The sequence below is a fragment of the Stenella coeruleoalba genome, assembly GCF_951394435.1.
Source record: "Stenella coeruleoalba genome assembly, chromosome: 12".
Classification (NCBI taxonomy): Eukaryota; Metazoa; Chordata; class Mammalia; order Artiodactyla; family Delphinidae; genus Stenella; species Stenella coeruleoalba.
In genome coordinates, this window is record NC_137158.1 from 29,476,316 (window position 1) to 29,620,494 (window position 144,179).

At 35.8% G+C, this 144,179-nt stretch overlaps 1 protein-coding gene and 1 long non-coding RNA gene across 2 annotated transcripts; both read right to left on the bottom strand.

Moving 5' to 3' along the window:
- Positions 1-5,795: 5,795 nt before the first annotated feature.
- Positions 5,796-66,117, bottom strand: LOC307195133 (uncharacterized protein). Its single transcript, XM_079938950.1, has 6 exons — positions 66,015-66,117; positions 52,399-52,528; positions 37,304-37,373; positions 13,615-13,804; positions 13,478-13,530; positions 5,796-5,905 (listed from the first exon to the last, which is right to left on the bottom strand). The coding sequence occupies exons 3-6, from the start codon at positions 37,344-37,346 to the stop codon at positions 5,853-5,855; spliced, it is 339 nt and encodes a 112-aa protein (XP_079795076.1). The 5' UTR covers positions 37,347-37,373; positions 52,399-52,528; positions 66,015-66,117; the 3' UTR covers positions 5,796-5,852.
- Positions 66,118-96,536: 30,419 nt separating this feature from the next.
- LOC307195201 lies at positions 96,537-101,662 on the bottom strand. The gene is made up of 3 exons (XR_013830753.1): positions 101,526-101,662; positions 97,849-97,967; positions 96,537-96,877 (listed from the first exon to the last, which is right to left on the bottom strand). It is a non-coding gene; the product is annotated as an uncharacterized lncRNA (long non-coding RNA).
- Between the last annotated feature and the right edge of the window lie 42,517 nt (positions 101,663-144,179).

Consider the following 144,179-nt stretch of genomic DNA (forward strand, 5'->3'; position numbering starts at 1 on the left):
ATGGAAGCGTCTCATGACGGGAAAAATATTATTACTGAGGAGAATTTAGGATTGTTTTATGAATCCCTGCAAAAATAAGCCAGCCAAAATGCATCTTAAAATTTCACTGAGGAAGGTTTTTTTTTTTTCTAATTATTTCCCAAATATGTTTTTCATCAAAATGGAGGAGTTACAGAATGTATAGTTTTCTAGGGTGTAAGATTCATAGATTTGAAATAGACATTAGCAGTTTTTTCATCCCACCTTCTATAGCGTCTCTGCAAGGTAGTGATTCAGCTTCTTCTTGAACTACAAAAATAAGAGCTACCGTTTCTAAGTGTTCATTGTGTGGACATTGTGCTAAGTACTTCACAATTATCTCACTTAATCTTCATAATAACCCTATGAAGAAGACATTATCATCATTTTTTTAGACAACTGAGGTTTAGAACACTTACTAATTCGTTCAAGGTCAAAGAACTAATATGGACTCAGTTCCTTTTGCTTTCAAAGAATGTGCTCTTAATACCCATGATTGAGTTTTACAGATGAACAGCTTTAGTTCTTAGAAAAGTTTTCCTTATACTGAGCAGAAATATGCATTCCTATAAATTTCAGATAAGGTTATACAGCAATCAAATTTCTTTTTACTCTTTGTTTAAAGGTAAATATTCCAGAAACAATTCTAAACTCTGCTTTGAAGGAAAACAAAAAAAGATCAGAGTCATGAGGAGATAGAGCAAACTTAATGGAATCTCTCTTTCTATCTCATCAATCTACCATGTTATCTAGATTTTTCCAACACATGGGATTAAGAGATCTTCTCCAGAAGACTGCTGTGAAATCAGAAGCTACTTAGGGTCAGTAAAATAACTGTACATCATCATGGACTGGTTTATCCATTAATTGTTTCCCTATCGAGAAGAGAACAAGGAAGGGTGATATAGTATAGGTATGTTCTGATGTATCTACACAGAAATAGGTACTGGAAACAGGATACCCTCAGGTGTACATTAAGTATAGAGTATACAATTGCTCAATGGCACCCTCAAGCAACCTCTCATCAAAATATACTTTCCTTCTAGGAGCCATAATAACATAAATTCTCCTATTAGTACTTTATTTCCGTGGGTTGAACACTCTCTCACCAGAATTTTCTACTGAAATACAAATATCCTTAAAACTCAATGTGGATTAATTTGACAGGTTCCATTTTTTCCTAACAGTAGGCACTGAAATGGAAAGAAAGGAACTGACTAGATCAGTGGTTCTTCAACTTTAGCATGTATCAAAATCATCTGGAGGGTGTGCCACAGTCCCAGAGTTCCAGGCTCAGAAGGACTTGAGTGGGGTCTAAAAACACGCATTTCTAATAAGTTCCCAGGTGATACTGATGGTGCTGTTCTCAGGTTACACACTGAGAACCACTGGATTAGGGAGTGGTGTAGAAAGGGAAATGGGGGAGGGCTAAAGGAGAGTGTTCCACAGCCTAACTTAGCATATAGATCATTAGTGTTAGAAAATTCACAGTGCTCGTTTATAAGCCTATTTCCAATAAGAAAAATGAGGCATACCAACTCAAAGCAATGTACACCATTGCTGAATATTGGTGAGATAGGATTTGAGTCTTTGGACTTTCAGCTTTGCATTTTAGTCATGAACAGAGCCTTTCAAAGTTGAGGCTCTTTAAAAAAACCTCTGAGGAGGTTGTGAAAAGTACAGATTCCTAGACCCCATTCTGGAATCAGGGCCCAGAGAGTCTGCATTTGAACAAATTCTTCTGGTCACTCAGATTCAGGAGGTCTGAAGACAACATTCTAAGAAGCAAAGCAAACACATCAGGTTCTAAGGACAGCTCACAGGGGAGGAGTGGAGACCTATGTGAGCATGAGAGCAAGCTGTGATGCCCGAGGGGACCTGAGGTAGGCTGGGGAACAATAGGATGCACATTTGCTACCCAACAATTTGGTGCAAAATAGATGCTCATTGTGGAAACAAGACACCAACTCACTATACTTGTCAAAACACTACACCCCCTCCCCTTGTATAAAAGAATCCTAACTCTACAGCGAATGTGAACACAGAGCAGCCATGTCTAATCCTCACCTGGCAGAAACCAACTCTACTATGATAAAGTTTCCCTCTAATGACTCACCATGAAAAATAATTTCCAAGGTACATAAGCATTTTGAGTGTCATCCCATAGGGGCTTATAACCTTTGCCCCTATAGGCAAATGGGGAATCCAACAGGAGAGGAAAGAGACAAAATTAAGCTTGCTTAGCTTTAACTTTTTACTTTCCCCAAATATGCAATTGTATTCTTATTCCTAATTAAGAAAAAATATCCTGCTAATTTGTCATCTTTCTTTACTCTGTTTAGCTGTTCTTATGTATGGAAACTTAATAATGAAAACAATTGTCACCATCAAAGTAGCACATCATGAAATTCTCTTGCTTATTCCATTATTTTTCTAAAAATGTCATTAAACTAAAATCACTTTTAAAGAAAATAAGGAAATAATGAAAATTCCATCAAAATTGTTTGCTGAGTACCTTTGGACTTTTAAGGGCGTGAAAATGAAAAACATATTTTTTTTAGCACTGAAAGTAGACTTTGAAACCCTATCATAAGTCATCTTACTACGTATAGCACAATTAGATTAGAGTAGAGGTCAAATCAATTCCTATATGAATACATATTCCACTCTAACTCCAGGAAAAATGGTGTATCTGCATATCATTTTCTGTGAGCTTTCTATTATAAGAAAATAAGTCCTGAAGTATAAGAATTATTTCTCCAAACTCCCTGTAGGCCCTTTCAATGAGTAAAGCCAAAAGCTCTTTCATAGCTTTTAAGGCATCCCATGATTACCCTCATTTTTCCCCATTTCAATTTTATCTTACATAACCCCCCCTCTCCCCACCCCTCCTGCCTTTGCCCCCTGCTCTTCTACACATACAGCCTTACGATTCCTAACCACACTTAGATTTACCTTGAGACTAATGAACTTGATGTGCCAGGGCCCCTTACATGCACAAGCCTCTTGAATGCCAGAAGTTGCTGGGAGTTGTAGAGAGTTCAAGAGAGGACCTGGAAGTCAGGTTGCACTCAGGAGGCATTTTTTTTGCAAGCATTTCTGATAAATCACCTAAAAGGAAAAAGTCATGAATCTATAAGCTTCCAGTAATTTGGTGGGATTTTACATTTTATTTTTAATAAATATTCATTTTTACATCTAATTTTTATTCTCAAATGTGTATTCTTTTTCTTAAAGATGGCCATAAATTCTGTAAGTTTCATGCCCACAATACCTGGATCTGCCCTACATACTGCCTTTATTTACATTCATTTCTTTGAAAAAGCTGTTTCTAGAATACCCTTCTATTCTCCCCATATATACCCCATTTCCCATATGTCTGTATATTAAAATAATATCCATCCTTTAATTTTTAGTTCAAATGCTACAGCCTCATGACCTATTAAATCTCCAGTCAGTATAAATCTCATCTGTACACTTATATTTCATCTCTCTTTTATCATAAATACAACTGTCTTAAATCAAATGCCATTAGTTATACATCTTTAATAAAACAAAACCATATCTTTATTGCTTTTTTTTTATTGTCTTTTGCTTCCTTGATACCTATGCAACAACCAATAAGAGATGGAAAGTCAGGGTTGGGTGTGGCAAATTTACAATTAGAATAGCAGTCATCATATGTATAGTATTTACTAAGCATGGATACTGTGTTGGTAACTGGATACATAGTATGTAATTCAATGATCAGAATAGCTCTACAAAGCAATAGCTCTACAGCAGGAAAAAGAGGCTCACAGGTAGATTATTTGCCTAGGGTCATTGCTATGAACTGGACTGTGTCACCTCCAAACTCGTATGTTAACTGTATTTGGAGATAGGGTTTTAAAGGAGACAATGAACATTGAATGAGGTCACAGGGTAGGGGTCTAATCTAATAGGACCAGTGTCCTTATGAGAAGACGACACCAGAGATATGCATCTGTGTAAAATGCCATGTGAAGACAGCAAGTCAAGAAGAAAGGCCTCAGGAGAAACCAACCCTGCTCAGAACTTTGGTCTTGCTCTTCCAGCCTCTAGAACTGTGAGAAATAAATTTCTGTAGTTTAAGCCACCAAGTTTATGCTATTTTGTTATGGCAACACTAGTAGACTAACACAGTCACACAGCTAACTAACATTGGAAACACTGGAGTTGAACTGAACTGAGGTCCATTTGATCTTCCTGCTCCAAGGTCATGCTGAAGAAATGGCTCCACTCTCTGCATAGTGATAACCCATGCTCAGTTTATAAAATATTCAAAATGTCTGTCATTCAAAAAGACAAGAGTTTCCTTTCTTGCTACTCTAAAGATAGCAATAGAGTAAAAAATCTAAATAATTTTATATTAACAAGAAGTCTTTGAAATAGGGTTTTATATTTATGTCTAATGCCTGAGTCTTAGATTTACTTCTTTAATAATTAAAATGGCAACACAGGGGAACACAATTAAGAATGGCTGAATAGATACAGAATCGAGAAGAGAATATACGGTGGGTTTGATTTTCATTTCCTTTGCTATGTAAAAAAAATTCAATATACCATACACACTAGAATAATGAACATATTTTGTAAGTAACTGAATTACCTTGAGTTCCATTTATTAGAAGAATTTTTCTTAGAAATGAATTTTTGCCATTATGGTACATTATAAATTTTCTGAAAGCTCTATCAGGGTCAGGTTTCTACTTACAAAGCATATTGTAGACACAGAGGATAGAAGGCAAACTGTGGTCAAATATATTCTGAAACTGGGAATTAGAAAAAAAAGACTACTGAAAAAATAAGATCCACAAATTTTTTTCCAGACAGAATAATATATCAGTGCAAGTTTTTGTTTGTATGATCCAACTAAATTATTAAATTTATGGAAATTTGGGGACAAATAATTATTAGATGTTATTTAATTTATTAAAGCTGAAAAGAAAAAGCAGTTCACCCATTTCTCCCACCCCCCAACCCCACCACTTCTGGGGCAACTGCTAATCTCTCCTCTGTATCTATGACTTTTTTTTCCCCTTCAGATTCCACATATAAGAGAAACAATACAGCATTTCTCTTTCTCTTGTCTGATTCATTTCACTTAGCAAAATTGCCCTTGAAGTCCATTCATGTTGTCTCAAGTGGCAAGATTTTATTCTTTTTATGGCTGAATAATATTCCATTCTGTATATATACCACAATTTATCTATTCATCCATTGTTTCCATATCTTGGATATTGTAAATAATGCTGTAATGATTATGAGGGTCCATATATCTTTTCAAGTTAGTGCTTTCATTTTCTTCAAGTAAATACCCAAAAGTGGAATTGCTGGATTATATGTTAGTTCTATTTTTAATTTTTTGCAGAACCTCCATACCGTTTTCCATAGTGGCTGCACCAATTTATATTTACAGTGTTCCTACCAATAGTGCACAATGGTTCCCTTTTCACCACATCTTCATCAGCACTTGTTATTTCTTGTCTTGTTGATAATAGTCTTTCTGACAAATGTGAGGTGATACTGTATTGTAGTTTTGATTTGCATTTCCCTGATGATTAATGATGTTGAGCATCTTTTCATGTACCTGTTGGCCATCTGTAATTCTTCCTTGGAAAAATATCCCTTCAGATCTTCTGACCATTTTTAATCAGTTTTTTTGTTTTTTGTTTGCTTTTGAGTTATATGAGTTCCTTATATATTTTGGATATTAACCCATGATTTGCAAGTATTTCCTCCCATTCAGTAGGCTGCCTTTTCATTTTGTTGATGGCTTCCTTTTCTGTGCAGAAACCTTTTAGTTTGATGCAATCCTATTTGTTTATTTTTGCCTTTGGTGTCAGACCCAAAAAATCATCACCAAGACCTATGTCAAGGATAAATAAACTTGTAAATTAATTAAATTCCTTGAGTGTAAATTTTCCTTTTTTTAGGCTATAATTAGACTAAAAGTGTATTTACCCTGTTTTTCTGATTTCCAGGACTTAATAAATCAACCAGATGAGACTGACTTAAAGCCTTTGATATAAGAAATATTTGTAAAATTCATTGGAAAGCCATGTCACTGGTTAACTCATGCTAAGCTAGGACAGCTGGATTCAGCTTCTACTCAGTCACCATCTTGTTCTGTGCCTTTAGGTGACTCATCTCTCCTCTTTATGCTCATTTTACTCACCTGTAAAATATAAATAAGAGGACTGGACTTGATTATATGTCCCCCTCCAGTTTTATAATTTTATGGTTATAAAGAAAATATTTAATATTTGGTTTTCTAATTCTACACTCTCTTCCTTGCTGAGGTGTCCCTGAAAATCATGTTTGAAATGTATGAATCACAGGACTGGAGTAGCCTACATCTCTCTGTAGTCTGATAGAGAAATAAAGCTTTACTGTGCTAGTTCACTGAGGTTTCAGGACATATTTGTTAACACAGCAGTGCTGAGACTATTCTGACTAATAAAAATGTACTCCCTGGTATGGCCTAAAGTGTGCCCCTCCCCCCCCCCAAATTTATACGTTGAAGTCCCAACCCCCAATGTAACTGTATTTGGAGACAGAGCTTTTAGGACCTAATAAAGGTTAAATGAGGTCATAGCAATAAGGTCCTAATTCATTAGCATTGATGGCTTTTTAAGAAGAAGAGATTTCTCTCTCTCTCTCTCTCTCTCTCTCTCTCACACACACACACACACACACACACACACACACTGCAGGTTCCAAAGAAAGGCCACGTGAGATACAGCGTGAAAGCAGCCATCTACAAGCCAGTAGGAGAGCTCTCACCAGAATCCAGCCACCTTAGGGGAGCAGTTCAGTACACTCTAAAAATGGGCTTAGAGGATTCAAGCTTAATTCTGGTTCAGGCACATGGATTCTCTATTTAGATTGACATGGTCCTTAACCATAAGGATAATAACCACTTGTCCAAGTATACTTCTTGAGTCTCCCCTACAGTGGTTCATGCAGGCTGAAGTAAGAAAATAATAGTTTCTGTAAGCTTTAGAAAAGTGTCTTTATCCCTCTTGCACCTGATTCTCCCAGTCAATAGATGCACGTAGGGAATGCTTACAAGAAAGGGGAAGTTATGTCCACTGGAGTGGGACATGGGACACACTTATTTTGTGGTAGTGGATGGGCAAAAATGACCCTGGCACCTGTTAAGGGAGGAAAGAACGGTAATAACTTTTCATCTTTCAGAATTGCTTTCTGGAGCTATTCACACAAACGAATGCCTGGCATGGTTCTCCCAAACTATTGCAAACACCTTAAATTAAACTGACTACTGGGTCTGCCAATCCCTGCCACATAGCTCTGACCAAAATTTGATTGCCACAACTCTTAGACTTTCTGAGAAATGTATCACAAAGAGCAGAGGATAGCCTTAGTACTGCAACTCCCATGCAAAACACGTGAATATTTTCTCCAGCCCACATTTCTATAACTGTTGCTCAGTCATTCCATGGCACAGCCCAACATAAGCTGGCTGGTGACATGGACATCCTCAAGTGGTTCCTTCAACAGCAAAGCCTAGACATAACTATTTGAACTGAATTGGGAACCCTAAGGCTTACCAGCCAGCCAAGAAATCACACTGGGGGCATTGTCACACTGCACCCCTTGACTGATATAGGTCCCACTTGTGACAAACCCTAAATGACAAATTGAACAAATTTGGTCCCACTTCATCAATCAGAATAATTAGAGTGGCTGACAATGCAGTGTACTCATGGGAAATTTCACAAGTCAAGAGACATAGAAACAAAGTGTGGATAGTTGCTGGGATCATTTCATAGTCTGTTTTGTAGCTATAGCTACTTTCTTGTTTCATTGAAGAGAAAGTTTGTCTCCTTTTTCTAGGCAGTAGGCTTCATGGAAACAGAAGACTAAAACTGTTCTTATGTAATCATGTTTAATCAGAAGTTGCCTGAGAGTTTTAGAAGGAAACTTTCATTACTTTTGGGAGGTTGAAAAACTGAATAATTTTTGAAGTCATATAGACAGTCAGAGCTAAAAATCAGTATCTTTAGAAAGGCCCTTAAAATAATATCATTATCCACTAGAAAAAAATGACTACTCTGCCAGTTTTTTTAAGGGTTGGGAGGAGATGATTTCAATTACTGTGTTGTCCTGCTCTTGTCAAAGTTTTCTAGAATGGTAGAGCCAAGAAATAACCTTGAAGTAAGAGAAGATGTAGTAGAAATTCTCTGTGCTAAGAGTCTCTACCAATAAAAATATGTGAAAAATTTTTCTACTATTGGTTTAATCTGGTTTGTCACTACATAATTTATACTCTAGACCTAATTGTTTTCTTCCCTCAAAGAGTAATGTCCAATGAGTCTTAAAGGATAATTTGGACAATATTCTGTAAGTGCTGGAGGTTCACTGATATCATCTATTCCTGACTTAAGTACTTCTTATGTGTATTGTGCTCATTAGGTATAGAATTCTGTGATCAAAATATAAAAATGTACTAATAGTTATTTTCATGGTGTGGACACAAGGGAGAGATAATAATGCCCTGATACATCCTTGCTATATTAAGCTGTGTTTCACACAAGCAGTTATTATAGATTTCATTCTAATTAATTAAAAGGAAAGAAAGCCAAGGTGGAAAAACTTGGAGATAAACAAAAAACAATTACATAGTTTCATATGATCAACTGTATTAGCAATAAAAACAACTATTAATTTTCTGCTGACACACCAAGCTTCTGTCAGTGTGCATTGTCTGTTTACACCTTGGCAGATGGTCCCTCAGGCAGTAAACACGGAGAAAACATATTTATTTATTTATTTATTTTTGCAGTACGCAGGCCTCTCACTGTTGTGGCCTTGCCCATCGCAGAGCACAGGCTCCAGACGCGCAGGCTCAGTGGCCATGGCTCACGGGCCCAGCCGCTCTGCGGCATGTGGGATCTTCCCGGACCGGGGCACGAACCCGTGTCCCCTGCATCGGCAGGTGGACTCTCAACCACTGTGCCACCAGGGAAGCCCAGAAAACATATTTATAAAGGAGCTTGCAAAACAAAACAAAGCAAAACAAAAATATATCAAGAAATTTATGCTTTTTTGCAATGGAGTTATGGCTCTTGGCAATAAATATCAAGGGAAGTTCTGGTTAGAATCAGAACTTGAAATTAAATGAGCATTGAAAGTTCAATCTATGATTAAACAATTAACCCATATAAATAAAAGTCATCTCTGTAGGCTTCTGATTGATATTTCACCTATTAGACTAAGGCATAAATTCCTATCTCCTACAGTAACCTTTAATTTTAAAAAATCAAGAGTGTTAATAAAACATAAGCTTAATCCTGCCATTTCATCCCACAACAGCAGTGGGACCTGACATGAGCCAGTGTAACTCTGAGTGAGGAGAAAATATTCTGAGTATAGAGAATGGGGCAAAATGTCTTTACTGTGGCCCACAGGTCACTTTTCAAGCACTCCTGAGTTTGCCTTGGATGGGCATCCAGAACTTTCCTCCTCCCTTGGTTTCCCTTCCTTCCTTTCTCCTCTTTCATTTCTGTATCCTGCTTCTATGTGGCCTCTCTCTTTTATCCATGGTCAAAAGTCCTCTTTTGCCGGATCTTCACATTCTTCAGAATGGAGCACTCACAAGAGAAGTCTCTCTTACCTGTGGGGAGTCTCCTTCTTAGCATTATTTTAAAGGGCCCCTTCCCCTAGGATGTGGGGTGTGGGCTGCAAGGGATTTGGGGAATGAAGGGATTCAAGAAGAGGTAGAGTTCCATGGTGGGGATGGAGTTTGACGGACACCTCCAACCTGCCCCATAAGCATTGAGTTGCCATTCCCTTGAACTTTTCTCTATGGTATCCCTCAGTGAAATTAAAGTTTAGAAAGTAGGAGCTACATAGATATAGAGAATTAACTAGAATCAATAGTTACTAGTGGGGAAAGGGAAGGGGGAGGGGATTAAAGGGGGAGGGGATTAAGAGGTACAAAAGATTAGGTTTAAAATAAGCTACAAGGGTTAGGGTTAGGGTTTGGGATTGACATGTGCACACTGCTATGTTTAAAATGGATAACCAACAGGGACCTACTATATCTCACAGGGAACACTTCTCAATATTCTGTAACAACCTAATTGGGAAAAGAATTTTAAAAAGAATAGATAAATGTATATGTATAATTGAATCACTTTGTTGTACATATGAAACTGGCACAACATTGTTAATCAACTATACTCCAATATAAAATAAAAAACTAAAAATAAATTTAAAAATAAAAAAATAAAACAAGCTACAAGGATATATTGTACAAAACAGGGAATGTAGCCAATATTTTATAAGAACTATATATGGAATATAACCTTTAAAAAGTGTGAATCACTATGTTGTACACCTAAAACATATAATATTGTACATCAACTATACCTCAATGAAAAAAAAAAGAAAAGAAAAGCTAAAAGTCAGAAGAACTGAAAGAGCCAAGATCCCAGGTTTTTGAGATCCTCTACAGTGATTCAGAACAGATTTTGATTTTATGGGAAGCTGAAAAATTCCATAGCCAAAACACGATTTAAAAAAAAAAAAACTTCTTGGGACTTCCCTGGTGGCGCAGTGGTTAAGAATCCACCTGCCAATGCAGGGGACACGGGTTCAAGCCCTGGTCCAGGAAGATCCCACATGCCACGGAGCAACTAAGCCCATGCACCACAACCACTGAGCCTGTGATCTAGAGCCCATGATCCATAACTACTGAGCCCGGGTGCCACAACTACTGAAGCTCATGCACCACAACTACTGAAGCCCGCATGCCTAGAGCCCGTGCTCCACAACAAGAAAAGCCACCGCAATGAGAAGTCCACACTCTGCAATGAAGAGTAGCACTCGCTCTCAGCAACTAGAGAAACCCACGCACAGCAGTGAAGACCCAATGCAGCCAAAAATAAATAAATAAATTTATAAAAAAATAATAATGACTTCTTTAAATAGAGAACTCATTCACAGGGTTCAAGATTCAAAAGGTAAGAAACAATATGAAATGCACATTCTTTCTCTCACTGAGTTCCCCTCTTTGGAGGAAATCAGTATTATCAGTTTCCAAACAGGTTTTTTAAAGGCAGAAGTAAAGGCATGATTTTTGAAGGTTCATGTGGGTTCACAATAGTAACCGTGTATTGACTTCATAATAAATACAGACTTTTATCACTTTATTAGGGAACTGCTGACCAAAACCACCTGTCTTGGTCAGGCAGGATGATAACCACTTGCATGAGTTGTCTCACAACAGAAGGTCCCAGATAAAGAACACAGTGCTGCCGCTGAAAACTAACGGGGAGAATTCGGGAGGGGCTGAAAGGAGGGAGGAGATGCTAGTTCATAGGAAGTCTTGTAAAACTACCTGGAAGAATTTGGGAGGGGCCAAAAGGAGGAGGGAGGAGATGATAAGTCTCCCAACTTCCCAGAAACCCTCAGGCTACAATCCTTCTTGGCTGAGAGATGACCATGCCACCAGGAAGGACCCTGAGTCACCAAATATGGGCCAAGCAAGATGATTGGCCAGAGACAACCTGGAAACTAACCCCGTTACCATGAAACCTGAGACTGTGAGCCATGTGGCAGAGCAGTTCTCCTGGGTTCTCTTACCCTACAGCTCTCTGCCCAGGTGCCCTTTCCAAATAAAGTCTTTTGCTTTGTCAGCACGTGTGTTTCCTCAGACAATTCATCTCCTACTGTTAGACAAGAGACCACTCACGGGCCCTGGAAGGGGTCCCCCTTCCTGCAACAACTTCGGACCAGGAGTATTCCAAATCAGGAGGGATTTCTACAGCAGCATTCCAAGAGGCCTATCAGAATATCATCCAATCTATCATGTAGCATCCACTCTCCTGGCCCTGCTTTCCTCCCACTCTTATCCCCGTTTATTTACTCTCCTACGGAGGAGTTGCTTAATAGAAGGAAGAGTATGAGATTCAGAACAAGGCTCAATCCTAGACTGTCACTCTGATGACAGATAAGTCATTTTATCATTTTGTCTCCATTTCTCCATTCGTGACATGGAAAAATATGTATAGCTGTAATTACTTTATAGGCAACACCAGAGGTGAGGGACAGGAAAATCTTTTCTGTTACTTAGAAGAAAGAGGTTACATGAACACACCTAGCACTGTATAATCACATTTATAATCAGAACAGAAGTCAGGACAGAAATCTTGGCTCAGTCCCATAGATCACAGCTCTTATATTTTAGAGGAATAAAACTCGTCTCTAAAAGGTGATTAAAGACTGTGCAACTGACATCAGGTATCTATCCTCAGAGTCAGAAACTTCTGAGGAATGCAAAATTTCTTAGAGCTCATTTTTGCCCAGCATCTCATTTAGTTTCTGTTACAACCTCGAGAAAAATCCTGTGTTATGGAAAAGTACATAATATAAATATATATAGAAACCATAATAGTAATTATGATGTAGATAGATGAGAAAACAACACATAGGGATCAAATTAATAATGTTTAGCACCATTTCTGATATCTCAAAGTCAGGTCTAGGTAGCATTTCACCAACAGTGCAGAGAGGATAAAAAGTAACTTAACAGGCATCAACTCTTAGAAAAACTAAAGTAATGAACCAGTTCACCCAATAAACTAAAAAAGTTTAATAGTTTAGTTATTCCAATATTTCTACAAGTGCTCCTTGTAACATCAGTACACCTGTGATAATATTTGCCAACCTAGAAATCACATTTTTGAAACAGTCAACACAACAAAAAAAACACCATTGTATCAGTCATCACCATAGGGAAAAATTATCCCTTCTAACCAAAGATAAGTGACATTATAGTGGTGACAGGGAATTCAGAATCCCCTCTCTCATCAACTGTATGAAAATAATTAATGCCAAAAGCCCCAGCACAATTTAAATATATAATTATCTTATTGCACCATGTATTCTCTGTAGTATTCTGAAGGGACTACATATGTGTATGTACGCATGTGAGTGCATGCATGCATGTGTATGTGTGTATCACTTCTAAACAATTATTAACACTAAGACATATAAAAAATTATTTCTATACTAAGCACTCCACTTATTATAAAAAGAAATTGGCCTTAGCTACATCAGTGTTGCCCAAGTGTTGCCCAAGCTCAGTGGAAAGTATGCCAGACTTTTCATTTGCCTCTCCCGAGTACTTCAGCGAATGTGGATAACAAGTGAGGCAGTTAGGATGACTAATGAATATGGAACGGATCAGCCATCCCCTGAAACACCTGTGCAGGACTGCTTCAAATCATGCCAGCAAACAGACTAATGCAAGTGGAGACACCTGCTCTTCCCAGCAGCATTACTTCAGATGCACGGGTGCCCCTTAGCTGCCAGATACGTTCATATCGATGGTAATTTTAAATAAGTTCGATAAAATACCCATGAAAAGAAGTCCAGCAAGGCTACCATCCAGAGCACCACATTTTGTTACCTGCTCCCTCAATATTCTTTGACTGTGGTTCTGTCAAAACCTTCACTGGCTTCCTAGAGGAAGAAAACACAATAAAGACTTGGCTGTCTCAACTCTGAAAGCAATCAAGTGCTCTGAGGAAAGACGATGGTGCTCACATTCTTGGCGCAGGTCTGTTCTCTCCTCCTCTCAGCTTCCTTGTTGCCATGGTCACCTCTCCGCAAGGCAAAGCGCCCTCTAGCACCACTTTGCTACTGCATTCCTCCTTTCTGTCCATTGCCTGGTCTAGTCTAGGTGTGTCTCCCACTTTCCTTGGCCAGCACCACTTCTTTGCATTTTTGATACAGGCTGCAAAAAGAAAGACATTGAAGATGCCAATGAGTTGTTTTAAAACTGCAGATCAGAAACAAAGAGTGCTAAGTCTTCACAGACATATCGGTTTTGTGTTGTACAGCAGCAATGGGAAAGCAAGGTTCTATCTAGTGTCAATGCTATGTGAGTCATTATAGAGACTGGGCCCTACCCATTATTTTTTTTTAATTGGATCTATTAGTCTGAATTATAAAAAGAAATTCAATCTGGTGGTAGTGTGTGAATAGGGATGTTATGCTGGTTTATACAAGCAGTTGTTCCTCAATATATCCTGCAAAAAAAAGAGAAGAAATGATGGCTAAGGATAAGCCAGGGTTCCAAATATACATAGTGCCTGATGTCTTCAGATTTATACATTGTTTCAGGCACAGACAGACATATGTGAATTTCTTATGGGATTCAGAACACTTGAAATTAAATGTTGTGGAAGGAGTTTATTTCGGGTGGCCACAGAGTCAGAGATAACTCTCAGGAGAAAGTACTAAAGAAATACGTAGATATGTTCTTAAAATAATTCCATTCCTTCATGTTCAGATGTCACACGATCTCTTAAAGTGCTGTTTGTCCAAGTAATCGAATTTTGTTATTGCTATTTTAACAGTCTCTCATCCTGGGCTGGGAAGGTTATAATTACTATTTTATGCTATATTATTTGGTTTGTTAGGGTTTGATTTTTTCTGCTGGTCCTTCTTTTAAACAAACTATTTTGAACTACTGCTAGTTGACTGTACTTGTGCTTGGAGGGTATTTTTACAAAGAGCATAGAGAACTGAAAAATAAATGAGATTTGCATATTTGTAGGATCTTTGAGGTGAGAAATTGTAAAGATTATAGACATTATCTTTCTACATTTATAAGAGAGTGAACAAGTAAGAAGCATTTTCCCCAATCACCAGAAATAAAAACTTTATAAAAAACAAGGTTGTAAATAGCTGGTCTTTATGTTTAGGGCAAAAGCAAGGATGCAGCTTATTTTAAAAGGTAGTCAGATTTCTCTGTTCATATTTAATAATGCATAAGATTTTTAACTCAAAATACCAAGAGGGGAAGGGATTTCCACATATTTGATTTGGCATATTTATATTCAGTAAATAATAATTAAAAAAAAGAGCTTCACACAAATCAAATTACTTTTTCCCAAAGGAGACTACAAAAGTTCCTGAGACCTTTTGGACATGTAGTAAATTGAGAAAAATCAGTATTTTATGAACTTCAGAAAAACACCATTTATAGTTGTTGAAAATCAATTTTATCTTTTATGTCTTTGGTGAAGAAATATTCCTCGTGCTAGAGAACAGGACATTCCAATTCTATTTTCTCCTTCAACTTGTCATTTTTATTAATGCCAAGACAAGACACCCACGTACTCTTATAGATGCGAAATAGATGTGGTAAAAGAATTAATATCTTCAAAAGCTTTCTGCTTTCTTCAGTAGTGTAGTCGAGACACTGAAAGTATCACAGACTCACAGAACAATAACCTACCTTTGTTTACCCCTTGTAATCCAGCCTGAGAATATTTCTTCTAATTTTCAATGACAAAATATGTATGCATTTGGGTATCTAACTTAAATGGCACTCATTTGCATTCAACTGTTAATACAGTTAATAGTCTGCCTTCCCATGTTGTAGAAAGTACTGGAAATATTAATGCTGACCAAATGCTCTTAGGGATATCCCTTTCGTGCAGTGATTCTCAACTGGGGTAATTTTCCCCCCTCAGGGGACACTTGGCAATGTCTCTAGGCAAATGTCCCCTAGGAGCAAAACCATTTCCATTGAGAAACACTGCTTTAGAGGACAGATTAAATTGTCACACAACCTTGACTACTTGGATAAACTAATAGTAAAAACAAAATTCTGGCATGTGAGAGGGACCTTCAAGATGGAGGGGTAAGATGTGGAGATCACCTTCCTTTCCACGAATACATCAAAAATACATCTACATGTGGAGCACTCCTACAGAACACCTACTGAACACTGGCAGAAGATCTGAGACTTCCCAAAAGCTTTGCTTTTACCATTTGTCCTACAGTTCTGTCTGTCCATTTTTGTTTTTCTCTTTTTTTTGTATAGTTTTTAGTGTTTGTTATCACTGGTGGACTTGTTTTTTGGTTTGGTTGCTCTCTTCTTTCTTTTTTTAAATTACATTTTAATTTTATTTTAAATAATCTTTTTTATTTTAATAACTATATTTTATATTATTTCCTTTCTTCCTTCCTTCCTTCCTTTCTTTCTTTCTTTCTTTCTTTCTTTCTCTCTTTTTCTCCATTTTCTTCTGAGCCAAATGACTGACAGGATCTTGGTGCTCTGGCCAGGTGTCAGGCCTGAGCCTCAGAGGTGGGAGAGCCAAGTTCAGGACATTAGTCCACCACAGACCTCTCAGTCCCATGTAATATCAAATGGCTAAAGTTCTCGCAGAGATCTCCATCTCACCGCTAAGACCCAGCTCCACTCAACAAGCAAGCTACAGTGTCGGACACCATATGCAAAACAACTACCAAGACAGGAGGAAAACCCCACCCATTAGCAGAGAGGCTGCCTAAAATCATAATAAGTTCACAGACAATGCAAAACACACCACCAGGGGTAGTACTGCTCCCCAGAAAGACAAGATCCAGTCTCATCCACCAGAATACAGGCACCAGTCCCCTCCACGAGAAAGCCTACACAACCCACTGAACCAACCTTACCCACTGGGGGCAGACACGAAAAAAAAGGGAACTACGAACCTGAAGCCTGGAAAAAGGAGACCCCAAACACAGTATTTTAAGCAAAATGAGAAGACAGAGAAATACATGGCAGATGAAGGAGCAAGGTAAAAACCCACCAGACCAAACAAATGAAGAGGAACTAGACAACATACCTGAAAAAGAATTCAGGGTAATGATAGTAAAGATGATCCAAAATCTTGGAAATAGAATAGAGAAAATACAAGAAACATTTAACAAGGATCTAAAAGAACTAAAGGGCAAACAAACAATGATGAACAAAAAAATAAATGAAATTAAAAATTCTCTACAAGGAATCAATAGCAGAATAACTGAGGCAGAAGAACGGATAAGTGACCTGGAAGAGAAAATAGTGGAAATAACTACCACAGAGCGAAATAAAGAAAAAAGAATGAAAAGAATTGAGGACAGTCTCAGAGACCTCTGGAACAACATTAAACGCACCAACATTCGAATTATAGGGGTCTGAGAAGAAGAGGAAAAAAAGGGACTGAGAAAATATTTGAAGAGATTATAGTTGAAAACTTCCCTAATTTGGTAAAGGAAATAGTCAATCAAGTCCAGGAAGTGCAGAGTCCCATACAGGATAAATCCAAGGAAAAACATGCTAAGACACATATTATTCAAACAATCAAAAATTAAATACAAAGAAAAAATATTAAAAGCAGCAAGGGAAAAACAACAAATAACATACAAGGGAATCCCCATAAGGTTAACAGCTGATCTTTCAGCAGAAACTCTACAAGCCAGAAGGGAGTGGCAGGACATATTTAAAGTGATGAAAGGGAAATACCTACAACCAAGATTACTCTACCCAGCAAGGATCTCATTCAGATTTGATGGAGAAATTAAAACCTTTACAGACAAGCAAAAGCTAAGAGAATTCAGCACCACCAAAGCAGCTTTACAACAAATGCTAAAGGAACTTCTCTAGGCAGAAAGCACAGGAGAAGCAAAAGACCTACAATAACAAACCCAAAACAATTAAGAAAATGGTAATAGGAACATACATATCAGTAACTACCTTAAATGTAAATGGATTAAATGCTCCAACCAAAAGACATAGACTGGCTGAATGGATACAAAAACAAGACCCATATATATGCTGTCTACAAAAGACTCATTTCAGACCTAGGGACACATACAGACTGTAACTGAGGGGATGGAAAAAGATATTCCATGCAAATGGAAATCAAAAGAAAGCTGGAGTAGCAATTCTCATATCAGACAAAATAGACTTTAAAATAAAGACTATTACAAGAGAGAAGGAAGGACACTACATAATATTCAAGGGACCAATCCAAGAAGAAGATATAACAATTGTAAATATTTATGCACCCAATGTAGAAGCACCTCAATACATAAGGCAAATGTTAACAACCATAAAAGGGGAAATTGACAGTAACAAAATAATAGTAGGGGACTTTAACACCCCACTGTCACCAAAGGACAGATCATCCAAAATGAAAAAAAAAAAAAGGAAACACAAGCTTTAAATTATACATTAAACAAGATGGACTTAATTGATACTTAATGGACATACCATCCAAAAACAACAGAATACACTTTCTTCTCAAGTGCTCATAAAACATTCTCCAGGATAGATCATATCTTGGGTCACAAATGAAGCCTAGGTAAATTTAAGAAAATTGAAATCGTACCAAGTACCTTTTCCGACCACAATGCTATGACACTAGATATCAGTTACATGAAAAAACCTGTAAAAAATACAAACATGGAGGCTAAACAATACACTACCAAATAACCAAGAGATCACTGAAGAAATCAAAGAGGAAATCAAAGAAATACCTAGAAACAAATCACAATGAAAACAGGATGACCCAAAACCTATGGGATGCAGCAAAAGCAGTTCAAGGAGGTAAGTTTATAGCAATACAATCTTACCTCAAGAAACAAGAAACATCTCAAATAAAAAACCTAACCTTTCACCTGAAGCAATTAGAGAAAGAAGACTTTAAAAAAACCCAAAGTTAGCAGAAGGAAAGAAATCATAAAGATCAGATCAGAAATAAATGAAAAGGAAATGAAGGAAATGATACCAAAGAGCAGTAAGACTAAAATCTGGTTCTTTGAGAAGATAAACACAATTGATAAACCATTAGCCAGACTCCTCAAGGAAAAAAAAGGGAGAAGACTCAAGTCAATAGAATTAGAAATGAAAAAGGGGAAGTAACAACAGACACCGCAGAAATACAAAGGATCATGAGAGATTACTACAAGCAACTCTATGCCAATAAAATGGACAACCTGGAAGAAATGGACAAATTCTTAGAAATGCACAACTTTCCAAGACTGAACCAGGAAGAAATAGAAAATATGAACACCAATCACAAGCACTGAAATGGAAACTGTGATTAAAAATCTTCCAACAGGGCTTCCCTGGTGGCGCAGTGGTTGAGAGTCCGCCTGCTGATGCAGGGGACATGGGTTCGTGCCCCAGTCTGGGAGGATCCCACATGCCGTGGAGCGCCTGGGCCCATGGGCCGTGGCCGCTGGGCCTGCGCATCCGGGGCCTGTGCTCCGCGACGGGAGAGGACACAGCAGTGAGAGGCCCGTGTACCGAAAAAAAAAAAATCTTCCAACAAACAAAAGCCCAGGACCAGATGGCTTCACAGGCAAATTCTATCAAACATTTAGAGGAGAGCTAACACCTATCCTTCTCAAACTCTTCCAAAATATAGCAGAGGGAGGAACACTCCCAAACTCATTCTACGAGGACCATCACCCTGATACCAAAACCAGACAAAGATGTCACAAAGAAAGAAAACTACAGGCCAATATCACTGATGAATATTGATGCAAATATCCTCAACAAAATACTAGCAAACAGAATCCAACAGAACATTAAAAGGATCATGTACCATGATTAAGTTAGGTTATCCCAGGAATGCAAGAATTCTTCAATATATGCCAATCAATCAATGTGATACACCATATTAACAAACTGAAGGATAAAAGCAATATGATCATCTCAGTAGATGCAGAAAAACTTTTGACAAAATTCAACACCCATTTATGATAAAAACTCTCCAGAAAGTAGGCATAGAGGGAACTTCTTCAACACAATAAAGGCCATATATGTTAAACCCACAGCCAGCATCATTATCAAGGGTGAAAAACTGAAATCATTTCTACTAAGATCAGGAACAAGACAAGGTTGTCCACTCTCACCACTATTATTCAACATAGTTTTGGAAGTTTTAGTCACAGCAATCAGAGAAGAAAAATAAATAAAAGGAATCCAAATAGGAAAAGAAGAAGTATAACTGTCACTGTTTGCAGATGACATGATACTATACATAGAGAATCCTAAAGATGCTACCAGAAAACTACTAGAGCTAATCAATTAATTTGGTAAAGTAGCAGGATACAAAATTAATGCACAGAAATCTCTGGCATTCCTATACACTAAGGATGAAAAATCTGAATGAGAAATTAAGGAAACACTCCCATTTACCACTGCAACAAAAAGAATAAAATACCTAGGAATAAACCTACCTATGGAGACAAAAGACCTGTATGCAAAAAACTGTAAGACACTGATAAAAGAAATTAAAGATGATACAAACAGATGGAGAGATATACCATGTTCTTGGTTGTTTCCAGAAGGAGGTGGGAGGGGCAGGTTGGGCCAGGAACTGTCTGAGAATCAACATTGTGAAAATGACTATACTACCCAAAGCAATCTACATATTCAATGCAATCCCTATCTAACTACCAATGTCATTTTTCACAGAACTAGAACAAAAAATTTCACAATTTGTATGGAAACCCAAATGACCCCCAATAGCCAAAGCAATCTTGAGAAAGAAAAACGGAGCTGGAGGAATCAGGCTCCCTGACTTCAGACTATATTACAGAGCTACAGTAATCAAGACAGTATGGTACTGCCAGAAAAACAGAAATATAGATCAATGGAACAGGATAGAAAGCCCAGTGATAAACCCACACACATATGGTCACCTTATTTTTGATAAAGGAGGCAAAAATATACAATGGAGAAAATACAGCCTCTTCAATAATTGGTGCTGAGAAAACTGGACAGCTACATGTAAAAGAATGCAATTAGAACACTCCCTAACTCCATACACAAAAATAAACTCAAAATGGATTCAAGACTTAAATGTAAGGCCAGACACTATAAAACTCTTAGAGGAAAACATAGGCAGAACACTTTATGATGTAAATTACAGCAAGATCCTTTTTTGACCCACCTCCTAGAGAAATGGAAATAAAAACAAAAATACGAGACCTAATGAAACCTAAAAGATTTGCACAGCAAAGAAAACTATAAGCAAGACGAAAAGACAACTCTCAGAAGGAGAGAAAATATTTACAAATGAAGCAACTGACAAAGGATTAATCTCAAAAATTTACAAGCAGCTCAATATCAGAGAAGCAAACAGCCCAACAGAAAAATTGGCAGAAGACCTAAATAGACATTTCTGTGAAGATATTCAGATTGCCAACAAATACATAAAAGGATGCTCAACATGACTAATCATTAGAGAATGCAAATCAAAACTACAATGAGATATCACCTCACACTGGTCAGAATGGCCATCATCAAAAAATCTACAAACAATACATGCTAGAGAGGGTGTGGAGAAAAGGGAACCCTCCTGCACTGTTGGTGGGAATGTAAATTGATACAGCCCACTATGGAGAACAGTATGGAAGTTACTTAAAAAACTAAAACTAGAACTACCATGTGACCCAGCAGTCCCACTAGTGGGCGTACACCCTGAGAAAACCATAATTCAAAAAGAGACATGTACCACAATGTTCACTGCAGCACTATTTACAATACCAGGACATGGAAGCAACCTAAGTGTCCATCAACAGATGAATGGATAAAGATGTGGCACATATATACTATGGAATATTACTCAGCCATAAAAAGAAACAAAACTGAGTTATTTGTAGAGAGGTGGATGGATGTAGAGTCTGTCATACAGAGTGAAGTATGTCAGAAAGAAAAAAAAATACTGTATGCTAACACATATATATGGAATCAAACAAAAAAATGTGGTTCTGAAGAACCTAGGGGCAGGACAGGAATAAAGACGCAGATGTTGAGAATGGACTTGAGGACATGGGGAGGGGGAAGGGTAAGCTAGGATGAACTGAGAGAGTAACATTGACATATATACACTTCCAAATTTAAAATAGATAGTGGGAAGCAGCTGCATAGCACAAGGAGATCAGCTCAGTGCTTTGTGTCCCCCTAGAGGTGTGGGATATGGAGGGTGGGAGGGAGATGGAAGAGGGAGGTGATATGGGGATATACGTATACATATAGCTGATTCACTTTGTTATAAAGCAGAAACTAACACACCATTGTGAAGCAATTATACTCCAATAAAGATGTTAAAAAAAATTCTATGATAACTGTATTCTCATGACTATGTCATGGCAAGCAGCATATTTTTAAGGAATAAATAAATTACATACTTCTAAAGAAATTAAATCTTCTCTTACAAAAGCCTGCCATTGTTTCCTGGCTCCTTGTAACAAATTTTACCTTTCTGACTGAAATATGTCTTACATATTTTGGAAATTATAACAGTTCTTTATGGCCACAGAGGAACAATTTTACAACTTACTATTTTATTATAGCAAATTGTCTCTAGTGGCCTAAAAGACAATCCCATTTAGTTGGCCAATTTGGAGTAGAGCCAAATGATTTATTATAAATTACTAAATTATTTAAAATTTGATACAGAATTCTCTTTGAGAGTTTGATTAACCATTTCTAAGTCTCTACCCTGGGAAGGTCCTGTCAAATCAGAACTAAATGTACAAACTTGTATTTTGAATGATAATAGTTTCTTGGGGAAAGTATTACTTCATCATTCTGCCATAGACTCTGAAGTCTGTTATAAAGCCACTAAGAAGAGGCATAATATACTGTGAAGAACACAAATCTTAGAGGTTCAGTCCTAAGGCTGTTTATGGCCTCAAGCAAGCCACTTAAACTCTGTGACCTTAAATTCTTCATCTATAAAATGGTGATAAAGGTACCCAGTTCATTTGTTCTAAAAATGGAAAAACAAAGTTTTATAAATGTGCTTACCTTCTCACTTGTTATGCACTAATATTTGATTTAGTTACCAAACTTTAACTTGTTAGAGAATCGATGTTTAATTTTTCTTTTTTTTCTAGATTAGAAACTGTTTTGAATTTTATTTTTTTATACAGCAGGTTCTTATTAGTTATCTATTTTATACATATTAATATATACATGTCAATCCCAACCACCCCCCTTCCCCCCCTCCGCTTCCCCACCTTGGTGTCCATATGTTTGTTCTCAACATCTGTGTCTCTATTTCTGCCTTGCAAACCAGTTCATCTGCACCATTTTTCTAGATTCCACATATATGCGTTAATATATATTTATTTTTTTCTTTCCGACTTACTTCACTCTGTATGACAGTCTCTGTATGACACTCTACATCCACGTCTCTAGAAATGATACAGTTTCGTTTCTTTTTATGGCTGAGTAATATTCCATTGTATATATGTACCACATCTTCTTTATCCATTCTTTATCCAAACTAACAAATAATTAAAATGTTAATGATATCTATAACACATTAATAGAGTTTCAAAATATATAAACTATCTTTAAGGCTGGAAAACCTGAGGAAGCCTCACATTCTAGGCAGGATGGACACTGAGTGTTTGGTGTTCATTCCTTCCTTTTTTTTATTCCAGTCATTTCTCTCTAAAAATGATTGAGTCCAGTCATGACTTTCTCCATTTCATAGGTCCACCAACTTAATTAGTTATTTTCTCTTCTAACAGTACATTTTGTAAAGTGTCTCCATTTTCATGATCAAATAAAAGTGCAAATGCCTTCATAATAGTTTAGGTAATGCTGTGTCTACATGCCTAATATGCAATAGAGTTGAGTAGAGAATTGATTGATTACATTTAGGGAAAATGTTGTATTGGCTGCTTGAATAAGTTTACGGATTGTTTACAGAAACTACAGTGATATGATCACATGCATTAAGTGGAACAGGCGTGGATTTTGATTTCCTGATACCTCTCTTTCTCTTGCAGAATAGTTTTGCCCCCTCAATTAATATTACTTCTTTATTTTTCATGCCTCTTTAAGTTCTACTTCCTAATTCCTTACAATTCAGTCTCATTAACTCACCTGATATCACTGTGACTCACAACAGACTAATTTTTTTCTTCATTTTCTTGCCTCTTTAACACTCTTTGCTATAGTTTTTAATGTGCATCACCTGATGACAACCTACTTCTCAATTCCTCTTTTGAATATAGTCTATTTCTTGAAAGCATGTCATCATAAATTTTTCCTCCAAGTGATAAAACTTTCCTGTAGTTATTTACACTAGAAAACTTACCATGCTCTCATAATTGTGCAACATGAGTCATATATTTCATACAAAGAACTTATATTGTCATAAAAATCCATATTTTATTCCATTATTTTCCTTTAGTCTATGAAAGATTGGTAAATGAGCAGAATGATTAAAATATAATTAAAATTTTCTATGAAATTTGAGTTGATTCATTTTTTCTTTAATAACAGAAAATTGGTCTTTAGATCTTTACTTCTGAAGATTTCCTTTCTTTCATGTACTTCTAGTTTTTAGTAATAATTGGAAATTGTTACATTTTTAAAAATCACTTATGCAAAGTGTTTTTTTAAAATGATTTCCAATTTCTCCCACATACAGACAGATACACACACACACATTAGTGCGTTTAGTTTCTACAATTCCCTTTGAAAAGGGTTGGTAGATACCTAAGTTTAAGGAATGCAACTGAATTTCTTCCTGAATCTAGTAATATTTCTAGGAAAAGAAATATTTCATGGTATCTCCCTGGATGTCTTATCTCCATTCCATTATATATTTTTAAAATTTTATTGAAAATTAATGTCAAATTATCTCTCAAATCAAAGAATCTTCTTTATAAACAATATAGCAATGCTGAGAAATGCAGTCAGATAAAAATTCTTGTTGGTCCTTAAATTCAACAAAGTAAATATACTTTATTTAAATATAAAATTTTAAGATTGTGCCTAAAAAATGGGCATCACATGGTGTAAGTTTCTTCTACAAGTTATAAGTGATTTTAATTTTCCCAAATATGATATTTACACCAAATTTATTCTGTTGGTAGCCACAGTACACTGTTACCTCATAGGCCTTTTTGACATGTCACTGATCAATACCTTCCTCACTTGCACTCAAGTGTGGATTTTCCCACATGCATGTATGAGACTTCCTGAAATTTTGATTTATTGGAATTTATAAGCTCTCTTTCATCTTGCAGGAAGTTTACAGGTGATTAAAAAAATTGATGCTTCAAATAGTTGATATTGCTTTTGCTTCAGGACATCAGACAATTTCTTTAATACATCTTTTATTTATTGAAATCAATTTAAAGTTATAACAGCTAGACAAGTTTCCTCCCCACCTCCAAATAAAAGGGAACACTAGCCTTTGAATGATGTAAGAAACACCACACAAAATAATTTAAGGTATACAAATATGTTCATTTTTATTTATCTTGAAACACATCCTTCAAACTGAAGAATTCAGCTCAGTTTTCTCCATTGGCTCGCAATTCATTTGCCAATCCATCTTCACATCTTACCTCTTTAATGCTTACTATTCTTTAAGTCCTAGTTAAGGTTCCCCAGTCTTCCTAGGTTAGGTCTGTCAAGGTTTTCACATCTTATGAATTCCAACACAAATTATGTACATTGGACACTTATCAGCTCTGCATAGTTAATGAATTTTTATAAATCCATTCTGTCTCCCCAACTAAATCATAAATTTCTTTAAGGATTTAGGACCTTGTGTCTTTCATACCTAGTGTAATTTTGAAAAGATATTTAATGATTCATTGATTGATCAGATTGCTTAATTGAAAATTCATCCCCATTTATTGCTATATAATTTTATTTATTTTAAGTTATAGAATGTCTATAATAGAAATATTAAAATAATAGGCACTATAACTTGCTGTTCAATAGCATTTAATAAGTTAGAATTTATACTCTTGATTTTAAGAGTAGACTTTGTTGTAAAAGTAGTTGTGCAATTATTTTTAATATGACATAGTGTGATTAATTTAACATGTAGTAAATTAACCTTGAGTCTTTTCAGTGTACCAGGAGGTACTCAGGATAGGATATTAGGAAAAATAGGTACAAATTTTTACCTTCTACAACTACCATTACCTGGGAATTTGGAAAATTAATATAAAATCTTTTAAATTTGGGGGTCTTCATTTCCTAACGTAAAATGAATGTGGTCTAGAAAATGCTCTACACTTACTTTCAGGCATAAACTTACATGTGAGCTGGGCACACTGGAGAAATAAAAGTATTTGAGCTGCTTTCTTTACAAAGCCTCTTTTTGTGAAAACTTTCATGTAAAATTCTAAGATTGCTAAAAGCCAACAAGAAAATCACTATACATCATGTATATTTCCTCATTTAGCCAAACCCCTAAAATGTAGGCGTTGGTGAGATTGTGAGTCATAATTCTCTTTTTATGAACAAGAAAAATATTTGTGGATTAAACAGTATTTTAAAAGTCAAACTGCAACAGGAAGTTGGCAAATATTAAGTGATGTATTTGTGGTATTTCATTTTGTAAATGTGGCTATATGTATCGATATCCTCACAAACTGCTGAGCAATCCAAATGTCTATCACTTTATTCCTTTTCTTCCACTTTTTTCTTTATAAATATAAGTTTACACACTGAGAGTTAAAGGTACAAATGCAAACATACATAATAAGCAAATCATAAAAGCACATGACATTTTGAATACAAATATACTATCAAAATTCATAATTGGAAAATCAATATGAAAGCTAACTGTATGCATTATAAATAAAACAGATTCACCTCATGAGTTTTACCCATCCTTTTCTATGCCTTTATTTGGGGCATCTCTTAGGTTAATACAAATGTGAATAAATGCATGTAGTGTTAACATCTGCTGGCAGAAATGGTTGGGAATATTGTGTGACCAGTACAATTTGACCAGGAGGCAGGCCTGGAGCATCTGGCACAGTCAGCGTTTAAGATTTATTTATAGTTCCATGACTTCTAACATCATGTAGAGAAATGCATCAGATACTAAGTAAATTGCATTTGCAAATCTTGTCTCAATGAACAGAATGTCTGTAAGTCACTAACCACGATGGGTCTAGAGGTACTCTCTGATCTTTCCAGCTCTGATACTTACTTTGGTTTCGATAGGTTGTTATCATTATACAATATTCATTGAGTGTTTAAAATAATTCAGAAACTTACTGTAGAAAGTAATTTTTTAAATTATTAAAATAGACCAAGAATCAAATAGATCCAAATCAAATCTAAATTAGTATCATGCTTTCACCTACCAAAGATAACGAGTTCTTCTAAATTAAAAAATAACCCAAAGAGTTAGCCAATCATATTCTACTGAACTTCAAAACATAAGATGACATCTTTATTTTGGAAAAAGTACAAAAGCTAACACCAAAAGAGTTGATTTTTCTTTTGGGGCAAGTCACTATAACATCTCCAAGCTTCATACCCTAAAATAGAGATAATATGCTTACTTCACAGTACTATCATGGGATTAAATGAGAAATATACAGGGAGATGATTCTTAAACTATAAATATTCTTACAAATGTAAAATAATATTATGCATTGGCTACATTATATATCAGTTTTGTACATCTTTAGGTAGCAATAATAGCTGAGGGTCTCCAGATAATTTCATCCTGACTGAAATTGTGCTCTGAAATTTATAATACAATATTTCAAATTAAAGGTGTAGTCAGTTAAAAGACCCAGATATTTTGGAAGACTCACATGGGACTAACTTCCTATCCAAAGCTTAACAATATACTAGATGCTAATAATGTGGATTTGTAAATAATTTATGTATTTGAGAGTAGTTAAGTTATATAAGAAATACTTTATCATCTTCCAAATTTTTCCCTCTTTCATTACTTGATTTCATTACTATATTTTATTATTTGGTTTTTATTTTACCTATATATTGTACAACTATCACAAATAATGCCCTGAGCTAAATGCTAAGATGGCAGCGATGTAACAGAAAATAGGGAGATAAAGATACAGCACAGTCCCTGGCCTCCACAGACTTTTTATTTTCAGGAGAAAGATAGATATCCCAAATGAAACAAATGACATAAAGGGATTTTAGAGAAAATGTTGAGTACAATCAGAATATAGAAATAACCAAACTCAAAATCTCAAGTCAGGAAATGTTATCTTGTCGTCTCACTTAAACTCGGGGTCCAAGAGCAAGATTTGGGACAGGATATCTCTCCTGAGCCAGGAGGTTTGAGCATAGGATGAACAGAGGCTATCATGCCAAGACTTGGCTGACAGTAAGATAAGGCAGAACAGGAACATTAGCTATGGAACTCTGAAGTTTTAGGAGAGGAACTGCAGGTAACTAAAAGGACCATTGATCAGAGATACAACGTTCAGGTAGGGAGTGCATGTAGGTCTGGCAGGCAAGTGTATCGGAAACAAGTATGAGGTTATGGAGCAAAGTGTCAGAAGTTCAACACACGGTCAGAATAAAGGTTACAAAAAAGTCCAAGGATTCTTGGTTAAACAATAAGAGGTTAGGATATATTAATTAATTAATTCTTTATTCATTAACCATGTACCAAGAATCCTATAAACCAAAACTTGGGGAAACAAGGATAAATATAAAAAAGTCTTGCTACAGAAGAATATATTCTATAAATGTTTATTGAAAACCTCTAAATTATACCAGGGGCTGTGCTGGGCACAAGCTAGAATAAACGGTAGACATAAGACTCATTCTCTTGGAGTTTACATCTAGATGACAGCAAATAATTAAATGGAAATAAATGTTAATAAAAGCATATGGGAACTGCCACAAGAAAGAGAAGCATTTAGCAGAGTCTTGGAGAAAATAAAATGGAGGCATTTGTCAGGTATATGGCAAGCTACAAATACACCTGGAACTGTGGTGGATAGTGTGACCTCAATATATATTTATCGAATGATTGATGAAATAAATAGATTATGAATGAATGGCAGAAACAATATACAGACAGATGGAGTAAGGGTGAAAAAGGCTAGAAAGGAAGGGGCATATCTATATATATTTGAGTAAAAATCATGAATACAGCAATCAAAAATCCAAGATTTACTGAAACGGCTTTGATTTAAAATAGCTTGTCCTGTAGTTCCCCAAAGACACTCCTGCTTGCCAGGCATGTATTAATGATTTGCTTTAAAAACGTGATCATTTTAAGCATGTCGAGAAGAAAAATGAGGCTTGATGCCAAGGCAACTGGCTTCTGAGGCAGAACTCTTCTGAGGCAGGACCCATTTGGTCTCAGAGAGAAGACTGGTGTGAGTTTGCAGGTGGAGACAGGTAGAACACCTGTGGGTCCCGAGGGTCAGAAAGCAGGGGACAGTGAGGACATAGTTCAAGATTCATTGCTAGTTTGCCAGGTACCTAACTCCTCCTGTTTTTTTTTTTTTCCTATGATCACACCTCAAAGACTTCATTATTTTATTTTAAATCACTAGTTGGCTGTTTGTGAGTTTAAACACGGAACTACTGCAAAAATGATTTTTCGATTCTCTCTCACTATCCCGTGCATAAAATAATGACTCAGGAAAATGTGCTTAGTTACCTTCAGTAACATCCATTAAGAAGAGCCCAAGGCTTTACCCAGAGTTCTTCACAATTTCTTGCACCATTTGTTCATAGTTTAATTAGATTAGCAAGCAAATTATTGTCAATTACACCATTTCTGACAAAAGTAATCACATACATAGACACTATTTGAGATGAGTTCTTTCTGAAATAGATAATTTTCATTCTCCCACAACTCACTCCTACACTATTTTCAAAATTAAAATCCCACACACTAAGCTGCACCACAGTAATGCATCAAATGTCACTTGCTGTTTCTTCTCACATTTAATTTAATTTTTAATGTCTACAGTTGAAATTATTCTGTAAATTTGGAATAACACTACAGATATTAATGTTTTTACCTAAGTCTGTGATATACAGTATTGGAGAGAGGAATCCTAAACAATATTTGATTAAAATATTAGAGGCTTTGGTCTTCTGAATAACCTCAGGACATATGTCCCATAGTTATAAAAAATAAAAATCTGATATTACAATGGGAGCCTATTTTGGTTTATCTTGGTATCTCATAAACATTGAAATATTTGGCAATTAAAAGTATAACTTAACATAAAGACCATCCATGCCAAACTTGGAGAAAAAAATCTATTAACAGCTGCAAGTATGTTGGCTTTTCATTTAATCTTAGGCCAAGTCAGTAATTAGAATCATACAGAGAATTAAGAATTTATAAATCAAGTCCCCATAATTTTCTATAGCCATGCTAATTAGTAATCACTAGAACTGGCTTTAAATCTTCCTCATCAATGATTTTGATAAGCAGGCCCCTGAAAGTCAACCATCAGCAATGGATTCTTGCCAAAGGACTTGCCTCTAAGACTGATGTCAAAACCACTCAGACTTTAACGTAACAAAGATAAAATAAAATTCTGTAACCAGTAGAAACCCAGATTGTGTGTGTGTGTGTGTGTGTGTGTGTGTGTGTGTTTTAGTTTGCATAATTCCTATTGATCTATCTTGATGTTCTCCAATTCTTTCTTCCACTACATTGAGTCTACTGATGAGGTCATCAAAGGAATTCTTCCTCTTTGTTACTGTACTGTTCATTTCTAACATTTCCATTGGATTCTTTCTTATAGTTTCCATCTCTTTGCTGAAATCAGCCATTTAATCATGTATGCTGTCTACCTTTTCCATGAAAACTGTTAAACTATTATTCACAATTATTATTTTTCCTGTTATATAGCTCCAACTTTTATGTCATGATTGTGTTGTCTCTTGGAAGGATGTCGCTTTAGCTCATGTTTTCATATGCTTTCTAGTTTTTGTTGTTGTTGAAAGCTGGACTTCTTGTGTAGTATAGTAAAGACTGAGGTAAGTAGCTTTATACCTGGAAATGGGCATACCTTTCTTTCATCAAGGCCTTTACTGAACAGATTTGATTGACTCTAATTAAGAGTTGGGCTGGGTTTGGGTTTTTTGTTGTTGCTATGGTTACCTTAGTGCACCACAGGCTTCAATTTCCTCTAAATAATTACTTTGCACTTAGAGTAGGGACTAGTTTTTCAGAGGTTTTTATTTGGTTTCATTTTGTTTTTATTTTTATTTTTTGTTCTCTGTTCCCTTGTTAGTTTTAGGTCTTTTCTTTGCACTGCATCTCAGAGGTGGTCTGTCTCTAGCAGAACTCCTTTTTAAATTTAATATTTTATTTTATTTATTTTTTTAAAATTTTTATTTATTTATTTCTTATTTTTGTCTGTGTTGGGTCTTCATTTCTGTGTGAGGGCTTTCTCTAGTTGCGGCGAGTGGGGGCCACTCTTCATCGCGGTGCGCGGGCCTCTCACTGTTGCAGCCTCTCTTGTTGAGGAGCACAGGCTCCAGACGCGCAGGCTCAGTAGTTGTGGCTCACGGGTCTAGTTGCTCCAGAACATGTGGGATCTTCCCAGACCAGGGTTCGAACCCGTGTCCCCTGCATTGGCAGGCAGATTCTCAACCACTGCGCCACCAGGGAAGCCCAATATTTTATTTTTGAGAACAGTTGTAAGCTCACAGCAAAACTGAGAGGAATATAAAGAGATTTCACATATGCAAGCCTAGCATCCCCCATTATCAACATCACTTACCGGAATGGTATGTTTGTTACCAAGGATAAACCTACATTGACACCTCATAATCACTCGAAGTCCAGAGTTCACCTTAGGGTCCACTCTTGATGTTGCACATTCTATGGGTTTGGACAAGTATATAATGACATATATCCATTATTATACTATCATACAGAGTATTTTCACTTCCTTAAAACTTCTCTGTACTCTGCCTGTTCATCCCTCCTGCTGCCCTTGAGATATTGCTTTTATGCTATGCCTGTTGGCCTGGTAGGGGATGGGGTAGGAGTATTCTATGTTTGAATAAAGCCTCAGTCTTTGACAGACACTATATCTCTGCTGACCTTCCACAAGGGACAGAAGGGGTTTTTTTCCCTCCTCTTTTCCCTCACCTGCAGGGAATTTCCACCAGTGCCCTAATGGCAACAGTGTTTGTTGTCCTCCCAGCAGATTAAGCTTTCATTCAGTAAGGGAGATGGGATAAGTATCTCAGCTGCTATTGCCCCCTCTTCCTGTTCTGCACCATGAAGGAGACTTTCTAAGAATTCTCCCATTTTTTGTGTGTGTGAGCACCAGTGAAGTTTGTAGGAAAAAAACCTGAAAAGGATGAGGATATCCCTTATATCTGTAGCTCCCAGATGTTCACCTCTCTCACCAGCACACCATTCAGTGTGTCAAGTACTGTAGCTGAACTCCTACTATGGAGTGTCTGACTATGTTGTCTTGTCCAAGCTAGTGCTCCAATCTTTTCTCTTCTTGCCTGTTTCTCCTTGGATTTGGGGTCAGTTTGTTGCTGTACAATGTTAGCACTTCAATGGACTCAAGAAAGATTATGAATTTGGTATTTGTTTGGCTTTTTTTTTCACCCTAAGACTAGGAACATCACACTTTGCAGCTCCCTACATCTCTCAATAAAAAACAAAGGGAAATTTTTGTTCTTTGAATTTAAAAATTTTTTGATACTTTCTTTGACAATTGCTTCTACTGACCTGCTATAAGTACATAGTCAGACAAATAATATAACATTTCAATTGGGATGTTCAAAAATAGATCTCAGAAAAGTAAATATAGCAATAATTTTGAAATAATCATCATTGAGCAAAATTTTATCTTCTTTTACTTTACATTCCAAGATATTTATACACATCCACAGACACTGCTGCATATAAACAGGGAAAGAGACTAAACACAAAGTGTTCTTGTTAGCCTGAGAAAAATATGGTGAACTAATAAATGTTATTTCTATCTACTACTAATTTAATAAAGTTTTCTCCCCAGAGGAGCAGAAGTCACTTTAAGGTTTCCTAATTTGCTTTTAAGTAGCTGTTAAAAGAAGTAATAATAGCCCTTATTATCGGAGTGTACACTTGGAGAAATTGAACAGGTAGCTTGCCCCAGGCCAAAGTTAATCAGTGAGTCATTGGAGAGTCCAATTCCCAGTCTGGTGGATTGTTCCCTTCATCTCCCTCTCTGCAAAGAAATCTTTATTTAAGATTCTTGAAATTTTAAATTAAGTTGCCAGATATTAATATGAATATCCCACCATCTTTCTCTGTATTTTCCCTTTGGTGTTTTTATAGGTCCAAAATCCTGTGCTAAAATTTTTCTCCAAAGATGTGTCTTACATAGAAAGCAAAGCTGAACGCTTAGGATCCCTATTTGTTGAGAAGCTGCTTTGACAGTGCCGGAGGCTATTTCTTCTTAACCTGGTGAGTGGCTCTCACCCTGGCTATGCAGCAAAGTCTCCTATAAAACAGTGCTTCTTAGACTTCATGTGCATATCAACAGCCAAGTTTTTGTCAAAACACAGACTCCAATTCAGCCGATGTTGCAAAACCCAAGATTCGTTTCTCAGGAGCTCCCAGGAGATGCTAGTCTGCAGACCATAATTAAAAGCATTTTTTAAAACAATAGACCTCATTTTTAGAAATTTTCATACTGAAGGTCTATTAGGTCAGGCTAGCATTTGTGTTTTCTAAAAGCTCCAAATGTGGTTCAATTGCACACCTAGGGATAAGAATCATTTCTGATGGTACCTTTTTGGAAGTGTTTGCAAAGGGTATTGTAGAGCTCAGTTTTGATACCTAAATTGCATAGTATATATTTTCCTTATTTAGCAAATTCCCTGTTAGATTATTGGATAAAACAAAAAGTCCTTTTTGAAATATGATGAACTGTGACATGATAAAATAATATTTTAAATTCATAAGTTCACATAGGGTTTTTTAAATAGGACATATTTTTTAGAATTCCTTTCATTGAAGTGAAAGTCATTTTGAATGTCCCTTTTTTTTTTGTTTGTGAGGGAAAAAAAAACTAGTCTTTGAGGTGAGATAATGAAGTTTAAAGTTCTGATAATTTAGAACTCTTTAAAGGTGACCTAATTAAGTTCTAAACCATAATCACAAAATCTCTGACTTCACAAAATTTCTATAGGTTTTAAGATAGTCTCCTTGTAGGATCCTTTCAGAGGGAGATTCTTTTGCTATTAAAAGTTCTGTCTATCATCGCCTACTAAACAAGAGGGCCTTAATGTTTCCCTCAGGTTATCCAAACTTTAGACAGGCTTCTTTCTGCCTCTAAGCCCCTGACCTCCTTTTTCTTAGAGCATTTACTTTAGAAAATCTGTAATTGCAAATTCTGTCTCTACGCTTTTGAAATATGAAGCGTTGCAAAATCCTCTTGTCAGTTTTACAACCCAGGACTGTCTTTCTCATGTCCCTGAGGGCCATCCTTTTGAAATGTAATCAATAAGCTTCCTTCTCCCAGTTTCTGGAAGAGTAGGAGCTTAATTTATGTGGGTACCTTTCCCCACTTCTTATTATGCAGATATGAGAATGTTTACTTTTCCATTGGGTAAGGCCAATTAGCAAACATAGATGGCCTATGATCCCCCCACCCCATCTCTTAGAATCTATCCTGACCTTATTTCAGTGGAGTTGAGTTCAGACTGAGCTCTGGCCCTGCCACCCTATTGCAGTAGTCTTGAATAAAGTCTTCCTTGGCTGTTTAACTTTGTCCAGTATAATTTTCCTTTGATACCACCTTGACATTAAACTTCCAAACTGAATTTAAGGGGTGATCAATTTCCCAAACTTTTCTAACAGAGAAATTATTTGGTCTCTAATCTCTTTCCTACCATTTTCCCTAATACCCATGAGGACCTTTCTTGTTTAACTGAATCATTGGTAAGTCTCACCAAAATGCAGGTTCACAGCACCTATGCATCAAAACTGATTAGGCTGATTCTACGTAAGTTGAGTGGATCTATACCATAGCATTTACTTAAATGAGCGCTGAACTGTAGGAAGAACAGTGTTTTTTTCAGACCTTTGGGTGAGCTTTCCAATCATGAGTTCCCTTCTGGAATGTGGTTGATCAGAATCCTTCGTGTCAGATTTTCAGATGGGTTTGAGTATTTTGTACTCATAAAGGTCCTCCTTGGTTCTTTCATCTTTCCAACTGACAGCAGGGAAAAGACAAACAACAGTTTTGGCTGGCTAATATAGGTTAGCCACACTTATTTTTGTCAGCCAGTGCTTTTCCTTTCTTTTAATGTTTATTTTTAACTATTATCCTATAAGCCCATGAGGGAAAAGACCACATCTAATTTGTTTACCATTTTAAACAATATCTAATACAGTGCTAATTATACACAAACAAAACAAAGTTATCGTGGCAACATGCAAATATCAAAATTAGAAGTAGCTAGACAAAAAGTACGACGTACTTAGTATATATGAATTTGGTGAAAAGGATTCAGGGGAGTTTGGTTCCCCAAAGATATTTAGAATGTTTGCTGCTTTACATTTAGAGACCAAATTCCTCAAACTTTATAGGTTCTAGGGTACTTTCTAACTTTGTCCTAATAGTGGTCACCAATTTTTTATAATTCTCTAAAGATTCAAGTAAAATAAAAGGTATGTGGAATAAATTCTGTCTCCAGACCTTATATGATCACTGAACAGAGAGTCGTGATTTCTATTTATTTTACTTTATTGACTCAGTTAGAACATTCTAGTTGTTTTAGAGTATATTTTATCCCATGAAGTCCCTTGCTCCATGTTAAATTAGTACATAATAATAGCATAAAATTTATTGAAGAAGACTATATTTTAGCCACTATTTTAGACACTTCATGTGTGTCAGCTAATTCAATCTCTGCAACAACCCTGTGACGTAAGTACTATGTTTAACATTATTTTACAGATGAGAAAACTGGGCTCAGTAATATCAAATACCATTTCAAAAGTACACAACTTCCAAATGGCAGAGCCACAATTCACAATTCAAATCCAGGTTTATCTTACTCTAAAATTTATTCTTTTAATCTTTAATGTATCATGACTTAGGATATAATTTTTTATCATCTTGTGGGAAAATGATTAATGAATATATATAACCACAAACAAAATCAAAGTTTGATAAAACATAGGCTAATTGAGAATAATATAGTTATAGCCATTTTTATTGTTCATACTTCTAAATGATATTTTCCTAGACTTTTGAAAATTATCCCCCCAAATTTCAATAATACAGTTCTTGCTGGGAGGTATTCGTATCTTATTCCACACTATGATTATTTGTTATAAAAGCCAGGCTCTTTACTCATTATTTATCCTCCTTTATCTAACTTCTGTTTAGGAAACATTTAACAAGACACTACATTCAAATTCTTTGACATAGCGGAGAACTCCATTAGACATTCAGAGCTTTCAAACAGAAAGTAAAGAATATTTCATGACAATTTACCTATCAGTTTTCTTATATTCATTTAGTACTAGAAAAGCATTTCAATTAATTTGTTGATCTTGATTTTCTCTGCATTGTTACACATTCAAAGATGTCTTTTACTTCCAGATTCTTAAACACACACACTTAGAATCTGTCTGTGATTTTCATATGTCAGGAGGTTGTATTATACCCAATATGTTTATGGATTACATAGAAAGTATATAGGTTTCATAAATTAAACCTCTGTTTGAGAATTTCATTAGCATTGGCCTCCATGTCTAGGGCTGTCACACTAGTGTCACCTGCTTTCCCATCCTCTAGCATTGCTCCCTCAGTCATCCTCTGCACTCCTGACACAGCAGTCAGACTAGCGTGCTCCCTCTTCAACTACTACAGTGCAACTGATCACTGGATGTACAGTAAAATCATCTGGGCAATGTTTAAGATGTACTGATGACTGGGCTCCACCCTCAGAAGGTCAGTGAGCCAAGGCATTTACCACCTCCCAGACAGATCTAATATGTGACCAGGATTGAGAACCTCTGGACTTCAACCAGAGCAGGTCTTTTATTTGATTTACTTATGGTGCTTACCCAGACACTTCTTTTGAAGAAACTTGTATTGCTTAAAGAAATATGTTTGAAAATCATTGCAGGGTTGAATATGCCTTCCATATGACATTGTAGAAATCGACCTAATGCACTTTGAAAAGTATGGTACCAAATGCTATGTATCTGCCTCCCTTAAGAATCTCTTTGAGAACAGAGTTCAAGTTTTAATCTCTCTATATCCCACATTTGTCATTTGTAAAATGGGAATTTTAAAAAAGGTTGCTGTAATAATTAAAGAAAACAATCCCATATAAAGTACCCAAAACTTGGTAGGTGATCAGTAAGTATGCATTTAAGTAAATATGTATTTAGAGGTAGAGAATAAATATTTATCCTAGGTGTAAATAAACAATATGATTCACTCCACAAATAATGCATGCTTGTCATAAGCAATATTTTTATTTATTTTATTTCTATAGTTCAGGATACTAAACTAGAAAAGCTCCTTCTGTGCTTATTCTCCCTTAGAAAAAAGTATAGAGCTTCAATATAGCCAGTGTGCTGATCCATACTGCTGCCCTCCACCCAGCACCCCACCCCACCCCCATAGATAGATGCCTTCCTCATTCTTCTTAGAGTCTAATACCTTGTTCCAAGCAACCCACCTGCAAGAAGCCCCCTCTTCACTGCACTCTGCTCTGACACCATGAGCTGGCATCTTCTTACGCAGATGGCCTACAGTGTTTAGACAGAAAAAGGGAAAAGAAAGAGGTTCAATTTCTTTTAAAATACCATCCACTAGTAAGTTTCCGTCACAAAGTGACTTATTATATTTATATATTTATTTACTCTTGGAAAGTTATGTTTACTGGAAAAAAATGTTTGTTTTTAAAAAACGTATAAATAGCCAAGATCAAGTGCATTTCTTTTTCAGTCTGGGTAGGGAATATAAAAGATAAAAATGGAACAGCTTGTAAAAATAATAGCAACAACAACAAAAACAACTAATAAATGTTGAGAATGATAGAATTATAAACACTACCACTTTAAGCAACCATCAATATGATAATTGATTCCTTTTTATTTTGGTCATGTTGTATACCTAAAGGAGTGTTCATCTGAATTATTTCACTTTCTGAGATTTAAGGAGCTGATAACATAACTAGCTATTTCAAAACTTGAAACAAGGTATTTTGGCTCAAAGCAGCACCCAAATACTAAGTCAAATCAGCTCCAAAAGACTGAGGAAATTTTATCTTCGAAGCTCAAAGTTTACCAAAAAATTTTAGAGAGAATAGTATGTCCAGAATTGAGACAAAATTCTAAATAATTTGATTTACAAAGAGCTTTCCATGATACTATGCCCAATAGAGAGAGGCATGAACTCGGCACTTCACTGATAAGAATGTAAAATGGCATCGATATGAAAATCCAGTTCTAATGTTGTAAACCTAGAACTTGACCAGGTAATTCATATGTCATGTTTCTCGACTCTAGTCACTTGTTTGCCCTGAGCGCACACTAAAGCAAACTACTTTAAAGCATTAAGCCAACATATCTGTTCTTCTGTCTCTTTCTTCCCCACTATCATCTCTAACAGGCACTGCTCTATTCTGCCTTCTGTCCACAGGCACTAGCCTCAGGGCTTCCTAGTTCCTTAATTCTGAATTTCCCCCTCCCCAGTTATTATGCCAAGACCTTCAGCGTTGCCCCAGCTTCCACCTTCAATCTTATTTGCCAAAGTTCAAGATAGTGCTCAGCAAACAAGGACCTGATGCTACCGGAAATCATCTCTTAAAATTCAATGGTGGTTGTAAAGGAAAATATCCTCTCTCTTACGCTTATACCATGAATGACTGGGTATAATGTCACATGCCTATGCTACTAGCTACTCAAGAGGCAGAAACTGTAAGATTGCTGAGCTCCAGGGTTTTGGCCTGCAGGGGGCTCATACTAAATTTAGCAACATTATGCCATGGGGCCATAAAGGGACTTTTCAACCAGCTGGGGGGAAAAAATGCTCAAAAAGATACTTCAGCTCAACCATGGCAACCTGAATGCACAGTTTTTTAAAATTCACTTGTTTAAAGATAATATTTCATTTTCAATTTACATGTTATATTAATTTTTCATTTTATATTGCTTATTTTGGGAATTTATATGCTACTAATATGCTACTATAATAAAATGTTATATTTGAATTGCACATATTCATTAATTTATATTGTAATTGATATTTTATAATATATTTATAATTTTCTGTATTTGATTTATACTATATTTTATATGTAGGTATCTGTGCATTGTAGAGTATATAATCATATACATTTATATTTCATATTTGCTTTGTAATATATTATATACAGGTCTTTGAATTATGTTATATATTTAGTTTCAGCTGATTTTTATTTGTATATGCTGCGTAATTTTTAATCAAATACTACTATCAATATTGTTATTTTGGTATCACGGAAATGAACACACACACACATATCCTTGTCATTCTGTGCCCGTGTTACAATTTACCAGAGAGATAAATATTCCAGGATGGAAACAGAGCAAAACTTATGTGCTGGTTAAAACACAAATGTTTGGGATGACCATTAAAAAAAATGAGTATTTCAATATGACTTTTTTCCTGATGTTGTCAGATGCCTCTTTAAGTTTATATGTAGAAAAAATCCAAGATATCTGCAAGTACCTAATAGTTGCTACAAACTACAAATATTATTCAATGTCAGGTATTAGCCACCTTTTTTCAAATTATTCATTTACTAAGAGAACAGTGAAAAGATTGCAGTTCAAATTGCACTTGTATATGTTGTCAACAGAAATTATTTAGAGAAATCTTTAAGGAAAAGAGCTGTATTTGGATAATGGTAGAGATATCCAGTGGTAACATTCAAGTCTGTCACAATAATTTAATTCATTTATCAGAACCAATAAAGCAGAAAGGTTTCTAAAAAAGAAACAATTGACTCAGATACGAGAAAGATAATACAATAAAACAAGGGAGTCCATAAATTGAGTGAGCTTCGGTTTGCTGACATTTCTATTTTACTTTAACAATGAACCCCAGAGAACATTTATATCACAATATCATTATTTATTAATGTTATATTATTAATATTAGGAATGAACACCCTCATTTTACAAGGTATCGTTCAAAACATAAAAGATAACATATTATTCCTGAAAAATAAACATTTTAAAGATGAAAAATTGAGAGGGTGATCTTTGCCATTTATCACTTCATGTAATAGTATATATTTCCAAAATTTAAATTAAGTTGACAAACATAATTGTTCAGGAAATAATTGCATGATTAATTGAATGATTAATAATACATAAAATACCAATAATAAACAATGACATGAATGCTTGATATTCACGGAGTTCTTCGTATGTGTCAGCACAGCACTATGCACTTTGCATAAATCATGTCATTGAATTGTCACAATCCTAAGGTACTATTATTATCACCATATTACAGATGAAGAAAGTAAAACACAGAGAGTATTACAAATTGTTCATTGTTTTAACAGCTTACCATAACTGTGAATAACTGAGTTAAAATGATTGTGGCTACATTTTTCAATGATACTGTATTAAAATAATACCCAGAGCTCAAGAGACCATTCATGAAGTTTTGGACACAAAATATATATGAGATGTGACTTGTCACCAAAATAAAAAAGAAAAGAAAAAAAAAGAAATAAAAAATATTTATTCACTTTGATAAGACATGGTGCCTATATTGATCAGGACTCAAAGTCACACTAACTCTTTCTTCTACTTTTTATTGCTATTCTCAGCATCACTCTCTTGATGTAGCTTTGTACACAAGGTTGAGGGTCAAGCACCTGGAGATTACTGCTAAAATCCTTACCACTCCATAACTGGAGTTGTGATAGTCAGTGTAATGTCATTGGGTTGTTTTTGTGTTTTTTTGGGGGGGTGGGTGGGGGTAGGCGGAGGAGTGTTCTTTACATTATGGATTTTTGTTCTGGGGAATTTCAAATTCTTCAGAGAATTTACTCCCATTCCTGTTTGTGTAGCAGCCACACTGACAGTGCTCTGATTTCTGGAGAGGAGATTGTGAGGATTAACTTTCTCTATTCAGGTTTGTGACCAGTGACCTGGTTTTTAGCCCTGGGGTAGTATATCAGGGAGAATTTCATGGAAGGGAATGATTGTTCCATATATAGATTTTATTTGACTATGATGAGCCGTGTGCAAGTCCCCACACAAGGAAAAGAGAACACTTTTATACAGACGAAAGAAAAGTTGGGAGAGCTGTAGTAAACAGGCCCTTGGCTTTTTATTGGCTGAGTCCTTGCGGGGAAAGAAGAGGAGTGAATCCTTCTTCCTGATGGGCTTTGCTACCTTTGAAGGGTGTGAGAGCTCCCCCTTCTGGTCTCCCAACTCTTTCAACTGAGCTTTCTGTTTATTAATTTTTTAGTTTGTTGATGGGTCATACTGTAAAAATAAAAAAGGGAATTTCCAAGCTGGCTATGCTATTACTGCTCAGTATGAAGTACTTGAGAGGGTAAATCTCACACTAGCTAAAACAACTCAACAAGCAGAGAACGATACTCTCACCAGAGCATGCCAGTTATCAGAAGGACAAATTATTAGTATGTATACCAACAGCTGGAATGTCTTTGGGGTTGCCCATCATGTTATTGAATAAGTTCCACTATGTAATATTGATTATACATCTTAAAATGTATTTATATATTTTACTTTAGATGAAAGTTATTTTTTATTCTTTTTCAATTACATAAATTTTCTTATAACATCTTTCAAACTTTTTTGCACATATATTAGAATTTCTCTAGGACAGGTAGACAGAAAGAGAAATAAAGATATTCTTACATCTATATATTTACACAAGTACACTAGAAAATACATTTGTGGAAATGTATATCATTGATCCACAGATTACTTAGAAGTGCTTTATTTAATATCTAGGTAGCTGAGAATTTTCTAGTTTCTTCTGTCATTTAAATCTAGCTTAGTTCTACTGTGTTCAGAAAGCATTCTCTGAATCATTTCAATCCTTTGGTATTTATTAATGGCTGTCTTTATTAACTAGCATATGATAATTTAAGTTAGTGCTCCATCTATACTTGAATTTGTATTTGGTGACAGTTAAATGCATTGTTCTATAAATTTCCATTTGGTCAGGTTTGTTCATTGTTTCCTTCAGATCTTTTATATTTTTACTGATTTTTTTTTTTGCATCTTCTGTTGGCTAATGAGAGAGATATGTTAAGGTCTGCATATACAATTATACGTGTGTCTATTTCTCTTAGTTTTGTCAATTTTTGCTTTGTCTATTTTGAAGCTAAGTTATTGGGACTCCATTACCATTACAAAAAGTCCTTTATCTTTAGTAATTCAACTTGTTTTAAAGCCTAGTGTGATAATAAAATAGCTATATGAACTCTATTTGGTTAAGGTACTATATGCATAGTACATCTTCTTCTATCTTTCTTCTTGTTGTCAAGCTTTCTGTATTCTTGTATAAAATATGTGCCTCTAGTAAGAAATATGTAATTGGCTTGTTTGGTAGTACAGTTTGGCAATATTAGTATTTTTCTTATACTAAATCCTTTACATGTCATATTATTATTCACATACTTTGTTTTATCGCACCATGTTATCTTTTTGTTTCTGTTTGATCAATCTGTTTAAAGCTCCTCTTTTTAATTTCTTGCATTTTTGTATACATATTTCTATTAGTTAGTTGTGTCAACCAAAAAAAAATGCAGAAGGCAGCAAACAAGAAAATAGTTTATTTGGGGTCCTAAGAATTGCAATTTTGGAGACACAGATTTGGGTAAAACTGAAAGAGTGTTCTGGGGAAGAGAAATAGTCAGGGACTTAAAAAAAGCAAAAGCCATGAGGCTGTACGCTGACACAAGAAAGGAAATGTTTGTCCTTAAGGGATGGCTGTCATGGGTTGTTTTAGGGTAAGTGTCCAATAAATAGCTTGAATTTCTGGCAGATGTTTTGGATGCCTTCATTAGGACAATAAGTGGTCAAAAAGTCAGATTCCATCCAGGTTGACATGTGCATAAGTCATACTTCCTCAATAGCCTCCTGGCTCCATTTTAGCCAGCTCTCTTAGCAATGTTGACTTCAAATTGATTTTCATTTCACATTAGTCATACATACATTCTTGTGCAATATTCTTTTAGTGGTTTCTTCCGAATATTACAGCAAAGACCTTTGATTTATTACAGTCTAATCTGAAATATGACTTTTAAACTTCTCTAATAGTTCTAGAACCTTAGAATGTTTTCTTTAACTTGTTTGCTTAAGCCTATAAGTTTAACCATGAAGTCTATAGGCAACCTGGGGCATGGCCATCCCTTAAGGGTTGAAGATCCAGTCTGTATAATGGCAATTTTATCATCCACCTTCACAGAGACACTCTGTGAATATAATCTACTAAGCTTTGGTGGATCCACATGAAGTCTTTAGTGTACAGTGCAGAATACACCCTTGGAACACTGTAGAATATGGGTCGTTGAAATGAACAAACTGTTTAAGCTAACCTCCAGGTTACTCTGACCAGAAAGCTGAAAATTTACTACTGAATCTATTCTCCATTCCAAATTGTCAGGTTTTTCAATGTATCCAATATGGTTCTTCAAGGAAATCAAATGATAATATTAAAACATTCTAGTAATAAAATGCCAATAGTTGAGGGGTCAAAAAATTGAATACAAACGTACTTTCTCCAATTACAAAGTTTCATTGGAAAAATTAGAGTCCAAATACTAAAATTCCTTGCAAACTTAAGTTCAAAAGCATTAAAATCCAAAATCGACTTCACTTGCTTGTTGAGTATTAAAATTTTTGTATTAAAATAGTATTAAAATTTTGTAAATTCTTTCAGTTCAGCTCTTAATACCTAGGTGTAGCACAAGATACTTGAGAAGCTGCAGCCTGGGGTGTCTTTCATGGAAATTCTTTCTTGTCTTGAGGAGAATTAGTTTAATGCCAAGTTTCTGAGGTACCTCACTTTCAGAGAGCCTAGAGGATTTACAGGATACACAAGATTTTCACAATATTGAAACCACTATCACCAAGTTTAGAAAACAATCAATACATATCCCTTAAAGCAATTAGTCCAGCAAAATTATGTACCCTGAAACCAGTATTTAGCATTGCCTAAGGTAGTAGCAGTAAGCCAATGATGTTTGAGGGAAGGGAGTTTGAACTGAGTGTCAGCTTCAGTAGACTCCTAGAATCTATGTAACTTCCAGAATTCACTTACTAAGATATTAAATTCAATTGAGAGAGATGTTTACAAGTGGCTTATTTACCCTACTTGCAAGGAACATTAGCTTATGCTTCTTGTCTCTTGTAATTGAGGTATTACTTTCTGCAATGGTAGAAATTTGCATTATTGCCATCTCTCATCACCAGGCTTCACTCAGGCTTCACTTGAGGTGTCTTTCTTTTCAATTCATCATATTCAAGAAGTTTGCTTAGTTGAGTGTGGCATCTAGCTAGTGACAAAGTTATGTTTCTTCCTCTGTTTATAATGCCTCTTGCCATCCTCATCTTACGAGAAATGATTTCTCTCTCATCCCCACATGTTTCAGCAGGATTCCTGAAATAAAATAGCATTTGATACTTCTGAAGCCAGTGCACCAAGGGCACAGGAGGACCAACACCACCGCTGTGCACTTCTAAAGATATTGTCTTTCCTCAGCTTTCAAATACGCCAGGCTTTGCATATCTGCCATATCTTTTTCTGTGGTTTTGAGATATGCCTCTAACGAATGTGTTAGCCAACATTCTTACACTTTACGTTTATCTGCTTCTTAAATGTTACTTTTTCTAATACAGGTAGGGCAAGCACTGGTTTCAGGATATGAACGCTTTCTATTTTTCGCATTTGATGTCTTACCTAGATGTTTACTTTTCAATACATCTCTAGATTTTGTTTTATTGATTGTCTAAAGGTGAGAGATAGGAAACCATTGAGCTAAGGGAGAGGCAAAAGCATTTACTGTCCAAATATTACCCATCTACACTTTACTAAGTTGAATAATGAATAAATATATTCAGTAGATGTGCTCCCATCAAACCAACATCTCGCCCAGCTAGGTCTTGCCCTGTTATCTCATTCCAGGTACATTTAATATGGTTCATTTTTGTTGTATCTTCTTTCAAAATCCAAAGAACAAAAATCATAAATACCTTGAGCATAAGTTCAAATAATAGCATCATTCCCAGAATATCTGTGACACTTTGAAATAGGCCCAGTAATTCTTTGAGTACTTTATTCTGATCTTCCTCAACTTTTCTCAAATCTGTTCAGATTTTATGCAACCATATCATTTATCTGTCCTAATTTTTTAAGTGATAGTTTCTACATCACTCTAATTAGAGACTATGATAGTCTCCTAAAAGAGTCATCCCAATTCACTTTCTGAGATTACACCTCTTTCTTCTTCAGATTTCACTGGGTACAAAGCACAACTTCCAAACTAAAAACAACCAATTGCCACTATACTGAAAATTCATCTAGAGAAATTAAAACTGGTAGGTATAAGTTTCCTTTTTATGTCAGTCTATATTGTCCTTCGAGATTTTATTATCCCAACTTTATCTCATCAGACATTTATCTAAAGAAGTCTATCTTTCTCCAATTTAATCAGTTTACCTTATTTGCATTCTTCCACTGCTCCTGTTTCAGTGGTAACCATTCCAGTTTCTCCTTGATTTCCTGGGTAAACTTGATTCTAGAAGGCAGACCATTACATGCACAAGTCTTGTTCATTGTTTCTTCTACCTTAGGGTTTGTGATAATTTAATTGTGTCATTAAGTTATACTTTCTTCACTATAAGGAGCCCCATTCTTCTTTTTCATTTGTATATTAATAAAATCCTTTTTTATGAGGAAAGCTGTAGGTTGGATTTCTGAAATGCTTAGAGTTTTATAGCTTAACACATCCAAAACTAATCTGATGACTTTTGGTGGCAAGTGACACTAGAGACCGTGGACAAAATACAGGAATCAGTCCATAAAGACAGGTCAGAAAAAAACAGAATAGGGAAAGGACTTAGGACAGCTAATCTATAGTGCCTGCTGACATCTGACACTAATAAATTCCTTGCAGACTTGAATAAGTCACATAGTAAAACAGAAAATAATTTTTATCACAGATTCCTTTGGCTCAAAGCAAGCTTTTACTAAGTCCAAAAGATGAGCTTTCTTTTACACTGTAGTGCTCATTACAGCTCTTTCTGCTTGGGAGAAGCTGTGCCCCAATGTCAAGCTGTAGCTACCTATGCCCTGAGGCCTGGGCGTAGCCAAACAGCCTGTATTGCTGAGGCTGGTGCCTTTGCTGAGGGCTACAGGTATACAAATCCAAGTGGGAAAAAAATTGCCATATACTGAAGAGTCTCACCAGGAAGGAAATTCCACATGTCCTACCTTTATAAAGGTATCACCAAAGTCTAAAGTTTCCTCCCTTGCCAGAAGCTTCGGTTAGCATATACTTCTATTAACTTCCAATTTTACTCCTTGGCCTTATCTCAAGAGTTCAGCTTATACACCAGATTTTGGAGTTCAAAGTGATAGGGAACTGAAGCTGCCCGCGTTGGCCAGACACGATGATAACCACTTGCATGAGTTGTCTCACAGCAGGAAGTCCCAATAAGGAACACGGTGTTGCCTCTGAAAACTAACCAGGAGAATTCAGGAGGGGCCAAAAGGAGGAGGGAGGAGACAATACATCCTCCCAACCTCCCAGGAAACCCTCACATTAGAATCCATCTTGGCTGAGAGATGTGTGCGCCACAAGGGAGGACCCTGAGTGGGACCACATATGGGCCAAGCAAGATGATTGGCCAGAGACAACCCGGAAACTAAGCTCATTACCATAAATCCTGAGACAGCGAGGCATGTGGCAGAGCAGTTCTGTGTTCCCTTGCCCTGCTGCTCTCCACCTGGGGGCCCCTTCCCAATACAGTTTTTTGCTTTGACGGTATGTGTGTCTCCTCAGACAATTCATTTCTGAGTGTTAGACAAGAGCCCACTCCCGGGCCCTGGAAGGGGTCCCCCTTCCTGCAATAGAAGTGACCAATACAAATCAGTTGTCTTCTATACATGAGTTCTGAATGAACTGATACATCAAATAAATGAATGGAGAAATGGGAGATAAAATTATCACCTTTATTTTATTGATAAAATTTAGTTTAAAAAAATGCAGCTTAGGGCTTCCCTGGTGGTGCAGTGGTTGAGAGTCTGCCTGCCGATGCAGGGGACACGGGTTCGTGCCCCAGTCTGGGAAGATCCCACATGCTGCGGAGCGGCTGGGCCCGTGAGCCATGGCCGCTGAGCCTGTGCGTCCGGAGCCTGTGCTCCGCAACGGGAGAGGCCACAACAGTGAGAGGCCCACGTACAGAAAAAAAAAAAAAAAAAAAGGAAGGGGCTAGAAAAGAGGAGTACATATCCAGTTCCTTATCATAATTTACCATCAGCCATAAGCTTCAGTGACCCAGGGTGAAAATCCCATAAGCCTAAAGTTTGATGTTAAATCTACCCACACACATGGTAAAGCAGCTACACTCTACAACATAGGCTGCAGCAAACTGCCAAGGTCAAAAGGCTTATAATAGAACAATGTTCCCATTGGCTTAAAAGCCACATGTTCTGACTGCCAAAATCTCATCTCTACAGGTTATCTTTCTGCTGCAAAACTCTGCTTCCTTCTATCTTCCCAAGCACCAAATACTGATATTTGAGGAGAACAACACATAACATTCCTCTCTCCTATCCCACTCCTTCATGTTCTTATGAAATTAAAAGATAAAACAAGAGATAAAGGCAGACGGAAAGCCAACTATCACCTTTACTACTGATGAAGCTGATTTTGAAGATTAGGTTGAGGAGGGAAACAACAACACATTTACTATTATTGAAATGCGAAAAGAAGTCAGTGTATCCACTGAGGCTGGCCCTGCTGAGCCCAGAGGACAGACCCCTACTGCGACCCACACTGCTAAGAAGAGGCGGGCACGAGCTCTCTCACCAGGCCAGTTCCCCAGAGGAATCGGGAGGAACTGAATTGACAATGTACCGTTTATTTATCTATCAAATCATCCCTACTTGCCTAGAGAAAGCGAAGGAAGGACGGGAAAAGGGAAAAAACGGAATTGTTTAGAAAAACCTCTCTTTGGGCTTCCCTGGTGGCGCAGTGGTTGAGAGTCCGCCTACCGATACAGGAGACACGGGTTCGTGCCCCGGTCCAGGAAGATCCCACATGCCGCGGAGCGGCTGGGCCAGTGAGCCATGGCTGCTGAGCCTGCGCGCCCCAGCTGGGCCCGTGAGCCATGGCTGCTGAGCCTGTGCGTCCGGAGCTTGTGCTCCGCAACGGGAGAGGCCACAACAGTGAGAGGCCCGCGTACCACAAAAAAAAAAAAAAAACCAAAAAACCTCTCTTTATGAAAGTCAGAATTATGAAAGATATATTACTAGCTACGAGTCCATTTTGTTCAATTTTTCAAATTCATTGGCATGAATTGCTTCATACTATTGTCTTATATAAGTCTCTGGAAGCAAAAGCATTTTATATAGTGATGAAGTGCAACATAGCTGTTAAGCAAAAAGACCCTAGAGACACACTGCCCCAAGTTAATTCCTGACTTGTGTGTGACCTTGTCAGATCTGTGACCCTGGGCAACAGTAAATTGAGAATAGTAATACTCTCTAATCTGTTAGGTGTGTGAAAATTAAATGAGTTAATACATGTGAAATATAAGATGTTATTGTTTTACTTCACTCTGTATGACAGTCTCTAGGTCCATCTACCTGACTACAAATAATTTTGTTTCTTTTTACGGCTGAATAATAGTGAGTTAGAAAGAGTAAAACAAATACTGTATGCTAACACATATATATGGAATCTAAAAAAAAAAAAAAATGGTTCTGAAGAACCTAGGGGCAGGACAGGAATAAAGACGCAGACTCAGAGAATGGACTTGAGGACACGGGGTGGGGGGGGGGAAGGGTAAGCTGGGACGAAGTGAGAGTGGCATGGACATATATACACTACCAAATGTAAAATAGATAGCTAGTGGGAAGCAGCCATGTAGCACAGGGAGATCAGCTTGGTGCTTTGTGTCTACCTAGGGGGGTGGGATAGAGGGGGTGGGATAGAGAGGGTGGGAGGGAGATGCAAGAGGGAGAGGATATGGGGATATATGTATACGTACAGTTGATTCACTTTGTTACACAGCAGAAACTAACACACCATTGTAAAGCAATTATACTCCAATAAAGATGTTAAAAGAAGTTATTGTTATCTGCGCATTTTCTCTTAGCTTATTTGTTTCTGTTGTTTTTGCTCAATTTGACAAAAATTAGATCATTTTTTCAAAAAACTTTGCTACTTTTAAAATTTTATTCTTTTTTGCCTCATTGTTTACTTCTATCTTTATATCTTTTTTCCTGTTTATCTTTCTTGAATTTATATATGAATGATTATGTCAATAATTTTCAATCTTTCAAAAAATTTCATTTTAAATACCTGCATTTAAGGTTGTAAATTTTCCTCTAAACTGCTGATTAGATTCATCCTGAAGTTTTAATATCTCATATTTTCATTGCTGTTTAGTTTTACGTATGTCTCATTTTTTTGACTCCTGAATTTCTTATAAAGATGATTTTTAATTTTTAAATATATGGAATTATTTTACTTTTAGGTTTCTCACTCTCTTTAACGCATTTCTAATTTTACCATTAAGCTCAGAGATGGAGGTACAATTCACATTGTATTCTACGTACTGTATTCTGTAAAATCAAATATCCATTTTTAAAAGAATGCAATTTTTTTGTTGCAGTTATTTTTATCTATTATCAGAGTTATCACCAATAAAGAGATTTATGAATAAATCTATCAACACATACAGTTTGTATTCTCATAGCCTCAAATGTGAGCACATCTAAACCATGCTGCTTATATTGCATATTTTTTACCCAAAATAACTAGATCTGCAGACAAATGATTTAAAAAATATAAAACAGCCTGTGAGCATATTTTGAAAGCAGGTATTAGATTAAATTTTCTAACATTTGTTTTAAAGTGAAAACAAAATAAAGCATTTGCTATCCACAGATAGCAAAGAGCCAAAAATAGCGCTATTTCAAATTGCTATTAGTATATTTCCATTTATTTCCTCAAATCATCATATTCAAGTACTTAATAAAAACAGGTCTTTAATAAGTATTGAGTATAAAGAAATTTTAAAATATTTCTATTACTAATATGTACAACCAATGAGGATATTAAAAAGTGAACTTAATTTTAGGTTCTTATGAGAAAAATAAGTACAATATAAAAACGGAAAATTTAGAATTTTCACATTGACATACTATCCTCGTACAAGTTGACTAAAAGTCTAACATCTTTAGAACTTTATTTTTCTTTTTATAAAATAGGATTAAACTCACCTTTATCGAAGTAGATGTAGGAATAAAGTACATTGGTTAAAAAAATCACTATTGATGAATGCTGCTAAAATGTAAACCTAATGAGTTTTTTTTTTTTTTTTACTATTTTTATTTTATTTTTTGGCCATGCCACGTGACATGTGGGATATTAGTTCCCTGTCCAGGGATTCAACCTGTGCTCCCTGCAGTGGAAGCATGGAGTCTTAACCACTGGACTACCAGGGAAGTCCTAAACCTAATGAGTTTTAATAATTTATGTTTTTAATTCAAGTTTCTTGTTTAAGAGAGTATAATATGATTTCACAAAATTATAGTGGAAAATATATATTTCTCCAGAAATCTTTATACCATTTCAAGCATATTTTTTAAAGGGATTCCTTCAGGTTTTATATTCATGAGAAAAACTTTGTAAGGGACAAAAACTTTTCTCACAATATGATACTGACATGTTAATTTAGCAGAAAAACAAAATAAAACACATTAAATATGTAAAATGCATATAGAAACTCAAATTTCATTTGAGCTCAATCTGCAAAACCCATTCATACAATGTCACTTTTGGATTTTATTTCATTATAAAGTGGTAAATGAGACCTGGTAGAGCATTTACTTCGGCACACCTTGGTTTCCCTAGCACTCTGTTGTATGTGTTGAGTTTTGCAAATGTCCCTATTGTCCATTTCATCAGTGCCTCCAGCTGAACTCTTTTCTATCATATTGCCTATTGTAATTCCCAGCTCTACATAGATCGCTGGTTGCTTAGCTTGTAATCTGTTTGCTTAACTACCAGAAAATCACCTGAACCACCATTTATTCCCAAACTCTCTGTGATATTATCAAAGGTAGTTATTACTCCTGGTAGTTGTCTCCTTTTCTAAATTATCCTCATTGATATCTTTGTTTTGGGCAAGAAATAATTTGTGACCCCATTCAATATTCCATCTTAAAACAATCCACCTGTATTTATTTTTGTAACTCTGTTACTATTTGCCCAGAGGTAAATGAGTATCTTTCCTTCTTTTATGCACAACCCACCCAGTGCTTATATTGTGGTGCTCAAAGGGCAATGCCGAGGACCCAGGCACTCTTCTAGTTTGCAGGAAGCAAAGCTCCTCTGCCGAAAGCAGTAGAAACTCTGGAGATACAGAATGATTATGAGTACTGACATCACAGTCCTACCATATCTTTGTCTCTACTTTGAAACTTTAATGTCTCCAAATCTACATTTGTAAAATGAAGATAATATATTCTTATACGAGAGCAGCATTTAGTCAGCAAAACAGTAACCACTCTAGATATTCCAGGTAGAATGGGCTTTACTTTAGTAAATGATGTACTTACAAAGTGCTCCATATTCTCGTCAGTATACTGGTATTACCAGTATTTTTTTTTAGCCGCAGCCATTCTAATAAGTATGTAGTAGTATCTTCAATTTGTTTCTCATGAAAAATCCCCACACATCTTATAGCATATTCTCACTACAACTTTAAATTACAGTGTCTTACAAAGATGGTTTATTGGGCTTCCCTGGTGGCACAGTGGTTGAGAGTCCGCCTGCTGATGCAGGGGACACAGGTTCGTGCCCCGGTCCGGGAAGATCCCACATGCCGCGGAGCGGCTGGGCCCGTGAGCCATGGCCGCTGAGCCTGCGAGTCCGGAGCCTGTGCTCCGCAACGGGAGAGGCCACAACAGTGAGAGGCCCGTATAGCGGTAAAAAAAAAAAAAAAAAGATGGTTTCTTTTTCTCCATATATTTAAGCTATGTATAAACTCAAAATTAACCCCTATTTTTGCAATCGAAACAAGAAGATAGTGTAAGAACACTGTAGATATCTCAAAGCATGGAGATGATTTTATTGTTCTTTAGGAAATAACTAAAATTTACTCCTACAAGGTTTTCTTGGAATCACATTCACTTTGAGGTTTAATATAAATGACACACTTTGCTTTTAGAAAGAACTAACAAACACCAACTATCTTCTAATTTTACAATGACTTGTCACCATGGATTTAAATTCAAAGCAAAGAAATTTAAATATTCAAAATTAGAACAAATTTGTTTTCCTTTATGTATTTATAAAGACATGTAACATTTTGTATTGATAACCTTACAGATGAGTGTGTAATTTAATGATAGTAAATAGTTCTAAGGTCTCTTTCTTTGTTTCCCAAAGCACCTCTTAAAAAGAGTAATTCAGAACCAAGAAGATAAATTAAAATTAGGTGATAGATGCATTGAGAAAATCATAGAACTTAATAATTTAATCAAAATATTTACCAAGACTCATTCTGCGAAGGAGTTAGATGGACTGGAAACTCATATTGGCTGCAAACAGTTATTGATGCTAAATGCTGGTGAAGTCCTCATCTGGTAAATCTTCACATGTGTAAAGTGATAAAGCTGTGTTCTGAAAGAGATGAAGTGAAGGGCAATCAATACTCATTCCTTTGTTGTGGATTTTGAGAGAAATCCAGAAATAATAGAGCATGTGGTGCTAAAATCCTCAACTGCTTTTTAGTCAATGAAGAGGGTCAAATTACGAATTAATTTGAACAGAGATTCAGTCAGCGTGTTTTAATATGTTTATTAAGAGGAAATATAAATAGATTCAGAGGCACGTAGACATATTTCATATGTTAATGAACCTAGTATTGAAAGAATTACTACTGTTGGGACTCAAGTATCTCTGGAGATAAGAAGAGACATTTTAAATATCACTGGGCTAGTTACAGTGTCAAGATACTGAAGAAAAAGAAAAAAAAACTCTCAATTTTTAAAAATAAATTTATTTATTCGTTTGTTTATTTATTTTTGGCTGCATTGGGTCTTCGTTGCTGCACGCGGGCTTTCTCTAGTTGCGTTGAGCGGGGGCTACTCTTCGTTGTGGTACGCGAGCTTCTCACTGTGGTGGCTTCTCTTGTTGCAGAGCACAAGCTCTAGGCACGCAGGCTTCAGTAGTTGTGGCACATGAGCTCAGTAGTAGTGGCTTGCAGCCTCTAGAGCGCAGACTCAGTAGTTGTGATGCACGGACTTAGTTGCTCCACAGCATGTGGGATCTTCCTGGACCAGGGCTCGAACCCATGTCCCCTGCATTGGCAGGTGGATCCTTAACCCCTGCACCACCAGGGAAGTCCCAAACCCTCTCAGTTTAAAGGCTCTCCCTCACCTTTACAATCTCAGTTCTTCCCTTTAGATGTCAACAGAAAGAAATTCTGAAAAAAAATGAGGCAATAAGAGTTGAGGCCTGCATTGGATTCTGATTATCAGGAAGACATTTGATGACAATGCAGAATGAGTGGTGTCTGTGTGGGTGGTGGTACCCATGCTGACTAAGAAAAAAGTCTTTGGAGCTTCAGCACTCCCTATATGTGTGGCCCAGATGGGACAATATAATATCACATCACCAAAACCCTCAGGTTCTCCATGTGAGATGAAAGTATCTAAATTATAGAGCTGAGATGAGAATGAAATGAGAGAATTGATATAATTTTCTAGTGTATAGTAAGTGCTCAAGTAATATTAGCAGTTTCTATATTGACATTTATTATTCCTGCAGATGAAAGACAGTCTGCCAGGCTGGATATTTTCCAGTTCCTGTTCCTTTTATTTCTATACTGACAGGTTTATTGTAGGATTCAAACAAATATATATATATGTGTGTATATATATATATATACACACAACCTGGTGAGCATATGTTATGTCAGCATACCTATACCCAGCATACTAAGCTGGTGCAAATTATGATGCAAAATATGATCAAGAGAAGCTAAAATCAGTAACTACTGTCACTTGAATGTTCTGTTTGTATTGATTTTGTTTTGGCTTTGGCAAACTCATTACATCTGAACCTAAAACTCTTGAAGTTTGAGATTAGGGTTTATCTTCCATATTGCTGTTTCAATTTAGTTTTTCTTCAATTTTCTTTCTCTTTAAGAATCTGTCAAATATCAACTCTCCAAGTGTTCTCTGGTGTCAGCACCTGATCTGAGGTACAAGAGATATTAAATTTGTCCATTAAATCATCAAATATGCAATATACCTAAAATATTCTTATTTTATATAGAAAATGGACATTCAACAGGTAGAGAGAAATGTAATGTGAAAATATGTTCACAATGGTCATGTATCAGACTTTTTGTCAACTCATAGACCCTTCTATAAAACATTAGTCCACTCTATTACATTGGCAAGTATAGTATTCCACATACAAATCAAGCATGATTTCTTGATGGAAAGATATTTCAGTTCTCAGAGTTCACTTTTAGATAAATAAATTATAGGAGACTGTATATGTGGTTGCCAAGATGTGGGGGGAGGGAAGGATTAGGAGTTTGGGATTAGCAGAGGCAAACTATTATATATAGGATGGATAAACAACAAGGTCCTACTGTAGAGCACAGGGAACTGTATTCAGTATCCTGTGATAACCCATAAAGGAAAAGAACATGAAAAAGAATATAACAAAAAAAAAAGCCATAGGAGATTAGACTAAAACTACAAGGACCTATGAGGCATGCTGTTTAACCTGTTTCTGTTTAAAATAACCTTCAGTTAATACTCTTAACTTATTATCATTAAAATTAACCACATTTTAGGAGCATTTGGCAATATGTTTACATTTGTTAAAATACATTTAACAACAATGAAACTAGGAAATCATTGTTTCAAGATGGCTTAGTCACCACATTTTTCATAATTATTTCATATCTCATTTTTCTCTTCATGGTTCTGGAGCACCTGAAAGCAGATTCTGTTGCTTCCTTTGTATTTTAGTGCCTCTTCTCACAAAATGCTTGACTTGTACTTCACACTGACATTCATCATCACCAGTTGCTATATGTAAGCCATTAAAGGTGATGTTTTTGACAGTAAATGATGGCTTTGTGGCTTAAAACTAAGTGATGCCTGAATCTTACTGTGCCAATTGCCTTTAACCATCACTCTACCTCCCTTTCAGCCCCCACCTTCAATGCAAATCTAAAGGAGCTGTTTACAAAGAAGAGTTGCTGAATAGGAATCAAAGTACCACTTTCAAAAGCTACTCAATTTTGGAAACTTCTGTGCATACTTCTAGGTTGGGGGTGTGGACTGTTCCTGGATAATACTCAAGGAAGTGTTTCTATTTACTCAGATTTAAATCTTGGACCCATCAGGCTCTGCTTTACTTGTGGGGAGAAAGAGAAATATAGATGACTAATATGCATAGAAATTTCTTGAAAAACCACCTCCCTGGAAGAGGGTGGGCTAGAAGTGAAATAAGAGAGTTACAATTCATGGTTCTTGCTGATGGCAGACCTTACATAGCTCTGCTCACTGCATGGATAAAGAATGAGCAACAGTGGACAATACTTGGGCACTGCCCCTTAAGCACAGTAATCCCACTACTTAACTTCATAGTTACATCAGTATTTGACATTCTGCTCAATCAAACTGGAAATGTGTTTTCTCTTGAAAGTGATTTAAGAAGGAAAACATGGAACTTCCCGGAGTCACAAGGGCAAGAAGCCTCTTTCTTTGTGAATTTTATCAGGACTATTATCACTGTTTCTGAGTTAAGGGTAATTTCTTCCTTACCTCCATATATTTTATAATTATTTGAAAGAAGCCAGTTTTTTTCCTCAAGAGAAATTACATAACTAATTAAATTTTTAAAAGGCCATATACTGCAACCCAAACTCTTAGTGTGTTTGGTATTTTTCAAATGGATAACAGGGCCTGGCCTGGCCCAAACAGTTCTGAAACTTCTGAATCATTCTGAAGGGCAAAATGGCATCAGGAAGATATAAGCCTTTGTTGTACAGGAATTTTGTGGCCGACTTACGTGTTTCCTGTTATATAATAACTCATCATAATGGAACAGTAAAATAGTGTTAAGCTTTCTAATATGATCATATATGATTCATGTTAATTTAGTCTCAAACTCCTCAAGTATAATATATTACTAATATTCAAATATTCCCACCAACATTCTGACAAAAAGTTCAGATTTGAAAGTATAGCTGTCCCAATTGAGGAAGGTGCTAAGAAGGACCCACTTTTGTGGATCCTGCATGGCTATATGATTAAAATCCTATTCATTCCATGAGTTCTTACATATGCAGTTGACACCAAATGTTATTCTGCCATTTGACTCATCGGTACATCATAAGCCAAAACTTAAAATGGCCATAGAGTGGATGAAGGACTCAGAGAACTGAAAATAGAGCCTTGGAGACTGATTGAAACAAGGAGAAGAAAATTACTTTTTGCTGAACAAAGTATTAAAGAAAGAGAGCAATAATATAGTAACTGTTAGTAAAAGGAATGAAGGTCCTTTACCTTTGGTAATTGGAAAACTAAGAATGTGTAGACAAAACTTGAGAACAGACTAAGCAAGTCGTGGTTGCCCCATGATGTGAGGAGTTTCAGAAATCTTGGAAAGTAAAGTATAAGCAGCAGCAACATAGGGCTAGGGGCAGAGAAGGAGAGAGAATGTATGTCAGGTGAGATGAAACAAAGTTTTCTCATCTATATCCATGAATTGATGGGTGCCGAATGTGGGAGAGGGAGTGAGCTACAACTGTAGTGCAAAGTAGCCAAGTTGTGTCTTTGAGGGCATAGAAGTTCATGCATGCAATGAAGTTCTAGGAAAATCAAAATTGTCTATACCTTGAACAGAGAAGGAAGGGTACAAGAGCTCCTGGATGTAAATTCTAGCATCTGAAAGTTTATCAGTGGTTAAGGATGAAGTTAGTACATTTTAAAAACTGAGGTCACTGATGAATTCCAGAAATATATAGACCATACTTATACCTATAATGATGGACTTAGTATATTTCTTCCCATTAAAATTTTTAACATGACTCTGGGTTAAGCAAGTAATCAATCAATCAATAGTACAGAAAGAAGTTTAGATAAGTTATTTTCATGTATGAGAACATAAATATTAGAAAAAATATTGATAGTATAAAAAACAAGATTGGATTAATCATTAAAAATAGATTTAGTCATAAGTACTGTTGAAAGTGATGTATTTTTCTTTGACAGCATTTACTCTGACAATTGCTTGACGTATACTAATGGCTGTTCATGTATTGATATATGTATACATACCATTTAGAATGAAATCTTGCCTTGGAGAAAGAACAATAAAATATACAACAAACTTAGGTTAATAGTTTTATGGAAAAAAGTTATGCTATAAATGTTGTAAAGATAGATCTTACAAATAAAATCTTGCAGATTGGATTCCCTCAACTGAGACCAAACTGTTGATAGTCATTTATATTTGAAACTTGAATGTTAATAAATGCCTAAAGTTCATACTGTTAGAGAAGGCCATATGTTATTATTAAGAACAAGATTGATCTGCAATTACACTACTGTATTGAATTTAGTACATGACTACAAATCCTTTTTTCTCTCCCATTTTTAATATGCTTTATGAAGAATAAAGAAAACTGAATGCATTAATAAAGGAGGTAAAATAATCTTGTTCTCTCAACACTAGTCTTTTAAAATTGTTTGAGAAATGACTTGAGTCCCTCGATTAAATCTCTAATATTAAATATCTTATGACCTTCTTGAAATTTAAAACATAGATTGAAAATTCTTTATAGGAATTAAAGATTACTTTAATGATTTTCTCCCAAACTCTCCATGTCATAAATCTGGCTATTTAAAATACAAAATCTACAGTGTATTTAATAATTTATACTTTTGCTATTTCCCTAATGCATAGCTTAATGCCTTTTTAATTCCTTCTTTAGGTTTTTGGGTTCTTTATGCAGAACTATCATTAATGAAGACAATTTCTTTTTAAAAGCTCTTCACTTACTTTATGAATCCAGGATAAAACACAAATAAATTCTATTGTTCATTTAAGTGTCAGGACAATATCTTTGGTTGGTGTAACATATGTTATAGAACAGGATGAGAATTAAGTAATGAGTATGTGGGAAAATCAGAGCCCTCTGGTTATCGTTCCAGTACATGGAGAAAGGACAAATAAAATAGGGAGAGAGAGAGAGAAAAAAAAACTGATGATATCATTTGAGTAGCCAGATAGAGTTTTGTCTGAGGCTAGTGCTACTCCTAGACTCTTCAGTTCTGGAAACCAATGAGTTTCTCCTTTTACTTCAGTCAGTTTGAGTTGATTTTTCAATGACTTACATCTAAAAGTGTCCTAATGTATGTGCTTAAAACATTTAAGCCCTTCACATGACAGGCACTTTGTGAAGCACTGAGAGCCAAATATGAACAATGGAGAATCAGTTCTCTAGAACAATGGCTCTTAAGGACACTGTCCCAAGTGTCCAGGTATTTTGTGATAAGTTGGAACTAATTTATTACTGAGAGTAGTTAAATTTTTTATTCGTACAAGAATTTTTAATACATTAGTGTTATTTCAAGGATATTTCTATGTAACATTTTCCCTCTTTTCTTCTAAGAAAAAGTGACTCCAATTAAAAATTATAAAATAGTATTCCTCTGCACCATATGCACCAACTCTGCAGAATACGAACACTCAGGATTCTCCCAATAGTTCTGGGAGTTCCCAGGTGATGCTCTCTCACAAGCAATATCACACATTCTCTAACCCAGGACTTCTTGCTGGGCCATGGTAACCACTGACTTGTGTCTAAGTCATGACAGTGGGATCAATAAAGCATAGATCACTGCACTAAATGCCCAGTGCTGCTGCTAATCATGATAAATGTATGCTCAGAGGCTCTTTGGTCAGCCATTACCAAGACATGAATATCCACTTAACTGTAGTTTCTTCTCCATTCCAAATGGAGGAGATGATCTTGGGATGATCTATGCTTCCATACCTATTCCCAGGATTACATATCAGGACTTCTTTATGCTTCTAATGTGTTACAAACGTTTGTGAGGATTTGATGGAGTAGCAGGAATTCTCCTTCATTGCTGGTGAGAATTCAAAATGGTACAGCTATTCTGGAAGGCAGTTTGGTTGTTTCTTAGAAATCTAGACATACTCTTTACCATATGATCCAATAATTGCACTCCTTGGTATTCAACCAAATGAATTGAAAACTTATGCCTACACAAAAATCTGCATACAGATGTTTATAGCAGTTTTATTCATAATTAGCAAAACTTGGAAAGAACGAAGATTTCCTTCAGTAACTGGATGGATAAACTGTGGTACATTCAGACAATGGGATATTATTTAATGCTAAAAACAAAAGTGCTAATGAACTATGAAAATACATGGAAGAGCTTTAAATGCACATTACTAAGTGAAAGAAGCCAATCTAAAAAGGCTACATACTGTATAATTCCAACTATATGGCATTCTAGAAAATGCAAAACTAAGGAGATGATGAAAAGGTCAGTACTGGTAGAGGGTTGGGGAGGTTGGGATTGATTGGCAGAGCAAAGAGGACATTATGGGACAGTGAAAATTTTCTGTATGTAATTACAATAATGGATATATGTCATTATGCATTTGCCCAAAGCCATAGAAGGTACAACACCAAAAGTAAACCCTAAGATAAACTATGAACTTTGGGTGATAATGATGTGTCAAATATAAGTTCATCAGTTGTGACAAATGTACCACTCTCGTGAGTGATATTGATAATGAGGGAGGCTATGCGTGTGATGGTGAAAATTCGTTGATAATGAGGGAGGCTATGCGTGTGATGGTGAAAATTCTGTGGAACACAATGTGCCAATATCTAACAAAATTGCACGTACATTTGCACTTTGATCCAGAAATCCTACTTCTAAGGCTCTACCTTGTATATATATATATCCGCAAATACAAAATAATGAATACACTAGGTTATTCATTGCACCATCATTTGAATTAGCAAATTTCAAATAAAAACCAAATACCGGGATAGGGAGGCTGGGAGGGAGAAGCAAGAGGGAGGGGATATGGGGATATATGTGTACGTATAGCTGATCCACTTTGTGATACAGCAGAAACTAACACACCATTGTAAAGCGATTATATTCCAATAAAGATGTTAAAAAAAAAACAACTAAATACCCATTCATAGAAGATATATTCATATAGAACAGCCACACAATGGAGCACTATTCAGTCATATAATAAAAAGGTAATTAACTTTGAAATTAACTTTGAATTAACTCAGATACATCAAGAGTTTATATAGTATGAAACCCTTTGTATAAGAAAATATATATACATGTATATCCTCTTATATATGCATATATAATTGTAATATGTAATATATTACACACATAGAGAAAGGATAAACAGTAAATAATGCAAATGGTTAATTTGAAGGTGGGTATAAAGAAAACGGAAAGGATGACGGGATGGAGATAAGGATTCACAGATGAACAGCAACTAATAAATGTGGAAGGAATGACAGAAAAATAAACATCTTCAACCTCTAATGTAAAAATTAAGTCAGACAAGCATTATCAATAGATGCTGAAACCACTGTGTGAAAAGTTGTTGGAAACAAGGATATTTCTACCTCTTCAAGATATAACACAAGAGATTACTTATTAATTATTAACACAAATAAATGGCTCTTTACAAATGAATGGTTTGGTGGCCAAACTTTGTATCATCAATGATAGGACAACCTGATACAATGTTCTTATTATTGTGAAACAGTAAGAAACATATAATAACACCTCTGTACTATTCTTGCCAAAATTATTAATCTAAATCTATTCATGTGGAAACAATAAGAAAAAACAAGAATGTGATGCATTCTAACAGATCAAAGGCCTGGATTTATCAAAAAAATTCAATATTATGAGAAATTTAAAAGATAGAGGGACAGTTCAACATTGAAAGAAACTAAAGAGATCAAAAAAGAACAAATATAATTCGCCAACTGCAATTGGATCCTGGAGTTTTACCAAAAAGATTCTTAAAAATTTTAAGAACAATTAAGACATGAATATGGACAGCATATTAAATTGTATCTTTAAAATAGCATTAATTTTTTAGATATGACATTGATATAGTGGTTATATGAAAGAATGCTTTTATTCTTAAGAGATCCATGCCAATATATTCATTAGAGAAATTATAGAATGTATAAATTACTTTCAAATGGTTCAGGAAATGAAAAAAAATATGTCCATGTATTTAGAAAAGAAAAAATTTTGAAGAAAATATTAATGTGTAAATCTAGCTATGTAATGGCTGCATACGTACCTGTTGTAAAATTCCTCCAATTTTTCTATAGGTTTATTTTTGTCAAAGATAGAAATAAGATGCAAAACTTCTTACTGGAATTTCTAATTTGAAAAGATGCCTTTTTTTTTAAATTAAAATATAAAATAGAGATAATTTATCTGGTGAATCAATATATCCAAAGAAGATTTTTCTAATACAATCCTAATATGTATACTTCTCCACCCCCCACCCCTCAGCCCGCCATTTGCTGAAATCCCTGCAGAAGACATAGTTGCAAAGTTGACATTTAAATTAAGGGACATCACAAAAATTAAACAATTTATGAAACATTTTCTTAATGGTTTTACTCGAATATAGACGTTAGCAGAAAGCCTGTTTGCAAGATACTCATCTCCAAATGCCTCAACCTCCCTCAGGAGTTCTGCATCATTCAGGGATTGGAGTTGTAAGAGAAACAAAAACAAAGGTCAAAGATCAGGCATAACTGGATTCTGAAGGGTCATATGACATCATCAGAACTTGGTCTTGCCCTCTCCATCTCTTAGTTTTGCCTTGTATTGGTGGAGTTGTCAGGCCGGCTGTCCACTTCTGCTGACCAGGTTTATGCCAGCAGCTTGAGTCTGGCTCCTTCCCACCCTCTTGCAACTCCAATAGCTGGAGATAGTTTCCTCTTTCCTCTGATTATTCTCTCTTGGATCAGATACTAATCCTGAAGAAATCCTTGTGGCCAGGGACATGAGACTGATTTCCTGGGCTCACATTGCCCAAATCTAAAAGAGCACAGACATCATAGCACCTGGGCTACCGAAACTGAAAAAAAGAGAATGCTCCCCACCCCCAAGTTAGAATTTTTTAACATGAACAGTGAGAATGAGAGCCGAGCAGGCAAAACCAACAGCTGTCAACTACAAGTGCCATGGCCATTTCTGACCACCGGAACTGCACACTTTATTTTCTTCACACTTTGTGACTTCCAATAAGCTACATGAATAATATCTGGAGATTTAAATTTTCTCTTCTAATCAGTGTTCTCCCATATATTTTTATTTTTATAGAATGAACTATCTTTGACTACAATTTTCTTGATTTCACACTCATCTTTATTGAGCTGAACATATGTAATATTTGTTCGTTATAAATTATTAATCTTTTCTGTATTAATTTGTTTCTCATTATTTTTTGTACTATTCAATTTCTAGTCATATTTCTACAGAGTTAAATTAATATTAAGGGTGAGATACTAATCTCTAAGGCAAAGAGATTCTGATTCAAGGATGATACATTTTTAATACAGAACAAAGTTGTCACAGTAATACATTAATTTTCTGGAGCATAAGGTGACTTTTACTCTAGAAGCAGCATATATTCATCACTTTTGCCCTTCATTAGTGAGATAAAATCATTCTTGATGGGCATGAAAGAGCACCATGTTATAAACTATCATATTTCTTTTCATATAAAATGAACAGAAAATATAAAAATCATCTTGTAAATATGAGTTTTATACTCTCCTTATTAGGGTTCAAAATACCCATGTACTTAACAATTCATTATGTTTTTCAATGATTCATATATACTAACTACTGATCCATTGGATCCTTCTGAATTTTTTCTTTTATAGAATTATATCAAGCAACTTTTTCTCCATCAAGAGACAATCCTAAAATCTCAAAGGCTGACAACACTATTTAGTTCTCACATATGTTACACAAATGCTGAGGGTTGGCTTCACTTGGCTGGGTTTTGCTGGAATTGGTGGGCTGCCACTAGGTCTTTCTGTGTTTGGCTTTGCTCCACATGACCAGGACCCAGGCTGAAAAATCAGCCACTACTACAATGTACTGCTGTAATGGCAGAATGCAGAAGTTCAAGGTGATTGACAGAAACCTGCAATACTTCTAACGACTTCTGATAAGATGAGGCATCTGTTATATCTGTTCAAATCCGATTGGTCAAGACAAGTCACATGGCAAAGCCCAACATCATTGGGGCATGGAATTATACTTCTCCCATGAGTGGGGGCAGGTGTAAGTAAGTGGGTGGTGAATATTTGGAGACTAATAATACTATCTACCACAGAAGGTAACCAAGAAGCTGACTTATTTTACTATACTTGTTAGTAGATAGGCAACTATTCATCCACCTACTAATTTATACACACATTGTTTGAATGTCATTCAGATTTACCTTCATCTATTTGTGAACACTGTGAGATGTATAAGCATGTTTGTAGTTGCAAGTGTTCAAAAAACTGCTATCTGTGAGAATCTTAAAAAAATGATAGCAACCTGGCACATTTATATACCACAGGAGTAATGAACAAATGTATTTATTTGTAAACATTTCACCTTCAAGTTCCTGCCCTTCAGCCGTACAAACATGATTTGAAGACTTTAAACATACAGCAATTTAATCACAAATATCTTCCAGCTGCTGGCCAGTAATGACATTTCTTATTGTCTCTCTTTTTCTTTTTCTTCTCTCAAGGAAAAGAGAGTATAAGAAAAACTGCCAGATGTCACAAGTTGCAACCCTGATAAACACGGTGCAGTCTCAAAAACAGGTGGAGGTGTCTGAGGCTCACTGCATGCCGTGATTCTGCTCTTTCTCTGGTGTGATTCACTAGAGGTGATTATCGTGGAACCCAGATGCTGGCTCTGCAGCTGCCGCCCAGAGCTGCACCCTCTCTCTGTGTCCTCTACTTTGTACAATGAGTTTGAAAACATTCAGGCCCTGCTGGGCATGTGTTTTTGTTTTCATTTTTTATGATTAGTCAGTAGTGAAGTGAAATGGGCTCTGAAGATAATAAATCAAATTTAACAAGGAAGCAAAGACAATTTTTTCCTGAGGCAATGCTAGCATTTTGTGTAAGTACAACACAGGAGAGCTTGGTAACTATGTAAGATGCAAGTTGAGGCAAATTCCAAGAGATTGAACTGACTTTAATGATAACGGCATTCTAGGATGTAAGCCTAAAAGATAGATCTTCTTGAGAGCAAGAATTTTAGCTACATCTAGTCCACCTAAGATCTATTCTACCACATGAAGTAGGTGTTTTGGAGTCAGATGATTTACATGTGAGAATGGAGAAAAGCAGTAAGAGTAAATTAAATAGTAGTAGACCAGAAATTCCAAGTAGTCAACCAATATTATAATTGGAGGAATCAAGGAAAGATGTTATTGACTCAGAGATGAGACAGAATATTGAATTTTTAATATTACAACCTGTTTCAAGCACCCAACTTTAACAAGTGCTAGGTAGACTAGATGCCCAGGGGAAGTTTAAGGATGAACACAAGGCACAATTCAGTAGATTTACTTCCCTGCATAACACGTGGAATGTGGCACACACAAGGAGGGGGATTAGATTTGTTAAGGGAATTAGCAATTATTTGCTACTTACATATATTTTTTTAAAGTGGATGACAGGATAGCAGATTAGAGGAAAGGAGAGAAAATCAGCTTACAATCTCAAAGTAACTAACACTCTGATTCAGGAGCTAAGACATATACCCAAGAGACAGTAGCGTCCCATAGGAACCAAGTACTTCTGCACAAATATCAATATAAGTTTCTTATTAAGGGCAAGGATCATGTCTTTCTTATGAATATTATGGCTCTAGCACTAGTCTTTATTAGGTAACTAACGAATATTCATTGAATAAACACAAAGTAGGCTAAATTAGAGTAAAATTCTTATTGGCCAATACTTCAAGGAGTAATGAGCATGATTTGGCAGAAAAGAATGGGAGAGAAATCCATGTGGGAGAAATTGTTAGAAAATAAAAGGCAAATTACATATAGCATTTAAATTTGCAAATTCTAAAAAATATAGACTGAATTTCTGACTTTAAATTCAAGACCATAGGGAAAAGGAAGTACCATAAGTTTATTTAAGTGACTAAAGAGGAATAAATGCTACCTCAGGAAAAGTGTTCTTGGAACCAGATGTAGCCTGAGTTGTAATAGGAATAACAGAAGGCAGAAAAACTACTTGAAGACTCATAAATATTCCAGCATTAGTTGAAGACGGGCTAGTGTAGGTCATGGGAAAGGAATACAATGATCAGACATAGTCTGTGAGAACTGATTTACATGTGAAAATTGAGAAAAACAATGAAAATAGACAGTAGTAGACACCCCAAGCAGTCCATCAATATTATAATTGGAAGAAATGCGGAAAGATGTGTTATTGACTGAAGAGATGGTTAGGAGAAGACAGCACACTGAATTTTTAATATTACAACTTGTTGCAAGCATACGGATTTAATGAATGCTATAGTTTTGTCATATTTGTTTACACTCCTCTCTTTTAAACAAATAAAACAATACAGATGCCTTTGAACTTCTTTATCCCATTAATTTCTCCCCATGATCAAAGGCAGGCATTAAATTTGATTCATGTTTACAGTCTATGTTTTTATACTTTTTCTTAAATCTGTGTGATTCCATAAAGTATGGATTATGGTATTTAAAATTTATCTAAATACTTCATTTTGCAGCTTGCTTTTTTACAGTCAGTATCTTTGGTTACCTATGTAGATACTTGTAATACAGGCATATGTTGGCAATGTTGCAGGTTCAGTTCTAGACCACCACAATAAAGTGAATCACAAGAATTTTTTGATTTCCCAGGGCATATAAAAATTGTTTACACTATACTGTAGTCTGTTAAGTATTCAATAGCATAATGTCTAAAAACACAATGTACATCCCTTAATCAAAAAATAATTTATTGCTAAAAAGTGCTTACCATCATCTGAGCCTTCAGGAAGTTGTAATATTTTTGCTGGTGGAGGGTCTTGCCTCAGTGTTGGTGGCTGCTCACTGATCAGGCTAGTGGTTGCTGAAGGCTGAGGCACTATGGAAATTTCTTAAAATAAGATAACAATGAAGTCAGCCACACCAATTGACTCTTCCTTTCCCGAATGATTTCTCTGTAGCATACAATGCTATTTGATAGCATTTTACCCACTAGAGCTTCTTTCAAAATTGGAGTCAATCCTTCCAAATGCTGCCACTGCTTTATCAGCTAAGTTTATGTAATATTCTAAATATTTGTTGTCATTTTAATAATCTTCACAGTATCTTCACCACGAGTAGTTTCCTTCTCAAGAAACCACTTTCTTTGCTCATCCATAAGAAGCAACTCCTTGTCCAGTAGTTCCATCATGAGATTGCAGCAATTTAGTCACATCTTCAGGCTCCACTTCTAATTCTAGTTTGTTTCCTATTTCCACCGTATCTGCAGTTACTTCCTCCACTGAAGTCTTAAGTCCCTCAAAGTGATCTATGGGGGTTGGAATCAACTTCTTCCGAATCTCCTATTAATGTTGATATTTTGAACTCTTCCCATGTTCTTAACGGCATCTAGAATGGTGGATATTTTTCAGAAAGTTTTCAATTTACTTTGCCCAGATCCATCAAAGGAATCAATATCTATGGCAGTTGTAGAACTACGAAATGTATTTTTTAAATAATAAGACTTGAAAGTCAAAATGACTGTTTGATCCATGAGCTGCAGAATAGATGTTGTGTTAGCAGGCATTAGAACAACATGAGTCTTCTTGTACATCTCCATTGGCACTCTTGAGTGACCAGGTGCATTGTCAATGAGTGGTAATATACTGAAAGGAATCATTTTTTTTCTGAGCAGTAGAACTCAACAGTGAGCTTAACATATTCGGTAAACCATGTTGTAAACAGATGTGTTGTCATCCAGGCTTTGTTGTTCTATTTCTAGAACACAGGCAGAGTAGACTTAGCATAATTCTTAAGGGACCTACGATTTTTGCAATGCTAAATAAGCATTGGCTTCAACTTAAAGTCACCAGCTGCATTAGCTCCTAAGACAAGAGAATCTGCCTGTCCTTTGAAGCTTTGAAATCAGGCATTGATTTCTCCTCTCTAGCTATGAAAGTCCTAGATGACATCCTCTTCCAATAGAATCCTGCTTCATCTACCTTGAATATCTATTGTTTAGTGTAGTCACCTTCATGAATTATCTTAGCTAGATCTTCTGTGTAACTTGCTGCAGGCAGCAGCTTCTACATTGGCACTTGCTGCTTCACCTTGCACTTTTATGTGATGGAGATGACTTTTTTCCTTAAATCTCAGGAATCAACCTCTGCTAGATTCAAACTTTTCTTCTGCAACTTCCTCACCTCTTTCAGTTTTCAGAGAATGGAAGAGAGTTAGAGTCTTGCTCTGGGTTAGGCTTTGGCTTAACAGAATGTTGTGGCTGATTTGATCTATCCAGACCACTAAAACTTTCTTCCTATTGGCAATAAGGCTGTTTGGCTTTCTTATCATTCGTGTGTTCCCTGGGGTAGTACTTCTAATTTCCTTCAAGAACTTTTCCTTTGCATTCACAATGTAGCTGTTTGGGGCAAGAAGCCTAGCTTTCTGCCTATCTTCACTTTCCATATGCCTTACTCACTAAGCTTAATCATTTCTAACTTTTGATTTAAAGTGAGAGATGTGAGACTCTTCCTTTCGTATGAACACTTAGAGACTGTTGTAGGGTTATTAATGGTCCTAATTTCAATATTTTTGTGTCTTGGGGAATAGGGAGGGCCGAGGAGAGGGAGAGAAACAGAGTTATGGCTAGTTCGTGGAGCAGTTAGAACACAGACAACATTTATCAATTAAATTAATTGCCTTATATGGGGGCAGTCCTTGGTGCCCCAAAACAAATTAACAATAGTAACATCAAAGACTGCTGATCACAGATCACCATAGCAAGTAAATGGTAATTTAAAAGTTTAAAATATTGTGAGAATTATGAAAATGTGACAGAGACACGAAGTGAGCCAATGCTGTTGGAAAAATGGTACTGATAGACTTGCTTGGTGCAGGGTTGCCACAAACCTTCAATATGTAAAAAATGCAGTGTCTGAGAAATGTAATAAAGGTATATCTGTACAAGTTTCACTCACTCTGCTTCATCCTCTGTCATTGATTTATTGACTTTGTTTACGGTATCTTTGGCCATACAGAAAGTTTCAACTGTAATGTCTAATTTATCAGTCTGTTCTTGTAGGGTTTGTACTTTGTGTGTCTTGTCTAAGAGATTCATCCTTGGCTTGAAGTAATAGTGCTCTTCTTTATTGTTTGTTTATTGTATTTGTTGTTTCAAATTTACTTCTAAAATGTGGGACTTAGAAATTAATTTATAGTATGTTGTGTGAGTTAGGGATATAATTTTCTGCTTTTCAATATGGATAATCCAATTATCCATTTACTAAACAGTCAATATTTTCTCCACTTACTTTTAATGTCACCTCTATCATACAGAAAGTTGTCTTATATCTGTAGGTGATATTTTCTTTCTGATGTATTTGTTATCCTTGCACTAACACCGCAATTATTTCCATTTTTATAACATCATTAGTATTGGTGAGATCACCACTTGTAAGTATCTACCAAAATCTTGCTGGGAATTTGATTGGATTATGTTGAATTTATGGACTGATTTTGGGAGATATGACACTTTTATGGTATCGTCTTCCCATTCATGAAAAATATCTCTCAGTTTATTTAGTTCTGACTTATAGTCATCACAAATTTTTTATAATATCCTACATAAAATTCTCCTATTATATTTAGCTACATTTATATACAGATTATAACTTTAGTTGCTATTTTTAACAGGATCACTTTAAAATTTCAATTTCTATTTGACTTTTACAGGTGAACAGAAACACTGTTGATTTTTTTGTATTCCTTTCTTATACATATCAAACCATAAAACTCCCTGAGGGGTTCTAATATTTTGCATTTGTTGTTTTTGATTGTCTATGTAAGCAGTCTAGTCATTATGAAAATGTGTAACTTTTAATAAGAATTATGACTTAGACTTTTTATTTACTTATTGCATTGGCTAGAACTGTCCACTCTATTTAGCCACCAACCATATATGGCTATTTAAATATGTCAGTTAAATTTAAATAAAATTAACTACTCAGTTCCTCAATTGCTATAGAGATATTTCAAGTGTTCCATAGCCACATGTGGCTACTGGCTACCATATTGTACAACACAGAAATAGAACATTTCCATCATCACAGGAAGTTTAGTGGGCAGTCCCAGGCTAGAACCTTCAGTGTAATAAGGAATAGCACATACAAGATTCCTCACTATATTAATTTCATATTGCTGTATAATTATCACAAACTTTGTGGCTTAAAACAGCACAAATTTATTATCTCACAGTTTCTGCAGGTCAGATACCTGAGCACAGAGCACAGTGTGATGGGATTCTCTAATCAGTGTCTTACTAGGCTGATATCAAGTTGTGGACCAGGGGTGCATTTCTCACCAAGATAGTGACATCTTCCAAGCTGACTGGTTCTGGCAGCATTAATTCCTTTGCGATTGTAGGAATGAGGGCCCCAGTTTCCTACCAGCTATTGCCCACGACTACTTTCAGCTACCCGAAGCCACGTGCAGTTCCTTGCCATGTGGCCCCCATGGGCAGTTTACAACATGGATGTCTGATACAGTAGTATTGTATAGTATGAGTTAACCACGACGTGCTTATACATTCTCCTCTGTGGGTTGTTTACAGCTTGTTCACAACTGTGAACATTCTTATATTAGTCTTTTAAACATATATTTTTATCTAGCTTGGATAAATATGTAGAAATGGAATGTTTAGGTCACAAGGGTATGGATGTTTAATTTCCTTAAGCTTATCAACGGCCAGTTTTTCAAGGTAATGGTACCATTTTATATTCTCATCAGGATTGTATAAAGAAATAATTCCTTTTTAAATCCTTTAAGATTGTTCTATTATTCGTATTGCTTCAAGAATAAATTTTCCTAGTTGTTCAATTTGGGACTACCTTTTATTGCATATATTACACTTATTTTTCTTCTTGTACTTTAAAACTTTAATTTTTATCTCATTTGAGTGGTAGTTATCCCCTCCTCATCGAGCAGTTTTGTAGCCCCTACCTAGCCTCCTGGAGGCCTCATTTTTGAAACAGTTTTTATTGTGACTCTCAGCCCCTGAGAGTCATATACTAATTGAAATGTATCTGGTGTATTTACCAGCTTTGCTAAAGTCTATTTGCGCAACTCTCTCTGCTTTCTTCAGGTTCTTCAGGTAGAAGTTCAAACTTTAGACTGGGCAAGAATTTCGACTCTTTTCAGCATCCTTTCCCTGGAGGGCTAGAAGGACAGAAGCCATTGATTCCACCTTCAGTCTGGCTCTGGTCCCCTGACATGTGTGGCCTATTTTCCATTTTATTTAATCAGAAGGAAAAAAAACTCCAGGCCACCTTTTCCTGGGTTCATTTCCAAGAGTCCAGTAAGCACACAGAGTTAGCTGTCAGTCACTGTTCTTTTTATGTTCATTGTATTTCATGTTAATACATTGTCCTTGGAGATGTATAGCTTGCTCTCATACACAGCTATGCCTTTTAAATGTAATTAAACATTTCTATCATTGCTGTTTGTTTGGAGTTGCAAGTAGTTGATTAACGTTTGAAGTCTCAGAATCATCTTGACTGGAATGTCTGTGAAGTTTTTAACTTTAGCTATCGAAATTAATATAATTATGTTCATGATGATTGAAAATGTATATAAGGGAAATACATAATCAACCAAAAACTTCTCATACAAATTTACCTATGTTTACCTGGAAAATTTATTTCCTTATCTTTGTTCTTACTTATGACTCTTTGCATCACTTACACAGAATCATAAATGGAGAACATTGATAAGATAGATATTTTGAAAAAAAAAGATAGATATTTTGTTTTGATTTATTTTTATTAACCAATTTAATGGAATGAAGACTCAGAGTGTGAAATACGTTTTCAATTATTGTTTTCTTATAGCAGTGACGTAATTGCACTTATCCCTTTATATTCGCTTTCCAAAGACCCCTTATAGCCAATAATAAATACTTTCATAACAGCTAGCTATGATTATGATATACAGCCTGTATAGAGGTTAAACCAATGATTTTGATGAAACAGCTATACATTAATCATCTTGTCACAGAGAACCATGATTAATAAATTGCCGTAAATGGTTTACCCTGATGGTTTCTTAAAATGAAACAGTTATATGAGGTAACAACTGAAATGAATGTTTAAAAGTCCAGAGAGAAAATTGGTTTACATTTGCTATACAAATATTTCAATACAATCCACTTAAGTTTTATTGATTTCTTGCAACATTGATATCGTGGGAAAGCCCTTCTAGGTACTATTATCCATTTCAAGAAGGTGAAGGTGAACAAGATTTCAATGGACTGAGAGAACTAGAATTCATTACCTTCATAGCTATTACTACTAGAGACTTCATAACATAAAGTCTAATGGAATACTTTTGAGAAACAAAAAGTCTGGGTGAACAAATAAAGATAAAGAAAGGGGGAAAAGACTGTCCAATTCAGTAAATATTTCCAGCCCTACTGGAAAGTTGAGATGCTGGCTAAACCACTTAAAAATTTCATTTGAGTTTTTTGAAAATATTTGGAGACCAAAATCAAAAATTTTTACTAGAGTCACAGTCTAGTTTAGTAGAAAGGAATATAGTAGAAATAGATGGATTAAATGCTCTACAATTGAAATAATAAAAATTATTTAAGACCTGGAAAATATTAAAGGTAATGAGTAAATGACAAAAATTCTAGTGGAGAATGCATGGCAGAGATATTAGTCCTCACTAGACACGTGTGAGCACAAGCTTCAGGTATAGCAACTACAGCTTTGGCTCAGGAGTACGTTGCTGATGATTCCCCAAATGATGCAAAAGTACAAATTATGGATAACCTACTGGGAGGTGCCTTTATAACTAGCTGGAGCAGAGATCAAAGCAGGATGTTGGGAATTCGGAGAAATCAAGTGTAACACTCTGTTAGTGGGTAGTACTCATGAGAGAAGGTGCGTCCTGTGTTCCTGTGTCCCATGGTCAATTCAATATTGGCCTGCATCAGAGACACAAAGCTTAAAGTAGAAAAAGAATTAAGAAGCTGATGTTATAAGGGAGTGTCAAGTAAGACTTCAAAATAATAGATGCCCTGAGGGCAAAATTCTAGTTTCTTTGGAAGATGGGTATGTTTCAAATAACACTTAATGAGAGATGATTATACATTAGCAGCCCTTTTTTTTGTCTTCTCAAATGGTAGGCAGAGTAGGGGCTCCACAAATAGATTCATGTCCTAATCTCCAAAATCTCAGAATACATTACTTTATATGGCAGATGGACTTTTCAGATGAGACTAAGTTAAGCGTCTTCAAATGGGAAAATTTTCCTGGATGTATCTGGGTGGGCCCAATATAAGACCCTTACAGGGATCCTTATAAGAGGGAGGCAGGAGAGTCAGACTCAAGAGAAAAATGTTAGAAAAGCAGATGTTGAAGTGATGCAGTCAAGTCAAGCAATGCAGTGGCCTCTTAAAGCTGAAAAAGGCAAGGAACAGGTTCTCTCCTAGGGCTTCCAAAGGAATACAGTCCTGCTGACTCGCTGTAGAATTTTGTTTTGTTTTGTTTTTGTTTTTTGTTTGTTTGTTTGTTTGTTTTGCGGTACGCGGGCCTCTCACTGTTGTGGCCTCTCCCCTTGTGGAGCACAGGCTCCGACGCGCAGGCCCAGCGGCCATGGCTCACGGGCCCAGCCGCTCCACGGCATGTGGGATCTTCCCGGACCGGGGCACGAACCCGCGTCCCCTGCATCGGCAGGCGGACTCTCAACCACTGCGCCACCAGGGAAGCCCTCGCTGTAGAATCTGACCTCCAGAACGATAAGAGAAAAATTTGTTGTTTTAAGACATGAAATTTTTGGTAATTTGTTACAGCAACAATAGGAAACTAGCATAAATATGTAGCCATACTTTCCCCAATTGATTTGATCTCACAGATCAAATATTCTACAAACCTAGGACAAATTGATCAGTCTTGTGATGAGGCTGAAAGCCACATTTTGTCTGTCCACCTTTCTTTCTTCATATTCTGCTTTCATCTTAACCAGAGTCTGGGAACTTTATCTTTCCTGTGATAATTTCTCTGGGAGCTAAGATTAACTTTTTCTAATTTTACTATTTGCAGACCAGCTTTATGATAGTATTACATGCTCTATGAAGAAGTAAAATACATGAGATTCTCTGGAGAGATTGATTGGTTGCATCTACCCTTGCTCTACACAGAGAATCTGAATGAGACCCCTATCCAAGACTAAGAACTAGAAGTTGGTTAGAAACAAACTGAGCTCTTACCCTCCTTTAGGTTTTAATAATGTTAGGCTTTTAATATCTTGAACTTTGACAATAATAAAGTGATTACATTTTTGGATTTTAATTTCTGCCTTGATATTTGGTTATGAGAAGGGCATTACCATTTTCAACTTTGGATCATTTTATGAAACATCAGTTCAATGTCAAGGTAACTGATGTTATAAAAAGATCTCTATAAAAAATACAGAGAACTATCTTGGACCATGCATTAGTCTGCTCGAGCTGCCATAGAAAAATTCTATGTACTTAGTGGATTAAACAACAGAAATTTATTTTTTAACAGTTTGGAGGCTGGAAGCACAAGATCAGAGTGCCAGCATGATGAGGTTCTAGAAAGGGCTCTCTTCCTGGCTTATAGATGACCATGTTCTCATCATGTCCTCACATGGCACAGAGAGCACGTGAGCAAGCTCTCTGCTGTCTCTTCTTATAAAGGAACTAATACCACATCATGACAATCCCACTCTCATGACACCAACTAAGTACCTCCCAAAGCCTTATCTCCAAATACCATCAGTTTTAGGGTTAGAGCTTCAACATATAAATTTTCAGGGGATACAAATATTCAAACCATATGGTCCATAACAAACCATATGGTGGGGCACTATTTGAATATGAACTTAGAATAAGGATGAATTTTCAATTTGAGGTACAGTGGGAACATGTATTTACTTTAATTAATACATTTGCCTTAACAATATCAAAGCCTTTTGTGTCAAAAATCTGAACTGTTCAATAATGGGTGCTAGAAAATGCATAAAAGATCAGTGGGTGATATTTGGTGTGAGGGCTACTGAAAGTGGAAACAGGATGTCCACGTAAGAGGGCAAAGAGCTTGTCAGGATTATGAGAAAAGTCCTTATTTTTCATTTCTCATGTTTCCCTTTGTGAGGAAGAATTGTGTCTTCACTCCCAGAAGGAAAAGCAGGAAAAAATTTTTTAAAAGTCTAGCCTGGGGCTTCCCTGGTGGCGCAGTGGTTGAGAGTCCGCCTGCTGATGCAGGGGACACAGGTTCGTGCCCCGGTCCAGGAAGATCCCACATGCCGCGGAGCGGCTGGGCCCGTGAGCCATGGCTGCTAAGCCTGCGCGTCTGGAGCCTGTGCTCCGCAAGGGAGAGGCCACAACAGTGAGAGGCCCACGTAACGCAAAAAAAAAAAAAAAAAAAAAAAAAAGTCTAGCCTTTTCTTATCCAAACCTACTGCTCAGATGCTAAGTGAGATTGGGAGAAGGAACTGGATGCCTGCTCATGAGTCTTATCTGAGATCTCTCTTGTTAAAGTAGCTTATCCTCAGAAATTATGCTTTTTCTGCTTATGTGTGATACATTTATTAAGGTACTTTTGGAGGCATATTATTCTGGTAATTTAAGGATTATGAAAGCCTAGTTTTGGCTATAGATCCAAGCCATATTTTCCAGTTCAGCTTTATCAATAATAACTCATTATCTCAGTTTATCTGTGTCTTAGTCCAATCAGGCTGCTACAACAAAAATACCATAGACTGGGTGGCTTAAACAACAAACATTTGTTTTTCACAGTTCTGGAGGCTGGGAAGTCCAAGATCAAAGTGCAGGCAGATTTGGTGTCTGGTGCAAGCCTGCATCCTGGTTCACAGATTATCATCTTCTTGTTATGTTTTCACATGATAAAAGGAGTGAGAGAGCTCTGTGGGGTCTTTTTTATAAGGGGACTAATCCCATTCCTGGAGGTTCCACACTCATGACCTAACTATCTCCCCAAGACCCCAGCTCCTAATACTATCACATTGGGGCTTAGGATTTCCACGTGTGAGTTTTGAAGGGACACATTCAATTCATAACGATCTGGTTCTTTTGCCGCTTTTTCAGTTTGTCTAGAAATTATATTGGAGAGAAAAGAATGAATAGTTATCACTCCTAAAACTCGGTTCCTAAAATTTGTAAATCAACAGGTTCTGCTCTAAAGAGAAGAATGTTTTATAATTACACAAATAAAAGCACCAGCCTAATTTTTGCTGAACTGTCTTATCGTGCCATGTTGTTCCTTGTAAGAGTAATAATACTTCATATTTGTTCTCTTTTCCAGTTTTTAAGTTGATTATACATCTTTTCTCCCGATCTTTCTACACCTTGTAATATAACAAGGCAGGTATTTTGCCTCATTTTATACATGAGGAAATGCAATTTTGGAGACTCTAAAAGTGGCATTGTAAGAACTAGAAAATGATTGAGATGGAAAATGGAACCCACACTTATAACTCTGAGTTCACTGCCCATTAACTCATTAATAAATTAATTCAATAAACTCGATTGATTGTCAGGCACTGTTTAAAGTCCTACAGATATATTGATGAGCTAGAGAGAAATAATAACTGCTCTTACAGAATGTTTACAGTCCATAAGGAAAAAACAGACCATAACATTTTTAAGTCAATAAAGTTAAAAATGTGCAATCATAGGACAAGGTTGTCATGAGATCATGACATGAATCAGGATGTCATGAGATCATACAATAGAGAATACTTAAGCCAGCCTATACCTTTGACACTTCTCTAAATAATAGAATTTTAATGCTGAAGATGTATCCAAAGGTCATCACTATTAAACATAAAGGATCAGAGTAGCTACTATTTCTGTCTAACAAAAACTATTACAAAGAAACTCTTATCATTCTTCATTTTTTTCATTCATAAAACTATTCAACACAAAGGATACAAAGATGAACATGACATGGTTTCCATCCTCAAAGAATTCACAACCTTGTGGAAGAGACAGATATGTAAGTGTATAATTGCAACAAAATATGGCACATTTTAAATTAATTTTTGTGCTTTGGAAACATAGAGGAGAGTATGGAAAACTATCTGGGAGTATCCAGAGAGGTATCACTAAGAAAGTAAATTTTGAGCTAGTTCCTGAAAGATATGTAAAAATTGGTCAAGTAAAGATGATGATGAAATATACAGAAAAAGACAGAATGTGAAAAGACAATCTACTGTTAGAGTCATGATATATGCAGAAGATGGGAAATGTTTACTTTGCTTTCACTGCTGGGTACTTCGAAGGAATATTTAAAGAGGTCCAGAGGTCTATGAGGAGTTATGCTGAGATGAGATTGCAAAGACAATATGATTATAACCTTAACAAGGATGCAACAGGGAGCCATTAAAGCTCTTTAAATATAGGATTATTATGAAGATATTTTAGGATTCTGCATTGTAGGTGGGTTGTAGTAGAAAGATTCATGCAGGGAGACTAATTAGGAAGCTGTGGCAATAGTTCAGTCAAGAGCCAGTGAGGGACTTTACAAAGGAAGTCAACGAGTGTAGATAATAGAGGCAGAATTTAGGACAGTTTCTAGAAGAATTTTCAGCACTTTAGTGCTTGTGATAAAGAGAACTTATGATTAATGCCCAGTTGCTACAAACATTTTAGGTAGAATACATACTCAGGTATGGGGTTGTGGCTACTGTAATAATTTAATTAAATGAAACCACTGAATATTTAGTGATACCAATAATAGATTTTTCCAGAGAGCAAACTGCATCAGTTCAAAGCTTCTAGAATATATGACTTGGTTGAACTGAAGTTGAACTTCAAGATTTGAAGGATAAGAAGATATATGGGTTTCAACAATGGAATTACATTGTATCTTTAGAGACTAAATATGGTCTAAGTATAGGAGTTTTGGAGAAAACAAGTGTCTAAAAAATGTAAACAAACAGAATAACTAGTCTTTGGTTAATCTTATTTTAGGGTGACTAGTGTTCTAAATTTAAATATTTTATTTTACTAAGATGAGTACATTCTTTGTTTTTATTAGATAGGATATAAAATTTACACAACTTATGTGTGTAAAGAATGCAGTTTATTGCATTTCTTTTATACTTTATTTTTTTTCAGTTAATCGAATAAGTTGCTATTTTTAGGAAAAATATTTGTACTGTGAGGCCAAAATCAGAAATAATAATTTAAGCACAGAATTGGTGATCCTCTCCGTTTTATTTAATGTATTCTGTTGATCTCCTAAAGGTAAAGAACCATCATATGCTTATACTATATAAATATAATGAATTTCTGTAAATTATTTAAAAATAAAATTTAAAAAATTGGATATTAAAGTCACATAAATAATTATTAATAACACAAAATATTGTGACAATTAATGAATATGTAAACAACTTCATGCTAAGATAAAAATTTAAAACTAAAAAGAGTATTTTCATTTGCGTCTCTGTAAAGTGCAAAAATATAATCATATAAACGTAGGGAACTTAGCAAATAGATGACAATAGCTTTTAGGAATAAATTTTCCACTTTCTAAAAATGAAACTACTAAAACAGTTGTAAAATCCTAGTGGCAGATTTTCAACAACATCCCATGACCGTTTCCATCTATTTCTAAGAGTGCGGTTTTTAAAGTGACTCATTTTAGTTTAGCAGGAGATATTCGTTGAATCACACATAAATTATCATCAGAAATACCTATCCTATTTTAAGCTCAGGTGAGGTTCAAAAGGAGTGCATGAGAGGGCAGGGGTAAAAATTCACAAGAGAGCAAATCTGCTAAGAGTGCAGCTTCTGGAATCAGAAAGACTCAGGTCCCATGCCTGTTCTAGCACTTTCTGGCTGCGTGGCCTTGAGAATTTAACACTTCATGCCTAATCTCCTAATTGTAGAATGAGCCTACTAATAGTAACTCACAGGAATGTCATGAAAATTAATGATATGAAAGAAGTACATATATTGGTATAGTACCTGGTACCTTGTAGGTGTTCATTAATAGTAGTCAGCAATGCGACTTATAGTATTTTTCTCTTTTTAAATGACAAATAAAGTGGAAGAGAGGCAAAGGAAGAAAAGCACATAAAAATAGCAGTGGAAAAAGATAGATCACCCATGAAAGAGTCAATTATTTTGATAACAGACTTGTCAAAAGCAACAATGAAAGGCAGAAAATAGTAAAATATTTTTGAACTACTGTGAGAAAATAACTGTCTACCTAAAATTAGGTACTCAATAAAAGTATTTTCAAGGACAAGGACAAAATAAAGAATTTTTAGATGAATAAATCTCGAGTGTTTATTGCCAAGGATCTTTCAGTAACAGAAATTCTAAAGATTGCTATTTAGGGAGAATGAAAATGATCCCAGAAAGAAGACTGAGGTGGTTAAACACGAAGAACAAACAAGCAAAAAATTGTTAATCAGGTACATATATATCTATAAAAACTCTATATGTGATGATGATGATTATGATGTCTAATTTATAGGGTTAAAATATCAGAAAAAAAAAGCCTTGATGACAAAATAATGTAAATCCAGTTGCAGTGTCCATCTGCCTGATAGTGTATGCTTCATTAGATTTCTTCCTGCCTCTGTCTTACTAACTAAATAAAATACTTTTATTCAAAATTCAACATCATTAGTAATTAGGATAACTCAAATCAAAGCCACAATGAGATAATAAGGGATATAATTTTAAAGGCAAATAATAAGTGTTGACAATGATAAATAAAATGTGATATATCCATACAATGGAATATTATTCTGCCAAAAAAAGGACAGATGTACTGACATATAGCATTACATGGATGGACCTTGAAAACATTATGCTAAGTCTAAGAAGCCAATTTCAGAAAAAAAGTAGATATTTTATGACTGTATTTATAAGAAATACCCAGAATAGGAAACTCTATAAGACAGAATATAGATTAGTGGTTGTTCAGGGCTGGGGAGGGTGGAGGAACTGTGCAGTTTTTGCTAATGAGTATTTTTTTTTATTAGAGTGGTCAAAATGATCTAAAATTGACTGTAATAATGGTTGCATAACTCTGAATACAATCACGATCATTGAACTGTACATTTTGAAATGATTAATTATATCATACATGAATTATATGTATATATTACATTCTCAATAAAGCATACATACATTTAAATATATTAAATTAGTTTTTTAAAAATGAAAACAAATTGTCAATGTACTTATAAAGTGTTGTTCAATCATACAAAAAGAAACATAAGATAACAATGAATATTTAGCACCAACTAGATAGGCAAAACTTAATAAATCTGATAACAATAAGTGTTGTTGAAAATGGGGTCAAGTAGAAGGATTATTGCCAGGGGCTGGGCGAAGGGGAGAATGGGGAGTTTGCGTTGAATGGGTATAGAGTTCCAGTTGGGAAACATGAAAAAGTGCTGAAGATGGATGGTGGTGATGGTTGTGATACAATGTCAATGTCATTAATGTTAGAGAACTGTACACTTAAAAATTGTTAAAACGGTAAATTTTGTTATGTATATAATAATAATACATTTTTTAAAAAGCAGAAAAAAAGAAAAGGAAGGAAGGAGGGGGAAGGAAAGAAGCAAAAGTGAAAATCGATGGAAATTTTTATCCACTGGTGACCACAGTGTATATCAGAAAATAAACTAAAAAGCTGAGAACCAGATTGAGAACCTGGTATGTGATGTAGAAACCTTCCCCTCCTATTTCTATCTTCCCACTTCAGCTCATATGTGGTGGACTCACTGGCTTGTTAAGCACCAGAGTGAATGCTTCACTGCCTGTAGCTACTGAGGAAAGTTTTCTCCCTTTCTTATTCAAGGAAGAATCACTGAATTGAAATCAGGGACCCATAGACTTATCTCTCTCTGACTTTGTTCTGTGGACTTCGCTGTCCTTAAGCAAGCATGCTTTGTGCCTTCACTTTCTATCCTCATTTATTAAGCCGATTGTGGAAGGTTAATGAGGGGATACAATGCTGATACCCTCATTCTCCACCTACAGGTATCCCTCTCATTGGCCTGAATTGTGCGGTATCAGAGTTGAATAATACTCTAATTCTTGGATTTCTAAGTTGCATCTAGAACTAAAAAGAAAAACAATAGCTCTGGTATTAGAGAAATCAAGGAGAGTAACATCGATCTTTCCCTTCCTATTGCAAGAGGACTGACAAAAAATTAGCCATAAATTTCTTTCTGGTTCATCAAGAAAAACATAAAGCAACAAACACAATTCTATTTTGACTGTGAAGTTTAGAGAGAAAGAGAGCAATCTGGCGAAAGTATTGTGCTTTTGTTCCTTTGTATTCTCATTATTGACACATTCATTGTGTTGTAAGAAATTGAAATATTTACTTCTTATAATGTTGCTTGGACCCAATACATTTGGAATTAAACAAGAGATTTAAAGAAAAAAATAGCCATTAAATATCTACTAATATCTGTCAGAAGGATATCTCATTAGAGTCAATAAGTTTCTTTTCAAGAGTTTTAGCATATTTCCTGCAGGTGAGGTTTATAGGGTAGTAAAAATACAGATGAAAATAGAAAGTGACCTTGAAATAGTAAAATAAATAAATTAAAAATTTTTTAAAATAACAGTGAGGCAGTGTTTGAGTTCTAGCTAAAATTCTATCACTAACTAATAATGGGATCTTGGAAAATTTGTTAAAGCTACGTAGGGTGCAAAGTGATCTGTTAGATTGGAAGATATCTAGAGCTGCTTCCAGTTTTAGTTTCATAGTCTTTACAATTTTGTCAAGTATCCAAGTTGATGCTTTCCACAAAGTTAAAATCTACACCTTAGGAAATAACTGCAAGACTGCCATGTTTTCAATCTATTATTTGGAGCTCTGTAGACAAAACTTCAATCATCAAGCAAATTAGTTTATCCTCATTTCTCAAGCAATAAAAATGCTGCTCTGCATAGAATCCATTGTTTCTATACTTCAAAATCATGCTTATGTTTGACTTCCCATTATGACAACACATTCACTATGAATAACTTAGCTTTTTATTCTCTTTCTTCCCAATCTTTCTGATCTAGTCCTTTGTTGTAATAAAGGACTGATCAATAAAAGAATGCTAAGACTGCCTTATATGGTTCATCCCTAAAAAGAACTTTAGAAAAGAAGTGCATTTAGATTTTTTTCCAGAGTTTTTTATCTCTCACTGGAGATTGGAAACAGAATTAACTGCGCTCAATAATATCCTCTATAAGATGTATAGTCCATAGAGTTATGTTTAGTCTAATGACATCCCTCAGGGCTGGAATGAGATTCTCTTCATTTTGGAGTCTCCACTATCTAGCACCAGGCAAAAAACATGACAGATTTTTCTATAAATATGTGTTGAACCGAATTTAAAGGAAGGGATCAAGGAAAAGAATTTAAAAAAAAAAAAACACTTCAAATTAATTGGGCTAGACACTTCGTGAGTACTTTACAAAAGTTATCCCACAAAGGTTACCAACTTTATGTAGATATTTTCAATAAACACACCGAAGCTGCATTTGTTCAGGGAAAAAGGACCCTATTCTCATGGATTTCATTAATGTGTTAGAGCAAAGTCTCATATCTCTGGCTTGATAAACCAGTTTCCCCTTAGATTCAAGGTTTGGTCCCATGTTCACTCTACCTCATAATCTGCCTGTAATTCAATGTTTTCCATAAGCACTTTGGACTTCATTAGAGGGTAGAAAAATAAAACTTGTAGGTTAATAGAAATGAACGTAGTACATGCATTTTAAGAATTATTTGTAAAGTTGTAGAATTCTCAATTTATAAGAACTTGACTTTGCCTTCTTTGAGTGTTAATCGGTAACAATCTTTTTCAAAGGAATCAAAGAATAGATAGTGAAAAATGAGTATGGTTCATTCAATCCCAGCAGCATTTTAAATACTGGCTGAACATACAGCCATGACAGGACCACAGATTTAAGTTAAAAAAAAAAAAAAGGCATTGTGAAAATGAAATACTGAATATACCAAAGTTTTATCAGGTTAGTACTTAGTTCCAAGTACATTCTCTTTTGGCCTATAATTTATAGAATCATTTGTGGAATATTTGCTTCAGTTGAAGTGTCAATGTATTCTGCAGGAACTTTCTATACAAAGGGCATCATATTTACACTCCTGAGGATCTACAACAAATATTTATAGAGCGGCTTCTATGTGCTGAGTATTGCTTTAGGGTTAAGCCCTGGAGATAAAGCTTCAACTGCACTTGAGAGCCACACTCTAGTAAACTACACTCAAACAGGGAGATATAAACCTCCGAAAAGTAAAAAAAATGTGTACAATTAAAACTAAAAATAACATAAACAGATAAATAGGATATATTCAGTAAAAAAATAAACCAAGTCTATGGAAAAAAAATTGATCGATGATTTAGAAAGATAGTGATTAAAAAGGTCTTCTCTGGGCTTCCCTGGTGGCGCAGTGCTTGAGAGTCCGCCTGCCGATGCAGGGGACACGGGTACGTGCCCCTGTCCGGGAAGATCCCACATGCCGCGGAGCGGCTGGGCCCGTAAGCCATGGCCGCTGAGCCTGCGCGTGCTCCGCAACGGGAGAGGCCACAGCAGTGAGAGGCCCCGTACCGCAAAAAAAAAAAAAAAAAAAAGGTCTTCTCTGAAGAGGAGTCAGCCATGTGAAGATCTGGTGAAAAAGCATTCTAGGCAGAGAAAAAACCAAGTGCCAAACCTCAAGTACAGACTAGATTGATCTTGTTTGAAATACAGAACTACCAGTGTTCCTGGAATTTCTCATGTGACAGGAAGGGAGGTTGGAGATGAAGTCAGTGAAGGAGGCACAGATAAATCAGGTCAGGGACCTCCCCTTTCTAGGCAAAGGGGAGGAAGGTGGATTTTACTTGACTTGAATTACAATGGGAAACCATCGAAGTAGGGTACATTCCAAGCATGGGGGAGGGGTGAGGAGCCTCCAATTGCCCAGGTCCAGCTGGAGGGTAAACCAGTGATCACATCCTCTTGATGACCTCCTCCAACAATATGATTGTTATTCTGTTTCCAAAACAGAGGCAAGTACTAGCATCACCATGGCCCAAATGTATCAAGGGTAGTATAAAGAATCTCCTTTCTCTGATTTTCATGCTAATATAAGAAACTAACAATCATGTGTGACGGAGTCACAGAGCAGAAGATGCAGACAATAAGCATGTATATTTAACTGAGTACTATATAACTGGCATTTAATCAGGTGCTTTGAATGCATTACCTATTTAATTTTCACAGTAATCCTGAGTTAGGTATATTTCTTCATTTGGAAAATAAAACAGAGATCAAGCATCTTGACCCAAGGCATACAATCGATACATGTCAGAGCCAGAATTCAAACTGTGTGTCTCCAAAGTAAAAACTCTTAACCAGTAAGTCATGCTGTTTCCATGATCATAAAAAGAGAGGTAAAGTGATAGAAAAATGAAAAAAAACAGTCACTAGTATCCCAGAGTGGCTTCGCTACATCTAAAGCATTGACAGAAACTGACTCAAAATCAGCCATACTTTTAAGAGGATAGCAGTTTCTCAAATAAAATTTAATGTAACCTACTTTTGTGTTTGATAATATCGTTTCTTTTCTCAGTGAGGTCAAAAGACCTAAAAGATCCTTAGTCCTAATAGACTTAGAGTACCTCTGAGTAATATTTATGAATGCATCAATATAGTGTCAAAGTTTAAAAATTAATCAGCTGGATTTTTTTTTCACAAAAATACCAAACGACTTACTTATTGCTTTTGTCTAATTATCTGTTCTGTCCTACTGGTTTGACAAAATTGGCCTTTTATTTTGGCATAAGGTAAACAAGTATTAATAAATTATAGGAAAGTGGAGCCTCCAAGGCATATTTCAGAAGCAACAAGTTCTTTTCACTCATTTATAACCAACTGCAGTGGGATATATCCAGCAGGTGAGACGCCATTACCTACAAGCAGATTAATCACATTAAATATCATGCTTTTATGTACCATTCAAAATATTGCCTGAATAAATCACTTTCAGTATCGGTTAGAAAACGGGTGAACTGTAATAGTTAGCATCTCTAAAATTTTCAGGGATAGCCCTTAGTTTCCTTTCCTCTTGTAGGGATGGTCGAATTCAAACAGACCACAGCTATAAAATAACACTAGAGAAAATTCACAACTAGCACCAGGACTAATATAGTGTTAGTATGGTGAACTAACACTAACCATGAGTATGGTGAACACTAAATATAGGTATGGTGTGACTGCTAGAACCAGAGCTCATAAGTATGTGTAAAAGTCACAGGTCCTCCCTTAAGAAGCTCCCACAAAGTATGAGCTTGTTACCTCTGAAGAAGCCATAGAACCTGATGATAGATGAAAAGTCAGTGATCAGAGTTAACATCACCAATATTGGTACAAACCAATCATATGTGCTTCTTGGTATGATGCACTGACGATCCAGCATAAGGTCAGTGGTTTTCTTGCCCAAAATTCATAACCTGAACTAGAGAGGAAAACATCAGACAATCCCAAAGTGAAGGAGATTCTACAGAATAACTGGCCTGTACTCTTCAAAAATGTCAAGATCAATAAACACAAAGAAAAGCTGAAGAATTTTTCCTGATTAAATGAGAATAAACAAATACAGTTACTGAGTGCAATGGGTAATCCGATTGAGTCCTGGACCAAGAAAAAAATGAGTATAGAGGACATTATGGGAGAAATTGATGAAATTTGAATAGGGACTGTGGATTAAATATGAAATGATGTAAGATATATAGGATGATGTAAGAACATGTTTTTGTTCTGTAAAATTCAACTACTTCTATAGAAGTATTAAAGGTCAAAGGAGCCTGGTGTCTCTAACTTGCTCTGGAATGGTTCAAAAAAATGTACTTATGTTTTGATTTACATGAATATACATAGTTTTTGTCTTACAAAAATGGGATTAAGTACACTGTTCTGCAATTGGGTGTTTTCACCTGACAAGTATCTTGAAGATATTTCCTTGTTAGGGATACGTAATCTTATTTTATTCCTTTTAATTGTGCCATTGTATTTTATAAGCATTGATGACTAAGTAGTTTTGATTTTTCAATATTATACACAATATATGATTAACCTTTATTATGCCTGTATCTTTATAACCCTGTCCCAGTATTTCTGTGGGATTAGTTACTAGAAGTAGAATTATTAGATCAAATGATATAAGCAGTTTAAATCCTGGTAAATGGTACAAGTCACCCTCCAAAAATTTGAATAATTTACCATAGTCTTTAACAGTGTATGAGATTTGCCTTCAGACTCCTCACCACTGAATATTAACCATTTATATTTTATCCAATTTATCTGCATTATTATTGGTTTAATTTGGCTTTTGCAGATTACTGATGAGGTTAAACATTTTTTAATTCATGTATTGGTCATTTGTACTTATTTTCTATAATGTCTGTGCTATCACTTGCCCATTTTTTTCTTTTGCCATTTTCTTGTTGAATCATAAAGCTTCCTGTGTATTATGATTATTACTCTTTTGCAGCATTTAAACTAAAAAAAAAAAAAAAAAAAAAAAAGACTTTCTTCCATACTGTGCTTGTCCTTTACCTTTGTTTATGATGTCTATTAAGAATTTTAAGTTTTGTGTAGTGAATTCTTTATCTTTTATTTATGTATTATTGGTTTGATATCTTGTTTAGGAACTTTTTCCTATCCCTAAAAATAGCCTTCTATATTTTCTTCTATTACTTTAAAAATATATACATCCTAATCTACTAGTAGTTTTTATATAGTATGAGATAGTAATTGAAATCAAATTTTATTTCCAAATAAATGTCCATCCCTATTTCATTTAATGCTTGCTTAATTTTACTTTCCTTACTAACTTGAAATTTAATCTTTTTCATATATTAAATTACCACATAGATATTGCCTGTTTCTGTTCTCCTTATTCAATATCATCTATGTAATTCTGAAACAATACTGTGTTATTTTAGCTCTGTGATATATTAAATTTTATGTCAGAACAATACCCTCCCTCCATTCCCTGTCTTATACATGTGATGTAATAATTAAGAATACAGATTCCAGAGCCAGTCCTGATCATAGCACTTTCTGCCACTGGCATGTCAGTTGAACTTTCTGTACCTCCTATTCCTTAGCTGTAAAATTTGCAAGAGTATAGGATTACTACCATAATTATAGAATTGCTAAGATTATAGCATTATTATTCACTGTGATAAATAAATGAGTTAATACATGTAAAATTATTAGATCAGTATTTATCATATAATAAATACCCTATTGATGATGCCTATTACTATTACCCCCTTACATTTTATTTTTGAAAAATATGGTCATTCTTCTGCAATTCTTGCTTCATGTAAACTTCTGCATCAGTTTTCCAATTTCCATAAATATTACCATGTACTTATACTTTGTTAGGGCAGTGAGCACTAGGTTAATTATACCTGAAATCCTTTTTGTGTAGCTTGGTATTACTGAATAATGGAGCCCTGTCTTCACATGAAAGTATAAATAGAGTCAAATATATCACTCTCTTTACTCTGGACTTTCTATGGTTAAAGCTGCCCCCTCCGACCACTGACGAACAGCTCCCAGGACGCTGAGGAGAATGGTTTGAAAATCTCTGCTCTGGAATAATTTTTGTCTTACTACACAATCTCTCAACAAATGTATGTTTGTTTCAGTGAACTGTGACTTAGTTACTGTGTTTTATCATCTGAGAGGAGTTGCCATTTGGTGTGCTTCATAAGAAAATCATCTTTAGACGATATTCCAGAATTTGCAATTTCAGAAAAGAAAGAAATAAATGACCACCATTCCCATCTGTTCCAAGGCTGCATTTTACTAAAAAGGCATAATAGATTAATGTGCACCATATGAACGAATTTTTGTTTAACCAAATTCAGTAAAGCCTGTTTTTAGGGGTTCTCACTGTAACATATGGTTAGGTGAGATGATATTATAATTATATCCACATCGCTATGGTAAGTATGCTAACTGCACTAGTCTTTTTTATAAAACACACTACTGGATTTTGTGGTCCAGTAGGACTGTTATTGGTTGTCTTCTTGATTTAATATAAATAGCTCCCTAAACTATAAGTAATCTAATAAGCTTTTTGTATTTTTATATTTATGTCATCACTTCTGTGAAGCTAAAAATGCAGTTCACTAGTTACTGTCATAACCGTAGTCCACTGAGTACAAGGAATGAAAATAGGCTGCATTTGTTCTATTGTTATACTTTGTTCGACCAAGTGACAGCATGAACTTGCATCTAAAACACAAGTTATTGTATACTGAAGGCCAAAACATAGGCTGGTTTTGGAGTATGAGCTAATAGTTCAGACATGGGATAACAGTGAATGGCTCTCTGGGTTCCAATGAGTAGGGCAACTTTCCAGTTCATCTGAGAGAAGCACAGTCCAGCATCATCACAGCGATGCAGTCATCTGAGAGTCTTAGTAGCTCTGAAAGAGCACATTGCAGAGACTGTGGCTAGTTAGCCAGTTACTGAATGTTGCACACTGCTTTGCCTGTGTGTTAATAAAAGGGAGCACGGATGGGACTATTGTTTTAGGAGGGTACCAATAGTGGGTATCCTGATGCATTGTGTCATCAAAATATACAATGTCACAGAAAAAAAATGGATGACTTTCAACAGAGGGCTATTATGTTGAGCCATGCTAGGTACTTTGAGCCACTTGTGTAGAAGAGTAAATTTCAATTATTCACCAGAGGTAGTCTCCTAGATGTCTTGTAATTATTGGATAGGTCATTATAAATATGACTCACATAACATGCATTTTGCTATGTAGAGATGAAAATCAATGGTTTTTAGTTGAACAATAAACAATAACTACAAAAGTTGAACTTAGAGTCTTTAGAATTCACTGAACTCTTTGAGCATTTTCTTTGCTCTAACCTACAGAAACACATCTGCAATATGATTATATCCCCATGTGACATACAAGATAAATGAGTCTTAGAAGTGAATAGATTTGGCCAATATCACAACTAACAGTTTTGGAGCAAAATTTAAATTGGTTTGTCTAATTTCAAAGTCTTTAACCTAACTTGAAAAGAAAGACATAAAATCTTCTTCAGGTTTTATATTTGAGCTTGAGTCTAGGTACTTCTGTGTTTAATTTTCTAAACCTCAAATATATAGGGGCTTTTTTTGTCTATTTGTTATCAATGTCTAATTTAATGGCATAGTATCCAAGAAAAATATTCTGTGTTATATTAATTTTTGAATAAAATTTTGATATGGAAAATTTGATTAATTTTCTATAAAGCTTCAATTGTAGAAAATAATTGAGAACATACAAAAAGATTCAGTTGCAAGGACTTTCTATACATTGTTCTTTATAAACACAAAAATTTTGAGGAAAAATATTGTTACGTGTGTTATGAAAAAAAGCACAAAATAGATCACTCTGTAGTTGTTAAAAATCATGATTCAAAGAAATTTAATAACATGGAAATACATTTTTAAATTAAATAAAAATAATACATTTTCAAAACGTAAATTTACTATGGTCTCATTGTGCGTGTATCTGGAAGGCAAAATTCAGAAATGTTAACATTATTGTTTGGCAAGATTGGGAATGATCTTTATTTTTTTTACTTTTCTGTATTTCTAAAGTTTCTAACATCTATTAGTTTTGTTTTTTTAATATTGCTTTTAAAGCCTTATATTAATATAAACTATACACAGAACTAAAGTTTTAAAGTTCCTTTGATTTGGTTTACCCTGACTTTTTAGGTCAAAGTAATGCAAATAGGAACTTTCATTGGCCCTGAAGAGGGACTGTTGAAACTTTTGGTTCAAAACACATCATAATTTCTGATATATTTAAAACAGAAAACACACACATTTCCAAAAAATTTCTACTCCTACTGCTGAAAGTTGTTTCAATTGGCCAGATATACCCAGCCTGTACTACCCAATTTAATCAGAACTTTGGGTTACTAGAATTGCTTCAATACTACCCCAAAACTTTAAAACAAATGTAGACTTCTATTGTTAATTGACATTGTCTAGCAAACATTAATTGATATTATATCATAAAAATTTAATATAACAATAGAAAATTTTCACAAAGTTCTGCAGAAGTTATATGCTGTAGAAGCCCAGTACAATTTTTCTTGGCATCTCTTCTTATACTGATTAATATTTCTTTTGTGCATCATTACTCTTCTAGAGACCAAATGAACTTAAAATTTATTACTCAGTTTAACTCTATTGCTTGTAAGTCAACAAAATTCAAAATAGAGGAAGAAAATTGTACTTACTTGCTAATCAGTCAACATGACAAAATATAAACATAGGTTGACTTAAAATAATATTTTTGACCTGTAATAAAATGCTTGGTAATACTCTAAATAAAATAGAATTTCAGCTTTTAAAGGGCTTCAAACCAGAAGATTAAATTTAAAAAAATCAGACTTAAAAAAATTATAAAACAGAATGATAGCTTAGATGTGGAGAAAAAAGGCATCCTCATTAAGCTCTTATTTGGAGTTATAGCCTTTCTGACCCTCGATGTCACCATAGAGAACAGTCAGCTATCAATACGAATAATAGCCCAGGACCATTAGATGAGAAAGAAATAAGCTTTCTTTTAAGGCACTGAAATTTTGGTGTCTATTCAGTCAGCCTACTAATCATTAATGTAGTCTCCATCTCTCCCCTCATCTACCTTTCTCTCTAGCCTCATCTTTTTAAATTAGGATTACTTGTGGTGTTACTCTATGCCTTTTATCTACTTTCCTGAGAAACTATCTGCCTTCAGTGCCTGGAGACTTATAAAAACTCTCATCTGTAATATAGCTAATAGAATTTGTCCAAATTTAGAGTAATATTGGCATTTTCCCCCAGCTTCGAAGCTGAAAAATTATTTTTTACATACTTATTTTTATATGGACATTCCTATTGTTTAATGAAAGAAGACTAAATGCCTGTTCTTACATTGACATACTTTACTAAAACTTTGATTTGGAATTCTTTTTTTCTTCTTTTTATTAGTATTAATTTTTCAGTAATATATGTGAATTATGCAATTTTTAATGAAAAAAGGGGGAAAAAGTTTTGTTACAGTAGGTATTTATCCCACTGCTCATGCACAGTGTTGAATTTAATTAAACTTAAGTTCAGGTATAGACAAAAATTTCTGGCATTCTCAATCTGGCTTTCATTTCTTGGCAAAATCTTCTGCATGGGCCTGTCACAGTCACAAATATTGGCAAGACAGTGTACATCCAGAGGATGCTCTCTCTTTCTAGTTTTCATCTTCAATTCTCTTTGTCCAGAATTAGGAACTGAAAAGCTATGCCTTACTTCAAAATCTCTCATATGTAACTACTGAAACAATATTCCTGCCCATGGGAGCCAAACTTCCAACTTTGATTTTCCAAAGTCCCTAGATCATTCAAGGTCCATCTCTACTGTTGCCTGCTCTAGGAAGGTTCCGTGACTCCTCAAACAGATGTATTTAACATCTCCATTCATACAATTTTATTTAACACTTGCATGTGGTGCTTTCCAGACCAGGCCTTTTATCAGAGGAATCCTAATCTTTCTGTGCTTCTCGAATTGCAAGCTCCTCGAGGTCAGAGTCTATGTCTTGTTTGTCTTGATATCCTCTATACCCCTTAGACTGTAGAATACATATAAATGATGTTTGCTGAATTTAATTAATTTCCTTGAATTAAACTGAGCAAATATTCAACATAAGTCAATATTTCTGCTGTTTACCTGCCCCTGAAACTCTGCTTTCATGACATTTTCAGGTGATAGGATTACTTTCTTCCAAGAGAAAGATAAGATGATAGTGGGCAAGAAGTACTGAAGTCTTAGATGGAATAAGCGGAAAGAAACTTGTTTCTGAAATCACTAATAGGAATATCTTTAGAAAAAAAAAACTTGAACAGCAGTTTTGGTGGCACAAAATCTAGAATTTTTAGATTTAGTTATGTATCAATTAACAAGATTGCTAGGGAGCCTAAGTAGTTTTTCAGACATTATGTCATTAGGAAATATATTCTAAGCTTCAAATACCTGGCTGAAACTGTGTTTCTGGAATAAAATACTTCCTTAGTAACAAATTATTATAGTAAAAAACAACTGGCACTGTCAGTAGCACAATCTATGAACAATCCTAAGAAGTGTATTCTCTGCAGTTCTCTCAATTTAGTTGATATACCGAGCTATATACAACGATAGATCTTTCTGAAATTTTATGATCCATCTTGAGTAGAAGGTTTTGTAGTGTTGTCAGGCATAAGAGTGATGTGTACTCCACAAATATTTGTCATATCATAGAAAGCTTAAACTTTGGGAGGAAGAATACAACTGTCCTTGTTCTATTTAATCTCACTGAGTCACCATGTTTTGTTCTATATTTCAAGAGCACCTATAACTAACAAGGCAGCACTTTATTAAAATTACAGTGAAAATCCAGAAGTGGTATTTCCTAATCTGGACTTTGTTAGTCTATAATTTCCACCATAGGCTTTTTAAAAAAGTAAAGCAAACGGTTACAATCATTTGTTATTATTCACTAACTTTCACTCCAACAGAAGGAATTTCTACATTGCCCAAATTTAGAGGGATTTTTGTTTTCAAAAATTGCAATTAAATGTATTATATACATACAATGAAATATTATCCATCCAATAAAAGAAGTGAAGTTCTGATATATGCTACAACCTCGATGAAATTTGAAAATATTATGCTGAATGAAATAGACCAGATGAAGGACAAACATTGTGTGATTCCATTTACATGTAATAGCTAGAAGAGGGAATTTAATACAAGCAAAAAGTAGCTTAGAGGTGACCTGGAGCTGGGGAGAAGAAGGGAAGGGAGTTATTTAACAGTTACTGCTTAATGGTTACAGAATTTCTATTTGAGCTGACAAAGTTTTGCAAACAGATAGTGATGATGGTTGTACAACATGGCAAATGTGATTAATGCCACTGAATTACACACTTAGAAATGGTTAAAATGTCAAAAATTTTACGTTACATATTTTACCACAATTTAAAAAAACTGGAAAATTTCAATTAATGAATGGTGGCATGACCAAAAAAATAGCATAACATTGAATTTTATGCCTGTTACCACTCTGATTACACTAAAATTTTAAAAGTTCTTCCCCAAATATTGGAGTTAAATTTTTGAAACTGGTGGAAGAATTATCAATTAAAGAAATTAAGAATTTATTTGTAGGGGGTGGAATATGAATAATCTTATTAAACTGTTAAAATAAATTTTAAGTATGTACTTATATACCCATAATAAAGAATACTAAATAATTTACAAAATATAAAAAATAAAGGCAGAATGCTAAATAAAAAGGCAATCAGTGATATTTTACTTTTCCTAATTTAATTATTATCCAATATCTCTACTTTGATATTTGATTCCAAGAGATTTCTTTGAAATGATGCCAATAAATTTTTCACGACCATCATGAAAAAGGTAGTAAAGGTAATCAAACACAGCAGAGGGAGAAAAGTAGTTGAGACAAAGCAGTCCTCTCATTGTTCCTCCTCTCACAATATAATGAAAGCATTCAAGATTGTTAGAATCGAACTGTGAAAATTTAATTGTTCAATTACCTGTTTGTGGTTTCAGCCGGTTCATATCCCTTGACCAACCAGTTTTTAGCATGTGAGATGGACGGAGGGCTTCTGAGTGGCCTTTTACTTTTGTAGAAAGTATGATACCCATGCACAGAGGTCATTCTTTTTCTCATTTACAGGCTACTTTGCAGCCACTTACACATGTGTAGAAAATATTTCAAGTCTTACTTAGAGGTCAATGTTTTTCTTAAATCCCACTACTTTGTTAGATAGTCTTAAATTATAGTGTAAAAAATTCAACTATTTTTGTAGTTTTTTCCCATTGATCCCAAAGCTCCTTTCTCTCTTATCACTTGATATAATCAAATCTTTAAGATTTCTTCTAATAGATTCTAAGAATGAGAATTTAACAACTGGAACTACCACTTGGTTCAATGTCACTGAATCTTTTCCAATCAAAAAAAAATTGTTTCGGTCACTATAGTGATATTTAATTTTCTTTTTCCACCAGAGAAAACCTGCAAAATCATTTTAAAGCTTCTGCCATTTTGCATGATAAAAAGATTATTTTACTTCATACATCAACTCCTTTATTCTCTAAAGAATAAAAAATGGAATAAGTATTTCATCCTTTGGATATAAATTGTGTGTTGATTTCAGTGAGATAAGTGATATGATTCAGCAGGTGTCTGGGACAATCTCTCTTTAGTCTTTTTTTGTCATAGGACTGGCTTCGTTGTGGGAGAATTGTTTTTGCCCGTGTTTTTCTGCCAATCCCAACTAAGTAGAGGAGAGTTATGCAATTTTGATACCCTCATCTATTCTTTTGACTTTTCCTCCTTAATGTTAGCATTCCTCACATCCCACCTGTACCAACAGCACTACTTTGAAGAGTTAAAGTAGAAAAGGAAGGAGAGTTTGAAAGAGAGAAAGCAACACAAAAGTTGACAAAAATATTTGATTTTAGAAGGTGCGAGAAAATTTAAAAATGTATCTCTATGAGAATAGTCTTAAATTTACAAATAAAAATTTGAGAAGATAGTGCAGATTTCCAATATACAACACCCAGTTTTTCCCATTATCAAAACACTGCATTAGTATGATATTTGTTATAGTTAAAAAGTCAATATTGATACTCTACTATCAGGTAAAGTCCATTGTTTATTCACATTTTTAAGTTTTTATTTAATATCTCTTTTCTGTTCCAGGATCATATTGATGATACCACATTACATTTAGTTGTCATACCTCCTTAGGTTCTTTCTGACTATGACAATTTATCAAACTTTTCCTGGTTTTAGTGATGCTGACTATTTTGAGTAGTACTGATCAGGTATTTTTGTAAGATGCCTCTCTATTGGATTTTGTTTTATGTTTTTCTCATGATTAGAATCGCGTTATAGGTTTAGGGTAGGAAGGTCACAGAGATAAAGTGGCATTTTCATCACATCAGATCAAGAGTAAAAGCAATCAACATGATTTATCATTGTTGATGTTGACCTTGATCACTTGCTGAGGTAGTGACTGTCAAATTTCTCCTCTATAAAGTTCTATTTTTCCCCTTTTTGGAAGAAAATAAAACTCACAGACTACATTTAAGGGATGAGGAGTTATGGTCTCTCTGCTTGAGGGCAGAGTATGTACATAAATTATTTGGAACTCTTCTACATGGGATATTTGCTTATTTTTCTCACCTATTAAGTTATCCAAACTTTTATTTATATAACTATGTATTCATAGACCCTTATTTTATACTTTATTTTATTGCTCAAAGTGTTCCAGAATTGGCCATTGGTAGCTCTTTCAGTTGGCTTCTGTGTCCCTTTGATATACCCCATAAACATATTTGTGCTTTTTATTTTTTACCACTTTGTTACTTTCTGATACTTCAAGATACTATAGGCTCATCTTGTGTATTTCCTGCCCCAATCCTAGAAGCTGGCATTTCCCCAGGGAGCCCTGGTTCCAGTCATTGGAGAATGCTATTAAGAAACCAAGATCTGGGCACTAGGTCTACTTGCTACTAAAGGAGTGTCATTCCTTTTAGGCTCTTTCAGCTGCATAAATTAAGCTCTTTCTTTGCGTAAATTAAGTTTTCTTCTTTGGCTGTAAAGTTCTACATGTTTTGACACATGCATAATGTCATGTATCCACCATTATAGTATCATACAGGATAGTTTCACTACCCTAAAAAATCCCTGTACTTTGATTATTCAGTTCTTCTTCTATACTCCCAACCCCCTGGCAACCACTCATCTTTTTACTGTCTCTATAGTTTGTCTTTTTCAGAATGGCATACAGTTGTAATCATTATACTTCAGACTGGATTCTTTCGCAGAGCCATATGATTTAAGTTTCCTCCATGTTTTTTCATCATGTGATAACTCATCTTTTTATCATTGAATACTAATGCATTGTATGGATGTGCTGCAGTCTGTTTATACATTCACCTTGCAGGTTTTTACATATACATAAATTTTTAATCAATTGGGAAAATACCTAGAAGTTCAATTGCTGAATTATATGGTAAAATTATGCTTCCTTTTTTTATTTCTAAATTTTTCGCTCTCCACTAGCCAACTAAATATGGCATTGTGCGATGTTTGTCTCCGGTGATTTCTCCTTTATGGCAATTAGGACTTCATTGACTTTAACGACTATGTTAAAGGTTAAGAAACTTTTGAAAAAACTTTAAATTAGAGATATCTGGTAAGATATGATTGACAAAAGTCATGTTTATTCTATTTTTTTCCTATGATAGGGAAGTCTACCAAAATGAATATAAAGAGAAAAGAATATCTACAATGCAACTAGGAAATTGTTACAATTTTAAAAAGTAGTTTCTCTGAAAGTTATTCACTGAACACAATACAGTTTGGACCAAATTAATAAAGTATACCAAGAGATGATATGTATTTATCAAGGTCTTTAACAATTACAGATTTACCTCATTTCAAATAGCAAAGACCTGCAAGACTCAAATAATGATATATTTTTGGAACAAGGAAGAATGATAAGAGAGGTGGACAGGCAAAGGAGAAAACAAAAAAATACCTGAGTGGGCCATTTTCACTATACAGAACAAAACATGTTTAAATGAATATACCTAAAAAGGAACAAAAAAAGTGAAAATGATGAGAAAGAGACGGTAGATATGGGAAAAGCAAAAGGAGATCTAAAATATAGAGAAGAAAACAGAGTAAATGGAGCAGAAAAAAATTTAAAGATGTAAATGAAGTAAAGGAGAGCTGAGTTTGTTAATCAAAAAAAATGCTGTTCCCCCCAAAAATTATTTTGACGTTATTGAATATCAAACATGGGTATTAGGTGGAAAACTAACATTCATATACAAGAAGAATTAAAAATCAGTTTGTATAAGTAAAACTATTTTTAAAAAGAATATCAAGACTGAAATATAACACCGATGTGAATCTACTGGGAAATATATATATATATATATATATATATATTTCATACTAAAATTAAGGTAACCAAGACATTAATCTAAATAAAGAATTCTGCGATGGAGAATCTTTGTTTTAATCATTTCAGAAAAAAAGGTATTGATAGATATTAATAATGTTAGGATAAAAAAAACTAAGAAAATTCAGGTGTTTGGAGGATAGAAGTTGAGAGTATGTGCATACACGTGTTAATATATGCATATTTCAGAATACAGAATAAATCAATACCATCCTAAGTAGGTAAATTTTTTAAAAACCCTCCCCTTCACCCTAGTGGAATGGACTGCAAAGGTGTCAATCACCCAGAAGGCTTCCAGATGTTATCTTTGCTTTGTAAACAACAGTTTTGAACAGTGTCAAGTCTTTGGATGAAACCTCCCCCTGAACAGCTGACAGCTAATCTGAATACTTCTCTATCCCTCACCAAATATTTGCAAGGCCATTCTCCCCCAGTCCTAGAAAAAGTTAGTATTAAGATGATGACAGAGTCTCGTTCCTGGATCAGTGTCCTTTGCAATTTCCCATTGTAGTTTCACTACATGCCTCTCTGAGAAAAGATAAGAATGTAAAGGAACAACATGCTTCATCTTACTGTCCCTCTGATTATAAATTTCCCCAATAATACCTATTTTTGTGCCTATACAAGGTGGCCTTGTGACATTTGCCTTTGCCTACCACTCTGCAAGACTGTACCACTCTACAGGACAAATTCATGCTTCAGTTCTCTTTAAAATATTTATATCCCTTTAAGCACCAAAGTTCTATTTGGCATATAACAATTAATTAGGTCATAAATTCACTAGTTACATTTTAGTGTTCTTAATAAGATTTAAGAGAAACCAAATTCTCATCAGCAATACATCCACGAATCACATTTCAGAATGTTACTTCTGAAGGCAATAATTTCAATACTTTATTGATTCTAATTACATGCAATTTGAAGGGCACAATTTTCTATACTGACAATGAGTTCTGGGGGTGCACCAGATCTAGCCCTCAATATCTCATATATGATGTGGGAAAGTGATCATTAACCTGTCATTGAAAGTCATCTACAACTATGATTCATAAACTGAAGAAAAAGTAGAAATATATAAAGTACAAAAGATAAGCATTCTTTAAATGGTAGTAGAAATATAATACAATAGTTTGCCTAAATTTTAAATTTCTTGCAATAAATAATTATGTGTTAGGTAGTGTACATCTGTGCTACTTTAACTAAGAGAACTTACAACACAGTTCTTCAAGCAAAAATGGAAGCTTATTCTCGCTCATATAACAGCCTCAGGTGGAGGGGCTATCAAAGTAGTTCTCGATGAAGTCATACAAGGATGCAGATTCCATCCTGCTGCTTTGTCATGTCTTCAGTTAGTTTTTATCTACATGATTATAGCAAACTCACACCTTAACTTCTGTGTTTCAATTTAAGCCAAGAGTGGAAAAAGAAGTGAATGGTAAGCGGTTTCCTCTTTAGAGGCTGTGACTGCTTTAGAGGTTGTGACTGCACACATAACTTACCTTCGCATTCCATGAGCCAGAATGAAGTCATGTAGCTACACCTGGCTCCAGGGGAGGCTGGGAAATATAGTCTGTAGCTGGATAGATGCAGCTGAACTTGAACTTGGAGGTTTCTGTTACTGCAGGGAAAAAAAGAACATATACTAGAGACGATTAATCTGTGTGTGTGTGTGTGTGTGTGTGTGTGTGTGTGTGTGTGTGTGTGTGTTGAAGATTGCTACCCTGCCTTCTGTGCAGGGAGAAGCAGTAAAAAGGTCTTTTGTATAGATGTTTTCTGAAAATTTTTAAACAGGCCACTGACAAACAGCCAGAATGCAGGATATGAAATGTTTCACCATGCTTTTCTTGTCTAATTCCAATTATTTTCTTTAAGATCTCTTATTTTAAGCTTCGCTTCCTAGTTCATGTTTCCTGAAGAAAACTCAGCAAAAAGCAGAAAGGGTTTACTCCTCAACCCAAATTGACCTCAAAGCAATGAAACTGCTAGAGTTTGGGTATCCCACCCAAGCATCCCACAACTAACCTTCGCAGCAGTATTCCTGTGTGTAGTAAGCTGCGATGACCCAATGACACTAAAGTTGCATTCATTCATTCACTACTATGCATTCTGAACCCCACCACTTCTTACCCTCCACTGCTACAGTCCTACATCAAGCTATGACTGTCAATCACCAGGGATGCTGCAACTGGTCACCCCACTTCTATCTCTCCTTCTAAGAGGAATTTTCCACGTAGTACCCCAAATGATTATGAATCAGATCACATCGCCATCCTACTGAAGTTCTCCACTGAAATCCCCATCACAATTAAGATAAATCCCAAATTCTTTACCATGACTCTCCATGTTTTAGCCCAAGCCTACCTCTTAAAACCCCATTTTCTACCACTCTGCTGAACAACTAGACCTCCTGTGTTAACTCTTCCATTGCATAAAGGATGAAATAGATCACAATATTTCCTCTTCTTATGATCAAAGAACTCATTTCTGTGCTTTCATAATTGAAGATTGTAGCAACCCCAACCTTAAGCCCTGTCATAGACCTCCCATTTTTAACATTTGGAGTATTCTCTAGCTGAAAAGAAATAGGTCAGGGACATCAGCCTGGGTTTGAACTTTTAACTAACTAGTGACCAGGAGTCATGTCTACGGCCTTTGAGATAATCATGTTACAGATAGTTACTCTGTTTTCTAACTTCTTCCTCATATTTCTCTTCATTACTGGGCTCCATTGGAAGTTAAATATTTTCTTATGGAAGAAGTAAAGCTAGGTGCCAATATGCTGTAGAAGGGAAGCATAGAAAATTGTGGACTAGTATAATGAACTCAATCTCTTATGTCTCCACAGGCAGAGCAAGATCTCAGTATGGAGACTGGAGGAGGTTCCACTGAATGTCCTTTACCGCTAATGTAATACATGTGTATTGCTACAGAATAGTTGGTATTTCATAAATGTCACATTGCTTTATTATTTTTATATATGATTTGAACCCTATTTACCAAGATTACTTTTAAAAATTTCCATGTCAGTAATATTTCTAGGTTGTTTACCACTCTTTTGATTTGGGTTATGCAGGGTCCCAGAAAATGGGGAAGAGCTCTTGTCTTCAACTGGTGGTATCAAGAAAGAGGTCACTCCTCACTTCAGTCTTTGACATAACTTGCCTCCTCGCCAGAACTTTGTACAATCCCAAAGTATAAGGCTTCCAACTACAAAAACCCATATTTTCTCCCAGTGATTTCTTTTTCCAGAGGAGGCAATATATAATGGCTAATAATATAGAACTTGGAATCAGGCTGCCCCAAGATTTGAATCCTGGCACCAGGCAACTTATTGGCTACGTGATCTTAGACATGTCATTTAACCTTTCTTTCTCTCAGTTGCCTCACCTATAAACTGAGGATAATAATAATAGCACCTATCTCAAGGTTTTTATGAAGATCAAATAGGATAAAATCCTTGAAGACCTTCTCAGATTTTGCACAGTGTAAGTCCTCAGTAAATGTTAGTTTGTTATTGTTGTTGTGCTGGACATATTCTGAAACCCAGATCAGAGAACCACCCTATTGTGTCTCCTAGCCCATCCCCAGGGGGAAAGAGGCTCATGAATTTCCCAGGTAGGAGGAAAGGTGGAAAGTGAGCTAATGATGCTATAGTTGGAGAAAAAATGATGAAATTAGATTTGCACTGTTATTCTGCAGCCTTTACCTATTAATAAATGACTTTGCTACATTAATCTCTCCCTCTCCTCCAATACTCCCTTTCATGCCCCCCCAACTTTGTCCTCATTGTCTAAGGTCTTTGACCCCTTCCTCAGGTCAGACACACACTACCCCTACCTAAAGGATAGCAGGTCCTAGTCCCTTCTTATATCTTATAAACTGTAATCTCTGCTGCTTTGAGCCATGTCCAGATGCCACCTTCTCTGTTCCTGGAGACTGCAGTGGGAAGGCATTAGGTTGATTCCCATAGGGTGGGAAACAGAAGGACTGAGGGCTGCAACCCTAGCCTCTCTTTAGCCACTGTGAAGATCTGCAGCTAAATTATCTTTCTACAAATATGACTCAAATTATGAGATTCAAATTATTTCTTGAAAATCAGCCAATCTAGTCTACACATTGTATACGTATTTATTCATTCATTATGTAACATAATGAAAGGCCAACCAAATTGACTAAATTATTTGCATGTTCACCTGGACAAAAGGCACCATGTCCATATAATTATTTTATAATCTGGTTATTTTTTAACAATAGTTACAGTTTTATGCCAACACACCCTGGAAAAGGCAATTTCACAGTACTTTATATATGGGTACATGTTACACAGTTCATAGTCCTCAATTTTCTCTCTAGAAGGATTGGCCTGAGGGGCAAGAATATGACAGTAGAAGGATTACAAAGGGTATATGAAAACAAAAGTGCAGAAATATCCCTATTTTAAACACCAAGTCACCATTTATAAGTTATATGACCTTAATCATGGTTTAATCTTTCTGAGCCTCAGTTTTCCTGGTTCTAAAAATGTGGCTATTTATATTAATTATTTAAAATTAGATCTAAATAAAAGCTATAGGAGCTTACGGGAAGATGGCGGAAGGGTAAGACGCGGTGACCACTTTCCGCCCCACAGATACACCAGACATACATCTACATGTGGAACAACTCCTACAGAACACCTACTGAACGCTGACAGAAGACCTCAGACCTCCCAAAAGGCAAGAAAACCCCACGTACCTGGGTAGGGCGAAAGAAAAAAGAATAAACAGCGACCAAAGGATAGGGACGGCACCTGCACCAGTGGGAGGCAGCCGTGAAGGACGAAAAGTTTCCACTCACTAGGAAGCCCCTTCTCGGGCGGAGACTGCGGGTGGCGGAGGCGGGAAGCTTCGGAGTCACGGAGGAGAGCACAGCCACAGGGGTGCGGAGGGCAAAGCGGAGAGATTTCCACACAGAGGATTGGTGCCGACCGGCACTCACCAGCCCGAGAGGCTTGTCTGCTCACCCTCCGGGGCGGGCGGGGCTCGGAGCTGAGGCTCGGGTTTCGGTCGGAGCGCAGGGAGAGGACTGAGGTTGGCGGCGTGAACACAGCCTGCAAGGGGTAGTGCGCCACAGCTAGCCGGGAGGGAGTCCGGGGAAAAGTCTGGACCTGACGAAGAGGAAAGAGACTTTTTCTTACCTCTTTGTTTCCTGGTGCGCGAGGAGAGGGGATTAAGAGCGCTGCTTAAACGAGCTCCAGAGACGGGCGCGAGCCGCGGCTAAAAGCGCGGACCCCGGAGACGGGCATGACACTAAGGCTGCTGCTGCCGCCACCAAGAAGCCTGTGTACGAGCACAGGTCACTATCCACACCCCCATTCCGGGGAGCCTGTGCAGCCCGCCACTGCCAGGGTCCCGGGATCGAGGTGCAACGTCACGCAGGCCTCGGCCGCCTCAGGCTCGCCCCCGCATAACGTGCCCCTCCCTCCCCTCCGGCTTGAGTGAGCCAGAGCCTCAGAATCAGCGGCTCCTTTAACCCTGTCCTGTCTGAGCGAAGAACAGAAGCCCTCTGGCGACCTACACGTAGAGGCGGGGCCAAATCCAAAGCTGAGCCCTTGGGAGCTATGAGAACAAAGAAGAGAAAGGGAAGTCTCTCCCAGCAGCCTCAGAAGCAGCGGATTAAAGCTCCACAATCAACTTGATGTACCCTGCATCTGTGGAATACGTGAATAGACACGAATCATCCCAAATTGAGGACGTGGACTTTGAGAGCAAGATTTATGATTTTTCCCCTTTTCCTCTTTTTGTGAGTGTGTATGTGTATGCTTCTGGGTGAGATTTTGTCTGTATAGCTTTGCTGTCACCATTTGTCCTAGGGTTCTATCCGTCCATTTTTTTTTCATTTTTTTCCTTAATAATTATTTTTTATTTTAATAACTTTATTATAGTTTATCTTCCTTTATTTTATTTTACTTTATCTTCTTTCTTTCGTTTTTTCCTTCCTTCCTCCCTCTTTCCCTCCCTCCTTCCTTCCTTTCTTTCTTTCTTTCTTTCTACTTCTACTAATTCTTTCTTTCTACTTTTTCTCCCTTTTATTCTGAGCCATGTGGATGAAAGGCTCTTGGTGCTGCAGCCAGGAGTCTCTGCTGTGCCTCTGAGGTGGGAGAGCCAACTTCAGGACACTGGTCCACAAGAGACCTCCCAGCTCCACATAATATCAAATGGTGAAAATCTCCCAGAGATCTCCATCTCAACACCAGCACCCAGCTTCACTCAACGACCAGCAAGCTACAGTGCTGGACATCCTATGCCAAACAACTAGCAAGACAGGAACACAACCCCACCCATTAGCAGAGAGGCTGCCTAAAATCATAATAAGGCCACAGACACCCCAAAACACACCACCAGAGGTGGACCTGCCCACCAGAAAGACAAGATCCAGCCTCATACATCAGAACACAGGCACTAGTCCCCTCCACCAGGAAGCCTACACAACCCACTGAAACAATCTTAGCCACTGGGAACAGACGCCAAAAACAATGGGAACTACGAACCTGCAGCCTGCAAAAAGGAGACCCCAAACACAGTAAGATAAGCAAAATGAGAAGACAGAAAAACACACAGCAGATGAAGGAGCAAGATAAAAACCCACCAGACCTAACAAATGAAGAGGAAATAGGCAGTCTACCTGAAAAAGAATTCAGAATAATGATAGTAAAGATGATCCAAAATCTTGGAAATAGAATAGACAAAATGCAAGGAACATTTAACAAGGACCTAGAAGAACTAAAGATGAAACAAACAGTGATGAACAACACAATAAATGAAATGAAAAATACTCTAGAGGGGATCAATAGCAGAATAACTGAGGCAGAAGAACGGATAAGTGACCTGGAAGATAAAATAGTGGAAATAACTACTGCAGAGCAGAATAAAGAAAAAAGAATGAAAAGAACTGAGGACAGTCTCAGAGACCCCTGGGACAACATTAAATACACCCACATTGGAATTATAGGGGTTCCAGAAGAAGAAGAGAAAAAGAAAGGGACTGAGAAGATATTTGAAGAGATGATAGTTGAAAACTTCCCTAATACGGGAAAGGAAATAGTTAATCAAGTCCAGGAAGCACAGAGAGTCCCATACAAGATAAATCCAAGGAGAAATACACCAAGACACATATTAATCAAACTGTCAAAAATTAAATACAAAGAAAACATACTAAAAGCAGCAAGGGAAAAACAACAAATAACACACAAGGGAATCCCCATAAGGTTAACAGCTGATCTTTCAGCAGAAACTGTGCAAGCCAGAAGGGAGTGGCAGGACATATTTAAAGTGATGAAGGAGAAAAACCTGCAACCAAGATTACCCAGCAAGGATCTCATTCAGATGTGATGGAGAAATTAAAACCTTTACAGACAAGCAAAAGCTGAGAGAGTTCAGCACCACCAAACCATCTTTACAACAATTGCTAAAGGAACTTCTCTAGATAAGAAACACAAAAGGAAAAGACCTACAATAACGAACCAAAAACAATTAAGAAAATGGGAATAGGAACATACATATCGATAATTACCTTAAATGTAAATGGATTAAATGCTCCCACCAAAATACACAGATTAGCTGAATGGATACAAAAAAAAGACCCATATGTTTGCTGTCTACAAGAGACCCACTTCAGACCTAGAGACACATACAGACTGAAAGTAAGGGGATGGAAAAAGATATTCCATGCAAATGGCAACCAAAAGAAAGCTGCAGTAGCAATTTTCATATCAGACAAAATCGACTTTAAAATAAAGAACATTAGAAGAGACAAAGAAGGACACTACACAATGATCAAGGGATTGATCCAAGAAGAAGATATAACAATTGTAAATATTTATGCATCCAACATAGGAGCACCTCAATACATAAGGCAAATACTAACAGCCATAAAAGGGGAAATCGACTGTAACACATTCATAGTAGGGGACTTTAACACCCCACTTTCACCAATGGACAGATCATCCAAAATGAAAATAAATAAGGAAACACAATCTTTAAAAGATACATTAAACAAGATGGACCAAATTGATATTTATTGGACATTTCATCCAAAAACAACAGAATACACATTTTTCTCAAGTGCTCATGGAACATTCTCCAGGATAGATCATATCTTGGGTCACAAATCAAGCCTTGGTAAATTTAAGAAAATTGTAATTGTATCAGGTATCTTTTCCGACCACAACGCTATGAGACAAGATATCAATTACAGGAAAAGATCTGTAAAAAATACAAACACATGGAGGCTAAACAATACACTACTTAATAACGAAGTGATCACTGAAGAACTCAAAGTGGAAATAAAAAACTACCTAGAAACAAATGACAATGGAGACACAACGACCCAAAATCTATGGGATGCAGCAAAAGCACTTCTAAGAGGGAAGTTTATTGCAATACAATCCTACCTTAAGAAACAGGAAACATCTCGAATAAACAACCTAACCTTGCACCTAAAGCAATTAGAGAAAGAAGAACAAAAAACCCCAAAGTTAGCAGAAAGAAAGAAATCATAAAAATCAGATCAGAAATAAATGAAAAAGAAATGAAGGAAATGATAGCAAAGATCAATAAAACTAAAAGCTGGTTCTTTGAGAAGATAAACAAAATTGATAAACCATTAGCCAGACTCATCAAGAAAAAAAGGGAGAAGACTCAAATCAATAGAATTAGAAATGAAAAAGGAGAAATAACAACTGACACTGCAGAAATACAAAAGATCATGAGAGTTTACTACAAGCAACTCTATGCCAATAAGATGGACAACCTGGAAGAAATGGACAAATTCTTAGAAATGTACAACCTGCCAAGACTGAATCAGGAAGAAATAGAAAATATGAACAGACCAATCACAAGCACTGAAATTGAAACTGTGATTAAAAATCTTCCAAAAAACAAAAGCCAAGGAGCAGATGGCTTCACAGGCGAATTCTATCAAACATTTAGAGAAGAGCTCACACCTATCCTTCTCAAACTCTTCCAAAATATAGCAGAGGGAGGAACACTCCCAAACTCATTCTACGAGGCCACCATCACCTTGATGCCAAAACCAGACAAGGATGTCACAAAGAAAGAAAACTACAGGCCAATATCACTGATTCTTTTGTTATAAAGCAGAAACTAACACACCGTGGTAAAGCAATTATACTCCAATAAAGATGTAAAAAAAATAAATAAATAAGAAGCTTTGGTATAAACTCCAAAAGAAAAAAAAAAAACCTATACCCAGCAGTAAGTTAGACTTCAGAATATCCATTTTAATCTTGGTAATCTAGATCAGAAAACACTGGTTAAATTCTACAGTCAAAATTAGGTATATTATTACTTTCCTCCCAACCAAACAAAGCAGTTGGAATAGTATTAGTACTTTCCACACAGGACAAGAGAAGCAGGCAGCCCTCAGAAGAGGCTGTATCCTACACATGCTGAGTTCTTCTAGTTTCACTACTTATATATATATGGTTTTTCTTTCCATAAAGAAATGTGAGTGAAAGGGCAGGATGGAAGTGAGACCAGCGACTTTCCCTCCAATATTGTTTTCTCCTGGAAAGAGTAGCTACTCAGCTGTAAAGAAAATTGTCAAGTGAAAGACAAGAACTACTCTCCAATGTCAAGTTCATTGGATACTTCTAAAGACTAAAGGAGATAGCAGTAAATGTTTAGCAGAGCACTGGTAATACAAAGGAAGCTCAGTATATTATGAGTTTTGTCACTGTGTTGTTGTTACAAGAAAGTCTAAGTCTGAAATGAAGTTGGCCAAGAATTTATTTTAATATACAATGGGCCTGTTGCTTCCCTAATGTAGTAAATCCAACTTTGTTGATCTACCCAAACCATGTTGTAGTCTCTCCACCCTATCCCCATCACTAGCTTCATGTAGCTTTAACTTTAATTTTAGTCAATTTCTGACCTTCTAGAGGAGAACATAATTCACTCTTCCAGTGCCCTACTTTCTCGAATCCTATAGATTTTAGCTACTTAAAAGTTCTACTAAATACAGTTTTAAGCTAAACTTAGTCTTCATTTAATATAGGAGACATAAAACAAATATTCATTATTTGGGAAGGGCCTTGCAGATAATTTAATTTAATTCTACTGTATATTCTTCAGTTTGTATACCCTTTTCTTTTACAGTGATAATATATTTCTGACTCTAGAAATATATATTCATTAAAAACATCTTTCTCTGTGAATATCTCATTTTACCTTGTCAGAACCACAAACCACATTTTTGAAATTAGTTAACAAGAGGTCACCATCACCTCCACCAGTCAACCCAACACTCACTCCCACAAATATCATACTTATAAATGACAATGTTTTTCTATAGTGTTACAGTCATTCATGTAGAGAAAGTAGGTTACTCATAGGAAAAATTATTTAAAATTTTAAGCACGGGTTTCATAGCTGGAAAATAATCTTTAAACTGTAAACTTCTCAATTTTTAGCAAAGAATTATTGAAATACCTTTATCAAGTTCATATCCATTTATTGTTCCATGCTACAAATATTTCTAGAGTACTTCCTCTGCTACTTATTAGAGATAGAGCATTAAAAATGTGCCTAAAAATTTGTTTTTCCTCTGGAGTCCTCACAATCTCATAAGGGAGATAACAACTTATTTACACTACGAGGAAGGCAGTGATTAGTAGTAAGATAGAGTTGTGAAAAAAGTAATATGGGAACACAGAGCAAAGAGCTATTAGTTCTACCTTTGGGGACTGGGTAATATTTACAAAGATGCCATCTGAATTGGTCATTTCAATTGTTGCTCTTCAGTGTCTACTTCTGATGTCAGCATTTTTTAAAACTTTGCCCTACTTACCTTTTCTGTGTTTTCATATTGACACCTACGGCTATGTGTTCACTTTGAGGATTTCACAAGAAAAATGGTCTCAGGACTCCCAATTGTGCCTCTTGGAAACCTGAGATTTTATGAAGTTGTTTCAAGAATTCTACAACTGTTTGACTCAAGTAGATATTAAATCTGTTATATATTAAGAAACTCTACTAAGAAGTAACCTATCCAAATTTATTATATACTGTAAGCACATTAAGTTTTCAGGCAGGTTATATTACATTTTTTTCAAATATTGAAATAGGGGCTCTTTTGCTATCTCTGTGTATATATCTGAAAATACATGCCTATTGCCATTGGTTAGAAAAGTTGCACTACTGCCCGTTTTTTAATTAATGACTGCTTTTAAGAGAGAATAAGTGCACTGTTAGAATACATACACCCCATTCTTTCTAAAATAACAGACAAAACTCAGACAATGCTCTTACGATGGTGTAAAAGATGCACAAAAAATAAATAAATGAAATTATAACAATATGGTATAGTAGATAATTTTAATGCTTATGGTCTAATTTTAATATTACAGCTAAATATACATAAAATATAAGTAGAGATGTTTGCTAGCTATTGGTTAGAAACTAGAAATCATTTTCTGAGTAGAAACAGATAATTTATGAATAAATTTGACTACGATAATTATATTGATAAGGATCAGCATGACAAAACAATTTGAAATATACTAGACTCAACTGATTTTTCAAGTAACTTCTAACACATTCACTGTAGTGGTTGGTATTTATTAGAGCCATTCAAAAATCAAAAATAAGCAATGAAAGCACAGTCAAAAATTGTGAAAATCAACTTTTTAAAAACTTTAGAAATTAACCAAAGGCTTGCACCAATCTGGGGAGCAGTTGTTAAAGAACAAAAAGGGTTGAATCTCCATAAGAAGAATTTTGCCCCATTTCAACTTCTCCTATTCCAAATTCCCTCTCTCCAGCTTTGCAGAAGCCTTGAAACCAACAGCTTTGTAACCTTACTAGCTGTGAAAATCAGCAGCCTAGCAGCCACTAGAGGAGGTAAATTGGGTAGGAACTCCACCAAGAATCCCATGCCAAGAGAATTTTTGGTGATTTGATCTGTCTGGCAGCTACCTCAAAAAGTTTCAATCACAGAGATTTTCTTTATTTGGCCTGACTCAGTGCTCACACTAACATGGTGGGAAGTATCTTCACCCCAGGGTATTTGTCAAAAACGAATCACATCACATCACATTTGCCTGAAGCAGTGATACAATTTCAAGCAAGAAGCTGGACAAAAATTTAAAACTGATATCTGGGAATTGAGATGTTCATAGTGATGTTTTAATAGCTTCAATATATTCCTGGGGATCAAAAAGGATCTAAATATGTAGAGAACAAACTTACAGCTACCAAGGGAGGAATTGGGAGATTGGGATTGACATATATACACTATTATGTATAAAATAGATAACTAATGAGAACCTATTGTATAGCAGAGGGAACTCTATTCAATGATCTGTGGTGACCTAAATGGGAAGGAAAACTAAAAAAGAGGGGATATATGTATACATATAACTGATTCACTTTGCAGCAGAAACTAACACAATATTCTAAAGCAACTACACTCCAATAGAAAAGAAAGAAAGAAAGAAAGAAAGGAAGGAAGGAAGGAAGGATTTAAATAAACATAAATTAATATATATTACATAGTCTCTCATAAAGCATAATGCTAAAAAAACAGACAAAAAGAAAATTTACATGAATAAGAGATATAAATGTTAAGGAAAATACAGATATAAGCAAGGGCAAATTATACACAGATTTTCTGGTGGTTGAGATGTCACTGAATTCATGGCATTGGTGCTTAACCAATGTTAACAGTTAAACCACAGTTTCCTCCCTCTATTTTCTCCCTACTTCTCCCTTGCAAGGTCAAGGGTGAAACGATGCCACATTAAGTAGCTAGAGATTGCATGGTCATAAAGCCATCACTTCTCATCTTGTCAGTTGTATACCATGAGTTAATTGATTAATTAATTAAGACACAGATATTTTCCAGCAGATTACATCACAACCATCAGACAACAGCCTACATATGAAAAGAGACAATATTCTCGATAAAAGAAAAATTTATTCTTATGGAAATGATAACATCATAATCTGAAAAAAACTTTAAATACCCATATATACTTCTACACAGAGATAAAGTATGTAATTATTTCTATGAAGCAAGAATAGTAAGTGATGTAACAAGCACAAGTGGCTATGAATCAAGAAGAGGCAATTTTGCAAAAGAACCAAAAATTTTGCAAAGAACCAAATCAAGACCCTGTTAATGGAAAACATAATTATTGAAATAAACAATAACAAAACCTTTCAATAGACAGGATAAATAGATGGCCAGATTTGTTTACATGGAAAATTGGCAAACTAGAAATTAAATTAAGAAATAATTTCAAATGACAGCAAGGATAAAAAGAGATTAAAGGTTTGAAAGAAGTCTGAGAGAAAATAGAAGCTAGATTCAAATGTTTCAACATTTGTTGTTTTGGGGGTCTCAATACCACACAAGTTTGATTCACAGAATTCCAAAAAATTTTACTCCTGGCTAAGGCTTATTATAGCAAACAGATACAGAGTAGAAGTAATATGAAAAATATATGCATTGGATGTAGTCCAGAGAGATCAGGTGTAATTTATTGAGTCTTTCTATGTCTCAGCACAAGATGTGCTTTGTGGTGAACCACAGTAACCTGTGTGAAATATCTCTGCTCAAGGAAATCTACTCAAGTCTTCAATGTCTGAGGATTTTAGGGGCCTGTCACATAGGCATATCCTTCTAAGTAACCAATCATGATAACTGAAACCTAGGACCCCAACAATGAAACTCAGGTACACATCTCCAATCTTGATTTTTGTGTAAAGCAATCCTGATGAGGTAGAATAGCATAGTCCACTCCTCTAGGTGTGTAAAAGAATACCTTTAATCATTAACTTGAAAAGCTTTCTGAGGGCTGCATTCAAAGAAATTGTGGGTCAATCATAGAACCAGGTTTACATGGAGACATATGAAAACTGAGCAATCAGAGACGTTATATTAACTCTTTCTTCACATTTGTCTAAGACAATTCAGAAGAAGAAAATGGAAAAAATAGACAAGAAAGTGTTCTAAAAATTGTTGGTAATAATTTTCTAGAACCAAAGATTTAATTACTTTTAGATGGGAAAAGACTACCAAGTATCAAACAGTATAAAACATTAAAGTGACACTTCTGAAAAGAACAAATAGAAATAAATAAATATTCCTACAAGTAAACAACGAGAAAAGAGAGATTGCTTAAAGATAAAGAAAGGTTAGACTAACACGCTAGTGTTAGTATTGGAAACAAGATATCAATAGATCATTAACATTCTGAGGAATGCAACAGTGAACCTAGAATAATAAATTATAATAACTTTCCATAATTCAAGAGCAGAAATAAGGTAAATATCCTTTCAGCTACACAAGGCCATTTAAATGGTATATATATATATATATATATATATATATATATATATATATATATATATATAGTTTATATTACATATAATAATAAATAGCATATGTTATATAAAAATATATAACCATTATATATATAACTACTATTATACATATTAATTATATATAACATATAAAATTATATAAAAACTACATTATATATATATTTCAATGACTCATATATCTGAAAGTATTTTTTATCTTTGCTCTTGAATATATACATATTTTGAATATATATATACACATTTAGAAATTAGTACCCACAGATTCCTTCAGCAAAGACTTTGAAAACAGTAGTATAATAAATAAAAATGGAAAAAAGGAATGAATAAAGGTACTGAAATGATTTAGTAATAATTTAGAACTAAATTCCAAGATAATGGGCCAAGAAGTGAGTTGGATTAAAATGGGGTCTTGAAGTAGTTAAAATGATAGTCATGTTGTCTTCTTCAGGGGTAGAATATTACCAATGATCAATTTTTGTGATTGATATAGCAATTAATTTGACATCAAAGATGTTGATGTCAAAAATTTGAGGATAGACTAGAATAGAAATAAATATAGGAATAGAAATAAAACTAGAATAGAAATAAACATAGGAATAAAAAGAAATAAAATGAAAAGGAAAATAAATGCTAAACCAATAAAAAATGTAACAAAAGTAATTTAAAAGGAAAAAATAAAAAAAGGAATAAGCATAGTAAACTATGTTGATCCATAGATAATATACTTCATGAAAATAAAGTTAAACTCATCTACTAAAAAGAACTTTCATGGTATCTTACAAAAGACATTCTGAATATATGTCTCTTATAAGACACCTGTGAAGCAAAAACTCAGAATATTATGCACACACACACACACACACACACAATAAGGTATAGTAGCTCCAAATTAGTAAAAACAAAGTTAGTCACAATCTAAATATTTTAAAAAGTAGAATTCAATAGGGGAAAAAAGCTATGAAAAGACAGGAAAGAATCTTAAATACGTATTACTAAGTGAAAGGAGCCAATCTGAAAAGGCTACATATACTGTGTGATTCCAACTATATGATATTCTGGAAAAGGCAAAACTATGGAGGAAGTGAAAAAAATCAGTGGTTGCCAGGGGTTAGGGAAGAGGGAGGGATAAATTGGTGGAGCACAGGATTTTTAGGGCAGTGAAACTGCTCTGTATGATATTCCAGTGGTGGACATAATGTCATTATACATCTGTCAAACCTACAGAACGTACAACACCAAGACTGAACTCTAAGGTAAACTATAGACTTAGGGCAATGCTGCTTCAACATAGGTTCATCATTTGGAACAAATGTACCACTCTTGTGCAGAATGTAAATATTGAGAGAGACTGTGTGTAAAAAGGGAACACAAGTATATGGGAACTCTCTGTACCTTCTGTTCAATTTTGCTGAACCTAAAACTTTTCTAAAAAATAAAGTCTAAAAAAAAAAGAGAGAGAAAGAAAGAGAGAGAATGCACTCATATATTAGCATTATAATTCAAAATTATTTTTAAATGGATAATTTTCAGTACACTCAGAATTTGCAAATTGGTTTTAATGCTTAACAGTATTTTCATAATAATACAAAAAGAACACAGGACCTAAAAATTAATAATGAAAACCCTGAGAAGAAGGGACAAAAGATGAGAATACAACATTAATAAATCAGCACAAGTTTGTTATTCAAGAAAATGAAAACAAGATTTATATTATTATCACCCACATAGTCATTTTTAATACATTTTGAAAGCTGATAAACACAACAGATAACATTTATGAAGGGCTAACTATATTCCAGGCATGCTTGCTAAAGATTTTGTGTGCAATAACTCTTAAAATCATTGTAAAAATTCCCATAAAGTGGGTACTGATGTTTTATTTTCATTTTATAGGTGAGGGAAGTGATGAAGTGTGTTAATGACTTTTCTAGTATAGAAACACACTTACATTCTTGGGGAAAAAATCACACTTGATGATGACATTGTATTCGTTTAATGTTCTTTTAATCACTCAATGTGTTAGGGTCTATTAGTTAATATTTTAACTAGGATTTTCCATTGATGCTTCTACGTCAGGTTGGGCTGGAAAAAGTAAACAATATTTAAACTTTAATATCTTTATTTATTATCTGTACATGTGAACTCTCATATATTAAAAGTATTAAGACTCCTGCTAATAGTGGGCTTCATGCTATCTTCTTGTATATATTATCATTTCTGATATACTTATGTTGGCGCTATACTATTTGGTACATAGATATTCTAATTGTTTTGCATGCATAGGAAAGTACGCATTTCTATAACCATAGAATATCCTTCTTCATCTTGTTTAACAGGTTTTGGGTTTGCATGACATGTAGTTTCCAATCAAGATTGCAATTCCCACTTGCTTTTTGTGTGTATTTGCCTGTAATATGTTTGTCTATCTTTTTATTTTCCAAACATTCTGAGTTTTCTTGTTGTAGATATAAAACATAAAATTATATTTGTTTTGTGATCCAATCTAAAAATCTCTACTTTTTCATAGAGAATGAGATAATCTTATTCACATTTAATGATATGAAGGGTATGTTTACTCTTAGTTCTGCCATATTACTTTAAGTTAGGTTTTTGCTTTTTAACTTTGTAAAATTCCTTCACTCTGGTCTATTTTTTAAAATTTATTTCTGTGCGTGTGTATTCTCAATGTTTATGGTTTTTATTTTGTTCCTTGTTACTTTTATTTCTTTAGAAATAACTGCATTTTCCCATTATTATAGGCTGTATCTGTTTGCTAAAATAAGTAATGATAAAAATTAGCATTTAATATTATCTTGATTATAGTTTATCCTTGTATTGTTAAATATGTTAGATGACTTAATTGTTCCTTTGAATGATTTTCTTTGACTTCCAGCCATCAGACAATCAATGCCTTTATATCTCATCTTTTTTTGCTCTTCTCATCCAAATTCTGTTTAGACAAATTAGTATTATATTGTCTGGGTCTATGAGATCTATATTCTATTATTTTGTTCTAATTCTTACATTCTCATATTTCAGGTCAATAGTTAATACATTCAATGCTCACAGCCAGTCCTTGATCCAAGATATCTCTTCCATTTATCTCTTAGAAAGCTAAATTCCATTCTCTATTCTGAAGACAGGTTCATGAGGATAATATTCCCTTAGTTCTTGCATGTTCAAAACTTTGTTTACACCTATGATATTTGAAGGACTGGCTAAATAGAAAAAGACTTAACTCTCATGCTGGTATCTTGTGGGCTTTGGTATCTTGTGGGCTTTCCTCCATTGATACTGGATGGCTCTATTCTGCTATAAATGTTATAGTGAGGCCAATCTCAATATTTTCCTTTATAAGTTATTGGGTTTTTTTGCCTGTATACCCCAAATATTTTTTTATTATATTTAAATTCTAGTTATTGTACTAGGATACATCTTGGTGGTGACAATTGCCTTTAGTGATCATTGTGTCCTTTAAAAATGAAATTTCAAGTCTTTCACTTCAAGAATTTTTTCTTTAATAACATTAAAGATTTATTCTTTTCCATTATTTATATTTTCAACTTCTCTAATTATGTACGTGTTGGATTACCTTTGCCTGTCTTCTCCATTTTTCATATTCTCTCTAATCCTGTTCACTTCTTAATTTCCAGTTCATTTTACTAGACTTTCTTATTTTTTGCCCTCCTTCCCTTACTGTGTTTACCTCTGTGTGTATTCTTCCATATTAAGTCTTAATTTGTGATGGTTTTAATTTTAGCTTCACCTTTTTCCTAAGTTTTACCAGCTTTCGGTCATCAGCTCCTATTGTGGCTTCAACCTTGCCCAACCAAGCTCTTGCATAAAGCCTTGTAGTTTTCATTCATGGAAGCAATTCTTTCATTGTTCCCTTATGAACATTCATGGCAGAATGTTAGGACAAATTTTTCAATTTCTCCATGGCAACATTGTTATGGTGTGTGTTTTTCAACAATTTGGTACATTTTGGTGCTCCTCTGTAAGTCTTTTCTTATATTATTTTTGTGTTGATACTGTGCCTGTTCTTTTTTTTGTTATTACTCATAATTAACCGAGTTAAATTCTTCTCCTCCAGTTTCCTGGGAAAAGGAGAGGGGAAAATTGTCATCCGGGATTTACAAAGGGTCTGCATTCCTTTACCCTTAATCTTGTTGATGTCTATAATTTAATTAATAAATATTTCTTCTTTGGGCTTAAAATTTATCATAATCATCATAACACCTTTCTTAGTGATAAAACACTTTTACTGGATCACTAGACTCTAAGCTTCACAAGGGCACAGTTACCAATTTTCTTCACTGTGGTATCCCTGGAGCCTAACATGGTACCTGCCCACAAGGGGTGCTTATTAAATATGTGTTCAATAAATAGATAAATTATATTTTCTTTGCTAACAATCTTTGACACCAGTGCAGTACTTGTTCAAAGACAGAGTTTTCAATCTTTCTAATTTCAGAAAACTTTAATGTGAGAATTTGTTTTCAACTAAGTAAATACAAGTCGGTGTTTAAAACGAAGCTTTGTATTTTACTTACTTACTTGGCTTCCTAGGTTGTAAAGCAACATGTAGTTCAATGAAACAATGTAATAGCACAATGCAACACTAATAAAGATGTAAAAAGGGAAGGAAATACAAAAGGGAAAGAATGCTGTGGTAGAGGTGACAGAAAAGTTTTCATCCAGCCTGAGAATTTAAGTTGAAATCCAAGTCCTCCAGCAGGAAAACTGGGAGGCCATTCCATCTTTTATCATCCTATTCTTGTCTCTGGTGGGCCAAGTGGGTGGGGAGTAAGGAGTTAGAACCTGGTCTTGCTGTGCTCTATATGTCACCCCGTCTTTTGTTTGGCTTTAAAGCATTTTAGTTTGCTTTTTTTTTTACCTTTTACAAGCATAAAATCAGACTATACAGATATCGCTATTATAGTTTGATAATCAAATATAGGAGGAAAATAGTAGAAATTTTCCAAGTTGAATTACCTTAGCAAGGGAGGAATGGGGAATATCCTAAACAGGGGTAAGAAAATAGAGATTTAATTCTCCGTAACCACTCTTTGCTCAAATAGCTACTAGTATTTGAAAAATGCACTGCTCACTTCTGTAATACAGACACAACTGAGAAGGCTTAGAGAGTCAAATGAGCTGTTAAGTCTTCACCAACCATTTCCTTTCTATGGTCTTCTTTGAAAGAACAGCATATGGCAAATTTGCATGGTACAACAGTGAACACCTGGAGACAGTAACATGCTTTTTAAAGCTGAGGTGTGTTAGGAGAGTTTAATATATCTTGTTCCCTTAATGAGGAGGTGCTTCTCTCATTCAGATTATCAGATAAATGAGAAAACAAATATTTTGATTAGCAGATAAACTCTGCAGGACAGATTCTAGTAAGTTGAGAATACGTAGACCATCCAGTACTACTTTATCACCAACATTTTTTTTTCTCATATGAATGTATATGGGAAAAGCTAGAGGCTTTTCATCAATATTTGGGTATGCCTTATTGCGTTAAAAATGTTTCTCCATACTGCATTTACAATTGAGTGTGAAACTGTTTTAACATGAGTACATTTGTTATAATTGTAAAACAGCTTAGGTAAAATAAAATGCCTATTTCATTTATTCTAATGGATAAGATTCTTTTGGCATTTAAAAGATGACTCTTAAGTAACTGAAAGCCTAATAATTTAAATACATATGAACAAACAAAATCAGAAACTTTCCACAGGGAGTAAATCTGTCACTTTACATGTTATATTATTTGAGGAGAGTTTTACTAAACTTTTTTTTCTAGTCATATCTTTTACACAGATAATCTACCTGCTCCCTGCTTATCTTCAACTAACACGTGAAGATTATGAAACACAATATGGTTCACGAAAATCAGTCAATAATGTCCAGTTGTTTTTATATTTACCGAATGTGTGGATTCACCCCCTCAATCTTATGAGTGAACAGGCGCTAAATACAGTATTTTCATAGGAGTCTTTGTAGTTTGCGATTAAACAGGACTGATTCACAGTCTAATAAAGCCAAGCAAGTCCTAACAAGAAAGCAAGGCCAATCTTAAGAGAATCTGGATAAAAACGAAAAGCTCTGCAATTATAAAAAAATTAGAAATATTTCGATTAAACTGGCTAAGTCGTGTCCTGATTTTTTAGGATATTGAGAAAAGGGAGGAGGAGAGCCAGGACAGAGGGCAATAGACTGCCCCTGTGCCCTTCATACTGAAACCTTCCTGTATCACCAAGAATGGTCCCAAGCAATCGAGTCATAGGATTACTAATATTATTATTTATATATATATATATATATTTTACCGCGTTAGTTGGTCAACTCGGGAGGCAAATAAACACCGCCACCCGTGCCCAAGCAACTGCTCCAAGGAGCTGGCGATGGTTGCCTGCATTGAGCTTCCCGCCGGCGGCTCCTTCTGGCCGGACACCCTGTGCCAAAGAGCGCCCGGGGAAGCAAATAGCAATGGGGGGGGAGGTACACAGATGTCATGGATGCACATGCATGATCATAATCTGACCAGAAAGGAGAGCGAGGCAAGGCGACTGCCAGCAGATCCGAGCCGGGGAGCCGCCGCAAAGGGGCGGGCGGCGGTGTGTGCGCGCACAGGTGCCTAAGGCCGGCGGCGCTGGGAGCTGGCGCGGCCGCCTCGCGGCCTCAGCACTCTTACACGCGCGCTGAAGCCCAGGCTGCTGCCGAGCCTGGCCGCCCCCCAGCCCGAGCCACTGGAGGAAGAGCCCAAGGAAAGGGCGCGAAGGGGGAAGGAGGGGAGAGGAGGTGGGGGGCGGGGGAGAGACCCAACACCTCCTCACGGAGATCTCCTCCCCGAGCCTTTCTGGTGCGAACCTTTGCGGGGGTCGCGCGCGCCTCCCTTCCTCCTCCCCACTCTGGGCGTCCGTCTCCCGTCTCCCCTCGCTGTCCCCCACCTCCCTTCGCTTCCCTCCCTCCCAGCCGCGTGCTTCCTCCCCTCCCCCTCGCCTCCCTCCCTCGCGGAGCGGGCAGCAGTAGCCGCTTCAGCCGTGCTGGAGATGGGAAGTGAGCGCGCGCCGCGCAGCAGCTCGGGATCCTCCGCCCTCCCCGCCCGCTGCTCCCCGCGCCCCCGCCGCCGCTGTCGCCGCCTCGGCGTCCCCCGGCTCCAGTCCCTCTTCTAGGACAGCGCCGCCGCCACCGCTCGGCCCTGCCCGCCGCCTGCGCCGCGCAGCCCTCACGCGCTCCCGGATGGCGCCTTCCTCCCCGGACCGGTGAGTAGCCTGGAGAGCGCAGGGGGTCGGGCGCCCAGGCAGCAAGCTGAGATAACCTCTTTGGCGTTAGGGGGTATCCCCAAACCACCTGCTGTGCTTCTTCAACCTCCAGGCAGGGTCTCGGAAGGGCACTGCTCCGTGATTCCCCGGGGGCTTTTTGATTTCAACTCCACCTGCTGGCGACCCCTCTCCCTCCCGGGGACAGCTGGGGCAGCTCGCGGTCCCGCCTCACCTTCCAGCCCCCGAGCTCCCACTTTCGCAGCAGCCGTGGATGGCCCTGACCCTCCCGTCACCCCATCAGCGTCCCCTCAGCCCTCACCGTCTCCGCATCTCCCCCTGCTGATTTCCCGCTTCTGGAAGCCCGCAGACGCCCGCATCTGCCACCCTGTGCCCGGTTTCGCGCTGACAAAGCCTTCCCCACAAAGTCCGCCCCTGACCCACCTTCCCTCCTTTTCCAAAGCCCGGCTGCGGAGCCCCACCGTCCCGCCGTGTTCCTTCGCAGAGGAAACGGTTCTGTCGGTGAATTCTGACCTCATTCCCTCGAAAACGGTGGTACCTTCTCAGCTTTTTCTGACAGTCACCTCAGAAAACTGACACAGACGCGCGGTGGTCCTGGCTTCTGTACAGTTACTTTATGTGTTTCTTAGCACCTGGGCTGTTTAGGGGATGATCAAGCACGAAAAAAAGAAAGACAAAAACCAAACCTATTCCGACTAAACTTTTTGCTATTGTTGCTTTAAAGGGCACAACTATTTACGTCGCTCAGATTCGTTGGATTAATTTAGAGGAGTCAGCTGGGTACAGGGAACGCCCCTATTTTTACTTGTTCCTCCGGAATCGGTCTTAATTCCAGGTTGAGAACCGTGCGCCCGGCTGGGTGATGAATCTGCTTTAGCAACAACACTATCAAAAGCCCAGCAACTCTTGAGAATAAAGAAGCTTTTTCTTGAAAGAGAGGGGAGTAGCACCAAACTCACCCTTTAAAATCTTCTCTGAGTTTGCAATAAGCCAAAGCCCTTATTTTTCTTTAGGTGTAGTGGCTAAGAAAGGGATAGAGGAGGATCAGAAAACGTTGCACTAAAAAGCTTCTGCACTATATGGGTGCTTCAGGTGTTGTGAGTATCTTAGCATACAGTCTTTCTGTAGAAGTTTTCTTAGGGCAGCAGACCTTTCTTCTGAAACCATGTTTAATGTTTTAGTATTTCTAGTTGGTTTGACAGGAAAGGGGGTTGTGGTCAATGAATGAATATGAGCAAGGTGATGAGGGGATGAGTGGTGCAGGGAGAGATGATTTAAACACTAAAATGTGTGCTCCTGGTTCCTTGTGTATTGAAATCTTAAAAACAAAGCTACCCACACACAATTTTTGATTTAATTTTTAAAGAAGTGATGAAAGTGTATTGATTTCAGCATATTTTACTCTCTAGAACCCTTGGTCATAGGGCTTGAGTTCTAAGCAATGCAGATAAGAGTATTCAGAAATAGATGTTAGAAACTTTGAAAGCTGTCCCATTTGAGTATGTAGTATGTGAATATAAATTTCCCGGTGATACTATTTTTATTCTTTTAAATAATTTTGAGAAAGTAATCAAATTGGCATTCTTCTTCTTGAAGTTGATGGGGAGAGAATGCTTCCTCATCTTAAACAAGCAAATCTCTGCCTACACAAGAAATAGAAAGGGAAGGTTGAGCAATTACCTAGAGAATTTGTTTAGTGAAGATTGTCTTAAAACCTTACCTTCCCCGATGTCAAGATTTTTAAAAATTTTGTTTTAACTCAAACTGTATCCGAGCCTTTATTCCTCTTTTCTTGTGTAGACATAGGTAGAAATGCATTGAGCAACTCACTGGCAAGGGATGGTTTTCAGTAAATATTTTTCAGCTGCATCTAAAATCAGGAGAGGCTGTGAATAATGACCTTACTATTGGTTTTCTAAATTCAGAAATTTTAGTTGGTTAAGTTTAGTGCTTCACTATGAAGAATATTCAAGCTAAGTATTTAAACTTGAAATTACTGCAAATATGCACACATGGTCATATCAGGTAGCTAGAGATTAGGTAAGTTATGAGCTGAATCAAAAGATCATTTAAGTTTTTCTCTAAATACGTTTACCTTTCGGATAACAGTGGAATGCTTACTATATGCAATATGTCCAACAATTATGAAGCTGTGTTGGAAAATATACATTTCCATTAAACAAAAGGGAAAGCAAGTACAACGCTGACTTTGATCAATTATTGCCCACAGTTGTGTTAATGATAAGTTCAAAGCAGTATATGCTAATATAATTCTAATTAACATCAAATTCTAAACAATGTCAGAAGTGCACACCTTTTGTAAGGATGTATGCTCATAAAGTGTGCAACGTTCAAATGGCCTTTGATTTGTCTCTGAGAATGCAAATAATCAGTCTGCCATAAACAGTGGCAGGATTTCTGTTAAGAACTCTTGGTGAGCGGGAACTCAGGAAGATCTGCCTAAACTTAATGCCATTGTCATTATTAAGTCTCTGCCAAAACAGTTAAGTATAGCACATGGGGAGACAAGGCATACCAATATTTGAATGGCATATCTTTGCATTTCTTTAAGTTGCATCTTACAATTCTCATAAGAGGATGGGGTGGGTTGAAATTAAACATTTACAGTGGTAAAGAGGAATCACAAATTGGTAAAGAGAAATTAAAAATTGTGGAAATGATATAGATTATTTCACTAATAGACTGCTACTAGTTGAATGTTCCACGTAAAACTGTATTTTGGCTTGTGCGTAGTGAAGAGAGAGAGGGAAGGGTGCCTAGCAAGAGAAAGCAGGCAAGAAGGGAGAGATAGAAAGGATACATACCTGTGGATACTTACTTAAATTCTTTACTCAAGTAAAGCTAACTAAATACAAGCTGTATTATTTTGGTATGTGGGATAACAGCTGTTTTCCAACTTGGAGTTTAAGAAATGTCTCCTTAATTACAGCAATAAAAATACAAATATTTTTTAATGAAGTGGCACATTGATTTTATTCAGTAAAACTTGGGGATTATAGGCAAACTATTTTATGTGAACTAATTGACCTAAATAAAATTCTAAACAAATTTAAAAGCAAAACCTTGAAAGAAAACGCACATACTCACACACACCTATAATTACAATATTAGATAAAGAGTCAAGTGATTTTGTGTCTTATGAAGGCAAGAAGATTTGGTCAAGGGACGACTACACAAAATATTTTCATAGCTTAATATATATTTCTCTTATTTTGCTGTTTACATTTGTGGATATATTATTCAATATTTATGGATATTTGCATTTTATTTACAAACTCATGAGTCTGTATATTACAAAATGCTGCAAATTTTATGAATTCAAAATAATCCTGAAATTGTTCTTGTAAGTATCAAATGATTACATAAATTTTACAAATGACTTTGTTTTCTAACTTTATTCTATAGTGCAAGGACTATTTAACAAAAAGCATTCTCAAAGAGCAAATAAGCAAAACGAACTTTTCAAAACTAGCATGATGATTCAACCAAAGTTTTACAACAGTGTTGTCAAAGTGATACTCTCATAAGATCAACTCTAGTGTACAATGAAAAGTCCTACAAAAAAGAAACATTTAGATTCTCTGATTTTACATGTGATTGACTGTGAAATTCACTCTTCCTCATTTAGCTGCAAATGGAATGCTTGGCTCTTACTAGAAAGAATCACAGAATTTAGGTATCAATTAGAAGATGTAAAGGGCATCCATTCCCATCATTTTACTAATAATTTACTCAAGGTTCGTAAGTAGTTAATAGAAACAGAATTAGAATCCAAGTCTCTTGACTTCATCCTAAATATCTTTTTATAAAATAAACATTAGTTTTCCCCCTTATTTTATTTTAGGAAGGTAATAAGGGAGAAATCAGTTTAAGATTAAAGAAAACCCAAAATGAAATGAAGTAAAAGTCTGTGCTTCCTCAGGTAATGCCTAGGTCCCATAACCATCATAGTTGAAAAAAAGGTTTTCTGCTTACTCTTTCCCACCTTCAGGTTAAAACTTGGGAAATATTTTTTTTTTTTTTTTTTTTTTTTTTTTTTTCGCGGTACGTGGGCCTCTCACTGTTGCGGCCTCTCCCGTGGCGGAGCACAGGCTCCGGACGTGCCGGCTCAGCAACCCTGGCTCACGGACCCGGCCGCTCCGCAGCATGTGGGATATTCCTGGACCGGGGCACGAACTCGCGTCCCCTGCATCAGCAGGCGGACTCTCAACCACTGTGCCACCAGGGAAGCCCACTTGGGAAATATTTTAAATATTTAAACATTTTAATTGTCATTGGTCCACCTAAACATCTTTTAATATTTTTGTTTAATCTTTAATAATTTAATATTTTGTTTAATGATGTTGTTTAATTGGCATTATAAATTCTAATAAGGGATAATAAGGTATACATTTCTTTCATGGTAATCATATGTCATGGACAGTTCCATTTTAATTTTTAATAGAAAGTTCACTGGAAAATATACCTTAAAACAGATTTTTGTTTCAGTAATCAAAACAGTGGAAATAAACTTAGAGTTTCTTATAGTTTCACCTCTATGCATATTCAGTATTTTGCCACCATAGAGAAAGTTAGTGCATACACGTGTTTGGGGTTTTTTGTCACCATAGTTTGTGAATAGCTCAGGTGGTCAGGGAAGATAAATTTGTGTCACCAAGTTTCAAGTTCACAGTTGAAAGTCCTGGCACTTTTAGTTTTCTCTTCACTGATGGCCAGAGAAATCGGTGAAAGTAAATGACTAAATCAATGGGGAACTGTCATCATTACTGGGTAAAAAAAATAAACATTCAAATGTATTGTTTGGTGATGGTGGCTCATCACTGTCATCTCATCTAGGAAGAGTAAAATGGTAATATAGATTGATATCTCAACTACATTGTCTAGAACAATACTGCATTATCTAAGGGTGCCTGGGTTGATGGAAGTTAGGGGAATCTGCCATCTTGGACTGCTGGGTGGCTGGTTTAAAAGCTGAGGAAGAAGCCTTGTCTCAGGAACTGGCCTTCTCTAAACCAATTAAGATGCAGATTTAACTGAAAGGAGAACTACATCTCTAAGACTCCCTTGACCTAATTTCTTGGGAGTGTAAATCATCCTCCACTCATTGAGGGCCTAGTACATGGCAAGAACTGAAGTGGTGACCATAGACACAAGGACAAACGTGATATAGGTTCTGATCTCAAGCAGCTTACAATATAACTGGAGAGACAGATAAGAGCAAACATGTTGCTGAACAAGGTTGTCCAGAGAAAAATCAAAAAGACTACAGCTTAATCATAATATGCCTTGCCAAAATGGATGGAGGTGTGCCATGGCTAAGTCTTGGCACAAAAATAATCTATATTCTTAAAAAAGCATGTTTCCATTGCTTCCCGTATTAATTCTAACTCTGACAAAGATTTTTTGACAATGTGACTATTTATTAATATGAATTGACATAAATAGCCTCATACTAATGAACCCAATGGTTGATTTACTCCTTGTAGGTCCTAAGGTAATTTTTCTAACAGATATGTAACTAATTATCCACTTGTAATATAAGTTTGAAATATCAAGTTTGTCTTTTAAGAAACCTAAATCTTCAAGGAACATTCAAAGGAACAGAATGTAAAGAAGAAAGAAGAAATGAAGGCAGTGGACAATATATGTGATATCTATTCAATAATTAAAAGTTTACAAACTACTTTAACAAAATATATTTAAACACATAATTTAAATCTCTGTACTCTATTTACTCTGATGGTGAACACTTATTAAGTATGACTGTATGATACATAGGGACATAGGACTGTTAGTGTTAACGATGGCTTCACTGCCTTAACCTGTAAGAGACAACTGAGCTATTTCAGTAACCAATTTCTGCTGATTTTCAAGACCCATGAGGGGTCTGAGATTTTACCCTCTAAGTTAGGCATGAATAATTGATTGTAGTCCTTGCTTTGGAGTGACTGCATGAGGGCAGTTAATCTAACTTGCTCTGTTTGTCTACATCAGCAGCCTGGTGGCATTTGCCTACCCCACCGAATGGCTAAGCAGTAGTTACAGAAATGGGAGCAGGAAAGACATCCAGAAGTGTTGACAGGTATTTCACAAGGGAAATGCAGGAGCTGGGGCCATATTCTGCTAGTTCCAGTACATTTCTTGCTAAGATTAAGGGGACTGTAGATCAAATCATGGTAAGAGCTCTCTGGCTGAGGAATGGCAGATTCAGCAGAGAGTTAAATTTAGGATGCTTGCAACAGTTTGGGAGAGCCATTTTTTCCTGTAAAACTAAGATGCCACTGGAGCCAGGCAAACTGAAAGCTTAAACATACCATTTCCATTTCCAGGTAGGTCTGTACGTGAGGTCTGTAGGACCCTTTCTCACATTGAGTCATTGGGTCTGAGTTGACCCATCCCCAAATGAAAAGAGCAGGCTGGACAGTCATCAGACCTCTATGGGTCGGGAGTTCAGTTTTGACAAGAGCTCAATAGCAGGCTAATAGCTGCTTTTCAAAAGAAATGTACCTGGTAGGGGTGTGCCCTGCAAATTAGGGAGGTGACCAGTCCAAAACCCTCAAAAGAACCTACGAATGGAGGCTGCCTCCCTTTTCCAGAGGCTCTAGTCAGCAAAAGTATTGGTCACAGAGACTTGTATCTCATAGCTTTATTCATGATGTGGGGCTCCAAATACAGAGAGCATGCCACAGCCTATTGGAAAACCTCCAACACAATGTATTTGTTTGGTCCTCACTCAAAGGGTGCTAGTGTTGATACTGGCCAATGTAAAGGTCCAAGTAGAAAGTCCAGGTGACGCACATACTGTTACCAGTACTCAAACATTTCAGGAAGATTCTGGTGTCTTTTTTGTTGGTTGGAGTTGAATACACAGAAGATTTGTTTTGTTTTGGGTGTTGTTGTTGTTTGGTTTTTTTTTTTTGACTGCTAGAGGGATTGAATATTGTGAATCTGCCCATGTAATCCCATGAAACTTTATTTAACAAGCAAAGCCCTGAGTTTTGTGAGGGCTCATCAGCTATCCCGTCCGATGGGAGTGTGTGACACCACAGTCAAGACCTTGCTAATAGAAGCCTCTGACTTTGTCATCAACAGGGTATCATTAAATAGTTAAAGCTTTGTACTATAAAGGGTAGAGGCAATCATACTACCCATCTATTGATGGCAAATGACAGAGGAATTTAGCTACCTCTGGAGATAACCAGTAATAATTTGAGGGATTACTACAAGTGTATATTGGCGGTCGTGACACATGAATGTGAGTTGGTCTTTGCCCCAGAAGTCACTGACACAGTCCAAGGTAGTATAGCAAACGTTTCCTCTGTGCAGTGGGTTCAGTTACATGAGCAGTTGGAAATAATCCATTCTGAGCTTTCATTTCTAGTCTTTTTCACTGCCCATACAGGGCTGTTAAAGATTCTGTGTCTCCTCCTACCCATGTTGTCTTCAAGTCTGTAATCAGAGCTGTGGTTTCCTTTTCTCCTCTAGGGATTTTGTACTGTTTATGGGAAGAAACAGGGAGAAGATTGGAAAGTGATTTACATGTTGCATTAGCACTTTGCTACATGTGGCCTGTCCCAGTTTTGATCACCTTTTCAGGCACTTAATGGATGATAAAATATGAACATATAAAACATTAATTCCTGCTATACTATCAGATATTGAAACAACAAAATGGTACATTTAATTGGCCCAAAGGTCTGTCTCCACAAGATCGTGTTGGCTTGTCTTTCCCACTGTGAATCCTAAACCTCATTAGCTGAATCTGAGTGTTCTATAAATCCAAGTGGGAGAGCAACTGGGCATCCGTATCCAACATACCCATAAAAGTTTGATTCCTTATCCTTCCTGAAATTTTCCAGCATACTCAAGTGGGTGCATGTGTCCCTTGATCCCTGTTGGGCATAAGGATACCTTGGCCTCTGATCGTGATTCTCTTTAAACGATAAGTCAAAGGATAGGAGAAGAGAGGAATCAGGGAGCAGGGAAAGAGAGAGGCTTCATGTGTACTTTAAAGTGATGTAACGATGGCTCGTGGAATAACCAAAAGAACTTTGAACGAATTTTGACCCATCCAATACTCTATATGGGGGAGAAAGGTCTTCGTGGCTGACACCATCTATTTCAGCCTTGGGAATTCCTAGACTCAGAAAGCGTAGCCACATTGCTTTTTTGCTAGGGCCCTGGGCTTGCAACTTCTGGCTGACTCAATCTCGGCTGCACAGTGGTGACCTTCTTTAAGGAATCCGCCTTAACTCCGGGCATTAGCTTCCCCATTGTCTAGATGACATCTCTTAAGTTCTTGATAGTATCAATATCAGTGCTGGGAAAGTTTTCCTACACAGCGGTGGTGACCTCAGGATTTATCTAGATTTCTTTGGGTCTCTTTCTCATTCTGTGGTGGGTCAACTCCATCAGAATTCTAAACTCAATCCAGGACAGTAAGAGCTCACATACTAGGCAAGGCTTCATCTATGGCTTTCCACAGGAGTTTTTCTATCTCAGGAAAATCTCCTCAAGAGAGCTAAAGCTCCTTTAGAGCTGCCAGAACCCACTGTAAAAAACTGAGAGATTTTACTGTCACTTCCAAGTGGATCTGAGTTTGGCATGATAGAACGAAGGAGAGGTTTAGCCATAAGACAACCCACTACTTGTCATTATTCCTTAATAAGAAATGTGCCCCATGCCTCCTTCTTTCCCATGTGAACCAGTCAAAGTTCTAATGATTTACCTGGTTTCTGGTCATGGAGTTCTCCCTTTCACACTCCATGTGTGTGTCCATCTCTCTAACTATTGTCTGAAGTGGAGAGAAACTGTCTGCTTACCCAGTACAAATCTTAGTACGAAGTTGTAAGTGGTGCGGCAGATCAGAGGCTGGTCGCCAGATTGGCAAGACTGTCCTTTCACCTAGAGGAAAATTCACAACAGAGCAGCATTTTGACATCTGTATTTACCTATTTCCTGTTACTTAGCCTGCGGTAACCTCCTCAATTGCTCTTCATTAACAGACAAAAAAGTGGAGGGCCATTTATTGCTCAGTTGACTGTATAATTTACTACTGATTCCCACAGACTTTTCTTGAATCCCATTAATGGACCTGTGAGGTCCTCATCCTTCATTTTCCAGAAAGAAATCCATGTCTCTGTTAGCATCCCATCCTCATCACAAACATTATCAAAAACTGTGAAGGGCCTGAGATGTTACCCTGCTTGCATACTGACATAAAAGCCTACCACAGATTCATGGATGCTTTTAGAAGACGTTAGACTCCTGGATCAGAGATGAAGGATAATTTATTTTTCACGACAATAGCAGTAGCAAGTGTATCAGCTTTTTTGTATTGGTTCCCTGAGCCCCAATTTCCCCAAGCAACACAAATCAGACCATATGATACCTAAACATTACAAGAAAGGGACCCTGAACTTAAGGAATGCAATTCTTTTATAATGGATGGCAAGTATGCCTCCCTTTGCTGTAGAAGGAGATGCTATTTCTGGGCTGTTTGCTTTACAAACATCTTTTAAAAATAGTTCAGAACAAAAGCAGCCACTGCTTCTTTCATAAGATGTTCAGAAATGTAAGAAATTCATGGGAAATTGTTTCCCAACCGTGACAAAAGACTCCAATAAATGCTTGTTTTGGTAGGCTCCTTATCTATGGTATGATATATGTTCATCCTTGAGACTTCCTAATGATGGAATGCTTTAAACATGTGAGAACTGAGATTGATTAATTTCTCACTAAGACAGAAACCAAGAAGGAAGATTTTAAAGCACATATATTTAAAGTGCAACGTTAGAGTCTTAGTTACTCCTGACTATATAGATTATAGTGTAAGGCAGATTAAGGAATTGAGAATTTCTATGTCAGGAAATTAAAAATTTGAGCCTAAACCACAGGATATAAGAAATGTCTATGATGTGTAATTATAATAGATTTTAAATAAAAATCATTAAACAAAAATGGGGTATATTCATGTTTCCCCATGGCCTTAATGTTTCTCCAATACTTTACAGTTTTAAGGATAAACTTTTCCAAATAATGAAAGGAAAAAAGATGCATTGCTGTTTTATTTTGCTTACTTGTAGACTGTTGGTTCAAGACTGAGCATAGCTGTCATTTTTCTCTAATAGGCATCCCTTATACCTCATTCTGGGACACATACCCTTTCTCTGTATTGGTATAATGTGCAGGCTTATCTGTACAATATTGTGACCTTACAACGTCACATTGGCCTGATATGTTTATATATGTTTCACCCACTGGATTACTCTGAAACTGGTTTTCTTACTAATCTTCGTAGTCCTAGTGTCTAGCTCCCCAACTAATACATGGTGGGTATTCAATAAATATTTGTAGAGGTGAACTGAAATAACAATGTCCATTGACAATGAACTTGCAATCAAATATTTTAGAAAATCATGTCCCATGGGGAAGAACTGAATGGAAGTTGTGTAGAATATTTGAGCTGGAATATTCTTTCAGAGTTCTTAGTGACCACTGGTTTAGTTATAGTCATGTAAATATCCAAACTCTGATGCTCCTTCTTAGTTTTGTAACATCCTAGAGCATTTTAAATTATTTCATATTTATATAATATCACTGAAGAACAAATTATAATCATACTTTCCATGACAAAATTAAGTAGACACTTGGAAAATAAATTCTGTACTTCAATTATTATTAGGTTAGTGTGATACAAAACTTTTCCCCAAGAATTACGAAGGATTCTTACTCTACTTAGAGTAAACACTGCTGGAAAGGGTGCGTACCCTGCACTAACAATAAGAAAAAGCCAGGTGAACTAGAAAATAATAACTTTTCTTGTACTCATCAGAAATCTGAGTTCATAGGGCAAATAAATACCCAGAATTTTTAGCCCATGGGGAGATCCCTTCATGGAGAAATTGGTCATAGTGATGTTATCATATGTGGCAGAGAACAAAAGAATACCTGGCCATAATACAAGGGGGTAAAATGAAATCAGCTAAAATTTTAATAAATTGCTAAAAGCTGTAAGTAGACTATAATGAGAGCCCCTTTGTGTCCCCTGGCACAAGGGGGGTTTGAACTCACAAGTGCTTTTATGTGGACCTCCATCAGGTGCTTATGAGAAATATTAGAAGCAGGGTAGGAGACAAGAGGGAATAATGTACGTGCAGAGTAGAGGATTGGCCACCACTGTAGGAAGTAAAAAGCCCACCCACTCCAAGTCTCCAGCCCCCATCCTAATTACAAAGTAATTTTAGAGGAATTTGAAGCATTTGGTGAGCTGAAGCTCAGCTCCTGAGTAGGTTTACTCAATGCTGCAAACTAATGGCCTTAGAATAGAAAAGGCATGCCCTATTGCCAAGCAGAAATAATTTTCACCTGTCTCAATTGTTTTACACTTGATGTTTGGCATTTAATAAAAAGTGACAAGCTATACAGAAATGCAAGGAAAAAACAATCCATTGTCAAGAATCAAAACAATGGAGAAAACCAGATTGAGGTGATCCAGTGTTGGAATTACCTGACAGAGACTTTAATATAACTATTATTAATGTGTTAAAGGACCTAATGGAACAGGTGAACAATATGCATGAACAGATGGAGAATTTCAGCAGAAAAATGAAAACTGTAAGAAAGGTTTAAATGAACGTGATAGAAGTAAAAGGAAATGTTATCACAGATCATAAATTCTTTCAATGTGCTTATTAGTAGACTCAGTATCCCTGAGAAAAGAATCTGTGAACATGAAGACAGGTCATTAGATATTATACAAACAAACAAACAAATAAAAAGAGACAAAAGGAGTATAAGGGAAAACAAAAAGTTGGAACAAGGCATCCAAGAATTCTGGAACAATATCAAATAGTCTATTATATATGCAATGGAATTCCAAAAGAATAAGAGAGAGAGACAAAACCAGGAGAAATATTTCAAGATTTAAAAGAAATTTTCTTTACAAAAACAGGCAATGGGCTAGACTTTTCCTGAGAATTTTTTAGAATAATGAAATTCATCAAATCACATATGCAAAAAATCAAGAGAACTCCAAACAAGATAACTAAACACACAAGTAATTTATTTTTTATTATATTTTACAAAACAACTGATTCATGATGGGTAGGAAACTTAAAAATGAAACTAGCATTTCACTACAATTAGTTTGAGAAACACTGATCCCTAGACATGCAAACTAACTAAATAAAAATACGATGAATGAAATAGATCTATGGCCAAACTTGGCTGATGCCTTTTCAATTTCCAATCCTGCCTTAGATGTTCTAAATTTGAGACCTATGCACCAGGGATAACATTGTTCTTGCCTCTTCCAGAACTGATTTCACTGAACTATGCTTTACCGTTATGTTTTCAGTCTCCATTAAGCTCTATGAAACGTATTGTTGAATTTAAAACAAAGATGTTATGAAAAACCCAGTTTACTACATTACACAGGGTCCTTTTATGATGATCTTCTATAAATGTTTCTCACTTTGTTTTTCAGAGGAGTCATACTGATTTTATTACTGATCATATTGAATGAGTAATTTTCTTTTTCAATGGTTGCTAGGAAGTTGAGTCAAATTTCTGTCCCTAATAACTATAAAGAGACTTATGTTATATATATTTTTAATTATATGATTTAATTTATGAATGAATTTCATGTCTCCTACCCTATTTGGTCAGTAAAAGTTTTTTTTTCTCATAATGTATTTAAATTTGTAGCAAAGTAAGGAGCAACTAGAAAGATGATGGGTAGTAGAGAAGGAAGGAAGGAAGGGACACATATACTTGGACATGTTTGTATATTGTATATTAAATATCTGAATAAATCTGAAGTACAGTAGTTCTTCATTACATTGTACTTGCCTTGATACCTAGTTGAAAAGAATCTATGAAAATATAAGTTGGAAATTTCAATGTAAAAATAAATGCAGTGGGGGAAATTTACAGCATATTTTACACATAAAAGTAGGCAGTAAAATTTAGCCATGTTTCCTCCATTCAGATCTGTCTGTTCTTAACCAAGTATGAAAATTGGGAGTCACTTCATGATTATCTCCATGTCCATGTGGTCTCACAGTATTTTCAGGTTCCCAATTTAAGCCAGGCCCTATCTGTAGGCAGGCTGCATAACCAAAGAGATAATAGCATCCTACTGAGGTAATATGCTTTTATTCTTAATGGCAACCTGAGGAGTAGATGAACAGTACATATTATTACAGCAATTGTAAGAAAACTTCAGGCCAGATTTGCATCCTGTTCAACTCGGCATGACAATTCTGTGATTCCCGGAAAAGAAGTTTTTATGCTGCTAACCAGGGAAAGAATCCAACCTATTAAGAACAATTACATGTGGTTTTCAGCTCTCTACAATGGGAGTTGAAACTCTGTATAATTAATTATACTTTATGCAGATAAAAAGAAAAGTTTAAAAGCAAACTGCTCTGCTGGTAAAAGTATGAAAAATATTGAAAGCCCATTTATTATCAGTAGTTTCATAACCATTGCTAAGCTTTGTTCTAAGATTTTGAATATGTTAGGTTGAATTTTATGGAAGGAAAAGTAATTGTAATACTTTTAGCTTACATGACCTTCCTTTTAAGACTCATTGAGAACTTCTTGATCACTAATTAAAGTTGCTAAACAGTGAACTTCTATTGCATAAGAGCATTTTTCCGGCTGTTGAGACAGAGCCACCTCTAAAACAGGGTATAGCAACCCATAGACAAAATAAAAATTGCTTATAAAAGGAAAGGACTCTTCATTCAATTGAAACAGCAAGGTCCAGAAAACATACAAGTCATAGTTACCTAGTCTGAAAATTGTCCAAATCCTTGGAAAACTGTCCAAAATCAATTTCTCTTTATCCCAAAATTATTCTCCTGAAGCACATGAAATGTTTATTGACATACACGAGGTATAAAGAGTCCAGAATGTACTAGAAAGTTCATTTTTTCAAACCAAACAATTGTATAGATGAGCTATGTACTTTCTTAAATTTATGTGTCTTCTGATACATCAAAACACAGACATATGTATACACATGTAGATATTATGTACATACAAACAGAAACTGCCGAATGAATAAATACACATAAATATACTCTCATGCAAAGGCAATACATATACTTGAAAATATACTTACACATAAAAACACACATCAGTAAACATATACACAGGTACATAGATACACACACATAGGCATGCCTAACTTATTTAAATATTTGAAATTCAGAAAATGTCAATTCCTAAATTTGCTATAAAGACAAACACAAATACTTTCAACTTGGGAGGGGAACCCATGGGACAAACAAAAAGACATGAAAGATAAACCCTATACAAAGCTAGATGAACAAGGTAAATCTGACTTGTTTGTAGTATTTTTTCAGTATTCTCTTCTAATTTCCATCTTAGTTCTTGATCCTTGTGGATTCATTCTTTTCTTCTGTTCCTTCTTTGAGCACATCAGCCCTCAGAATGAAGCAGGCCCAGGAGCAGAGGCAATCTCTGCATCTACTTTAGAAGGGGTAGAAATAGATCATCATTATAATTATTAAAAGTGGTAGAGGAGTACATCATCATTATAACAGTTATTAAAAGATAATTGTACGTGACATTATTGTTAGGCGCTATAAAACCCTATTATTCACTTAGTCCCTGCTTTACCTAGGAAATTATATCCAATATGAAATCAAATCTACAGAGCAAAAAATGTAGAAAAAATAATAAATCGACATCTAAATGGACTGTAAAATATAATTCATGTAGAACAGTGCATGTTCTCACATCATTTGCTAAAATTATTGTCTTTATTCCACAAACATCTATTATACTAGTATGTGAAAGTTTCAGTGCAAGATAAATGACTTGGATTAGCAAATGAATAAACTGGCATGACTCAATTTAAGATGCAACAGAACAGAATGGCTCTTTACCAGATGCTTACTATTCATAAGGGCAGTTTCATTCTGTGATTAGGAAACCACCAGCTACATCCTTTTACTTTTGCCTCCCTGGACCCAAACCTTGCCCTTATACTGAACTCAGTGTGCTTGTTTAAGAGGTGCAAAGAGAGTTCTAAAAACTCTTAACTAGAGTTGAAGTAAGAGAAATTAGCCTCATTTTTCTTGCTTTTTCAACTTTTAAATTTTTAAGAAAGATCTGTTTTGGCAGCAACTGCCCCTTACTTACAAAGCAGAAACATGAGATAAATGGGTTAGAAATTAGGAGGTACTGGTGGCTTAGATAAGAGGAGATAAGCAAGACTTAAATAAAAGAGCATAGGCAAATGAGCTGTAGTTTTCTAAAAGCTCTGATCAGAGAGGGATGAGTAACCATCAACTCAACTCACATAAGCTCATAGAGTTACTACAGATAGAAATCTTTATTGGAAATAAAATGATACAGCCATCTTCTCTAATATGTTATGCCCTTGAGACTGGAGAGAGGGAAGGTGAAGGAGGAGGGAGGGATTTAATTATGGAACATTATTGACTGACTATTATTTGTATGACAAAAGATTCATGAACACTTTAAAAACATCTTATTTCCTCCTCTGTCTTTCTTGGCTCAGTAAATGTCACTCTGCATTTATGCATGAAGGTCCATGCATAAATCATCTGTCTCCTTTGCCACCCATAACTTTATTTCCTCTTTACCTTAATTGTTTTCCTCTTATCCCTTAGTCCCTATTTCTCCCATGCTTCTAATACGTTTAGTTTTTTCCATTTTAAGAAGTCATTTTGGAAATACAGGAGCTCACAGTCTTGTAGACCAATGTGGCATCTACCTAGGAGCACTTTAAAAGTTACCTCAATTTTAGGCAGATATAATGTCAAAATTCAAGTTTAACATCTGCAAATGAATACCTGTGGCTTTAAATTTCTTTTATATGTTTGAACCAAAACATTTACACTTCAGAATAAAGATCTTATATAAATACTAAATAGCTTTATATAAAAAACTAACTTTCATCTTCAACATGTCCTTTTTAAACTAATATTTGCCCTAATTTGGAAAGGTTCTGAGTAGATTTATATGCTGCAAGAGTAGCAAATTATGAAGACTAAATGTATCTCTAAGATTTGCCACTATAATTAAATAAAATCTACAGCAATGTTAATCTAAAACATTGAATCTGTCTATGGATTTCATAATATTACTACACTGCATACTTATTAGGCATAAATGTTGTCATTCACATAAATGACTGTCATTAAGAATTACTTTTGGGCTTCCCTGGTGGCGCAGTGGTTGAGAGTCCGCCTGCCGATGCAGGGGACACGGGTTCGTGCCCCGGTCCGGGAGGATCCCACGTGCCGCGGAGCGGCTGGGCCCTTGAGCCATGGCCGCTGAGCCTGCGTGTCCGGAGCCTGTGCTCTGCAACGGGAGAGGCCACAACAGTGAGAGGCCCGCGTACCGCAAAAAAAAAGGAATTACTTTTATACAGCCAAACTAACTTTTTGATTTTCCTCTTTCTATTTTGTCAGTGGGGCCATTAGTGGTGATAGCTTCCCCAAATACCATATGTATTTAATCATGATTATCATTAACACAAACATCATAACATAAATAAATGCTTCTTCCATGAATAAAACAAAATCCAGGATCTTAAGTTTCTTTTATTGGAAGGTTCTTCACGGATCCAGAGTCTGTGATTAAAAATCCTTGCTGTGGTTTGTATTTTGAGACATCCTGAAGAAGATGAGAGAGGAAAGCACCTCTAATCCATTCTAACCATCATCATCCTCCTTTCTGCTTTTACATGAAATTTATTTAAACCAAACTTGATAACTGTGCTTCTCAAATTTTAATGTCCATATGAATCACCTAAAGATACTGTTAAGGTGCAAATTATTATTCAGTAGGCCTGAGGCAGGACCTGGGATTTACAGGGAACTCCTAGGTGAACTGCTACTCTGTGAACTACACTTTGTAGAGCAAGGCTCTATGGAACTCTGAAGGCAGAGACCATCTACTTCAATGGCTCATAACCAGGAGCCTATGAATCTCCCATGTTCATACACAGGTTTTAAAATTCCATGAGTCTCAAGGAATCAAATGCAAAATTTTATAGGTATATGGATATGAGCATTTTTTTCTTTTCTGGAGAGTGAGTTCATAGTTATCAGATTCTGCAGGAGGCCTATGACCTAATTAAGATAAGGGGCAACTGATTTAATCTGTTCCATTTTTAGATGAGTGAACCAAGTTCTAAGGAGGTTAAATGCTCTGGCTCAATTAATCAAAGCTAGGACTTGCTTGCATCCAGGTCTCTGGTGCCTAGACCAGGGGCTTTCAGTGGTACTAGATTGTCTTTCAAGTGATGATTAGAGAGGATGAAGGTTTAATAATTCAGTAAATGAATGAAATAATGAAGGAACAAATAAACAGGTGAATATGAGCACATTCATGCAAATGAGGTAGGTTTTTTAAAATTTTTTTTTTCTTCTAGGGAAAAGCATACTTGGTCTTGGCATAGATTGGAGGAGAAACTGTGGTATCAATGAGATTTAATGGCTTTGATATGGAAGAAGGTGGAGAAACAGAAAAGGGACAGAATTTAAAGATGAACCCCTCAATTTACCTTTATCTCTATCTGGATAAAACTATGCAAATGCTCAATTAACTAGCCTCTAGTGTGAAAAAAATCAATTGTTAAATGTTGAAAATGAAAAACAAATCTTTGAATCTTCAGAGAAATGTACTCACAAACTATACAATGATGTTTTCATTAGCCATTTATGCCTAATTATGAGGACAGAATGGCAGAATTACAGGTTCTTAAAAGAATTACTCCAGTGATGTGTGAGGTGACTGGTACAGTAGTTTAATAATGGATTTATAATATCAGTGAAACCTGCATATCAATACTGACCAAGACTTTACTCTGGGCTATGATTCTAAAGGTGTTAGAAGTTTCCAGATAAGATAGCTAATTAGGGCCTAAAACAGATGCTTGAAGCATACACGTGTTACCACCTCACCATGGGTGGATGGTGCCCTTGAACAGACAGAGAGCAATGCTTCCATGCCTTGCCTAAAAGTCAATGGACTAGTAAGATGTTTAAGATAACAATGGACACTTTCAGATAAAAGAAATGCAAAATTTATAGTCATAAGAGTTTTAAGAAGGTGTGGTTTTCTATTTAAGTACCAATTATAGAATCAAATCAGAAGAGGAGTAAAATTGTTCAGAGGAAAGGTGCAAAAAGATTGCAGATATTCATCACAGAGGATCCCATGTCATATCTGGGTCAGATGAATTCACTCTATCTTGGAATCGAAGACAGTTTTCTAAGTAATATTAGAAAACTAAGGACATCTCAGGCTTCTGTTAGCAGAATGTCTGGCTAATAAGGCAAACAACCACTTTTTTATTTTCCCTCTTTGCCATTCATTGTCCATCTAAACTATAAAGTTAATTTGGAAAAGGAGAAATGTTGGAGACTATGAGGAAAATATTAGGTAAGTCTCTTTAAAACTGTTCTATCATAGTTGAATGCTATTTAAAGAATTCAGAAGAGGTTTGGCATTTCTAGAAAAGCAGTTCTCTTTCAAGAATAGTAGCTGGGGAAAAAAAATATGTCCAAGATGTTCCCCATCAGCTGCCAGAGATCTATTTAAATTGCAAATCTGACTAGGTCCAGTCTGCTCTTCAACATCCATCAGTGGCTTCTAATTGACCTCAGGATAGTGTTTGAACAGCTTGAAGTGGCCTTGAAACCTTTCCTGATCTGTTTCTAGTTTATGTCCCAAATCTCATCTCCCACTGGTCCTCAGTTCATATTTTAAGCTATAGTAATACTGACTTGAAAGTTTTTCCTTGCACTCATCTATATGAAAATGTTTTTCTTTTCTTTAGCTTATACTCTCTTTGTACATGTAGCTCCCTTCTTGGCCTGGTTAATTAATTCAAAACTAAGCTATTACCTCTTCCAGGAACACTTCCACAAACAACCAGCCTGGGATAATTGATCCTCACCCCAGGTTTTCAATATCTCTACCATAGCAGTTAATGTACTATTCTAAAATTATGTTAACTGTGCCTGTCTTTCCCTCTACATTGTATAATAAGACAAGAACCATGTTTTCATCTTTGTATCCCTATCCCTAAGCTCAGTGATGGGCACATAGTAGGTGCATATGGAATGTTTGTTTTTTCAGCTTTATTTGGGTATAATTGACAAAATTGCAAGATATTTAAAGTATACATTGTGGTGACTTGATATACCTGTACATTGTGAAAGGATTCCCACCATAGTTATTTAACACACCCATCACCTCACATATTTATCTTTTCTTTCTTTTTTTTTGTGGTGAAAGCATTTAAGTTCTACTCTTTTAGCAAATTTCAATTATATAATTCAGTGTTATCAACTATAGTCAGCATGTTATACTTTAGGTTCTCAGACTTTATTCCTCTAATAGCTGAAAGTTTGTGCCTTTTACCAACTTCTCCCTATATCTCCCATCCACCTAGTCCCTGGCAATCATTTTTCTACTCTCTGTTTCTATGAGTTTTAATCTTAATATATTGTTTAAGATTCCACATATTATAAATCATACCATGCAGTATTTGTCTTTCTCTGTCTGACTTATATCACTTAACATAATGCCCTCAAGTTTCATCCATGTTGTTGTAAATGGAAGGAGTGAGAATTTTCTTCTCCTTCATGGCTGAATAATATTCCACTGTGCATGTGTGTGTATGACATCTTCTTTATCCATTCAACCCTCAATGGACAGTTAGGTTGTTTTGCTATCTTGCCTATTGTGAATAATGCTGCTGTGAACATATGAGTGCAGAAATCTGTTAGATATCCAGTTTTCATTTCTTTTAGGTATATACCCAAAAGTGGATTGCTGGATCATATGGTAATTTTAAAAAATTTTTTGAGGGCTCTCCATGCTATTTTCCATCCTGGCTATAACAATTTACATTCCCACCAACAGTGCCCAAGGATTCCCTTTTCTCCACATCCTTATACAAACTTGTTATCTCTTATCATTTGGATGATAGCCATTTTAACAGGTGTGAGGTGGTATCTCATTGTGGTTTTGATTTGCATTTCTCTGATGATTAGTGATGTCAAGCCCCTTTTCATATACCTGTTGACCATTTATATTTCTTCTTTGGAAAAATGTCTGTTTAGATCCTCTGACTTTTTAAAAATCAGATTAGTGTTTTTTGGGTTTGTTTTTGGTTTTTGTTTGCTATTGAGTTTGTATAAGTTTCTTATATATTTTAGATCTTAACCCCTTATCAGATATATGATTTGCAAACATTTTTTCCCTTTCCATAGGTTGTCTTTTCATTTTATGGATGGTTTCCTTTGTTGTGAAGAAGCTTTTTAGTTTGATGTAATCCTACTTATTCATTTTTGCTTTTGATGCCTCTGATTTTGTCATCAAATTCAATTAACCATTGCCAAGACCTATATTATAGAGAGGAAATGCTTTTTTAATTGAACTGAGCACCACATTATATATGCCATTGATTGAAACCAAGGTGAGGGAGTTCAGCTAGTGCCAATTATGTGAATTGCAGGCATGAAACATGGAGGAACTTCTCAGCCCTCAGAGTTTGTGGTGGTGACTCACCCCTTCTTCAACAACAGTCATGTCCATGCTTACTGCCTACTCTCCACTAGCTTCCCATCAGTTCATTAACATGCCTCTAAGTCCCTTTAATCACTGGACCTAACACTCCATCCTCATTTAATACCATTTACCCTTTTCCTCATTTTTGTTCATTCCATTTCTTGAACTTGACAAGTTTGTTTTCACTACAGGGCCTGTGCATGTGATATTCTCTCTGTCTGGGTTCCTCTTCATGTATCTGGGTCTCAACTCAAGCATTACTTCCTCTTCACAGAGGAGGTCTTAATCACTGTATCAAAAGTAGCCAAACTCCCTGTCTCAGTCACAATATCCTGTTCTGTCATGTTCATATTACTTACACCATTTGAAAGTTTCTCTTGTTTATTATCTGTCTTCACTGCTACACGTTAAGCTCCAAGAGGAGAGCAATCTTGTTCTTTGCTATATCTCTGTCACCTAACACAGTCCAAGCATTAGCACGTGATCAATAAGTATGTGTAGACCTAATGGAATAAATAATATATTTCCTTTACATATTGGGTTTCTTATAAAATATTATCTGTACAAGGGGTTTTGGGATTAAAAATATGTGGGAAGATCATACCTCTTGGACTTTTGAATTCAAAGTATTTCTCTGTCTCTTCCTCTCCTTCTTGCTTGCTTCCTTTCCTACTTTCTTTCCTTTTTAGTTTCAAATATTTATCAGATTTACGTTACATGCCATGTACCAATAACTAATACATCATTCTATGTACTGTGACCTTAAATAAGATATTTAAAAATTTTAACTTGTTCAGAATATTGTACATTATCTTGTTAAGCAGCGATTATAAATGATTTGTCCTTGTTATTCAAGTTCATAACATAATGCCTATACATACTTGTTTAAATGGTCCGTGTATCTAAGGTTCATTTAGGAGAACAAAACACATACTATTTGAGATCCTGAAAAATGCCAACGGAGAAGGACAACAATAAATTCATTTATTTATCTATCAAGTCGCTAGTGCAGTCATGTGGTCTAAATAGAACATTGCCTACAGCTGGTAGTCCAAAAGTGAAAAGGCACAGCAGTGCAAAGCCATGGCATGTTCCTGGAACTACAAGTATTCAATGTTCTTGGAGAAAAAAGACAGAAGTAGAAAAGGAAAGGAAGTGGTGGGAGGTAAGGTGATACAGATAAGGATCAGATCACAAAATACCTTTAGTGACAGGCAGTTGATCTTATATTTTATACTGCAGGTGACGACTCCAATTCTGTAGGCTCCTGGGAAACAGAGTAGAGTGGTAGACAGGGTAAACCCAGATACAGTACTCCAAGTGAAAGAAATGAGGAGGGTGAGAGTGGTGCAGTGTGGATGGAGGAGTGTCCATGTAACAAATACCTATTTTGGAGGTAGTATCATTGGAACTTGAATGATGCAACGTGGGGTTGAAGGTCAAGGAGCAATCAATCTCTGATTATTTCCTGGTTTTGGCTTGGTGGTGACATTTAAAAAGATACCGGAAGGGGGCCAAATTCGTTGGGGTTGATGTTAAAGCACTTTCTCTGTACTTGAACTTTATCATTTTTCCTTGCTTTTAATCTGTAGAAGGTATAGTGAGAGGTGGAAGAGGAGAAACTGATCCACCAGAATTCTCAGGTTTTGAACCAAAGTGTTTGCTCTTTGCCTGCTGCAACTGCCCACTCCTCCGCCACCTGTAGCCCAGTTCCTTAGTCTTCCTGCTTCTTTCCTGTACTTGGCAGGTGTGCATCCTAATGTCTGCCTATTCCTCTCTCCAGTTTTCACTCCCCTGGCCAATCTTGCAAAACACAAGTCTCTAAACACTCTGTCTACACCTGTATCTTTCCCATCTAGTAGACTGCCAACTTCTTGAGGGCAGGGTTTATGTGTACCAGGAAGCAATCACCAAAGTGTCTGACAAAATGAATATTTGATGCACTGAATTCTTATTTAACTGTTCTCAAGCCCCCAAAAAACAGGGAGAAGGATTCTCTATCACTCTTAGTTCTTCTCTATTGTGCTTTGTACAATATATGATTTACGATTTATAATCTGTATGTAAATTGCATATACCTTGTATAAATGAGTCAAAATTAAATATTACCTTGTTGCTAGTCCCTGAATATAAACAGACATCTATCCATATTAAGATAAATGATTTTCATATGGTTTTCCTTCCGAAGTCATGTTTCTGCATAGTAAAATAATGGCAACCCTGCAGAGGCATTGGCCGCATAGGGTGGGAGATATATTACTGGGCCAAGTGACTCTGCCACTAACCTGGCCCTGAGACGGACTTGAGAGGTGCATCTTTTAACAGTCTTGGACATTAGTTTTCTCGTTGATAAAAGCACATTTCTAAGGGCATCTCTAGCTCCAAATTTCTCTGATCTATGTTTTTTTTTTATTTGAATAGGACACTAAACAATCTGTTAATATATTTATAGTCACCACTTCTACCTCTTATTAATCCTGATGAGTCTCTTCTTGTCATAGCCTAACCCTATTGTGGAAAAATATCATTGAAGAACAGTATTTTCCCTGATATTATGTTTCTATGGAAATAAAGAAAAGAACAGCAATTATTATATGGATAATTGAGAAAAAAAGGTTTACTGGAAGTGTCCAAGAGATTAAAGCATAATTTTTTTTGACTGAAATTGACCTTCACTTCATTATTTGCTCATAGGGAAGAATACACTGTTGTATTTCATATTTTGACAATCAAAAATAAAATAGTTGGCATCCACAAGAATACATATCACTAAAATATCTAGAAACTTTCTACAGAATGCCAAATATTTGCATAATTGACTTCCATTTTTCTCTTTTTAAAAATTGGAGTTTTTGAACATCTGAAGTACTTTTTTCTATTTCTAAAATAAAATTATAATTCTTTCCTGGTGACATTACAATAATTTCAACAATAACTGGCTCTGATTTCACACTGAGTTATTCTTTAGGTTTTAATCGCCATAACATGTCTCAAACAGTTGGGAAAACAAACAAAAAATCTTTAGCACTATTTTGGTTGAGATTATAAAGAGAAGAAAATAATTGTGAAAAATAGCAACATATAAAATATAAGATAGTTACAGTTTCACAGAGCCATTAGGTTTCCAATATATAGGTATATACGTATTTATGTGTTTATATATGTGTATATATATACATATCTGTGTATATATATTTGTGTGGGTATATATACAAACACATACACACACATATATGTTTATTTTTCTTTAACAGAGGAATAAAACTGTACCATGCCAGATGTTTTGTAGCAAGTTGTATAGTTAGCACGTTTTCATTTTGTTTCACATTTTTGCTACTAATGCAATATTTCTTTTGGGCATTATCATCAAAATTTGTACTTTTCAAGAACCTGACTCCAGACTGGAGACCGACTTACAACTCTCATGCTCACGCCCACACGTCCCCAGGTTCAATCTGGTTGAATCAGAGCTGGATGCCCCATTGTGTCCACAGGACCTAGGGTCTCCTGCAACCTCTGACACATGGCTGAAGTGGGGGTCAGGGCAAACATGGTTATGCCTATAGTGGCACCATCAAAACTAGCAATTCTGGATCTAGAGGCAAGCAGCAGAAATCCTGCCCTTAGATATAAATATGGTACCCCCAGATAGGTGTTAGGAACGATGCCTAAATCTGGTAGCTTCTTATTTTAACAAATAGGTGCTTAAATTTTTAAGATTGTTTCTTTAAAATTTTAAATCCTTTAATTTTTTTTCCATCTTATTTTGAGATATGTAAAACATAGAAAATTTGAAGGAATTTTATATACACCCACTACCTAGATTTTACAAGTAGCATTATATTATATTTATTTTGTGCTTGGGTATCTATTGATTTCATCTTCCTGTTTTGGATGCAAAGTCAATTGGAGACATCACACACTTTACCTGTACACTTCAGCAGGTGTATCATTAACTAGAGTTTTCAGTGTCTCTTGATGGTTCTTTTCTTTCCCTTTTGAGTTATTTAATGTGGATTTGAGAGATGGATACTTTAGAGTTTAACCAAGTCTTAGAAATAATGAGACCCTAAGTCCTACTTTGACAATAAGAACAATATCTAACATTTATTGAGCTCTTACTGTGTATGACAGACCCTGTTTTAAAATTTTATGTATATTACTTCATTGAATTCTCACAAAATCTCGATGACGTGGGTCCTATTATTATTCTCATTTAGAATTAGAATTAGGGAGTTAGAGCCTACAACAGGTATTAATTAAGGCTTCTTTGATTAACCTCTCTTTGTGCAAATAAAATATGCACTCAGCATTTTAGATGTCTCTATAATAGTGGTTATCCGACATCAGTCTGCCATTGTGCTTCTTGACTAAACTTTTGTGGGTGTGACAAAATAAAATACATTTAAAAAGTAGTGAGTTTTGGGCTTCCCTGGTGCCGCAGTGGTTGGGAGTCAGCCTGCCGATGCAGCGGACGCAGGTTCGTTCCCCGGCCCGGGAGGATCCCACGTGCCGCGGAGCGGCTAGGCCCGTGAGCCGTGGCCGCTGAGCCTGCGCGTCCGGAGCCTGTGCTCCGCAACGGGAGAGGCCACAACAGTGAGAGGCCCGTGTACCACAAAAAAAAAAAAAAAAGTAGTGAGTTTTTATAACCTTTATTTGAATCAGTTCATAAGATTCTCATTTATTCTAATATTATACCTCATAATTGTTTGATGTCAAATGACATTGCTTTTATTAAATTATAATAACAATAGATGGCAGGCATATTTTGTATGGTTGGCTGTTTTTCTTTAATTGTTTTATTGTTCTTACTGGAAAGAAAATATCAATATTATTTTATTTGAAGATTTTCTGGTCCATAAAATCCCCAAATCTGATAACCCTCGGTTTTTAGCACTATATATAGTGCTTATATATATATTTCTATGTATATATTCTCTCTCTATATATAGAATATATTCTATATATATATAGAATATATTCTATATATATATTCTATATATATTCTTATATATTTCTATATATAAGAAATCTTATATATTTAATTTTTGATTTAAGAAAATTAACAAGGTTATGATTATTAGTTATTCAAGAACAAAGTTGCTTTGAATGATTAATCTTGTCTGAATAGCATACTGTATTCTCTTTTAATGGTTGGAAAGAATGATCCCACCGGCCTTTTTATAATCTCCCAGGGCTCAAGTCAAATAGTCTCTTAGGTTCCTGTTCTGACACTTGACTCTCTTATATCCAAGGGATTTCTTTTTGAAGAGCATATGATAGAGAAGCTGCAAATACATTTTTAAATGACAAAAAGGATAGGGATATCAGTATCATTGAAAAAAAAATGATTTAAAAAAAACCCAACACTCTGTTGCTATCTGATCAAGAGTTGGCAACCTATACAGATTCAGGTTTCAACCACCTTGGAGTAATCTTGTTGTCTTTGACTCCATTTCATTTTGTCTGCTTTAATGTGACTTTAGCTTGGACTTGTACCTTTCAAAAGTAATATTTGATGTAAAAAAAAATAAACCGTAACAG

Coding starts and splice junctions, on each gene's coding strand:
- LOC307195133 (XM_079938950.1), bottom strand. CDS start 37,346: ATGGTGTCAGAGCAGAGTGCAGTGAAGAGGGGGCTTCTTGCAG. Junction 13,805..37,303: donor GAAGAGGGGGCTTCTTGCAG/GTGGGTTGCTTG, acceptor TTCTTTTTGCAG/CCTGTATCAAAAATGCAAAG. Junction 5,906..13,477: donor AAAGAATATTGAGGGAGCAG/GTAACAAAATGT, acceptor TCCTTGACATAG/GTCTTGGTGATGATTTTTTG.